The sequence below is a fragment of the Equus asinus genome, chromosome 25 (genome assembly GCF_041296235.1).
Source record: "Equus asinus isolate D_3611 breed Donkey chromosome 25, EquAss-T2T_v2, whole genome shotgun sequence".
Taxonomy (NCBI): Eukaryota; Metazoa; Chordata; class Mammalia; order Perissodactyla; family Equidae; genus Equus; species Equus asinus.
This window is the reverse complement of record NC_091814.1, coordinates 11,060,679-11,204,183: the sequence shown is the minus strand read 5'-3', so window position 1 is coordinate 11,204,183 and position 143,505 is coordinate 11,060,679. Positions and strand designations below refer to the sequence as shown.

Genomic DNA, 143,505 nt, shown 5'->3' with positions numbered 1-143,505 from the left:
TTTACTGGGGGATAGAAAAACCTTTTCTAGGGCACTCCCTCCACATTAGACTCTCCCTACGCCTCGCTGACCAGAACTAACCGCAGTGGAGACTGAGAAAGTGATATTTGGCCTTTTCACCCTGCTAAGGGGCTGTAGGCAAGGAACAGGGAATTGGTTTGCCACTGGGTAGGAAACACCAGTGCCTTCCATCCCCTCCTTCCTTCACTCAACCAAGATTTACTAAATACACATGTTGGGCCAGGCTCTGGGCTAGGTGATGATGATATAGAGGAAAAGATAGTCCCTATTTTCCAGGAGCCCCCACTGGAAGAACATAGACAGGCAGAGGATTACAAAACAAGAAGGAAAGTGTTGGAGAGGACTAAGTGTCCCCAGGGCCACCACATGAGCAGAAGAGGCTCAGCTTGAGGGAGAAGGGAGGGCTAGAAAAAGCAATGACTGGGTTGGTGTTGAAGGGTTAATAGGATTCGGCTAGGAGAGATGGGGCATACAGGAGGCAGGTGGGAGGAGGGCATTTGGGAATTTTCCAGGACTTGAACTGTCTGGACAAAGGGAACTAATGGGAACAGGCAGGAAATGAAGGCCTGATGAGAGAAGGTTTTGTATGTGATATAAAGTCTGGGGCATTTATTCTGGGTATGAGGATGAACAGTTCTGTGCGTGGGTACCTTCTGCATGCAAAAGGACAAGCCAAGCTGTACAGTTGAAAGGGCTGCACTGTACTGAGGTGGAGGAGATCGGCATTGCCAGCTGCTGCCAGCTGGGGGAACCTGAGTACTCATTTGCAATACCTTTAGCTGCAGTAACCAAACACGGACTTGTTGTCCTCCTCCCAATATAGCCGGTCCATATTAGACGGTTCTGACTGTTAGAGAATGCTTCCTGAGAGGCCAAATTGGCCACTCCCACCCTCACTCTTTCTTCCTCCACCTAGTTCTGTCCTCTGTAGTCACAAAAAATTCTTTCTCCACCTGACAGCCATTCAAACACATGGAACATTTGTGGTATTTTCAGCATATCACATACTTCATTTCATTTAATCCTCAAAATCCTCTGGTGTAGCTATTCTCGTCCTCATTTTACAGACAAGGAAACAGTCTCAGGGGGGTAAATGCCAGAGTCACATTTGCAGACTCGAGTCCTGTGTTCTTTCTACCACTTGTGTTTGTCCAGGTTTGGTCCTTGGACTGCCTGCATCAGAATCACCAGGGTGCTTGTTGCAAATCCAGATTCCGGAGGTCCACCCCTGACCTCCCGAAGTAGAATCCCTGGGAGTAAGAGTATAGAATCCACACTGGAACACACAGCTTAGTTGATTTCCAGATCCACCATACTGTAACCTGCTAACATGACCACTCTGATTCTTCTTTCTTTTTATCTTTGCTGAGGGAAAAAAAAGAGAGTTTTTAGGTGAATTTAACTTCTTTCTTTCTTTCTTTATTTTATTAATTGCAGTAACGTTGGATTATAACATTATATAGCTTTCAGATATACATCATAATATATTTCGAATTCTGTGTAGATTACATCATGTTCCCCATCCACGAATTTGACTTCTAAGTTGCCCTTTCTTAAAGAACACAGTGGTATGGATCAGTGGAATCCCAGAGCTTGACTGGACCTTCCAGACTTTTGCAGAAGCATCCCTCTCTTTTTCTCTCTTTCTCTCTCCTGCATTTGCAGAAGTCTTGGCGTTTGTCCTCTGCTGAGCCAAGATGGGTGACTGGAGCTACCTGGCAGAGTTCCTGGAGGAAGTACACAAGCACTCCACAGAGATTGGCAAGGTCTGGCTCACAGTCCTCTTCATATTCCGCATACTGGTGCTGGTCACGGCTGCTGAGTCATCCTGGGGGGATGAGCAGGCTGATTTCCTGTGCGATACGCTGCAGCCTGGCTGCGAGAACGTCTGCTACGACCAAGCCTTCCCCATCTCGCACATCCGCTATTGGGTGCTGCAGGTCATCTTCGTCTCCACACCGTCTTTGGTGTACCTGTTCCACACCATGCACAGGGTGCGCATGCAGGAGAAGCAGAGGCAACGGGAGGCAGAGAGGGCCAAACACGTGCAGGGCGCTGGCTCTTATGAGTACCCAGTGGCTGAGAAGACAGCGCTGTCCTGCTGGGAGGAAGGGAATGAAAAGATTGTCCTCCAGGGCACTCTGCTCAACACCTATGTCTGCAGCATCCTGATCCGCACCACCATGGAGGTGGCCTTCATTGTGGGCCAGTACCTCCTGTACGGGATCTTCCTGGACACCCTGCATGTCTGCCGCAGGAGTCCCTGCCCCCACCCCGTCAACTGTTATGTATCCCGGCCCACTGAGAAGAATGTCTTCATTGTCTTTATGCTGGCTGTGGCAGGACTGTCCCTCTTCCTCAGCCTGGTTGAACTCTACCACCTGGGCTGGAAGAGGATCAGACAGCGATTTGCCAGGTCACGGCAGGGCATGGCTGAGTGCCAGCTTCCTGGCCCCTCTGCTGGCATAGTCCAGAAATGCACACCACCGCTTGACTTCAATCAGTGCCTCGAGAATGGTCCTGGGGGGAAATTTTTCAATCCCTTCAGTAACAAGATGGCCTCCCAGCAGAACATAGACAACCTGGCCACAGAGCAAGTGCGAGATCAGGAGCAGATTCCTGGGGAAGGTTTCATTCATATCCGTTATGCCCAGAAGCCTGAGGTACCCAATGGAGTCTCCCCAGGTCACCGCCTCCCCCATTGTTACCAGAATGACAAGCCTCGTCTCAGCAAGGCCAGCAGCAAGGCCAGGTCAGATGACCTATCAGTGTGACCCTCCAGCGTGAGGGAACCAGAACCAAGGGGGAACAAAGGAGGCTCAGAGAGGGAAGACGTGTCCGTTCTGACGGCGTCTCTCTCATTCTCATCACTGCTCTGCTCCTTTTGGGCTCTGGATCTCAATAGCATTGCTCATTTATTCCAGAAGGTATGACCAGGGCTCAGCAAGTGCAGTCAGAGACATGGCTACCCACCCAGGCTGCTGTCCCTTCCCAATCCTCTACCCAGTGTACTCAGTGAAGCCTTTCAGTTTACTCATTGGACAAGTAAGAGGAAGAGAAGGGAACCATGGCAAATCTGGCCTGGGACAGATAGCCAGAGGGACAAGATGACTCTCTCTACACGAGCCAAATACCAGATGGGTTCTCCAAGTCTCTATGGCTTCTGTGTGTGTGCGTGTGTGTGTGTGAGGGAGATTGTCACTGAGCTAACATCTGTGCCAATCTTCCTCTACTTTATATGGGATGCTGCCACAGTATGGCTTGAAGAGGGGTGCTAGGTCTGTGCCCAGGATTTGAACCTGTGAACCCCAGGCCGCTGGAGCAGAGCATGAGAACTTAACCACTATCCAACTGGGCCGGCCCTCCTTTTGGCTTTCCTGACCTGATCTCTTCCTGCTGCAAGGAAGAGCCCAAAGTTCCCAGCCAATAAAGAGCATGAATGAAGGAACTTGTGTTAGATGTGCTGTTCAATCTATTGTCTCCTTGGGCCATACTTTAGAGTTCTGGTGAGGTTTCTTTAGGCCGCCCTTGGCTACCCCCTCCCTCTACCCAGTCTTACTTAAAAAGAGGTCATTGGAACTTGATCAGCAGCCTCAGCTTTACAAGTGCCTTGATCTGTACCTCTGGCAAATGTCCCACCTTGGTGATGTTGCAGCCTTTCCTTCTGGCAGAGTGTACAAGCAGCCTAAGAAAGTGCAAGCTCCTCTAGGGAGTCACTGTGTACACAGACTCCACTGGAATTCCTGCCACCACCTGTCATCCTGTGGCTCTTTTACAGTTCAACCCAATGATAGAAACCATCCCTTCTCTTTCTCCCTTGGCTGTTCACTCAGTGTTCCTCCAAAGACCCTATCAACTGGAATGCCCCAGAAACTGTCATCGTCTCTCAGATCTTGACCAGATCACAGCCATGGAGGCCAGTGGAATTTCCCTGGACCTATTAAAACAAAGAGGGCATTGTGCTTCTAAGATTCCCCTTGGGAAAAAATAATTCTGCTGTGAAGATGAAAATAAAAAAGGAGAGAAAATACTGGAAAAGGATATTTCCCTCCTATTTATTTCCCTTGCTAACTGTCAACTTAAGAGTGCCAAGAGGTGGTGCGATGACAGCTATAGAGGCTCCCCAGATCGCTCTCTCCCTGGAGGATTTAGTCGGGGCATGGAAGCAGTAGGGGAATCTCCAGCTCCCTTGGCAGGGCCCTTGTTTAAGAGCATAGAGATTCCTATGGTGCTCCTGATGAGACTGCCACATGGGGACTTCAAAAAAGCCCTGCCTTCCCCAGGGACTGGCCTGGTTTCTCTATTCAGTCCACTCATAATGGGTGGTTGCCATTTTGGATGAAGATAAAGGATGCTCAAAACTGAATACCAAGACTTATAGGGAGATGATTACTTTCTAAAATGCATATGTGTGTGTGTACACGTGCTGATAGACCGGGTGAAGGAGAGGGGAGTCCTGAAATAAGGAAAGGAAATCTTAGGGAAAATTGTGTCTTCCTGCCCTCCTTTCTAGATGCCTGGCAGAGAGCCTGAGCCTCACTGTTTTCAGTATCATCAGCCTAAACAGATAGGCATGAAAAGTAGGAACAGAGGAGGGTGAAGACTCAGAAGGAGGCTCAGCCTCTGCCCTACCTGCCCATCTCTAGGCCTCTCTGTTGATACCTAGATGTTATTGGTGGGTGGAAAGAAGGGTGAAGATAGAGAGGTGGAGGGAACTGATTGGGATGCCAGTTAGAAAAGAATGACTGGTCATCCCAGGTCCCTGGAGGGGGCACCTTTCTATATTGTCTGGCATTGGCATTGACTTTCTCTCTCTCTCTCTCTCTCAAAAAAAAAAAAAAAAAAAGCCTCTCTCTCCTTCCATCTCTGAAATGTGTTTGTTTCATGAAACGAGTGTTCCTGGATTATAAATTCTGTGAGACCAGTCCTTGATGATGTGGCTTCCAGGAAAGAAAAAGCTGTAAATGTGTAGTTTGTCTTAATAAAATTTGGCCCTACATCAATCTCTCTTTCTTTTTTTTCTTCTTTTCCTCAAAGCCCGCCAGTACATAGTTGTATATTCTAGTTGTGAGTGCCTCTAGTTGTGGCATGTGGGACGCCACCTCAGCATCTCTTGACGAGCAGTGCCATGTCAGTGCCCAGGATCTGAACCAGCGAAACCCTGGGCTGCCAAAGCAGAGCCTGGGAACTTAACCACTTGGCCAACAGGCCAGCCCTGATTTCTCTTTTGTGTCCCTCTCATGCTGTGACTATAAGAGAAGGATAGCAGACTTGATGGGGGATGGGAGCACTCAGACACCTCCCCCCGATATATCAGTCAGTCGGTAATGCAAAGAGTTTTAGAGTCAGATATGCAAGGATTAAAATCCCAGCCGCAGATTGACAGCTGGACTCCAGGAGGCTACTTAATGTCTAAGCCTTGGTTTCCTCATCTGTGAGTTGGATGTAGTACTTTCTACCTCATAGGGTTATTAAATGAGAGATTGTTTATAAAGTGTTCAGCAGAGTGCCTGAGAAATAATGTCTGTCATTAAATGGTAATTGTTGTTATTATTATCTTTATTATTTTTGTTATGATGTTGAATGCATAGTGTTTGAAAACCTTGGTTGTTGAGAGATGATTCCAACACATGATCTACCTAAGGTGATCAAATTAACTCACATAGAGGAAACAATTAGAATAAAATTATATGGGAATGCATTTACTATCAAGTCTAAGAACTGTAGGGCTCCAGGAAGTAGTACATACGAAAAACATATATAGAAGAGGAGAGGCCTGACCTGGGCCTTAAAGAGTGGCTAAAGTTTTAGAGAAAACCTCAAGGATAGCTCTGTGAAATAGGTCTTGGTATCCCCATTTTACAGACATGGAAACTGAGGTACTGGAAGGCTCCCTGACAATGGACACCTTCTCATTGGCCTCTCTGATTGGGATCACATCTCTTTGGAAGAGGAGAAGTGACTTTTGCTCCAAACAAAGGTTCAAGGGATCACCCAGCCCTTTACTAACAAATGGGTTCCATTTCCTAGAGAACGAAATAAAGGCTGGGAAATACAAGCAGAAGTATTATCTTGACTATCAATCAGTCTTATTTATCAGGGCAGGAAAGCTCTTTAAAGAGGGCTTGCACAGTGATCGTAGAGCACATCTTATGACCCTGGTGCTGAGATTCCAGGGCATCCCTGGCATCTGTCCAAGGGCAAGGTGCTCAGCCCAGAGGAGCCTGAGGAGTCCAACTGGAAAGACCATCTGGGATCCATTTTTTCTCCTAGGAAAAAAGCAATGCATCTCATGGTTTTATAAACAGAGCTATTAACATTTAACAGTTTATATTACACCCAGACTGCAAAAGCCGAGGGACTTATTTTATAGTGAGTAAGATTTCAACCTCATGTATCTATTCTCATTTTCTCTTCCTTTTTCCTCTAGAGGTTCACCACTGAAGAGGTAAGCTGGGTAGTAATATAATGAACACACTCTGGGTTGTAGGCCCCTGTAGGCCCCTTTCCTTAATTTCCTTCCTTGAGCACCAGATAAGAGCAGAATTTCTACCACTAGTGTTTCATGCCTATCGTGAATGTGTTCAAGTGGTTAAATGCTAATAACACTCCTCTGAAGAATCAAAGTATGAATGTTTCAGATTTCTCCCCAATAGCAAATATTGATAGCAGAGAGCAAAACAAAAGAATGAAGGCACTAGGTGCCTTGCAGGTGTCTTGAAGGATTGCTTTCATGGATGTGGAGATGAAGTAAACAGCGAGACTGGAGGGGGCTGCCAAAGATAAGCTGCTCACTTCTCAGTCCTGAGAAGATCCTGGGAGCCCCGCAGTCTGTTCGTGTACTGACCCTGGAGAATTATAAGAATTTACAAATGATAGATACATGAATGGAGTAGGGTCAGCGGTTTTGACCCTTGTTGGTCACTTGATTGTCATCAGAGATGGATATGGTCTATAGTTTTTTACTGTCGTTTCAATTGGAAAAGAGAAAAACTTTCATTCAACAAATAATTATTGAGTACCTACTCTGAGCTAGGCACTATGTTAGGCCTTAGGAATACAATTTTATAAAACAGATATGGTTCCCACCTTTTGGAGCTTATAGTCTAGTGGGGAAGACACCCTAACGTAAGTAAACAAGCAAAATAATTACAAATTGTGATAAGTATCAAGAAGGAAACAGATGGGAGGTTTTCAAAGGTCGGGGTGGAAGCTTCATCAGATAGGGTGGGTGGAAAGTCCTTTCTGAGGAGGTGACATTGAGGACGAGGTCTGAGAAGAAGCCAGCCACTGACGAGCAGGAGAAGAATGCAGCTAGGAGAACTCAGATTCTTTCCGGAGGAAACCCCGGAGTACAGCTGTCCCTGCCTCAGTCTGTCCGAATTCCAGAAAGGCACAGAATTCAAGCAGCAGCCAGGTAGCACCTAAAACAACATTGTTTGGCACCAACTGTTACAAACACACATACTTCTTTCTTCAAAAGCCTCAAGGGATGGAGAAGTTGAAGGAAGCATGTAAAAGGTCTTAGTTAAAATGACTGGCTATCCTATGCTAACACTCTAAAAAGCCCTTTTTGATGCTGTAACTATTATTCCCACCAGTATCAATTCTTGTAATAGGCCTGGGGCCTTCTAAACTAGGCCTGTTCCCTGGAGTCCAGGCTGGTAGGCAGAAGACTAGGGCCGGGAAAGAGGCAGCAGGGCGTGGTCCAGAGGAGCCTTGGCACCAGAGGAGTGAAAACAGGGAGACATCAAAAGCACAGAGGGAAGAGAGTGAGAAAGGAAGGGGAGCACGTCAGCAGGGAAGCCAGGCCACAGAAGCTGTGCAAGACACCAACCAGGCAGACACCGTCAGGGACGTCGTTCCCCTGGCAGAAGGGTCACAGCCCCTGATCTGGATTTGGAGCTAGACCTCCAGACTCAGAGGAAGGAGTTGAGACGGGCAAAGCAGAGCTTCATCCTAGTGGCTAGGTTACTAGGCAGGGCACCAGGACAGAGTTTTAGACAGAGTACAAGGTGGGTGACCATTTTCAGTGAGGTGCTGATGAATAAATTTATTGCCAGTAAAATATATGATCTGATAGATGCCTTCAAAGCCTTGAAACAAAGGCATGGCCAATAGTGAGACTTCCAGGCACCTCCTTGAGCGTGGTGGTGGGTGGGGAGATGATTTTTGGCATGGAACCAATACTGCTCTGAACTCACCCCAGGTTGGCACCTACCTCCTTCCCATATACATAAGGCCAACACAGCCCTGGGGGGTCATGGCTTGGAAACAAGGCTTAAGTCCCCTCTGTCCCTTCAGCCTGGCTGACTTTGCCATTAGCCTGATTCAAAGCCCTTATGGGAGGGGGCACATTTACAGCTAACAAGAGATTCCTCAGAGAGACACTGAGAGCCAGGCAGGAACCCACTCAGGAGAGCTCGTTGTCCTGGTCCCCGCAGCCTGGCCAATGCTAAACCCCCTCAGCAGCAGCTGCTGTTCAAACAACAGCGGGCATTCGGGGCAGGGTGGAAAGTTGCTTTACACCCTCCTGGGACTTTTCTTTTTTTTTTTTTTGAGGAAGATTAGCCCTGAGCTAACTACTGCCAATCCTCCTCTTTTTGCTGAGGAAGACTGGCCCTGAGCTAACATCCGTGCTCATCTTCCTCCACTTTGTATGTGGGACGCCTACCACAGCATGGCTTGCCAAGCGGTGCCATGTCCGCACCCGGGATCCAAACTGGCGAACCCCGGGCCGCCGAAGAGGAACGTGCAAACTGAACCACTGCGCCACCAGGCCGGCCCCTGGGGCTTTTCTTTAAATGGATTGAAATATAACTTGGAGGGGTTTAAGCTTACAAATATTTGGGGTAAAACTGCATATTTGAAAACCAATGTAAAAACCTATATAGGGTGTCATTGGCTTGGGAAAAGTCAATTTAAAATCCTCCCCCCCATTTTTTGGTAATAATTATGAAACAAGTGTGCTATTGTTAAGTGCTGTTTTCTAGGGCCTGTGCTAAGAGATTTTACGAATTACATCTCATCCTTACAATAATCCTACGAGGTCATTTGACCCCACTTTACAGATAAAGAAACAAAAAGATTCAGTAACACGCACAGCTAGTAGGTGGTAGAACTGAGATTCAAACACCCACCTCTCTGTCTACAGTATATTCTTCTCTTAAGTGCTTATCATATATTCTTAAGTAGAAAGGCAAGATATGAAATTGTATGTGCTCCAAGATTGCAATGTGTAAAACAGGCATTTACAAGAACAAGGACCTGAAAGGAGCAAACAAAAATGAAAGCAGTTGAGCTAGTATGGTGGATCTGTAGCAGTGCTTAATTTATCATGTTATTTTTGTAATTGAAAAATTTAAAATATATTTATATTCAGCCTTTGAGCTAAACTTAGTGTTCCCTTGGGGTGGCTGCCAGGAGCTGCCTCTATTCGTTTCCACGGTACTCATGCCTGGGAAAATTTTTCTTTGTTTGAGCTCTGACTACCACCCTTAAATGGAATAAGATTAGCAGGAGGCACCCACCCCAGGGCCCAGGCTGCCGACTGTGTGACAGCAGATGGTCTGCCAGCCTTGCCTCTGGAAATGGCTGAGCATTAGAGTGAGGGTGGGAGGCATGACTTGTACCCATGAGCTCTAGCACACACTTAGTGTGGTGAGTGTGGAGAGTGCCTGCTCCATGGCAGGTCAGGGCCATGGGCAGGGCACTGTTTGGGCAGTTTGGGAGGATGTCAACAAGAGAGAAGCCTGCCCTCAGATGCTCAGACCTAGTAGGAGAGGAGAATGATGCTGTGTTACAAGGGAGAAACTCAGTGTGGTAAGCAAGAGAAAAATGGCACCGAAGAGTCTCGGAGCAAAGAGGGGATCCAGGGAGAAGGAAAGTTCAGGAAAAGCTTCATAAAGCAGGTGCCACTTGAAATTGGCTGTGAAAAATGAATAAAATTTTATACAGAGAGGAGAAGATTTTCTAGTGGGAGGAAAGCATGGATTAAAACAAACATACACCAGCGTTAGAACCCAATAATATGTTCCACGAGCTGGGAGGAACCTGGAGGGGAACTCTGAGGCCAAGAGTGGGAAGTGCACATTTGGAGGATTCTTGAAAGCGCGATTTTGACTCTGTAGGCCTTAAGGAGCTATTGAGTTTCTTTTTCATCTGGGGAGTGGGGCGATCTGCGCTACGCAATGGGCTACAGAGGGAAGATCCTGGAGGCTGGGAGGCCATGGTCATCCATGAGGCTCCCCTTTGAACTAGGGATAAAGTGAGAGGACACAGATAGAGCCTCGACCATTGGGGCTTGGTGACTGGTTAGGTGGGGATGGAGGTGAAGAAGGAAGTCAGGGATAACTAAGAAGTTTCAGGTCTTTGTGACCATTTATTTATTTATTCAATGAGATTAATTGCATTCATTTATTTAACAAAAATATGGCATGAGCCTGCTCTGTGCCTCACATATTGCCAGGACCTGGGGATTCAGAGAGGAAATCTGTGGTGAGACAGTGATTATTATGCAGTAAAGGGGTAATGGTGTATTAGATCCCATTTGTGTATCACTTCAGAGTCTCTCAGCCTTACCTACCTCTTGTTCCAGCTGCCTAAGGGTGTGGACCAACTTCACCAAGGTGCATCTGACCTCCCTCCAGGGTTCCCCTACTGACACAGTGGTGGACCTCTGCTCAGCACCTATGCCAACACATGAACAACCCAGGAGTGTGGGGTAATCAATGCAACAAAGGGCAAACCACCAGAGAGAGACAGAAGCCCTTCCTCAGCCCCTACTCCTACTACCCTGGCTGTTCTAAGACCTAGCTGATGGGCTTCTCCATGGCACAGTCCTTTGGATTGAGCAACCAGTGCCCAGCTTGATAATATATCTTCCTATTGGCTCTGCCTCCTTCCCTGACTCTCTCCCCTTGCTCCCTACTCTTGCCCCTGGAACTGTATACTCTAATAATGCATTAGCACACCAGTCTCTACCTCAGGCTCTGCTCCCTGGGGACTCCAGACTGAAGGAATGCTTCCTATTTGAAATGTAGCTGTCCTCATTTGACTCAGAGTTGTATTGCATTCAGACCAAGCCTGGAACGTCAATGTTAGTAGCAATACTTCACTTCTAGAGCAAATATAGGTGTGTAGGTCAAAAATTCTGACATTTGATAGGATTCTGTTCAGCATTTATAGGGATTCCCATAGTTTCTTGTGTGTTAGTCTTGTCTGCCTGGAGAGATCTTTACCTCCAAGATCCTGTGCTTCACAGCATTTAGGACAACGTTGGTCAGACAGAAGGTGTGAGAAAACATCTGCCAAGTTAAACTGAAGTTGTTCTCTTTTATTTCCCTGGTTTCCACATTGCCTTCTGCTGCCTCACCTTATCTATAAACTAGTTTCCAGAAAAGCATTTCCTTCCTCTCCTTATACTGCTCGTGCATGGTGAAATAACACCAATGGAAACTTCCACTGAGCATGAAAGCGTGACCGTGCTCCAACAGATGTTTTGTGATTATACAGTGGTTTATCCAAGGAGCTCCCTGCTCCTTAGCAGTAGATCTTGAGGGTCTGCCTGGGAACTATCCAAGCTGGGTGCTGCTATCATATCACTATGTCCCTCTTTCCAGGACATCTCCACTCTCCCACCTCCCCCTCCCACTAGCAAACCATGACAGCCCCAGTTTTGCTTGAATTTTCAGTACAAAAGGAAGTTAAGATATAGAAAGAAATTATTCTCCCCTCTCCCAGTTAATCAAGGATGTCACTGTCACTAACCTGTCTCTCTTCCTCCTCATCCCTAACATCGTCTCAAGATTTTTGGAAAATTAAAAAATTACTACACACACACACACACACACACACACGAACACACACGTGTCGGGGCCCCTATGTTAACATTTATAGCAGCTCTTAACCCACAGGACTTTCTGGGAGTAGGAGACAGCCAAAGCAATGGTGGTCCTCTTGGCCTCCTACCTCATGCTCAGGTGGAAGACCAGGAGGTGGAGGTGTAAAATTCAGGACAGCCAGGGCACTTCAGCTGGTTAGAAAGGCGCCCTCTGACAACTGGAGCTGGGAGTGTCAGAGAGTGGATAGAGCCACTCGGGTGGCAGCTAGGCTTTCAAAGGGAAACACCTCTGGCTTTTTAAACATGCTCTCATTCCAAAACCCCTGCTCATCCTTCCAACACTTTCTGTCCACTCTGCTGACCTTCCCCTCCCACCCAGCAGAGCACTGGGTCATGGGCAGCTGGTACACATGCATATGACTCATCCTTCCAACTAAACCCTGGGATGTCAGAGAGTACATCTCCATCTGACATTTCTTTTCTGTTGTCCTCTGTCCCTAGCACATGAATCATAAGATTTTGAGACAGGGAGGAGCCTCTAGCAAATCAAATTTAACTCTTATTTTCCAGGAAACCGAGCTCTGGAGAATCAAAAGTTCTAGAACCTCAATGTTGAGCAGTCATCCAGCCCAGCCTCCTAACTGGCATTCTGATTGTCTCTCCACTCCCTGCCAGCCGTCCTCCAGCTTCTCCTGAGCACTTCCATTGGTAAAGCAGCAGAGTGGTTAGGTTTAGTTGGCCTGGCTTCACAGACCTGGGGGCAGAGCCTAGATTTCTACTTATATAACCTCTTTGAGCTCTTGTTTCTCATCAATGAAATGCTATACTAATATCTAACTCATAGGACTACTGGGGAGAGTAAGTTAGGCAAATAATACCTAGTATAAAATGATTACTTAGTAAACGTCAGCTATTACTATGCCATTTCCCAAGACAACACAGCCTATCTTCAGATCGCTCTGTTAGAAACTTCTTGCCTTTCTTTTAGTTGAAATTTTTATTCCTGGCGTTTCTGACCTGTATGAGTTGCCCAAAAGCGCCCAGTGAGTTAGTGGCAGAGCTGGGACTAGAACCCAGATCTCTCCATAGGCCAAGCTTCTCTGAAATATTTGCTACATGAATGAAAAAAAAGCAACCTGTCATAATAAACTGCTATTATCATTATTCTCATTTTAGAAAGTTGAGACAACAAAGTGATTTTCACTAGCCTCAGAGCTGGTTAGTAATAAAACCAGTTATAATCACATGTTTCCTCTCTAACCTGCTACCCAGTTCCACTACAGTTGTGACTTTAATGAGGTTCTTTCTGCCCCTTCCATCTTGGCAGATGAGAGAGGGAAGTATTTGCAGATGCAGATAGATAGCAGCCTGCTATGAGATCCCTTCCTTCTCCGCTGGACACACTTTCTCATGCTAAGGAGTTGCTTAAAGGACAGGAAGAGTTCTGGCCTGTGAGTGTATTGGAGAGACAATATTCGCCCTTCAGTTCCATAGGGGGTCTTGCATCAAAAACTGCAAACACATTCTGCTTCCAGAGAGCCTATTCTGTAGGGATGATGGCCCAAGCATGGGGTACCCCAGTGAAAGCATCCTGGGAGAGGACAGAAGGAGCACCCTGAGCATCTGAGGGGACTGTTGGAAGGTTTTTTGGAAAGGTATTTACCAATTCTATGGCAATGGAGTGGATTAAGCACAGGCTGAACCTCACACTTTCATTCCACATCAGGTATGATACATAGAACATTTGAAAATCCATCCATACATAAAACATTAGAAAGAGAAGTCTTCATGGACTGGAAATAAAGTTGTCACCCTAAAAAAAGGAGAAGAAAATGCACGGAGAGCACTCACAGTCACAGGCAAGGGTTGGAGCCTCATGACCCGTGGGAGGAAGAAATATACAAACATCATCAAAGCCACAGTTTTAATGTCTAAGCAAGGATAGAAGTCAGTGTTCCTGTTGGGAGCTCCATTATTGGCAAAGGGTCTGAGTCAGAATCCTTGAGTAAGCTAATACTTACACAAGGAAGCTGGAATAACTCTACCCTCTCTCCTGGAATTGAATGCAAAAACAAAGTGCCTGACAGTGGCTAAGGAAATTCACCTACATAATACTCAGGCAAAAACCTTTATGATGAGTTCAGGGCTTAGTATTATTCTATTTTCTCAGAGCCTGAGTCTTGAGCCAAACCACAAACAAAGGACCTGCTTTGGTGCTGTGCACCAAAATTCCAAAACTGCCCCACAGGGAGGTCGTCATAGTTCAGGGTGCATATGGGACAAAATGTCATGGAATGGGTAATGAAAAATTGACTGTGGGATGGATGTACAACCATGTGAATATTCTAAAAGTAACTGAATTATATGGTTTAAATGGGTGAATTGTATGGTAAATGAGTTACATCTCAATAAAGCTGTTAAGATGTCATGGAAGACAAACTCACAATTCCCTAAAAAGCATTTGAGGAAAGGCAGCACCATGATACAGTCATCATATCCAATACATTGGAAGAGTCACACCTGAGAAAATAGAAACAACAGAGTAATCTGAAAAAGGCTTTAAAATATACATGTTTAAAACCCTTAAAGAAATAAAGGATGGAGTACTATCTGCAAAATAAAAACAGGATTTATGAAGCAAGACCAGACAAATACCAAAAAAACACACAACTGTATATCTTAAAAATGAAAAATATAGCATTAGATTAAAAACGGTCCAAATTAGAGATTGGACAGAGCTGAAGAGAGAATTAGTGAATTGGGAAATAGAACTGATGAAATTTCTTGGAATTTCAGTACAATGAATTAAAAGATAGAAAATCTAAAAGGGAAATTAAAAGATATGGAGGCACTCTAATATGGTCTAATAAGAGTTTCAGGAGAAAATAAAGGGAATGAGAAAGACGCAATAATTGAAGATAGAATGGTGGGGATATTTCCAGAACTAAAGAAAAAATGAATATTCAGCTTTATGAAGCTTATCAAGTGCTAAATATGATAAATCTCCAAACTGCACATTATAGATCAATTGTAAAACATAAAAATAATGAAAAATTCTAAAAGTTATGAGAGAGAGATTAATTACAGAAAAACAGCAGTAGACTTCTCATCAGCAACAACAGAAATTCCTTGGTATAATGTAGAGGGAAGAATCCAAAGATTGAGGGAGATAGGAACATTACAGTGTATTTATCATGTGGAATTCTACTTATTCATCCCCTAACTTTGTCCTCCAAGAGGGCTCAAAGACATTCTCTTTGTCACAATATTGAGAAATGCATGCCTTTTGGAGTAAAAAAATGTCATGGCTCTGGAGAACTGATGGAATTTTGAAGCAAGGTGGACAAAACTATCTCTTCTATGTGAAAGTTACTTGATTATAATGTTTTCTTATTATGACAGAAATAAAATCATCTTCCAGATGAACAGTTGCATACTACGTGCCAGGGTGTGTATTGATTTACTCTGTTAAAAAGACTATGTTTGGAACAGAAGCTTCAAATGTAGCCTCCACCTGATTTGGTTTATGAAAATCTACTACCATGCTCCAAGATCTGTCTGTCTTCTACATAAGCTAAACAAATAAAGACAACAGGAATACAATGGGGATCATCCTCCTTGCCTCTTTCAAGGCTTTGGTGGTAGTTCTAATCCCTGTGATTCTGCCATAAATGAGGTATTGCTTTGGTCCACCATTTCAGTAGGGTAGGCCCAAGTATTCCACTATCTTCCTACTGTGATAGCCCTCACTCTACAGGTCAGGGAGAAACAGGAGGATTTTTTTAGTTTTTGAGTATCTTTATTCCCAATATATACTCAGGAACTTGGGAGAAAACCATGTATGTATTAGTGGACCTACTGGGACTACTGTGATATGGGCTTAGCCCAAAATCCCATGTATTTCCTCCTTAAAATCTTTGTCAGGGAGGAAGCTGGAGGTAAAGCCACCAACTCTAATACCCTTGATTTAAAAAAAGTTCTCTATTACATGACATACTTCCCAAAAGCCTTCACCCTAGCGGGTCAGTTAGGAGTGGTGTTCTGGGTTGTCAGGGTTTAGCTTAGAGCCAGTGTTCAATAACCTCTGAAAAGGTCTGGGTATTTCCCTTCCCCCAGTGTACAGTTACCTGGGAAACGGCTGTAGGAAGGCCCACTTGGGGAAGGTTAGAAAGAAGATTTATAGTACTTGCTTGTGGCAGTATCTCAGGGTTCTTAACGGTTTTTAGCCTTCCTTCCACTCAATGAGCTCTGGGTCTTTGAATTGATCCTGATCTAGATTCTCTAGATCAGACTTGTATTTGCCAGACCAAGAGTTTCTTCAGTTAGACAGGTCAAGAAGGAATTTATTAAACTGCTCCTTATGTCACTTCTAGGGACCCATTATCAGCTTAAAACTTAGAATGATTCCTGTGGGTCAACCTTGCTGATTACTACTCTAACCTTGTTGCCCTTAATGGTAAGCTCATCCTGTCTCTGATGGCTAAGTGCTTCTACTTTGCCTCTTCCACTTCAGAATCCCAATCATCTTCTATGAAATCAGGGAGCACATTTCAACTGCAGCATCTTCCACCTTTAGTCTCAGCCTAAAAGGACCTGGTTTAAGATCTGCACCATATGCTGGCACCAACAGTAAGTGTATTGCTGTAGTGTTACAGCTCTATTTAAGTGGTGGCCCTGAAGGACTATAGCAGAGAGAAATCTTTTCATTGTGTAGAGCCTTGAGTGGTATTTGTCATGGTGAACTTCGGAAGGAGAAACAAAAAGAAGAGTGATTTAATACAATAGATATTTATTTCTTAATCATGTAATTATCCAGTGTACATATTTCCTTTTGGTGGTTTGCAGACTTCCTTCACGTAGCGTTTAGGAGCCATCTCGTGGCTCCACTGTTCCCTAGAAACTCAGAGTTCTCAACATTCAGATGTCAGAAAGGAGAAGAAAATGTGGATATGCCCCATCAGCTTCTTGAAAGTCCCAGCCTGGAAGTGACACACATCAATTCTACTCAAATTCCATTGGTGATAGCTAGTTACATGGATGCAAGGGATGCTGGGAAATAGAGTCTACCCCAATGTTAATTCCATACTATATGAATATTGAGTAGACAGCTAGCCATCCAGGCTTGCCAGGCAAGCCTGCCAGGCAGGTAGACTGGTCATCAAATATCAGGGCACACCTTTCTTCCCGTACTTACACACTTAGTGCACACATACGCACATACACATCAAAATCCCACTCAGTCTCTATATCCAGCTCAAAGTCCAGGTTCTCTGGGTGATGTACAGTTATCTTCAGCAAGTCTGGATATATCTCCTTGTGGCCCAGCAACCTATGATCTCAAAGACAAGTATCTTCCCTCCACTAACCACCACTCAAAATGCAAGGCAGAGGCAGGAACAGGACAGCCACAATAAAATTCCCTTTCAGAAAAGGGAAGTATGGGAGCTACAGGGCAATCACCTGTCCAGAGCAATGATGACATTTTGCTGGGTAGACACAGTAAAGACTGTTCGCTCCCGTATGAGGGTGAAATTCCTTGATTAGACCTTAATTCTGGTCTCTGAAGGAATTTCCTTGTCCATTGTTCTCCCTGGCACCTGAATCCACCTTTGGAAGGTTTGTCCATGTCCATTTTCCTCCACGGCCTTATCTGAAGTGAGCATTGCTGAGCTGGCCATCCTCAGGACTATACAGCATCCACAACCTGCTTCTAGCTAGTGCAAATTTGGGAGCCTGAGAGCTATTTTATATTACAAGCTATTTTTTTTAGTTTTATTTTTGTTTTTAGTCAGGATCATGATTTCCTGACAGCAGAATTCTCTCAAAAACAGTAGGCTTGTAATCTATTTTTTCCCAGTCAATTCCATGTGCCAGTAGCCATACTGAGAAGTCTTTTCTAGACATAAGTCTCAATACTGCCTTATTCCTTTGCTTCTTCCTTATCGTGCCTCTCTCAACTCATTGGGGGCTACCCTGAGGCCATCTGAAGCAATAGGCTTGAGTATGGAGGTGATAACTTGAAGTTCATCTTTTCATAGACTGAATCCCTCTATGTAACTGTGAAATCTTAATAGACCTTTGTTGCACAAATGTATTTTGCATCTTAACTCCCACTGTTTGAGGCCCCGACGATTTGACTTTTCCAATCTCACAAGGTCCCATATCTCTTTATTATCCCTATCACTTTTAATTTCCATTTCATTAACAGATCACTAAACCCAAATCATCTTCGTGTCTGCTTGTGAGGAACTCGACCTTAGATCACTGTATATATCTGTCTCCCTTTAAAGACATAAATTTCATAATGGTAGAGACTTTGTCATGCTCAATACCATATCCCACTGCCTAGAACAGTGTCTGGCATGTAATTTAAGGTGCTAAATAATATCTATTGATTGAATGAATGGAATAGGCACAACCAAATATTTGTTTAGTGAATGAATGAAACAAATTTAGTTCTCCCTGAGAGATGTCCCGGTAAACATATTTTCTCTCATTTTGTTACATTCGTTGAGGTTTTATAGCCTAGTAATGTCTTAGCAACCCTTATAGATTGGCGCTTTCGAAATCTGCCTGGTTGGCCCTGGATCAGCCCTCACTGACTGAATGAATAGGTGCGTGCTTAGGACTAGGAAGAACAGAGGACACACAATGGGGGTAAAAGAGGTAAAGCAGGGGCTTGCCTGCTGGGTGCAGTCGAGGTGGGGCAGCTCCACCACTGGCAATCTGTATGGAAAGAGAACTCTGCAAGCTGCCACCACCCCTCTGTACAAGCAGCCACACTTCCTTTTGGCCAAGTAAGACAAGCTAGCCTTTCCTTGTAGGGATGTGGGAGAGAAGATAATATGGCATTCTAGGTGTTTCCCTCTGACAAGATAACCTGTGGGGCCTGATGCCTGGTCCCAGAGTAATCCATAGCTTCTTTAGAACTTTGCAGAGGGTAGAACAGTGTTGGGTGGCAGTTAACATTGGCTAAAAATAAACCCTGAAACAGATATTGTCTGTCAAGAGCAGGTGCTTTGGAGAAGTAGAGTTCAACGTCTGAAAACTCTGAGTACCTCACAGGACCTTTGCAAGGGGAGACTAGGCACCTGGTAGCAGCAATGAAGTTTGCTTTTCTGTCCCAGGCCCCCCAAAGGAAGGTTGTCCAAGCCTTCCCTCCCACCCTTACCCCTAATACGACCGCATACCACACCCTCATCTTGGTTCTCCCATGTTGTTTCACCACCTCTTGCCCAATATAGATCCACAAAGTCACCACCTTCTGACTTAAGGATTATAGCGTTTCTCAAAATAAGTTGCACTGAACAACTGCTGTACCCAGAAACAGACTGAGTGGAAATTCCAAGGCCCCGGGACAGGGTTCCTACTCCTTCATGCTTAAGCCCCTGCCCCTGTGCCCCTGTAGGCGTTTAACCAGGAAGCATATAGAAAGAGCAAATCTTTCCAACCCTGTACTCCATTTTTACATCAAAAAGAGGTTGGTCAGGTCTAGGTCAATGCGTTTGAAGTCCTTTTGTAGCGTGAAACTCTTTAAATACAATCTTCTGTAACCTCATACAGAACTGGCCAAACCAAGCAGCCCTGATTGAATTGTGAGGCAGGGAGAGGTGTGTGGCTGTGTCTACCCACTTTACTCTGTCTCTGTCTCTCCCTCCTGTGGGCCTTGACTAGGCTATAAGAATCTCTCCCATCATAGCTCAGGGAAGAACAGTGTGAGGCCCAGAGAGACCCAGCAGGAAGGGACACACTGAACAGAGCCAGGTCCTGGAACTAAATTATACATGGGCCGATCTTCCTACCAAATGTCAGTATTGTACCAAGGGACTGGTACAATGGGCCGAACCTTCAAGCCTATATGTGTGTGGAGGGGTATAGACAGGGGTGTCAGGTGGCCTCAGCTGAGAGGATAGAGCCCTCAAGGGCCAGAAACCCACGTAGGGCCAGAGACCATGAGCAGATTGTCTTGGCCCAAACAGAACTACTGTGTTTACAGTGTTGGCATTTGCAGATGACAGTGAAGAGGAAATCATGAAGGATCCAGTTAACAGACAACTTTGAAGGTCATGGGAAGCCTAGATTTGATCCAATAGGCAATAGGGAACCACCGTAACATTCTGAGCAGAGGAATATCTCATGAAAGAGCCCCCAGAAGAGTAGTGGCTGTGTTTACATAAAATCAGCTCCAAAGAGCCACAAGTCTGGACTAGAAACCTTTAACAGTCACTTCACAGGGTCTCTTGAATCCTTCCCTTCTCTTCTGTCATCTCTGCCCCTAAGTTTAGATTCCCAAACATTCTGCCTAGGCTTCTGCTCAGCCTTCCCACTGGTGCCCACCTTCCATCACCCAATATGAGTCTCTCCTCCACCCTGATGATGGTGATTTTCCTGAAACACAAGCCTAGCGTAACAGGGCACTCCCTCCTTCTGCTCCTTCAATGGTTCCTCTTTGAATAAAGTCCAACTTCTAAGCCTGGGCTCCAAAGTCCTCCACAGTTATACTACAGCCTCCCTTTCCAGCTTTCTTCTCACTACACCTACCTGCACCTGCCCTTCGATGCTTCCCTATGCTCCCCCCACCTTCCTGGCTTACTCACGCTGTACCCTCCATCTGCTCTCTTTGCCCTCTCCAGCCTCCCTTACCTTCTCTCAGAGCTTTCTGTTGAAGATCTGTTATTCTTTAAGGCCTGGTTCTAATCTCACGTCCCTTGAAAACCGTTTTAAGATCCTTTAGCCTGAAATAGTCTCTCGAGGCACTGCATTTGTGTATCTCGTGTATCTAGTCTAGCCCTTATCTGTCTGCCTAGTATCAGAGTTATTTATACATGTCTGCCTCTCCTATTATGTTGTGTGCTCTTAGAAAGCAAAAACAGAGTTAACAAAATAAATACTTGAATTTCTTGTATTGGCTAGCAGGGTGTAAACTTTTTGGGGAATAGTTCTATAGGTATTTAAAAACTAAGAACAGCCATCCTGAGCCCAGAACACTCTGAACTTTCAAGACCCACACACTTCCTAGCCCTTGTTCTATGGTAGGTGAGGTCAGCACTAGATAAGAAATGCTACCAAGTGCGCCAAGAATTTCCGGCACTCCTCCCAGTCCAGTGCTCTGTCTAACAGTGGAGCCAGGCTGGCGATTTGGGGAGAGGCATGGCGTCAATATCCTGACACTAGGATGTTCTCCACCACATGGCTCAGTCCCTTTGTTCCCTATCTATCATCTGAGGCTGACAGGCTGCATAGCCTGTGAAGACTTTAGGAGAACGCAGGCCCTTCACGATGAGAAGAATGGCTATTTAAGAGAAACAGCAGCCATCTGAGATAATTTATTGAGCATGTCTATATGCTGGGCTCTGGGCCAGAGATGATGGGAGATACAACCCTCAAGGGTTAGGAATGATGGTTAAGTACAAGTCAGGACAGTCAGCAGCCTACAGATAGGTTGTGTTCCTGAACCACATTTATTGAGACTCAACGAGCTTGCTTCAGAGAAACCTACGAACAGGAGCGTGAGGCTTCCAGGCTATGCCGTAGGAGCTCATTTAACTCAAAATATAACTAACTATAGTACCTTAACACTACAGAATTCAAGCTGCCTTTAAAATCAGATTCCAACAGAAAAGGTCATTCGGCATTCTAATATTGAATGCCATCTCCGCCAAGAGCAGCCCCAACACAGACTTAGAGGTTCTCTCCTCTGCACAGGGCTACTCCAGTGGCAGTTCTGAGTTTCCTCGTGCCCTCAGCTGGTATAAATGACAGGGAGGGGGGGTCTCTGAAGCTTCTAGTGTTTGTAAGTGTCCCCAGCGGCAAGAAGGAGAGGGGAGTTCAAATGCTTCCGTCAGAGATGGGAGACCTTGGCTGGAACAGCCATTTGTATGGAATAGATGTTCACTGAGCATGATTTGTAAGCCAAGAAGAGCCTATACACTTAATTAGATGAGTTGGAGAATATTAGAACTGAAAGGTCATTTAAGGCCAGCTAATCCAAACCCCACATTTATAGAGGAGGAAACTGACACTAAAAAAGTTAAATGACTTGCCTGTGATTACACAAAATGAGTGGAACAACCAGGTTGTGAATCCAGACCTTCCATAGGCATGTCCTTTCACCTGGGTTCAGTTTATTCATCTGCTAAGTGGGAAGATGATCCCTCTCTTCACTGCCAGGGTTGTCGGAAGGTTCACATGAGGACAAGATTAAGAAATCTTTGTAAACTGCAAAATATCATGCAAATGGGAGCTACTTTTATTTCCTCTACTTCCAACTGCCTCTTATTCTTTTCAAACATAGTGGTATAATAAAGTGATACAGGAGCCAGGATGTATGTCGGCAGGATGCCCCACAGGCAGCCCCCAAGTCCTGCTGGCCTATGAGCCTAAGAAGCTGTGTGGCTTAACACCCAGCCCCTGTTTTTCTTTCCTTTTATTCCTAAAGCTGACGTTTTATTTTGGACAGGCAGCAGAAAACGTGCTCATTCTTCTGACCCAAGCAAGAGGGGCCCAATCTCCTGGAGAAAGTTTTCAAGCTTCAAAGAAGACAGGTGCTTGCAAGGGACAACACTAGAAACACCCCCAGCTGCCTGTCAGAGTGGCCTGGGAGCCCTTTGCTGTCTCCCAGCAGGAGCTCCGGAGAGCAGGGCATCCTCAGCAGGAGCCTCTTTCTTCCAGGTGCCCCCTTTGCCCTTTTGAACTCGCTGGTTTAGGTCGTCTGCCCATGTTCCATCCTCTCCCACTTGCAGATATTCTTGCAATAAGCTAAACAACATTTTGTAATTGCTTGCCATTGATGGATCACTTGTTTTTTCAGTTACTGTAAGCCACTTTTAGAAGTGTCCTATCCACTCCTAATGTTCAGTTGTGGGGTTCTGACAGCTGATGGGAACCCACACATCTGAGTGCAGATGGCTTGTAAAGAAGGCTTTGCTGAGTTCTGATTGGTTGATTTCCGTTGTGACCCAGTTGATCCCAACATCTCTGCACCGCCCGTTCACAGATTGCAGGTAACGGTAACCTCTCTGACTGTGAAGTCACATAGCAGATGTGTTATCTCTTGCAAAGCATGAAACAGCGATAAGTAAAAATCATGAGAGCTAACATTCATTGAGCAGTGAATTTGTTGGGCCCTGTGATGAGCGTGTTACTTGAAAGATCTCATTTAATCCTCACAACTGCCCTCTGAGGTGGGCTGACTATTTTTATTTCCATTTTACAAATGAAGGAAACTGAGGCTTAAATAACTTGCCCAGGTTCCCACCGTCAGTAAGTAGAGGAAGTGGGACTTGGTAGTGTTCTTCTGGGTCAATGGATTTGGTATTTGAAATTCCCAAAAATGACTTAAAAATAAAGACACACTTGAACTGCATAGTCTGTGAAAAGTGCTCTTGTGTGCATAAAATGGAAAAATGATCACCCTTAACTGTTCTGAGCTCTTGTTTCAGGCCAAGAGGGAGTTTACTCTGGTCTGGCATGAGTCCTGCGGTCCAGAGAGGACCTGGCATGTAGCAGGACTTAGACAGTCACCAAGTTCTGATGATAGTAGAGTCACCTCTGCATGCCAGTGTGAGGTGCCCCCAGAGGGCTGAGCTGGATCCCTCCAAGTTTGCATACTCTGAACAACAACAAGAAATTATCAGAGAGTTCTTAGGATCGCCATCCTGTCCAAGCCACTCCTGCACTTATACTCAAAGGTGCCTATCCAGTCTCTAGGCGTGGGCTGTGTGTGTTCTTGTGGGTGCAGTGCCTGAGCCAGCACAGGACATTGCGGTACACGTGACAAAGCTGATACAAACCTTCCTCACTCCCTTCCTCACCCTCTCCTCCTGTGGCCTCTACAATCTCCCTAGCCTCCTTCAGGAGCCCGTAATGTGGACTCTTTTGTCAGCATGCTTAATGAGTAAGGAACAGTCAGGAGAGAGAAGTGGGTGGAGGCCACGCAGTCTCCTTGTCACCACAAGCACAGTTGAGACTGGGTCCCATCCAGTCACACTCTAACACCAGCTGCCACAGCAACCACACCCTCAGCTCAGTTTCTGAGAGTCAAGGTGGCTGTTCCCAGTGACCCCTGGGGTGCTGATAGAGCTGAAAATTCAGACTGAAAAGTGACTCGATAGAAAATAGACTAACTCAGAGCTTAAAAACTGTAACTGCCCCAGCCCCACTCTCCATTCTGCTTCCGTTTCTGTCTCTTATCCAGTAAGTGTTCAAGCTGCTGTGACGTGCAGTGGAAGGATAGCACACATATGAAGTGATAATGTTGTGCTGGTCCTTTAGAACTTATCTGGAAAGGATCTCAGTAAACATGTGTTGCAGACACACAGGGAAGCCCAGGAGGCCATAGGCTCATGTCAGACAGATCATGGGGTGATCACATAGCTTCTGCCAAGCTTTGAGACTTTGTTAAATATTAATCCATAAAAGTTCATTTCCTCCCCTTCAACAGGGATGGCATGATAAAAATCTGGGAAGATAGCTGCAAAGAAGAAGATTGCCAATTACAGGACAGAAACCTTTCACTTCAAGGTGAAACTGCATCTGCCTTCCCTTGCCCTGACCAACCCCAGCCCAGCTCTCTCATAGGTGGTGGTGGAGGCTCTAGATAGGGCTGAGAGTGTCTAAAGCAACTTTACCTCAAACCTTGGTAGTGATCTTCCAGGTCAAAAAAGGACAAAAAGCAATGAGCCCACGGTTCTGACCTCCTGGGATCTGGAGAGCTCCTCACTCTTCAGGGGATACTGAGACCACGGAGCTTCACACACGAGTCTCCCTGATGAGAACAAGGCAGGCACCAGGAAGCCACTCAGAGTCCACATTTCCTTCCTCTGGTGGATACCTTCTGCACTGATGCTTTGCTCATTTCCTGATTTGTCAGTAAAACAAGGTCAAAGTAACTTCAGCCCAAAGTGCATCCCCATTCAGGCCAGTCCTCCAACCAAGATCCACTCTGTGTGATAAATGTAAAATGAATTGAAAGGACATTCATTAAAAACACAGGAGCAGTGAACTATGGGGCAGGGGAGAAGAATAGAGAGGAGATGAAAGGGGAAAAATTAGAATAACAGTTTAAAAGGTCCTTGAATAAACCAATAGTGATGAGAAGCCAAGAACTGAGGAGTGTGACCAACTCAATTCACTATACCTAAGGTCTAACAGAAAATAAATGAATAAATGAATACATAAGATAGTGTGTTTCAGAAGTAAATTCTGAGAGAGTGCCCTGAACTGAGACAAAAGGATGGCACCACTCATTTACAAAATAGACAGCCATTGGCTATTTTTGGAAAACTCACCCATATTTACACCCTGGCTCTGATTTGATATATTTAAAAACATAAAAACTACCCCATCAATTATAATATAAAATTCTACAATTTTTCTTCTGTCAAATGCATAGAGATATGGTAAAAATGCCAAGAAAGGAAGAAATAGCCATGTGTGTGCCTGGTATATAGCAAGTGCTTAATAAACATTTATTGCATAGTGTACAAGTCCAGCAATGCATATTTTGTGTATTGTATGTGTTATATACACACACCTTTGTGCATGCTTTATGTATATTTACTTGCATTGTCTTTCTTACATTGCTAAAATTTTCTTTCCTTTCTTCATTTATATAGCTCATGAAATCTTCCCTTTTTGGTAACTTTCTTGCTTTAGTTTTTTAACTAGCATTTACTTTCACAAAATAGCCTCAAGAAATTTTATTTCCCAAGCCTCTCTTCTCCGTGTATCTCTGTCCTTTTTCCTCTCTTTCTTCCTCATACACACACACACACAAACACACATGCTCACGCAACACATACCACAATCTAGTTTCCTGTATTTAACTTCCTATAGACAGCTTAACATCTATCTTTTTATCAGAATTTAATAGTTATCCGTAAAACATTAACATTTTACTTATTCATATATTTTATTGTAAATGCAATTAATCTTGTTCTTCCTAATACTTAAGCCTAATGACAAAAGTCTTACGAGAGTAACATATTAATTAATACATTAATAAATATGTTTTTAATGGCATAAACTGTTGCTATAAAATGACTATTCCTGTGACAGACTTGAAGCTTGTTCAATTTTTTAAAATACTTTTATGTACTGTATTACATAAAATGAGTGTCTTACAGGAATTCTAAGATTATTTTCAAAAAAATAAAGTAAAAAATGCTTTTAAATAGAACTTCTTACCTGTTACCTGTCAATGGCTAAAATACAATTTTCTTGATTACTGAATGTCTCTCTATTTGTTGGCTTGGATAGTCACTTGAGAGCCATACCTCACTGAATCCTGGGGGAAATATACTTAAATATTTTAAAAGCAATGCCTTACGACAATACTTGATTCTTCTCAGTCTGGCCTAATACTAGTCTCATCTTCAATTTTTCACCTTCACCCTCCCTTCAAGTCCAGCCACCTCTGACTACGAATATTCACAGCTTTTTCCATGTAGCTTTCTATGCATGGAATGCCCCTAATAATTAGGCTGAAACTTACATGAAGGCCCAGCCTCAATGTCACTTCCTGTGTAAGGTGGCCTCAAAAACCCATGACAGAATTAATCATTCTCTTCTCTGAGCTGCTTGGTACTCTTGTGGCACTTTTCGCCCAGGGGTGTGTATTTCCCTGTGGGACTTCTCCTTTGGCTTCAGAATTCCTTGAAGACAAGGACCAAGACATTTATTTGGTGCCATATTCCCAGATAGTGCTTGGCAGTTGGTAGATAGGCAAGAAATATTTGTGGGATAGACTTATTGAAGCATTTCTGGTCTGCATTAAGCAACTCTTTTTATACCTCTGCTAACTAATGAAGCCCAACAGGTGCAGTTAAAGCCGACCCCAGCCTCACGAAGCAGAAGTCAAATGTCCTAATTCCTTTGTTGGGTCTGCTTCCTTGGCCATGGTGAGTAGCCTCTAGCTCCCCAGTCTTCTCTTTCATTCTCTCTTTTCTGCTCATCTCTCTTCTGTGTTTCCCCAGAGTGAGAATGGGAACAAAACCTCTACAGTGCACATTATTTGAAAAGGTTTACCTGCTAAAAAATGTTTTTGTAGAAATGCAATTAAGCCACATTTTATATACTTCTGTAGGCCTCCAGTAGTGCCTAGTACAGTTCTTGGCTCAAAAATACTTGATTAATTAATGCATGATTTCATCAATGCTACAAGATTCCAAGGAACTTAAGATATTTAAGATAGCAAAAATGATTTGTTATTAGGATATCATTTTTGCAGGATACACAAATGGTTTGAGGAAATTACGTGCCTGAGAATTTTGTGCCTGCCTTATTATTACCTCCATAAGCTACTGGGAGACGTGGTGTGTACTATTGCGGTTGTCAAACTTGTTTCATCAGCTCAGCAAAGTTAGACTTCAATTCAACCCGTGCGAAAGTAACAGCAATTTTGCATCACAGTATCAAAATGGATGGAGGTTGGTTGTTCTGTACACAGAACTGCACCCAGCCTCTGCATGCCTCTTTTGGTTGGACCTCCAGCCTCCAGGCGTTTCAACTCACCCACAACAGAAGGATGTCATAAATTTAGAGCATTTTAGGAGTAGAAGAGACTTCAGAGATCATCTAGCCCAGAGACCTTAGATGCTCAGGAATAGACTAAAGGGACAATGGGAGAGCCAGAGCTATTTTCAATATTTCAGAAAGTCCACTAGAAAGCATGCACATACCAGAAATAGTATGACAAAAGGTCTAAAAGAGCCTGGTTTATTTATGTTTGCTTTTAGTTAAGCTTTTCTCAATTCTGTGTCATAAAACTCTCTCTTACTGATTAAAGTCCGATTAATTACAGATGGAAAAATAAACTAATTCTTTAAAATGCAGGGTTTTTTAGGGGGAAGATCAAATCTTTCAAAACATGACGTCCATGCAGACAGAAACAGTAAAAGAAGTTCGTGGTGGTGAAAAGTTTGCAAACTACTGGCCTCATCCAGCGCTCTCACTTTACAACCCAGAAAAGGAGGCTGAGGTGGAGAGACTTGCCTGGTCACGTGGCAAGCCAGTGGCAGAGGTAGGGTGAACCAGACCTCTATTTCCTGACCAGTGCTTTTAGGGTTCCCACACTGTAACAGTCTCAGTTCCTTTCCCTGAACCTGTCTTTGCTTCCTGATTTTCCTAATGTCGGATGGCGCAGAGAGGCAGGAGCACGCTGTACCCAGAGGGAAGGAGACTAAAGCAGATCCCCAAGAGAAGGAAAAGCTGGAGACCAGCGACACCCACTGCTCAGACCGTGATGAGAAGCGCAACTGTTCCAGGCAAAGGATCTCAGGACAGGAGCTCGGGGGACAGTGGGGATGACTGACAAGAGGTGGCTGAAGGAAAGTACACTGGACAAGAATGAAAGATAAAGATGGCTTCTGTATCCTGGAGGCAAGGCTTCCCTTATCAAAGGGGAATTGAGAATGTAAGAGACTTCTCCATTGGTTTGTGATGGCAAATCATTGACTCTGTGAGGCAGGGTGAGTAAGCATGCGGTTTGGTAGAAACTCAGGAAAGACGAAGGGAAATAAAGGCAAAGCTGCAGAATGACCACCAATTGTGTAGGGGACACACTTTCCTCTTGAGATTTCCCATAGTACCTAACACCTGCCTCCATTACTCGCTTAGTAATAACAAACACTTATACATAGTGTTTACTCTATTCCAGGCAACTCATCCCATCCTCACAACAACCCTATAAGTAGGTACTATTATTATCTTCATCTTATTGATGGAGAAGTAGAAACATAGAGAAGTCAAGAAATTTGCTCAAGGTCTCACAACTAGTAAGTGGCAGAGCTGGAATTCAGATCCAAGCAGTCTGGCCCAGAGTCTACACTCTTAACCACATGCTGTACAACTAACACTCTGTTGAAATGCTCCTTTTCCCTCTCAGTCTCTGACTGTGAATTCCTGAAGGCCAGGAACTTGGTTGTACTCATTGTTTCATCCACTCTCCTTAGCTGAGTGCCTGGCACATGGTATATTCTCAACAAATGTTTGTTAAACTGAACCAAAATCCCTCTCCTTGACCTCAAATCCTCCAGATTTCTAATATTCCAAGAGCTCCCCTAGCTGGCATAGATTTCGTCCCGCCATCTCCACCCCAATCCCCAGTCACCCAACAGGCTTGTTCTCATGAGCTGTGTCCCCTACTAAGAGTATTTATTTCTCTTTCCCCTCTTTCCACCCCTCAGAATCCTATAGGGCCTCCCATTTGACAAGACGCTACACTCATCAATCAGAAATCTTAATTTATGCTAATATTAATAGCTTATAAGATGTTGCCTCGTTGGTGGGATTTCCTAACCCAAATGGAAAAACACAAATTCATTAATTCAGGCAACTCAATTCTTCACAGTATGATTCATGGAAGGTTAGGGCAAGAGAGGACTTTAAAGACCATCACGTTCAATTCCTCATTGTACAAAGGAGGAATCTGAGTCCTGGAGAAGGAAATGACTGGTCTTCAATCACAGCCAGTTAGAAGCAAAGCCAGCTCCTTAAGCATTTACTGACAAGTGGGAAATGGTCCTTCCACTCAAGAAATTTGTGATGGAAGAATTGCTGTTGGTACTAGCAGAGGTGGTGTTGGGGTAGAAAGATCTTCCCAAATCATTCCATGTAGGAGGCAACCTACTTGGTTGTCTCCTGTCTTGGGCACCTAATGGTGGTTCCTAGATATCTGGGCCAGAGGCGGGGAGCCTGCAAAAAGTAAGGAAGCTACAATAACAGCCAGAAGCCAAATATCACAAGGACCACACTTAATGTGTGCTTAAAGTTTCAGTAGAAGTAGCACCAATTTTCTGAAAACATTTTAAGATCTTTGAATTGACAGAACAGATCAAAAAGCAGGCAGCTATTTATTTCAAGTCTTGGATTTTTGGGAACATTCCAGTTCAGTACATTTTTCTTTCAGCTAGTCCTCTCTGTTAGCTGCCTGTAAAAGGCTGTTATTCTTCACTGCTCCTTTCCCCTCTTTACACTTAAACACTTTTTCTGACTGATCTTATCCATTCTCACGGCTTCCGCTTCTAACTTGACCCTGAAAGCCTTATCTACTGGCAGTTCTGTCTCCTGGGCCCACATCTCTATTTTGAATGCCTCCTGGACATCTTCACCTGGATGACCCACAGTCTATTAGACTTTATAACTTTCAGGAAGCCTTCATCAATCCTTGCCTCTAAGGCCTACCCTATATCCACTACCCCTAGAGTGATCAATATCCTGTGATATACTCTCATAGCACTCTCTTCCTACCTATAATTTATCATCACTGATAACAGTTGTGATGGTTAGTTTTATGTTTCAACTAGACGGGGCCATGGGGTACCGAGATATTTGTTCAAACATTAGTCTGGGTGTTTCTGTGAGGGTGTTTTGGAAGAGATTAACATTTAAATCAGTAGACTGAGTAGACTGAGTAAAGCAATTCCTCTCGATAATGCAAGTGGCCTCGTCCAATTAGTCAAAGTCCTGAATAGAACAAAAGGCTGATCCTCCCTCTAGTAGGGGAGAATTCTCCTGCCTGATGGCCTTTAAACTGGGACATCAGCTCCTCCTGGTCCTATGGCAGCCTGCCAGCTTTGGGACTTGAACTGTGACATCGACTTTGCAGATTTTGGACCCTCCAGACTCCATGGTCACATGAGCTAACTCCTTATAATAAATCTCATATATCCTATTGATTTTATTTTTCTGGAGAACCTTGACTAATGCTATAGTAATAGTTATTTATTGCCTTGCTTTACTATGTGCTAAGCACAAACACATTCTAACTGCACTTAACCTTCTCTACAACCATATGTGGTAGGTATTATCTGTACGTTATGGATAAGAAATTGGGCTCATTGTGGGATAGCAATGTGCCCAAGGTACTCTCATCTCAAGGTCCAGCACTATGCTGTACTGACAGGGCTCATTGACTTTCTGGTTACCTGTGAGTCACCCTCCCTGAGCTGGAGGTTTCCTTCCCTGTCTCTGCATCACTCCCATTCATTATATCCAAAAAAGAATATTTCCTTTTCCTCCAAGTTGCTTATGACAGATATTCCAGTCATCTGAAGAAGAGAAGCTAGTGAAAGTGGAGAGCGCTAGAGGCCCTAGATTTTGGATATGCTGTAAACAGGTGTTACTGCAGAACTCTAAAAAAGGGATGGACACTTCCCACCACCAACATTCTCAGCACAATGCCTCATGCCTGCCCACCGTGTTAATGTCTTTCTTGCCAAGATTTTCAAGTCTGGCCATCAATTTTATAATTTTAACCCGCAGAAGACGGAAGTCCAGTTTTATGACGAAAGTCAGTGGAAAATAGAATGCACTTCATTCATTCATTTATTCATCCATTCATGTCTGTTGAGCAGCTACCATTTGTCAAGTATTAGCCTAGGCATTGAGGTTGACAGATATTTCTAAATTACAGATACAGGTAAATCTCTTTTAATGAGAAATATATGTTCCTACATGTTACCAGGTATACTTTATTTTCAGAAATAGAAATTATATGAGATATGCTATACAAATGCAAGATACTTTTTTAGGAAGCTTGAAGTCATTGAAGATTTTTGAGCAGTATTTGAAGTCTGGCAGCATTCTGCAGAATGAATAGAGAAAAAAAGAGAGACTGAAGGCAGGGACACAAATTAAGGAGCAATTGCAGTAAGTTGGAGAATCTTGTAATTAGGCATAAGTTAATAATGTTCTGGCCTCAGGTGCTGAAAGCAGAAATGAAAAAGGGAGTAGGTGAGTGAAAAAGACTAGCAAAGGAGGAATTGACAAGATGTGGTGACTAGCAGATGTTAAGGGAAAGAAGAAAAAGTGACTTGGGGGTTCAAGTGTGGGTGACCAGAAAATGCAACTTTGGAAGAAGGGAATGGTTTGGAGGGAAAAGCTCTGTTTCAGATGTACTGAGCATGGGAATGTGGTCTCTGGAGGGGCTGCCTGGTGGGATCCTGGTGAGATAGAATATAGGATTACACAAATCACATCTTCTTGTTCCATCCAAATACTCCTTTAGTTGATTCACAGGAATACAATACAATCATTTAAAATGATGTATTTTGAAGTATATTTATTAACATGAAACGAAGTTTGTGTATTAAGCGGAAAAAGCCAGAGAGTAGAGAAGTCTGGAAGGACTTACCCCAAATGTTAACAGTGATTATCTCTGGGTGGTATGATTATGGGTGATTTTTTTCCTTTTTCATAAATGGCATTTTTAAACTTTTAGCATAAGTACGCTATTTTTGCCCTCATCTGAGACCGTCCCCAGGTCAGGGATCGAACAAGATGTGCTGCTCCCTTCAGGCAGTGTGGCTCACAGCCTCCTGGGCTGCTATCCGGGAGCTTCCCACAACTCTCCTCTGGAGAAGAACGCTCCCTCCCTGCTCACGGGGCAGCCAACAAAACTTCAGTGGCCAGGGCTCAGCCATCCTCAGCAGTCTCAGCCCCTTCCCCAACGGGAAAGCTCTTCACCTGCAATGTGTGGCTGGGAGGAGTGCAGGCACGTCTTAGGGGCTATCGGGAGATAAGATCTGTCCTCAGCCCTACCCTAGGAGGTATCCTCCTCTTTGAAAAGTCAGGCTAAGAAGCCATGTGGGAAGAATTGGTGAAGGGAGGTTTGACCCTGTCAAAACAGGAAGTTCAGAGCCTGTTTCTCCTGAGTGAGCAATGAGACCTCTGAGTGTCTTCAGATGGTGCTACCCAATCTCTTTTTTTTCTTTCTTAAACTGGAGGTCAGAAGGGACAGACCAAGGTTTTAAAGGTTTTTGGCAGGGGGGCGGTGAGGAAGATGGGTCCTGAGCTAACATCTGTTGCCAATTTTCCTTTTTTTTCTCCCTAAAGCCCCAGTACCTAGTTGTATATCCTAGTTGTACGTCCTTGTAGTTCCTCTATATGAGACAATACCTCAGCATGGCTTAACAAGTGGTGCGTAGGTCCACACCCAGGATCCGAACCAGCAAACCCCGGGCTGCACAGGAACTTAACCACTACACCACCAGGTTGGCCCCATGCCCAGTCTATTATTTCTCCCCATTACCCAAGAACTCTTTGAAAGTGGAAACTTTCCAAGGCCTTCCTGATCCAATAGAGTGAGCATGGGATTGGCACCAAAGGATGAGAATTTGCATTCTGGCTCTACCACCTACTAATTGGATGTGTGCCAGGCATTGTCACTCTGCGTGTATTAACTCACTTAATTCTTATACCAACCCTAAGGGGCTCATTAATAATATGTTACTGTCTCTCCTGGCCTCAGCAGTTCTCCTCTCACCCTGAACTTCTCTCTAGCTGCTACCCTCCATTGCTACCATATCTCAACTAAGCTTCTACCAAAACCATCTCTATTTTCTCGCCCCTTGTTTGCATCTCATCCCACTGCAGTTCTCTTCACTCCAATTGCATCAGCAAAGTCCCTCAGTGATCCTCATGCTGCCAACTTCTATGTACATTTTCCTCATTTTTTATCATCTCTCTGTGCATTTGATTAAGTTGACCAATATCTGTTATTCAGCTTCCAAGATACTCTCTGTCTCCCCAACTCCCTAGCCATATATTCACCTGTTGTCTTTCAAAATCTAGTTCAGGCTCCACATCTCCAGGAAACCATCTCCGATTCCTGCCTCTCTCCTCTCTAGCCAATGACTCTCTCTCCCGAGTTACCTCTGGGCACTGTACATGTCCTCTTTGTTGGACTTATCACATTATATTATAATTTGTTTACCTATCTGTGTCCCCTATTAGGCAGAGAGCTCCTTGAGGGTAGAAACCATAATCCATCTCTCTATTCCCAGTATATTATACACAGTAGGTCCTCAATACATTGTCAAGTGAATAATTGGATATAAAGCTCTGTATAATTCTGTCTGCCTACCCTGATTATTATTCTGGAGCAGCTTCTTTCTCTTAAATTGCAAGGAGCTACAGCTCCAGCCAGTTCTATGCATTTCTCTAGCATTCAGCTACCCATCTTTGTTTTCTGATCCAATATATTTAGTGCCTTTGCTGGAGTGAATAACTTCCTGACTGAGACGTGAGCTAAAAATGAATTCTCCCCCATTGGAACCCCCCCCCACACACACACATTCAACGTATTGAATAAATTCATAGAGGAATAAATTAATGAGGAAGGTTAGGCATACAAATAGCTCATTTAAGTTTGCTAAGGAAAGACCCACGGTGGTTGAAAATAGGACCAAATGGTAGAGGAATGTGATTTTGTGGGAGTGTTCATTTTACTTGAGGGGTGGCTAAGACCTAAGAAAAAGTGGTTCCAGAAGAGAGAGGAAGGTTTTAGGAGAGTGGAGAACTAATCACGTTTGCAGACTGAAGGGAGAAACCTGTGCTAAAGGAAGAAGCCAGGGATGGGTGTGGGGACACGTTTGGAGTAAGAGCCTGAGAGGAAAAGTCAGGATGGGCCCAAAAGCACAGGTGGAGGGATTAGCTGTGGACGGAGGAGAAGCCAGGGCCCTCTCCTCACCAGCTCGGCCCTACCCTTCGCAGCTGCTGCCTGCTATTTTACGGCTCCCCTCAGCTGGGGTTCCCACCTCCTCAGGCACCAGCATGTCTGCTACCACCTCACTGCCAAGACCCAGCAGGGAGGGAACAGGTGCTGCTTCTTTTCTCAGTAATTCCTGAACTCTGGCAGTGGCAGGATTGCTACCCGGATGCTAATAATTCCTCTCTTAGACCACAGAACAGAACCATCATGTGCCCTACGTTCCCTTACAGCCACCCTAACCCTAGAATGCCTTCCTTTGACTTCCTCCTTTTACTTATTATCATTCTCTCCTTAGCTTTTAAGCCTTACTGAGTCAGAAGACATTGTGAGTGACATCCTATTATATATACCAGGCATGAAATGGTCAAAGAAAACCACTGTGTGTGTGCAGTGGTAGTCGTTGTGTGTGTGTGGGGGGGGGGTTCCAATGGGGGAGAATTCATTTTTAGCTCACGTCTCAGTCAGGAAGTTATTCACTCCAGCAAAGGCACTAAATATATTGGATCAGAAAACAAAGATGGGTAGCTGAATGCTAGAGAAATGCATAGAACTGGCTGGAGCTGTAGCTCCTTGCAATTTAAGAGAAAGAAGCTGCTACAGAATAATAATCAGGGTAGGCAGACAGAATTATACAGAGCTTTATATCCAATTATTCACTTGACAAATATTTGAGTGCTTACCGTATGCCAGCTATTGTGCTAGACACTGGAGATATAATCCTCAACAAAACAGATCAAAATCACCACCCTCAAAGAGCTTACATCCCAACATGGGGAAACCACAAATAAATGTCTGAAATAGGTAAATGATGTGGTTGTTAGAAGGTGATAAGTACTGTAGAAAAAAATAGACTGAAGGTATGGCCTCTAAGATGGTCCCCAGTGATCCTACCTCCTGGAAACACACCTTGTGTTTCCTTCCATATTGAATAGGACTGGCCTATGGGACCAACAGGATACTGCAGAAGTGAAGGTGTGTGACTTCCAAGGCTAGATTATAAAAGACATGGCAGCTTCTGCCTGGCCCTGTCTTGGGGCACTTGTTCTGAGGGTGGCCAGTTGCCATGTCATGGAGAGGGAGAGGTCCATGTGGGGGAAAACTGGGGCTTCCTGCCAACAGCCATGTGAAGAAACCATCTTAGAAACAAATCCTTCAGCCCCAGTCAAGCCTTCAGATGACCGCAGTCTGGAGTGATGTGTGACTGCAACCTCATAGGAGACCCCAGGCCAGAACCACCCAGCACTCCCTAATTCCTGACCCACAGAAACTGCAAGAGATAAAATGTATATTGTTGTTTTAAGCTACTAAGTTTGGGGGCAATTTGTCACACAGCAAGAGTTAACTAATACAAAAGAGAACCAGGAGTGACAGCAAGGTGGGATAGGGGCTACAATTTTAAATAGGATGCTCAGGATAGGTCTCACTTAGAAGGTGACACTTGAGCAGATTTAAAAGTGGTCTGGGAGATTGGCAGGCAGATATCTGGGGGAAGAGTATCTCAGGCAGAAGAAACAGCCAGTATGAAGGCCTGAGGAGAGAGAATCATGTCAGCACCATGGCAGAATGAGTGGTTCCCTGTCTCTTCCCTCTAAGTTACAACCAGTTGGATGTCCATTGGCCAACAGAGTATTCCCTATACAGCACAACAGGATGCATAATAGATCCAGGCATCTATACAGCTGAAGGTGGGTGGACTGGACCCCCAGGAGGTAGTGGAACTAGAGGAGCAAACTCCTCCCCTCTCCCCAGCAGCAGTGATGCAGTGCATCAGGTCCCCATACTGGCACACACGCCTGCAAGAAAACAGGCACAGCTTGCTCCAGCAGTCTGGTGGGGATGGAGAGGGTGGATTGGATTGCTCCCTGTCCATCTACCAGCAGATCCAGTATGTGTGTCCCTTCCCTCTGCTGGGATACTGGCCAGGTCCTTGGAACAGTGGGGATAGTACACAAAACTCAGATTTCCCTGGCTTGGGTGGGGCACTCTGACATGAGTTTTAAAAACACACCGGCTAGCACTAGATACCAGAGGCTCACAGTGAGCAACAACAAAAACCTCAACTTGCTTAGCCCATGATCCCTCTAGTGGTGGCAGGCGGAACCTGTGACCAGAGGCTTCAGGAACCACAGCAGTACTGGTGATCCAGTTGCCCAATGGTGGCATCCCCAGCACCAGCTCCACCAGCAACAGGGGCTGTGCACAATTACCCAGATTACTGAGCCCCCAGCAGTGACAACCACATCTGTGAATCTAAAACCCCTGGGTGTGGTACAACCAGTACCCCCAAACAACCCAGAAACAGCAGCACAGGTGGTGCATGGGGCAACAGCATGGAGCCTGTGGAGAGCCAGTGGAGGAAAACAAGACCCAGGTGACTCGGGAAGCAGTAGAAGTGCTGCAGCTTGGAGACCCCAGCAGTGACACTTGAGACTAAAGTGAAGGCAACAGCAACCCCAGAGGCACAAGCAGCCCAAGGAGGGCATTGATGATGCCCCTGGCAGAAGCAGTGAGGAAAGGAAAGTGTAGGTTCTCAAATACAATCAGAAGCAGCACAGAAACAGAGTAACAAAAGCTGTACCCAAGTGAGAAAGGTGGTAACTACCACAAATGCACCAGCAGAGGACCGATTCATCAAACACCATGAAGAACTACAGTAACACGGCACAAAAGGAGGAGAAGGACAGCTCTCCAGAAAGCAAACTTGAGGTCACAGAAGATTACAATTTGACTGACAGAGAATTCAAAATAGCTACTATAAAGAAACTCAGCGAGTTACAAGGAAACTCAGAAAGACAGTTCAGTGAGCTCAGGAATAAAATTAATGAACAGAAGAACTACTTCACCAAGGAAATTGAAACTCTAAAAAAAAAAAAAAACCAAACAGAAATTCTGGACATGAAGAACACAAAAGTGAGATGAAAAATAATGTACAAAGCATTAAAAATAGAGCAGACTATACGGAGGAGAGAACTGGTGAGTTCGAGGCTAGAAACCTAGAAATGAGTCAGGTGGAGGAGGAGATGGAACTAAGGTTTTAAAAAAATGAAGAAATCCTTGGAGACATACCTGACTCAATTAGGAAAAGTAACATGAGGATCATAGGTATCCCAGAAGGAGAAGAGAGGGAGAAAGTAGCAGAGAGCTTATTCAAAGAAATAATAGCTGAGGGCACCAGCTGGTTAAAGTTCTGCACACTCCACTTTGGTGGCCCAGGTTCATGGGTTTGGATCCCAGGTGCAGACCTACACCACTCATCAAGCCATGCTGTGGCAGTGACCCACATACAAAGTAGAGGAAGACTGGCACAGATGTTAGATCAGCGTGAATCTTCCTCAAGCAAAAAAAAAAGAGGAAGATTAGCATGGATGTTAGCTCAGGACTAATCTTCCTCAGCAAAGAAAAAGAAAAAAGAAGAAAAGAAAAAAGAAAAGAAAAGAAATAATAGCTGAGAACTTCCCAAACCTGGGGAAAGAACTGGACATGCAAGTACATGAAGCTAACAGAACTCCTAATTACCTTAATGCAAAAAGGCCTGAGGAGAAAGAGTACTTGGAAGATTTTAGGAACAGTAAGGATGTGTGGCTGGAGTGAAGGAGGTGGACAGAAGTTGGAGATAAGGTTGGAGAGGTAATGGGGAGATGGGAACGGCCCATCATGAGCAATGAGAAATGACTTGGATTTACCTCTATAGAAGTCATGTTGACCTTGATAAAAGTAGTTTCAGTGAACTAATGGAGATGAACGCCTGCTTGGAGCGGGTTTATGAGATAATGGGAGAAAGAAATTGGACGCAGCAACTCTTTCACGGAGTTTTGCTGTGAAGGGGAAAAGAGAAATGGGATGTAGCTGCAGAAGAAAGTGGGGTCAAGAAAAGATTTATTTTTTAGATGGAAGAAATAACAGCATGTGGGCATGCTGGCAAGAATGATTTGGTGACAACATATGATAGGGAGACAAAGATAGGGAGAATTGCTGGAGCGATATGCTTGAGTAGGTGAAAGGGGATGGGATTGAAGGCACCAGTGGAGGAGGCAGACTTAGAGAGGAGAGAGGGTTCATTTGCATTAAAGTCAGAAAGGCAGAGTATATGTAACAAATGCCGGTAGGAGGGTAGATGTAATGGTGGGAGGCTGTGGAGGTTTTCATCTGATTATTTCTCCTTGCTCATTGGAGGAAGTCAAAGATTTTCTTGGCAATACACTGATAAAAACTGCATGAAATGAACCAGTACATAATAAAGTCAGAGAATAAAGCCCCCAGTAGAAGAAATACACGTGTTAGTACAGCCTGTTGCTTAGAAAAAATGGCATGGCACACGGAAGAGAATCTACAGAACTGGAATAAGAGAATTATGAATTCAACAAGAACACAGGTAATTCTCTCAGCCAGACCTAAGGATCTTTACCAGCTCCTTACAAGTCTACTTTACATTCTTTATAGCTTGTGTATGCATTTGTTTGTGTTATCCATAAGGTAAAATGTATAAAGTTCTAATTCCAAAATGTGAGCTTACTAATTCCTAATTTTTCTGTCTTCATAAAGTCCCAAAGTAAAAAGCCTGTCTTGTTATAGACAGACATCTGGATTGACTGGACCTTATTTGACTTTCACAGGTGTCCAAAATGGTCAGAACAGGCAAAGATAGAGAACCCCCTGAGTTTTACCAGGAAGGTATATGATACTCCACATCACCATACAATGTTATACTCACAACCATCCCTCTGCCTACCCCAAACAGCATCCTTGAATTGACCTGGTACTCTTGTCTGTCCCTTTCCTCCAGGTAAAATGTTTCAATTTGTGATATTAAAAGGTATGCCTCTTACTGGCTGCAATTATTAAAATGAGGACCAATCATTAGCTCCAACCAGTCCTGGTCCCTCTCCCTTAAGGCTTACGCAGCCCAAATTCAAATAGAACCCATGACCCACTGTCCTAAATGCTCTGACTTGCTTTGATACGCTTGAGCTCTAAACAGGCAGGCTGACTTAACTCTTCCATCCTGGACCTTCCTATACCCTTTTTGTTCCAGAAACTGAAGGGAGGATAATTCTTTTTTATTGAGACCTATCTAGGATAAGTTAAATAACCTGCTGCTTTTTCCCTGAAATATAATGAGTTATTTTCAAGTCTCCTTAGGTGGCACTGGGGTGATCGGTGGAAAAAGGTGGGGGGGAAGTGTTTGACTCATGTTTAAGAATTGTTCTACAATAAAGAGATTTAAAAAAAAATTAGATTCCTTATGTATGTGATTTTCATTCAAGTACAAACCTTCTCTTTATGTAAGTGAAAAAAATCTTTATTGCGCTAACAACTGTGCATTATCAAAGCCCTCACAATAAATTGCAGAATTGAGAAAATAGGGCTATTTAAATATTTGAGTTATTTACTGAAGTTGAGTGAGGAGAAAAAAAGACTGTTCCAGCTTCCTCCTACTCCCTACCCCCTACTCACTTTTCTCTCTCTGTCTCTCTGTTTCTCAATCGCACTTTGACAGGGGAAATAGCTCTGCAGAATGATATGAGATGACCCTGGGAACACCGTCCTGCCATGTCTTTAACTGGATGCCAGATGGACCTTCAGACGGAGTGTAGGGTTTGTCCTCTATCTTACTCTTCTCCCCCTTTTCATATCATTCCAACTGGAATCATTCAATCCATACGCATTAAGTTCCCACTATGCCCAAAGCACTATGATCTATAATTTGCGGGGAGGAGAGGCTTAAGGAATTGAAAGATGTAGCCTCCTTAGAAGGAAAAAATACATGAAATAAGTAAAGCATTAGCTTTAACAAGTCTATAAATAAAAAACACCATACCATGTTAAAGGAAAGAGAAAGACAGAGGAGAACCAAGATTTTTCCTTTGCCTCCTTTTTGCCAGGCACTGTGCTAGAGGATTTACGTGTGATCTTTCATTTACTCTTCACATCAAAACCATGACATAGATACAACCTCCTTTTATAGTTAGGGAAAATAAGGTTTGGAAAGGATGACATGGGCTGCACAGATGGTAAGGAAGGAGAGGCCACTTTCAATGAGAACAGATGAATATGCCAGAAGGATTGACAGGAAGGAGAAGGGAGAGCAACGCAGGTTGAGCCTAGAAATTCCTGAAGTGAGGCCATAAGCAGAGGAAGACTGGGCTGACAATGGCTCAGGGGAAAAAGTCAAAAGTCATCCTACCCATGGGGCAATGGCCCAGTATGGGATAGAGTCTGGCACTTGCTAGAAACAGAATAGCTAGAACCATGACTTGTGAGGGAGAAGTCTTAAGCTCCCCGCCATTTGACATCTATTAAAATTTAGACCAGCAGACCTTATTGAACTGGCCCTCTGGAGAACTGCTTTTATTAAATTGAGCTTTGATGTGGTCACCCAAACAAATTTCATCCCAGTGCCTAAGAATTGTTGACGTCCCACCCCGTTACACTACATAAGATCTTTATGACATTCTTTGATAAAATTTTTCTTTCTGGATTTAGTACCAGGAATACGTTGTTATGGCTTGTCTTTACCTCATGATCCCTATGACTCTGGCAGTTACTTAGTCCTTTCTTTCTGACTGACCACCAGTAAGCTCGGATCAACTAGTGGCCTACCAGCAACCAAGAGTTGAGACTCTTAGGGATATATATTTGTACCTCCCTTATTCCCCATCATTTTGTTTTTTCTTTTATTCATCTAATTTTAATTTAATTTAATATTTTTAATTAATTTAGCATCTTATCTTGATCAACTGTATCTCTATAAGCACCTTAAATCCTTTTCTAGAACAGGGAAGAAAAGGAAGAAAGAAGAAAGAAACGAGGAGGTAAGGAGGAAGCTCAGAGAGACTACTAAAAGTCCGAGGATACTATGAAAGCCTAAGTCAGAAATGACAATTCTTAATTATCACAGGGTGATGGATAATGCAGAGCAAAACAAAAGTCAGGAATAAAAACCAAATCAGGGCAGAGCATCAGAGCTAGTCAATTTCCGGTGCCATAAAGCAAGATGGGCTGTCAGGAGGAGCTCCAGAGAGCACAGTGTCCTGTATGAACCGCGAGCAAGGACTGTTTGACCCTACCCAGATTTCCAGGTGTAGCAAGAGAAAAGAGGGGAAAGTAGAGGAGATGAAATGTCACTTCTGCATTGCTCATTATTTATAATGATTTGGAAATGCCATATTGTTAATATTTGGATTAAACTTCTGCTTCCAATAGTGTCAGTGATTTTGTTAGACCTATGGAATTGAATTATTTATACTTATATAACCCAGAAGTACTCAAGTTCCCTGGGCTTTTAACACTCACATAACAGTAGCTTGAGCCCCTATATGGCTGCAGGAAGTCCAGCCTTTTATCAGGTTCGCCTTCTCAAGCACCTCCAGAAGTCATTGAGAAAAGCTTACTGCTTTCATAAATCCTCTCTATTTGTCACATGTCATCTCAGCCAGAGCCCTCACCCCAGAAGATCGAGGTACCAAGGTCCTGCTTTCGTCTCTTGTCATCTTGTAACTTGATTTTCCAGAAATAGCAGTTTACTCCATACACGGTGCCTTAAGTGTGGGCACAACCATAATCTTTAACTCCCCAATCATGGCTAATACTAAACTGAATGTGTAATAAACACCCTCGGGACAAGGGACATATAACAGAGAGAGTAACTGACAAATGCCATTATATCTCCATGCCCAGAATCTAGGCTCCACCTCCGCCAGACCCAAAGTTCCTTTTTCAGTCCAGAGCCACCTCATTTTTCTGCCTGTGTAGATGGGAACACCCACTGTCTTCCATCCTCTTACAGAGTACATTGTGGCTGCTATTTGGGATAAAAATGGCCTGTTTTGTACTAAATAGAACTATGTGGCACACCAACCACCTAGTCCACGTTCTCTCCAGTTTGTTGTCTGGTGTGCAGCAAAGAAACAATGTGAGTCACACCTACCATAACCTGGTCTCCTGCTCTCAGTGTGCAAATGCTTGAGTAAAAACCCCATCCATGCCTTTCATGCACACACAATTTTCAGAATAGCACATTTCAAATGCAAGTGTAAAAGAAAATGTCCTAATCCTGCAGGCAGTAGATCATACTCTGGATAACAGATCCAAAGAGCATACTTAACGTGTCTGGAGCAGCCTTCCCTAAGGATAATGAGTGGATACTTACCTTACATCAACCTGACCAAATTGACCCCTAAGAGGACCGTCTCAGAACAAGAGGAGGGTATTCTCAAAACACTCCAGCTTCCCCACCCAAGAGTGCAAAGGCTGCTACCAGCCCCCAGTGGGCAGTTTTCCAGCCCGAGCAGCGGTAAGATCCATTCTTTACTTGGGAACTTATTATCCCTTTATGACACCTTCATTGTGCCTCTTCCTGATTTTGATTCTAACATTCTTTAAGACAGCAAACCATCTTACGCAGAAGATTCTAATACATGAAAATGTCCAAACCTACCAGTAAACTAAATATTTAGTGTCATAAAAAATGCAGTGGTGCTTGTGATATGTTGTTATTTATGCTTTTGCAATGTAAACTTGATCATTTTAGTTTAAGGCTGTGTCTCCAAATATAGTCAGTTGAATATGAAAATAAGCAGTTATTTTCTAAACTTCATAACAGTTAGTGACTGAATAATGGATCAATCCTGAAAGAGTGAGTCACTCCAGTTATCCTAAATACTAGAATAACTATCTGAGTTTAGCTGACATGAGTCAGTCTTCTAGAGCTTGGCCATTCTTGTGGTACTGATAAAATAGGCCCTACAAAGCTGAAGACCAGACTCTATATTCGTGCTGAGCTCACAAAGTGCAGCCAAGGAATGAGGACATTTTTGAGTCTTCACTCAGCCTTTTCCTCTTTGATATCTCTTTAACAACCGCTGCACTCAGGTGCCAGTTAAGGACACTTTTCACTAAATAGCAATAAGGACCTTTTCATCAAATGCAGTTTGACTGAATAGTACTCTCACCCATAGAACACTTTAAGATTTATTTTCAGCTCTTGACCACTTGCTGCTGTTGTCGGCTGTCATTTATTGAGTTGCTACTAAGTGCCAAGCTCTGTAGTAGCTATTTATGCATATTATCTCTAATCTTTAAGACAATCCTGTGAGTGGGCATTATTTTCCTATTTTACAAATGATAACATGAAAGTTCACAAAGTTTAAATGCTTTGTCTAAGGCCATATAGAATTAAGTGGCAAAACTGGGATCCAAATGTAAATCTGTCCAGCTTCAAAGCTTTCTTTTTTTCTTATTTCTTTTCTGGGATTTTCCTGCCGGTTTATGAGAGAACAAATATTAGTAGCCAGCTGTAGAAGTCAGAATGCAATAAAGAGAGATACCACGCAGGAATTTGAACAGGGGAAGTGTAACATAAAGAATTATTAACTATAATAGGGTATTGGAGTAATGAAGGATTGTCTAGTAAAAAGAAAAGAACTCTTACAACTTACTGATAAGAAATAACTCATTTTTTTTTTAAATGGGCAAAAGGATTTTTCACCAAAGAAGATATATGAATAGCAAATAAGTGCATGAAAGGTGTTCAACATCATTAATCATTAGGGAATTGTAAATTAAAACCACAATGAGATATCACTTCACACCCATTTTTGTTTATAATGAAAAAGACAGACAATACCAAGTGTTGACAAGGATATGGAGAAACTGGAACCCTCATACATTGCTAGTGGGAAGGTAAAATGGTTCGGCCACCTTGGAAGACAGTGTGGCAGTTTCCTAAAAAGTAAAACAAAAATTTTCTGTATAACCCAGTGATTCCACTCTAGGTATTTCCATAAGAGAAATGAAAACGTACGTCCACACAAAGACATGAATGTGAATGTTCAGAGCAGCATTATTCATAATGGCCAAAAACTTGAAACAACTCAAATGTCCATCAACTAGTGAATGAATAAATAAATGGATATATCCAAACAGCAGACTATTACTCAGCCATAAAAAGGAATGAAGTCCTGAAACATGTTCAACATGGGTCAACTCTGAAACCATTATGCTAAGTTGAAGAAGCAAGAAATAAAAGATAATATATTGTATGATTCCATTTATATAAAAAGTCCAGAATAGACAAATCCATAGGGACAGAAGTAGATTAGTGGTTTGCCTGGGCCTGGGGGTGAGAATGAGGACTGACTGAAAATCAGCATAAGGGATTTTTATGGGTGATGGAAACGTTGACAAAATTGGATGGTGATTATGGTTGTGCAGCTCTGTAAATGTACTAAAAATTACTGAATTGTACACTTAAAATGGGTAATATAATTTTTGAAAAGAAAGAAGTAAAGATAACTTTAAAGAATATAGGAAGAGCAGATAAAAGCAGCAGCCACTACTGCAAGGGTTCAGATAGAACATCCAAAGAGCACTCTCCACACCACGTATTCCACACGCGCCACACTCTCCTCCAGCCACCAGCCTTGCCTCTGAGTTCAAAGAAATTTGAAGCAATTGGGTGTGAATTCCAACTTTTCGTCTCTTTACCTGCAACCTCTTTCTCCTCCTTTCTCCACACCCAGAGGGTGAAGGTCCCTTTCCTGATCTCAAAGCTGGTCCTGTGCTCTTCATCCCGCCCCACACTGTCCTTCTGGGCTCTGCTCCATACTTATTCCCCCTCTCCTTTAAAGTCAGCCTCTCCATCTCCACTGCCGTCTGCAACACATCAAAATGCTCATGCCTCTTCCATCTGAAGAAACAGAAAACACCGTCTCCAATTCTGCAACTCCTCTATTTCTTTTCTTCTTTCCTTCTTCTGAATTCAACGCCTCAAAAGAACAGTGGCAGCTGCACTTTTTCACTTCTCTCCCATTTATGTCAATTCACAGCAATAAGGCTTCTGCCTCTATCCCTTCAACTACTGCACTTTGAAACCTAAACAATTACCTCCTCCCAATTTCCCAATCAAATAGATTATTTTTTCAGATCTCATTTAATTGGATCTCTCTGACCACTCCCTTCTAGAAGCTCTCTTCTTCCTGGGCTTCTGAGACCCCAGTTTCTTCTGATACTTGCCACGCTACTGTGATCATCTCTCCTCAGTCTCCTGCTCACTCTTCTCTTTCTGCCCGTTGCTCCCTAGTATTCTGACCTTAGCCTTATTTTCTTCTCAGACGACATCCTCCGCTCCCTGGGCCACTTATTCACTCTCATGGCTTCATCAACCACCTCAGGGTATGGCAGCTCTGCCAACTCTTATCTCCAGCCCAGGCCTCACTACTGAGCCTGGGGTCAGAGATCCAACTGCTTTCTACATATCTCCATCTGGGCGGTCTCCCTGCACCTGCTTCTCCTCCAGGGCTCCCTGTCCCAGTAAATGTGGTCACTATCTATCTAGTTACTCAGCCAGAAACCTTGGAGCTGTCCTAGTCTTCTTTCTCTCCCTCGCTCCCCACAACCAAATTAGTAAACTGTATTGCTTTTACCATACTGTTCAAAAATCTCTCTTTAGAACTGATCCTTCCTTTCCATCCTCAGTGCCCCTGCCTGGCTAAGGAGCAATATCACTTGTAGTGTATTTGGTTGTGTGGTTTTTTTGTAAACCCAGATGTGGAATTATCATCAGTGGCAGGAGGACTATGAAGTTGGAACCCCTTTGGTAATGCTGATGTGGACCCTGATTTGTGACCCTCTGTTGGGCCAGGATTTGCCATAGAACAGGAATCATAAACTCAGTCTAGAGGACCCAGGCAGGACACCCTCACCAGTAAAGCCAGGGATGTGTGTAGACGGGGGAGAAGTAGGGACTGAGGTGAACCAGAGAACACATGCCCTATCTGAAGGCAGCTGATGCTTCTCTGCTCCAGTCAATCGCAATGTGGAAATGCAGGCCTAGAGTCACCAAATATTCTAGTTTTCCAAAAAGCTAGAAATTCAGCTTTTTATCCAAAATCTTCCTTTTTCAATGTTGGAAACGAATTCAAAATATTTTTTAAAACATCGTGTAGTCAAATAAAGCATAGCTATAGGACTGATATAATTTGTTCGTGACTTTCCCATAAAGGCTTTCTGTCTGGAGAGAGACATAGCAAAAGTGGTATTTCAGGAAGATGTTTCTGGCAGCAGTGTGCCCAGTCCCGACTGGAAGGGAGAGGATAAAGGCAGGGAAAACTAGCTGCAAGCCCAGGTATGGAGAGGAATGGACCAGGGCTAGGGGGTGGCAAGGGAGAGAGCATGCCACAGACATCCCCCAGGCCATAAATCAACTGAACAAGACCCAACCAGATGCTATTGTCTCCATGGCATCATTTTCCGAAGGAACCCAGAGCAGTCTGAGTGCCTGCCTCCATTTCAAAGTCCACTCATCTACTGACATTTGCCTATACTCCTCAGCCCCATCCCATCCTCTTGAGATGCCTAAGGGACCTCAGCACTGTCCATATGGCACTGATGAAGAAGTCCACCTGCTAGTCCCAGAATTGCTGTTGTCTCACTCTGTTACCTTATGCAAATGACAGGCACGTGGAGCCTGTTTCTCCATCTGGACACCCAAAGGAAAGCCTTCTGGACAACCTGACCTTCCTCTTGGAGATAGTGAAAGGAACAATGAGGAAACATTTGCAAAGGCTCCCACACCCAGCTGTTTGCAGAAGGAAGAAGAGTTGCTATATAAATTATTGAGGAGACCGACCTGAGCCAAATGGAGTCATGGAAACTTCATTATTATGCATGGCATGTGGCTGTCTTTTGAATATTCTGCTTGCTTGGTTTCTAATTTCCTTTTCCTATGTGAGTCTTTTTCCTTCATAAATCATAGCATCTCAATGTTCTGTTCTTTCTTCCTTTGTGTTCTGAACTGGGAGTTCTCACAACCCCCCCATGGTTAATCTATTCCTCCAAATATTGCTGGCTCTGAGCAGCATTGTGCATGGTTACTGCTCTTAAAGGCAGGTGACACTCATCTGCCTCCAGCCTCTGGAGGGCCTTCTGCCCTGAAGGATGGGTCCTGGAGGGTAGGCAGGGGAGGAGGCATTGAGGAGAGTGAAGTGGGCAGGGAATCTCCCAGCTGGCCAAGGAAACATTCCCAACCATTCTCTAGAAAAAAACAAACCAAGCACCACGAGCATTTTGTAAATCTGGCAGCTGGTTAATCACAGAAGCAGGACTTCCACTCACCCCAGGAATGGCACTTCGCCCAGAATCAGCAGCAAGTGCCCTCTAGTGGGAATTAGAGGCACCGTCTTTGAGGCAAATTCCCACGTCCTATCTGAATTGGGTACTGAGAGAAGTCGCAAATGATGAAAAAAACAATTGTGAGTTGTATCTTCACTAGTAAAAACCAGAGAGAAAGGCTTCCTTTGGTATTAAGAGGAATGTAGCATATGAGCTAACGTATGCTGCCCTAATTAAACCACATATCTCTGGCATAAGCAGTACGCATGGGAGGGACCAGCAGTGATCTCTGGGTGAGGCGTGAGGGTGTGGTGGGCTCCTCCGACCCACTGCAGGAACCAGCAGCCAGCACACAGGGCGCCAGGCCTGAACTTGCTCCCCCGTTGCCCTCACTTTTGAAATGTATTGAAGCAGACACAGGTGTTTAAACTGGCGTCCCTATCTAGCGTTGTGTTCCCAGGGCCTAATAGTTAAATGCCTGACCTGGATTTAAATTGCTGAAAGGTTGTTAATTGCAAAATAGAAAAATTTCAGGGGGATGGAAGTTGGTGCAACTTTTCTACTCCTCTGCTTTCTTACACAGAAAACTAGCTCCCCAGAGCTTTTGTCAGATATCTGAAGAACAGTGTTATTGTTGGGCTTAATTTTTTTATGTTCTAAGGTCAACATGGTGTAATGGAAAAATCTTGGGTTTTGGAGCCCTTGTGACTGGATTCCAATAGGAGTTCCTCCACTTACTAGTTGTAGGACCTGTAGAAGTTTTTAAAACTTTCTGCACATCAGTTTCTTCATCTTTTTTTTTTTCATTTAAAAAAGAACAAGTAATTAACTTTTATTGAATGCGGGCATTTTGTCCTATGAATGCTGTTCTTTTTTTTTTTTTAATTGAGTTATTGATAGGTTACAATCTTGTGATATTTCAGTTGTACATTAATGTTTGTCAGTCATGTTGTAGGTGCACCATTTCACCCTTTGTGCCCACCCCCCACCCCACCTTTCCCCTGGTATCCACTAAACTGTTCTTAGTCCATAATTTTAAATTCCTCATATGAGTGGAGTCATACACAGATTGTCCTTCTCTCGCTGGCTTATTTCACTTAACATAATTCTCTCAAGGTCCATCCATGTTGTTGCAAATGGAATGATTTTGTTCTGTTTTGCAGCTGAGTAGTATTCCATTGTATATATGTACCACATCTTCTTTATCCATTTGTCTGTTGCTGGACACTTAGGTTGCTTTCACGTCTTGGCTATTGTAAACAGTGCTGCAATAAACATTGGGGTGCACAGGACTTTTGGGATTGCTGACTTCAAGCTCTTTTGATAAATACCCAGTAGTGGGATGGCTGGATCGTATGGTAGTTCTATTTTTAATTTTTTGAGGAATCTCCATACTGTTTTCCATAGTGGCTGCACCAGTTTGCATTCCCACCAGCAGTGTATGAGGGTTCCTTTTTCTCCGCAACCTCTCCAACATTTGTTGCTATTAGTTTTAGATATTTTTGTCATTCTAACGGGTGTAAGGTGATATCTTAGTGTAGTTTTGATTTGCATTTCCCTGATGATCAGCGATGATGAGCATCTTTTCATGTGCCTATTGGCCATCAGTATATCTTCTTTGGAGAAATGTCTGTTCATATCTCCAGCCCATTTTTTGATTGGGTTGTTTGATGTTTTGTTGTTGAGTTGCGAGAGTGCTTTATATATTATGGATATTAAGCCTTTGTCAGATATATGACTTGCAAAAATTTTTTCCCAGTTAGTGGGTTGTTTTTTTGTTTCAATCCTGTTTTCATTTGCCTTGAAGAAGCTCTTTAATCTGATGAAGTCCCATTTGTTTATTCTTTCTATTGTTTCCCTTCTCTGAGAAGGTATGGTGTCCGAAAAGATCCTTTTAATACTGATGTCAAAGAGTGTACTGCCTACGTTTTCTTCCAGAAGGCTTATGGTTTCAGGTCTCACCTTTAGGTCTTTGATCCATTTTGAGTTTATTTTGGTGAATGGTGAAAAAGAATGGTCAATTTTCATTCTTTTACATGTGGCTTTCCAGTTTTCCCAGCACCATTTGTTGAAAAGACTTTCTTTTCTCCATTGTATGCCCTCAGCTCCTTTGTCAAAGATAAGCTGTCCATAGATGTGTGGTTTTATTTCTGGGCTTTCAATTCTGTTCCATTGATCTGTGCACCTGCTTTTGTACCAGTACCATGCTGTTTTGATTACTGTAGCTTTGTAGTATGTTTTGAAGTCAGGGATTGTGATGCCTCCTGTTTTCTTCTTTTTTCTCAGGATTGCTTTAGCAATTCGGGGTCTTTTCTTGCCCCATATGAATTTTAGGATTCTTTGTTCTAATTCTGTAAAGAATGTCATTGGGATTCTGATTGGGATGGTGTTGAATCTGTAGATTGCTTTAGGTAGAACGGACATTTTAACTATCTTTATTCTTCCAATCCATGTACATGGAATGTCTTTCCATCTCCTTATGTCGTCATCCAATTCTCTCAGAAAGGCCTTGTAATTTTCATTATATAGGTCCTTCACTTCCTTAGTTAAATTTACCCCAAGGTATTTTATTCTTTTTGTTGCGATTGTGAATGGTATTGTATTCTTGAGTTCTTTTTCTGTTGGTTCATTACTGGAGTATAGAAATGCTGCTGATTGATGCAAGTTGATTTTATACCCTGCAACTTTGCTGTAGTTGTTGATTACTTCTAAGAGTTTTCCAATGGATTCTTTGGGGTTCTTCTATATATAAGATCATGTTGTCTGCCATCAGCGAGACTTTCACTTCTTTCCTCCCTATTTGGATTCCTTTTATTCCTTTTTCTTGCCTGATTGCTCTGGCCAGGACCTCCAGTACTATGTTAAATAAGAGTGGTGATAGAGGGCATCCTTGTCTCGTTCCTGTTTTCAGGGGGATGGTGCTCAGTTTTTGCCCACTGAGTATGATGTTGGCCATGGGTTTGTCATATACGGCCTTTATTATGTTGAGGTAGTTTCCTTCTATGCCCATTTTGTTCAGAGTTTTTATCATAAATGGCTGTTGGATCTTGTCAAATGCCTTCTCTGCATCTATTGAGATGATCATGTGGTTTTTATTCCTCAGTTTGTTGATGTGGTGTATCACGTTGATTGATTTGCGGATGTTGAACCATCCCTGTGTCCCTGGTATGAATCCCACCTGATCCTGATGTATGATTCTTTTGATGAATTGCTGAATTCTGGTTGCCAAAATTTTGTTTAGAATTTTTGCATCTATGTTCATCAGTGATATTGGCCTGTAGTTCTCTTTTTTCGTGGTGTCCTTGTCAGGTTTTGGTATCAGTGTGATGTTGGCCTCATAGAATGTGTTAGGAAGTGTTCCATCTTCCCTAATTTTTTGGAATAGCTTGAAAAGGATAGGTATTAAATCCTCTCTGAAAGTTTGGTATAATTCCCCAGGAAAGACATCTGGTCCTGGGGTTTTATTCTTTGGGATGTTTTTGATTGCTGTTTCAATCTCTTTCCTTGTGATTGGTCTGTTCAAATTGTCTGCCTCTTCTTGAGTGAGCTTTGGGAGATTGTAGGAGTCCAAGAATTTATCCATTTCCTCTAGGTTATCCATTCTGTTGGCATATAGTTTTTTGTAGTATTCTCTTATAATCTGTTGTATTTCTGCAGAGTCTGTTGTTATTTATCCTCGCTCATTTCTGATTTTGTTTATTTGAGCTTTCTCCCTTTTTGTCTTTGTAAGTCTGGCTAGTGGTTTGTCAATTTTATTTATCTTCTCAAAAAACCAGCTCTTTGTCTCATTGATCCTTTCTACTGCCTTTTTCGTTTCAATATTATTTATTTATGCTCTGATTTTTATTATTTCTCTCCTTCTGCTGACTTTGGGCTTCATTTGTTCTTTTTTCTCTAGTTCAGTTAGGTGTGCTTTAAGGTTGCTTATTTGGGATTTTTCTTGTTTGTTAAGATGTGCCTGTATTGCGATGAATTTTCCTCCTGATACAGCTTTTGCTGTATCCCATATGAGTTGGTATGGCATGCTATCATTTTCATTTGTTTCCAGGTATTTTTTTATTTCTTCTTTAATTTCTTCAATGATCCATTGCTTGTTCAGTAGTGTGTTGTTTAGTCTCCACATCTTTCTGCTTGTCTCAGCTTTTTTCTTGTAATTAATTTCTAGCCTTATAGCACTATGATCTGAGAAGACGCTTGTTATTATTTCAATTTTTTTAAATTTGTAGAGGCTTGCCTTGTTTCCCAGCATATGGTCTATCCTAGAGAATGTTCCATGTGCACTTGAGAAGAATGTGTATTCAGCTCCTTCAGGGTGGAGTGATCTATATATGTCTATTAAGTCCAATTGTTTTAGTTTTTCATTCAGCTCCACTATTTCCTTGTTGATTTTCTGTCTGGATGATCTGTCCATTGATGTGAGTGGGGTGTTGAGGTCCCCTACTATTATTGTGTTGTTTTTAACATCTTCCTTTAGGTCTGTTAATAGTTGCTTTATGAATCTTGGTGCTCCTGTGTTGGGTGCATAGATATTTATAAGCATTATTTCTTCTTGATGAAGTGTCCCTTTGATCATTATATATTGTCCCTCTGTGTCTCTCTTTACCTGTCTTATTTTGAAACCCACTTGGTCTGATATGAGAATTGCAACACCTGCCTTTTTTTCCTTGCTATTTGCTTGAAGTATTGTCCTCCACCCCTTCACCCTGAGTCTGTGTTTGTCCTTGGGGCTGAGGTGTGTTTCCTGGAGGCAACAAATTGTTGGATAGTGTTCTTTAATCCATTTTGCCACTCTGTGTCTTCTTATTGGAGAGTTCAATCCGTTCACATTGAGAGTGATTATTGATGCATGTGGACTTAGTGCTGTTAATCTGTCACTCATTATCTTGTTTTCCTGCATTTCTTTTCCTGTTTGCTTTAGACTACCCATTTAATACTGCAATTTCTTATGCTGGGTTTCTTAGATTTTTCCTTATTTATGATTTGTGACTCCGTTCTGTACTTTATTTTAGTGTCTACCTTGAAGTTTGTATTTAGAATCTCATGTATAATATAGTCTATTCTCTGGTGGTCTCTTACTTACTTGACCAATACTGATTTAGACCCTTTGCTCTTCCCCTCCTAAATAATTATTTTCATTTTTTATTCCAACTTGTCTTATTAATTGGTAGTTAGAGTGCTAAGATCGTCCTTGTAGTTTCCTTACCTTTACCCTAATGCTATAATTGAATATTTGCTATCCTGTTCTGGTTCTATCTATCAGTCTCCCTAGTCTGTGGATTGTGTCCCCTTTCTCCCTTTTTTCTTTTTTCAGGTATGAGAGCCTTCTTGAGGATTTCTTGTAGTGGAGGGCTTTTAGTTACAAATTCCCTTAACTTTTGTTTGTCTGGAAAAGATTTAATTTCTCCCTCATATCTGAAGGAAATTCTTGCTGGATAGAGTATTCTTGGCTGAAGGTTTTTATCCTTTAAAGCTTTAAATATATCACTCCATTCTCTCCTAGCTTGTAGGGTTTCTGTAGAGAAATCCGCTGACAGTCTGATAGGGGCTCCTTTATAGGTTATTCTCTTTTTTTTCCTTACTTCCCTGAGTATTCTCTCCTTATCATTCCTATTTGCCGACTTTACTATTATGTGCCTTGCGGTGGGTCTTTTTACATTGACAAATCTAGGAGATCTAAAACCCTCCTCTACACACATTTCTCCGTTGATCCCTAGATTTGGGAAGTTCTCTTCAATAATTTCGTTAAGCACACTTTCTGCTCCATTTTCCTTTTCCATATTCTCGGGAATTCCTATGATCCTTATGTTATTACTCCTCATTGAATCCATTATCTCTCGGAGATTTTCCTCATTTTTTTAAATTCTTAGTTCTCTTTCTTCCTCTGTCTGGCGCCATTCAGCCTGTCTGTCCTCGATTATGCTGATTTGCTCCTCTGTGTTGTCTACACGGGCATTCAGGGAATCCATATTCTGTTTTATCTGTTCCATTGTGTTTTTCATCTCAAGTAATTCTGTTTGATTTTTCTTTATGATTTCAATCTCTTTTGTGAAGTAACTCCAGAACTCGGCTTGTTTCTCTATCTTTCTCTCTACCTCATTGAGTTTTTTGATTATAGCTGCTCTGAACTCATTATCACTTAGTTTATCTAATTCCAAGTCCTCAGGACTTAATTCTATGTTTTTATTGTTTTCCTTCTGGTCTGGGGCTTTTATAAATTGCTGGATGGTAGAGGAGCGGTTTTTTTGCACTGTGGTAGAATTCAGTTGCAGTTACAGCCTGTCGCCACTAGATGGAGGTCGAGAGCCACGAGTTATGAGCTCTCCGCCTTGGGGCAAGATGGCTGCGCCCACTGGCTTTGTTGGGGGGGAGGGGCTGTTACTCACACGCGCCGGTCTGGGTTCAGGTCAGTTCTGTTCTCTGGTCTTCCAAGGCCCTTGATTTATGGGGTCCCCGCGGACGGAAGCTTTCCCCCCGTCAGCGGGTCTCCACTGAATCAGCGGCAGGAGTCCTGGATGATCCCCCGGTCGTGCGGCCCCTCCCCCGCTCCTTCCCGACCCACCCCGCAGCGATGGCAGACTCTAGGGGAGGGAGCGATGTTCTCTCCTACCGTTCCAGCGCCTCCGAGGGTGTAAACAAGGTTATGATCTCCGCCTTCTTGGTATTGTAGGTCTCTAACGAGCTGGCATTATGTTTATTCTCTGAAATTCAGTTCTTCCAATCTTTTGTTGTATTTTGTAGGGGAGAGAATCCCGGGTCAGCTCACCCGCCATTTTGCTCCACCCCCTCCCCAAAAAAACCCTCAGTTTCTTCATCTTTAAAATGAAAATATTAGTACCTATTTCAGAATCTGTATATTTTATTTAGCATAATGCAAACAATTTAAATCATGCATGGACACACTTAATGACATGGAAAATTTATGATGTATTACGTAAAAAAAGAAGGTTATGGAACAGTGTTATACAAGGTCATCATTTTGTAAGATGAAATAACACCATTGTGTGGATATCCTAAGTTTTCTGCTGTGTTTGGGTCCACTGCTACCACATACACATGGCACCATGATGGAAACAGTGGGACTAACCTAGTCCAGGGTTCCCCATCCACTGCTGCAGTCTCTGCCTGGCTGGTTTTTTTTCAAGGCCACTCCCTCTGTGATTTACTTCTAATCACTCCCCTAGGAGGAATCTGCACCTTTACCATCACCACCTACTCACCTCTTTCTCCACAGAAGCGTCCTCTGGAGGCTGGCATTCCATGCCTGAGAGTAAAGACACTGGTGAGCTGATAAGGAGCTGCTTTACACTTTTAGATTTTATACACATTTGGGCTAAAGAAATTAATCTAATCTAAGATTCAGGAGAATCCACACTGTCATAAATTACTATTTAATCAGTAATTATCTCTTCCACAAAATGACAGGGAAAATGCGTGAAATGGGCACCCCATTGCCTATTGTACTCTGGTGATGATAGTATGAGCTGGTTTAATCCTTTGGAAAACTATCCAACAAGAGCCTTTAAAATGGCATACCCTTTAACTCAGTAATTCTGGGAATCTATCCTAAGAAAATAATTTAGAACACATAAAAATCTCTATGCACAAAGATGTTTATTGTAGCGTTATTTATGCTAGTGAAAAACTAGAAAAAGAATAGAAACAATATTTGTTCAAGGGATAAGTAAATTATGATACACCCAAAAGTTGGAATAATTACTTAAGACTGTGATATATGGTTTCCAAAGATGGCAGCCAACATTATGAGTGATTTTTTTCTTTCTACTTAAATATTCACCTCATTCTATAAGAAGTGAGAATAATTTTGAATTTGGAAAATAATAATCTTTATTATTTCAAAAAGATAGAGTTCAGATTAGATAATCTCTAAGGTTGCTTGTCAGAAGTTGGGTTCTTTGGAAGCAGATGTTGAGTTGGAGTTTGGGTAGGAGATGTTTATTAGGGATCAACACCTCTGAAAGGAAGGGAGTGGAAGGAAGATTAAGCAGAGGAAGAAGTTAAACTGCACTAAAGAACTGAGGAGATCCTAGCCACTCTACTAGGAAGCTTTAGAGCCAGCATTGCCCACAAGGGTCCCACACTGGGTCAAAATGGCCTGACCTTTCTAGTCTCACCTCTCCGTCAACAAATGCAGGCTGCACACAGAAGGGCATGACCTCAGGTGAAGCAGCCTTCTGTAGCTGAGGCAAAATCAGAACACCTTGACAGCTGGAACCTCCCTGGTGATTACACTCCTTGCAGCTGGGCAGGAAGTCTTTCCCGGAAGGGAGATCTAGGTGGTGCATTTCCATATCTATTCCTTCCCTCCTAGGTTCAAGGTCTTATGCTCCAATTTTATATGGTTATTTATTGAACAAATTAACAATACAATCTTATATAGCACTTTTATAATGCTTTCACATACAGCATGCTTCCCTAATTCATAGTACTGAACCAAGAAGGAGACTCTGAGGGATATTTTTTAAAAGCACTGCAATGAAAAAGCTTTTTCATGACATTTGCTTTCACCACACTTCAGTAAGACCATTTCATCTGCGGTTAAAATTGTTAAATAGGTAACATTAGCACGTCCTCTTCTCAACACATCGCTCCGCCCCTGCTGGCAACTCTTCTCCTTTTCCTTGCTAGACAGCTATTGCTTTAATATTGGCAAAAGTCCCTTCACTCATTGTAATATCCTACTCCAAACTCTCCTTCAGGCAGCTCCCCCTCTCTTTCCTACAACTAAAATGTCAACTGGAAAAGTTGGGAAATGACCAATCCATTATACACACATGTTCTAACGACTAATGACAATAGACTGTTCTTCCAAACACACTCACATTTCAAAAGCAATCCCCAGATATAGCACCAAAAGCACAGGCAACAAAAGAAAAAAAATAAATTGGACTTCATCAAAATTTAAAACTTTTATGTAGCAAAGGGCACTATCAATGGAGTGAAAAGATAACCCACAGAATGAGAGAAAATATTTGCAAATCATATATCTGATAAGGGACTGATACCCAGAATATATAAAGAACTGCTACAACTCAACAATGAAAAAGAATTCAATTCAAAAAAGAGCATTTTGACTTCAACAGAAATTTCTCCAAAGAAGATATACAAATGACCAATAAGAGCATGAAAAGTTGCTTAACATCACTAGTCTTTGGGGAAACGCAAACCAAAAGCACAGTGAGATACCACTTAAACACTCATTAAGATGGCTATTATAAAAAAACAAAAACAAAACAGAAAATAAGCGTTGGCAAGAATGTGGAGGAGCCTTGTGCATTCTAGTGGGAATGTAAAATAGTACAGCTGCTGTGAAAAATATTATGGCAGTTCCTCAAAAAGTTAAACATAGAATTACCATATGATCCAGCAATTCCACTTCTGGGTATCTACCCAAAAGAGCTGAAAGCAAGGACTCAAATAGATAGTTGTACTCTCGTTCATAGTAGCATTGTCACAATAGCCCCAAACTGGAAATAACCAAAATGTCTACTGATGGATGAAGTGGTATATACATACAATGGAATATTATTCAGCCTTAAAAAGGAAAGAAATTCTGACATGTGCTACAAATGCATTAACCTTGAAGACATTATGCTCAGTGAAATAAGCCAGACACAAAAGGCCACATATTGTATGATTCCATTTATATGAAATATCTAGAATTGGCAAATCTATAGAGACAGAAAGTAGATTAGTGGTTGCCAGGGGCAGGGAGAGGGAGGAATGGAGAATGACTGCTAACGAGTATGAGTTTTCCTTTTGAGGTAATGAATATATTCTGGAATTACATAGTGGCGATGGATGCACACCTTTGTGAATGTACTAAAAATCACTGAATTGTATACTTTAAAATGGTTAACTTTATGATGTGTAAATTATGGCTCAATTTTTTAAGAATTTAAGTCATTCCAACTTCAGGAAGACTTCCTTAAGCCTCCTGATTCAGTTAACCTCCTCTGCACAACTTTAGATCACACCTTTTTTGTGGACTTACACAATTTTTGTAATATATCAGCCTCCTCTGATAATTATGAGTGCTCCTAAACAGGTCTATGTGTTGTCTCTGCCTGTATCCTCAAATGGGTACAGTGCTTGAAACTCAGCACATATTCAATAGATATAGGTTGAACTGAAGAGATTGTCTACTTTCCAAGACTTTATAATACATAGTGATATTGAGCAATCCACTTTTTGATATAATAAATATTATGTACATACTGTATTAAGATTTTGGTAATATAAAAACAAAGATGTATAGTCTTTACCTTTGAGGAACTTACACATTTTTGGTAGAAATAAGTATACTTAAATAACTACAATACAAGGCAGAAAATAACTGCCACACTTAACAATTCAGGGAAGTCAACTATTATTACCTTGGGGGTGATGGGGACGATTTTGTGAGGTAGAGGCACGGAAATGAGCTTTAGGGTTATAACAGGATATTAAAAAAAAAGCTTCAGCTGAGGGACATTCCAGAGCTATGTGTGGGACCAGAATGTAAACACTTTCAAAGTAGGTGGAAGAATGGAAAGTGGGGGAGGCAGGCAACTCTTAAGTTGTCACCTCCATTGAAGGTATAAAAGGATGCTGAATTGGAGATAGGAAGCTTTTTGAAAAGGATTTCTTTGAAGACAACTATTGGATGCAAAGAATCCTACTGTCCTTACCAAGGGTGAAGGAGGAGGAGGGACATCTTCTCCTCACCTCAAACCAAAGGACAGGACTGTGAGGGAACCACCTGCAGAGCTGAATGTGTGTCTTCTACAGTTTGAGACACACAGGACTGCTGACTGGCTCACACACAAGAAGTCTAACTCTAGAGGGCTGAAGTGTGGGGAAGTAGCTGCACTCCCAGAGTTGGCCTGGGCAAACAGTGGTGTTTCTTATGGCCCACATATGGTCCATGAGGGAAGGGGAGCCGGGGTGGTGTTGCTTAGCCGGTGTTCAAAATGACCCCCTGTCGGGGTGTAAGCTGGAGATGAACTGCTGCTGGATACCTAGGGCCGCAGAAGTGTGGAGAAAGGAAGGTCTCTAAGGAAACCATGAAAATCTCTCAAGAGAGCAATAGGCTTTGAAAATCTGCAAGGTCCAGAGAGCACTAGTTCCCCCACCTCCAAAGTGCCAGTTAATTGAGAAGTTTGTGAATTCCCCTTCCTAATCGTCCTCTGCTAATCTCCCTCCCCGAGCTCCAGACCCTGAAAGGGTCAGAAACAGGTTTCTAAGATGGAAGAAGAGAAGGAGCATGACAGGAGGAAAGAGAGAAGAAGCCAAGACGGGGTTAACCTTCTCTTGCCCACCTTCAAATTTCAGACTTCTAACCTGAGGCCAGCACAAGCTGGAGAAGAAGAGAAACTTCAAGTTTAAATCAAGGTTGAAGTAAAAACAAACAAACAAACAGATAAATAAAATTAAGGTTGAACTTATAATTCTTACCTAGGACTGCCATTTTAATTCCTGATTGCTGCTTTCTTTTGTGACTTAAAAAGTGACTGAGTACTTTTATTACCTTTAAGGGACAACCTTTGTCTTTTCTAGAGGTAAGGGAGAAATAGCCCGTTGGTGCAGATTTAAAGAGATAGTGGGAGTCAAAAATGAATTTGCTACAAGATTCCATTCTACTAATTGTGCTTGTTCAATGTAAATATTACAGGTAGAAATAGGATAAGGGGCCTCCAGCAAAGGAACAGAGAAGCCAGATCCAAGCTCTATTTGGAAAAGGAAACATAGATAAACATATCTATCCCAGGGATGGGGAGAGTGGGAGGGAGGCTGGAAATGTAGACAGGGGGCTGACTGGAAGGGCCTCCAGTGCCAAACTAAAGAGTAATTTAAATACTGGAGTAAAATATCAGTATATTTCGGTATTTATTTCACATAATATATTTCAAGTACTTGAGATCAGTAAAATGAAGTATTAATACATTTCAAATACAAAAATTCATAAGCGTAAGTAAAACGTAAATATACCAAAATATATATTAAACATATCATTCTAATATAAAAATAAAATGTTGCTTAAAGTAAGCACTACACAAAATAAAGTTCGATTGGGGTTAAAAATGCAATAAAATTATGATCTTTTTGTAAGTGGTCTTAGCCTATCAATGACATCATCATTGAGCTACGAAAAACTTTCCAGTTGCTGAAAACTTCTGATTCTATGTTGGTTAAGAGAATGATAAGGAGATAATTATAAGCTGCTCTTAAATATTTTTCTCTAGCCCGTTATCTTCGAACAATACTATCTCTTGGTTGAAAATTCTGAGGAGATTTTTGGGGGGCAATGTTTTGTTTCTTTGCAGGAACAATTTTTTTTTATTGATAACAAGATGTATTTTTTTTTTTGCTTCAAAGAAAGTATTTCTCATTTGTCTTCATCTTCCTATATCATCTTAGATAAGTGGAGATTCTAACACAGACACCACATTAATACCAATAGAGTTCTGTTCATATTCCATTGGTTGGAAAGTCTTTGTAACAGATAAGGAATATTCTTGCCTTAGAAGCTTTGCTTTGATTGGGGCCAGCCTGGTGGCACAGCAGTTAAGTGATTAAGTTTGCACATTCTTCTTCGGTGGCCTGGGGTTCGCCAGTTGGGATCCCGGGCGCAGACATACAAACTGCTTAACTAAGCCATGCCATGGCAGGCATCCCACATATAAAATAGAGGAGGATGGGCATGGATGTTAGCTCAGGGCCAATCTTGCTCAGCAAAAAGAGGAGGATTGGCAGCAGATGTTAGCTCAGGGCTAATCTTCTCAAAAAAGAAAAGGAAAGAAGTTCTGCTTTGGTGCTTACTATTTTCTTCTTTTGCTTGAGGATTATGGTAGAAGACAGCTTTCTAAACAAGCCCATCTATATCTGATTCAAAATTTTAAAGAAGCATGTCTCTGTCATGTCTCAAGACACAAACGATTCAGATTTTTAAAACTCCAAAATAACAGTAGCATCACAACAACAGAAATACCAGTATTCCAGGACTTTAAAACAGTACCGAATACCAGAGTAGTGGACCATCGAACACTGATACTGTAAATCATTCTTCCGTGGGCAATGCAGAGCCAATAAAGATGGTTAAGCAAGGAAAACATGAAGATGTATAAACACAGACATGCCTTGATAGAAGTTTTTTTTTCTTTTGAGGAAGATTAACCCTGAGATAACTACTGCCAATCCTCCTCTTTTTTCTGAGGAAGGCTGGCCCTGAGCTAACATCCGTACCTGTCTTCCTCTACTTTATATGTGGGACGCCTACCACAGCATGGTGTGCCACGTGGTGCCATGTCCACACCCAGGATCCAAACTGACGAACCCTGGGCCACCGAGAAGCAGAACCTGAGAACTTAACCCCTGTGCCACCAGGACGGCCCCTTGATAGAGTTTTAAGAGTTGTAGAGAGTGTTAAGCCCACCTCCCTATGCCAAAAGTTCAGCAACTTCAGCATGAGTCACTGACAACGCAAACAGGAAGTTGATAAATGAGGGGAGGAAAGATGGGAGAAAGGCATGGAAGATATCTGTTGTTTTCCTCTCATCATTCATTCACTCTTTTTTAGTTAAAAAGTTCTCTGAATCTCCTTTGAAGAACTGCCTGCACCCCTCGTAGCTCTTGTAGCTTGGGTGAGTCTGACTTTCCCTTCAACTCTAAGGATGGCTGGAAGTGACTGGTTCAGGAATTAAGTATGTGTCCCAAATCTGGCAAATGATTCTGAGGTCCAGGATTTCTGTTTATATGGGGGGAGGGGCGGGAGCTGCGGGGGAAGCTCTTTATTTCCAATTATACTGAGTGGGGAAATAATTTGTTGGAGGTGAAACTACTAATATTACCTGCCTCTCTGTCTATCTTTACCTCCTTCTCTGCCATCTTAATGGAAGGTGACCCTTAATGAAAGAAATGACCCTTCTCCTAAGGCTGATCTTAATTAGACTGGTGACACTTCTCCTGTCCAAGGCTGATTCTTCCTTCTTCCTTCTTTATCACACCTTCTTCACCTCCTTAGGGATTTTGCACTATCAGTTATTCCTTCTTGTCTCCTTAATCATTTCCTCTCCACTGGCAATTCTCTCTCATTTTACAAAAAATTCTCCCATATTAAAATAATCCCCTCCTTGACTCTCTCAGTAGTTCTCAAAGTGTGATCTGAAGAGCTCCTGTATCAGAATCACTTGGGGTATTTGTTTAAAATGCAGAGTCCTGGGCTCCACCCAGATCTAGCAAGATATATTCGTGCTTTGGAACTTGTATTCTAACAAATACCCCAGGTAATTCTGATGCACCATAAAGTTGGAGAAAAATTGTTCTCTGCTGGGCTTTCAATGGGACCCGGCAAGTCTCTGGTTACTTAGTCATCACCCTGTTTCTTGTGTATACTGAGGATATTTCACTTTCCCATGTTCCTCAAATCTTTAAAAGCACCAACCCTCTTCCCCCCTCCCCACAGACTGATTTTGTAGAAAAAAGAAACCATTAAAGAAAGAAAACCCCTCTAATTCCCACATTACAATTGTAATTCCACTCATGCCTATCCTTTCTTCTTTCCCTCCTGTCAACATGGAAAATAAGTACTTTCTCCTCCTGAGGTTAATTATGACATCTAAGTTCATTTCTCATCTTTTCCTACCCCTCCTAAGTAGTCTACTCAAGCTATTATCGTGTCTCATATTTTCAACCACTCCCTATCCACAGCCTTCTTTCTATCAACATTTAAACGTATATAGAAACTCCTCCCATCTTCAGAAGACAATTCTCTCTTAACTTCAAGAACCAAACACCTCCACTTACTGTACTTGTTCCCCGCTTCTCAGCTAAACTTCAAGCTGTCTACACTAACTTCCCACTCACTGCCCACCTCTATTTAATTTCCACCCTGCTATTTCACTGAAACTGCTCTCATTAAAGTGACCAAAGATTACTTTGTTGTCAAATCCAACAGACACTCTGTCTGTACAGTACTTGCCCTCTCAGTTCCATTTGAACTGTTGTCCATTCTCTTCTTCTTAGAATCTTCTCCTGGCTTCCTTGATAACTAAGTCTTTTCTTTCTGTCTCTCTGCCACTCCTTCTCAGGCTTTTCTTTCTCTGCTCTTCCCTTAAATGGTGGGGTTTCTCAGAGTCCTGTCCTGTCCCCCCTCTTTTTCTCTTCCCACTCTACTCATTCACCCTGGGAATCTTATCCACTCCTATTGTTTCAATTAATAACTATGTGCAGAGGAGTCTCACATATATATTGCTAGTCCAAACTTATTCTGAGCTCCAGACCCATGTAAACAATTGTCTAGAGGACATTTCTATTTAGACGCCTTACATGTAGCTCATAATATACATATTCAAAACTAACTTGCTAATTTCTGCTCAACCTCGTTCCAGTAAATGGAATCCTCTGCAAGTTGCCCAAGCCAGGAATTCAGGAGTCATCTCTGACTCCTTCTTTCTCTCACTCTATTGTTAACTCCACCCACTAAAGGTTCACACCTGGCGTGTTGCAACAGCCTCCTAACTGACCTTTCTCCAGTTTTACTCCCTTCCAATCAAGGCTGATACCTTGGAGGAAAAGCTCAGTTATATCAGCCATTTGGTTCTAAATATTTGCTATAGTTAAGTTTAAAATTAGGCTCCAAGTTTCCTGTCAATGAAGGCAAAAATGAAGGAAAAGTAATCTTCATATTTTTTAATGCTTGTTCTAATGCTAACACTGTGCTCTAAAACCAATTTCTGAGGAGGATATTTAAATAGGGAGCAATAAAGTGACAGACATAAGAGACAATGTCTTCAACAACATTCCTATGATATAGCCTATTTCATTCAGCAAGTATTTATGGAATACTTACTATGAGCCAGGCACTGTGCTCACTACTGGAGATAAAACAGTGAATGTAGTTGTCTCTAATGAATAAAACTGAGTTTTAGCATAATATTCAGTGCAACCCTCTGAAGACAAATTGGTGGGAGGAGGACTTATTTCCCAAGCCAGCCCCGCTTGATGGTAAAACCAGGGCCACAATAACAGTTGTTCAGTCCCCCACTACCTCCCCCACTCTCCAGTGCTGCATGATTTCAGGATTTCCAGCCTCTCTTTAAAACTGCAACTTACTACCACTAGCAAAACCACTATACATCACACGCCAAATATTTATAGGCCTTCTCAAGGGCTGTGTCACATGTGCTGGCAAATAGTGTTTTCAACTACCACATGGAATCTGTCATTTTCCAACCTCGCCTGCTCCAGCTCCCTGAAGAGCTCTGCTGCTGAGACATAACCCCCCCACTCTCCCTCAACCAAGACAAGACCCTGCTATTGCTCATATAGGTCATACAGGTCAAAGGGGCTGCTCACCATGTCTGACAAGTCTGCTGAGGATGCCAGAGCACAGGGGGTAGACTAGGGTGACCTGTCAACTACTGCAAAAGGTACTGGCCCCCCCATGCCAACCTTATATTGCCTTGAAGTGGCTCTGATATGCTAAAACCACCAGGGCTGTGGAAGCTGCTCAAATACCAGGGCCCTTCTGCACTAAAGCTGTACCATTTTTTCACTGAACTGTGGAGAAGGGCTCTCCCCAACCATTGGGGTTATACTTCAATACACAAGTTCCAAAGCAGCGTTCTCTGGCGCTCCTACAAAGACTATGGAAAAACAGCTTTCAGTTTTTACTCACATCAAGGACACACAATAAGGCTCTGAAAAGTGAGTCCACGGGGTTCGCCAGGGGGAAAACTGTGAAAATATGCAGTGCTCCAAAACGACCCTTCCCCCACAGTAGGACATTCAGAACCTCTGGTGAACAAGTTTAGACTCAGGCCAGGAGCCATATTCCGTAAGCATGTTGTCTTCACAGCCGGACCAGTTTGATCCAAGGATAGAATTTAGAATGATGAAAGAACTGGTTAGATGACATATATTCAGTCCCTCCTCACAAATTTCTGATCCCTCAACTGGACTAATTTGATCTCTCAACTGGACTTTTGCCTTGAGATGGACACAGATGGTTCGTGTCCTGTTGTGAAGGTCCAGAACACAGTCTTGGGGTAGCTGTATATTCAAGAGAAATCAGACTAGCAGGTGGAAGGTTGGCATTCTTTGTAAATTAAGGTGCTTAGTCACTGCGACACCTACAGGCAAGGCCTGGATTTTTCCACAAGAAATATTCTGGATGTAAGAGAACACATCAGTGAGCTTAACGTTCTACATGTTTGCAACGATTTAAGCCTCTGTAAACACAGAAGTGGGACAGTAAACGAAGACTAAATATAAAACACCTACTGTCGCCCGTGGCGAATGGTAATCACTCAGTTAAGTTGGTGTCCGGACTTTCAGCAACTTTCACTTCCAGGCGCTTCCACGACTTCAAGGAAGTCTTCTATACTCCCCTCCACTACCCAATTCCACCCCTGTCCTCACGTCTCCCACCCTATCGGCCGGGCTAGCTTGTTGACTCACTCCCACTACACTGCCCACCCAAGCCCCGGTGACTTTGACGAGCTGGGCCTGAGAGCTGAGGCTCACTGCCGGGGGCGGGGAAACGCCGCCCGGTGAGGACGCCCCCGCCGCGCGCAGCCTTCTGGGAATTGTAGTTCTCGCAACTCAGAGCCTCTGGACAGGCGTCACCTCGGGACTCGTTTTCCCGTGCCCCTTTGCGCGAGTCCAGTTGGGACAGGTCCATGGGTGGGTAAGGAGGTTGGTGGCAGCTCGCCTGTAGAAAAGCGGAATCGATTGTCTGTGTTAGTGGAATCACTGCCGCCGAGGAATTTAAGGCTGATTCCTGTCCTTTCAAGAGTGCTAGAGGCCAAACTTGGAATACACGTTTAAGGTTCCCGGGAGACAGAAAGATAAGGAGCTGAGCTGCCCCGGCCCAGTCTGCAACAGGAGCGGCCAACCCCTACCTGGGTGAAAACTTACAAGGAGTCTTCGCTGCTCCCACCTCCGCTTCTTCCCCCACGCTCCCACTTGGGGTCCCCCTCAGGGCTAGAGTCGCAGCGGTCCCAGCTTGTTGGGGCGCTCGGTGTGCGCGCCCGCCGATTCCTGGGAACTTGGAGCTGTCGCTGAGCCCCGGTGCCAGCGGAGAGCTTGTGTTCGCCTCCTGCAGCCTCACCCCAAGGGGCTTCCACCATGATCACCGGTGTCTTCAGCGTGCGCACGTGGGCCCCGGTGGGCGTCTTGACTTCGCTGGCGTACTGTCTCCACCAGCGGCGGGTGGCCCTGGCCGAGCTGCAGCGGGGGAACGGCCAGCATCCCGTCGACCGAAGCCTCCTGGAGTTGAAAATGGTGCAGGTTGTGTTTCGGCACGGGGCGCGGAGTCCTCTCAAGCCTCTCCCTCGGAAGGAGCAGGTGAGGTCGGCCCGGGCAGGGGCTGATGGTGCGAGGACCATGTGGCCAACCAGTGGGGGCCAGGAGCTTCGCCCCAACACACGCCTTTGGAATTTTTACCCTTACGAAGCGGAGTTCGGGCTGGGTCCAGACTAAGTGAAAACAGCAGTAGCCAGTTCCTCCCTCGGCTCTTGAGTAGAGGTGCTGGCCTGGCACCTCCCGACCCCCCTCGGACCCTCAGGGTGCAGGGCAGCCGGGAACTTCCAGTTGCACTCTGATGGCTGCGGGATAGCGCAGCCAGTAGTACTGCCCTACTTACCCTGCATAGAAATCGCCTAGGAATCTTGTTAAAATAGGTGTGGGGTAGGGCCTGAGATTCAGCACTTCCGACAGATATTTGAGTGAACTTGAGTATAAGCGTGTAGTGAGTTTCTGTGTGACCGTTTTGAAGGTTGTCAGAGTTGCAGGGACCTTTGTGACAGGAACCACCCTAACTGGGATCACAGTGGATAACAGAGGTCAAGGCCTTTGGAGACAGGTTTTACAGCGGCTTTCTCAGGGTTTGCTGGAGACCATCTGAGCTCCCTTGAGGGCTTTTTGGTAAATGTGCTGTATCTTGGGGCTCTCCTTTTTCTATTTTGGGTTTCTAAACCTACTGTGGAATGGATTTGAAGTAGGAAAAGATTAAAAATTGGCTAGTCTGGTGCCTATAATATCTTAAAAATCTACCTGATTTCGTCAGAATAACTATGATTAAAGCACAAATAATTAGTTTTTAAATTGATTACCCTTCTTGGACTTGATTCTTGGGGAGATCTAGTGAAGATCTATTGCCTTTCATGGCAGTCAGGCCTGTGATTGAAGAACTGGCTTCCTAGTGAAGATGAATAGGCAGGCCGAAGGCCCCAGGCTCCCAGGTGTCACACTTACTTGTGGAGTACTTTTGCATTGTTGATCCTGCAAGATGGTGTTCGGGCAGGTCCAACAGGGTGTCCAAATCTGATGTTAGACATACTCTTTATGATCATACTTGCTTTCCAGAATCCCTCAGGGTTGTGTTTACACATTGTACAACTGCAAACCCAGTTTTTAAAGCTGGCCACACGTGAAAGCAAACCTTTAAAGCACTTCCCACATAAGTAGATAAAATCTGGCAGATTTCTAGTTAGCCTTTCTTTATGGCTTTACCACTTTCTGTTTGGTTCTGGAATTTCTTTTCTTTCTCTCTCTCTCTCCTCCTCCTCCTCCCTTCTTCCCTTTCTTTCTTTTTGATGCTTTGATCTTTTTTCAATCCCTTACTTTGCCTTTTTGTGTTAGGTCTCTAAATTTTTCTTATGGTTTTATAGATAGTCTGTCTCTTGTGCACTCTCCCTTCTTCTCCACTTATTCTTGTTACAGAAAGGCTGGGAAATAACATATAGAAATAGAAGACTTGTGTTAAACACAAAGTTAACTAGTGGTAGCAGAGAATGAAAGTTTGAATGTCTAGGCCTGGATCTCGTATGTACAGTATATGTACTCCCTGAAGGACCTAGAAAAAGATTTAGTTTCTTAGGATTTTCTCCTAAGCCAGTGGGTGTGTGATGGGTATCTTCTGCTTTTATGTTGGAAGAGGCAGTTGTAGCTCAGGTAGAAGGCCAGCTTCATTCATCCTTTGTCGGTGTAGCCACAAAATAAATGAAGCATCCGAGTGCATGGCTTCACTTTGCAGTTAGGGAAGGCACATTACCTCTCCTGCCTGTTCACATTCTCCAGACCTAAGGCAGATGCATTAAACATCTTTGGTTATCTTGTATAAAGTCTTGTGCATAGAAGCCAGGGGTAGAACCAACTTTCTTTCGATTTAGGCTATGAGTGAGTGTCATTGACCTGTAGCTTGCTTCTGGATATTCTCTCTCAGGGTTTCTTTTCAAGATCCAATTGGATAGAGGTTGTTATTGGGATTTTCCAATCTTCCTGGTTCTGCTATTAATTATAGTCAGAAGGGACTATCTGGCAACAATTCTAAAGTTAAAATTGTCTTTGGTAGATGTTTCCAGACTTCTGACTGTTTATAGGTGAACATATGTGACAAGCACTTCATTCAGTTATCTCACAAATTCTTGGGAGGTAGCCTGTCTAGCACTAGATGTTTTATTGAGTTGTTTTCTTACGGCTTGAATGGCTGTTGACTTAACCTGTCTTCCTAAAAGTATTGTATGTGTGCTCTGGAGATGAAACTCTGGAACTTAATTGGCCATTTTTTCTGATCATTAGATTAGCTCCAAGTATACTTTCAAAAGGTGAATTTGGCCCTGCTTTCAGATTTCCCTCAGCTCTGCTCCAGACAGTGGCAAGAGTGTCCCTAACCCAGGCACATTCCTCAGTTTTTATAAAATAAAGTCCAACACATCCCAGCTCCACTGTTGATTAAGGCATTTGGGTCAGTATTTATTTGATAATGTAGACAAGCTGGGAAGCATAATGTCAGTCTCATTGTTGCTTAATACCTATCCGAAGCTCAGCTAAGAGAAGTACTGCATGAAGGATGTGCCAGTCAGTCCATTTTTTCCTCTGGAGCAGTAGTTCTTAACCTTGGCAGGATGTCGAACTCAACTGGGGAGCTTTAAAAAACAGTGATGCCTGCTTCTCCCTCCCAGAGATTCTGATTTGGCCCAGAGCATCCAGACGTAGTAAAAGCTTCTCTGGTGAAGCTTTAGAATTATCTGGACTACATAATATTAAAAGAGTTGAGGCCCCGCCCAGGAGATCCAGATGTGATTAGCTCAGGATGGGGCTCAGGCATTGCTAACTTTTAAAAACTATCCCAGTGATGCCAGTGTGCTGCCAAGGGGTAACACCATTGCTTTATTCTAAAATCTACACCTGGAAGGTTTTTGTTTACGTGTATGTAGATTTTTTTTTTTACCTGGAATATAGCATATTGATCCCAGTATGGTATTGTCTTTGCAGGAATGCGCTTTGGTGAGATGCTATCATTCTGTGTTGAGGAAACTGTGAGAAATAATCCCAACAATCCCACAGCACTCATTGCTGTGACTGCTGAAAAGATGTTCATTAGGTTACTCTATCCTCTTTATGAGGACCCTTGGGAGGAATTTGTCTATTAGCACTTGAAATGATGTGCTTCTCCAGAACAGTTGGCTAGCTTTTCTCTTTAAGCTTGTCTAGCTGATCAAGTTTCTCATTTTACATAAAAGCCGGAAAGCTTAGTGCTGAATCTTTGGCCCACCTACGATGGATCTTCATCGTGTGCATGCTGTATCCATTTTTTTGTCCCTGTACTCGTTTGCTTTTGTCTTTCTTGCATATTTTGAGTTGGTTGTCTTACTATATTTGAGTTGCTATCATCTACGTTAAGTTAGTTCTTGAAAATGGGGTATAAATAAATAAGTAAAATTAGTAAGTTAGTCTTTGCCACTAACTTGGAAGCCCAAGAGCAGGAACGAGAATGAGAGTGTGTATGTGGGGTGGACACCACGTATGGAACTGATGTATCATCCATTCTTGGAAATCTGGAAAGGCGTTCTCTAGACTTGACATGACTTTCAGGAGTCATCTCCTGGGAAACACCAAAGATCCTCTCTGGGTGAATGTGCCTAACGGGGAGATTTCTTAGTGAGGCTGAACAGGCCCTGTGGGGGTGCCAGGACCCCTGATATACATTGGACTTACCGGGATGGGTAATTCGGTCTCAGCTGTAAGGGAGTTTACAGTGTGGTGAAGGAGAGAGATAAACCAGATTCCAGTGATGAGAATATGCTGGGAGTGCTAGGGACACAAAGGATGTATCTCAGACTTAAAATATCCAAAACTGAAGTCAGCTTGTCAACTGTTCTTCTGTTCTGGTTGTAGTTTTAGTCAAGGAGTACCTTCATTGCCCTTGTCACCTAAGGCACCCAGGCTCAAAATCAAACTGATCTTTTTTCCTTTTCTTCCTTGTTTAACCTACCAACATAGCCCCCAAATAAAGCTTTTCTCTGCTCACTTGCCATGTGTGACTCAAATGTCTTGCATCTATCCCTTCTCTTCCTACTGCTTTAGATGAGGCCTTAGGCTCTCTCATCTCCTCTCTTGCAATTATCTTGAAACTGGCTTTTCTGCTTCTAGTCTCCCATTCCGGTTGTGAGCTATACTGCTGGCTTTCAGACTATTGTGTGGAGCCTGTGGGCTAGGGGGCTGCTGAGTGGCTGGGGCTCTGGATTCCCATTCCTACTTCAACTAGAGAAACTCCAGTTTTTGCTTTTATATATAGAAATCAAAAGTTAAACTCTACTTGGTATTTGCTAATTAAAAAGTTTGAAAACTGCTCCCAGGTTGAGGCAAACCACTACTTTTCTATATATATTCTTCCCCATCTCTGCTTTGCTCAAGCTTTCTACCTATTTTTGGAATTCTGGATACCACCTTCTCTTCTTACCTACGTCTTACTCTCAAGTCCAGGTCTTTGCTTGTCTGAATCCTATTCATTTCAAATGCCATTTCTTCCATGAAACTCCCTGAATCCTCAGCCAGAAAAGAAGCTCTGTCCTGCCTTTGAACTACTACGGCCTTCATCTGGGTTCTGGTAGCACATAATTTCTATTTTACTACTGCTGTCATTTACATTCATAGCTTGCTGTCTCTAATCTGAAAACCTGGAAATGGCAGGGTCATGTTATCTCGATCTTGGTATCCTCCACAAGATCTGGCAGTTGTTGGAGCTATTAATTGCACCTACTGTGTGCCAGGCTCTTTGCTGGGCAATCAAAATGCAGACCAAAATGGTCACTAGTGGACGACCCAGTCTCTGTTCTCAGGAAGCTAAGTCTACTTAGCAGGACAGACTAGTAAAGGAGCTCTTCTAACACATTTTGGTAAAGGCCACCAGAAAGAGCTACCAAGGCTGCTGTGAGAGTACAGGGCCATGGTCACGGCTTCTGGGGACATTTAAGCTGAGTCTTGTAGAATGGGCAGAAGTCTTACCAGATGAAATGGGAAAGAAAATTACAGGTAGAAGAAACATGAGGTTGAAAGATGAGGAGTTGTGAGGATGATGCTATCGGAAACAAAGTTGTGTGGCTAGAGAGGAAGTGTATAGGGCAGGGAAGAAATGGTGAAGAGAGGGAGGGAAGCAGGGTCCGTCATGCAGCTGTGAGCCCTTGCAGAGTTTTATGCAGGGAAGTTATAGGATCAGAACTTTGAAAAATGGAGCAATGACGAAAAGATTGTAGGAGAAGGTCTCTGCTCTGAATAACCAATCTTCTGTTATCAGTTGCTGCAGCACCAGTCAGGGAGAGGCTCAAATATTGGAGACTGGGTACAGGTGGGACTGAGACGATGTCTTTTGAGAAAATGGAGTGCTTCCTCTGTGAAAAGAGAAGCTGGGACTCCCAGTGGCACTCTCCTGGGATATTTCTTGGAGGGGTCGAGGTAAATACAATGACATGTGATATAGTAGGTTTTCAGATGTTAGTTTTAAAACAAAATGAAGTAGGGGGAAATTGAGTTCAATGTTGTTCTTTTGATTGTAGGTGATATATAGGAATTCACATAGGAAGACAACCACTGAAAGCTGGAGTGGTCACTGATGGGCAAGTAAGACTTGAGCTATCATTGACCCTTGGAGAGAAGTTGCATGGGCAACTAGGGACAGGAGTCCCTCCAAGCAAGGGAAGCAAGCCGAAAGAAGATGTAGAGGAAGCAGTGGGCATGGTCTGGTCTGAGGAGGGGAGGAGAGAGGTATAGTGGCAGTACAGCTGGGACAGACATTCGGCCAAGGTGTAGAAATCCTGAAAGTGCAGATGCTTATCTCTTGAAACGTTAGGGAAAAGCTATTAATATGAAGAAAGTGGCTTAGCAAGATTAATCGGGTGGTTATGTATGTATGGATTGTGGGGGTGGAAGGGAGGGAGTCTGTCATAGGCTTTTGCCTGGGGTAATAAGGTTTTATACCCGGACAGTAAGATAAAAGAGGTGACTTTTGAGGAGTGACTTTTTTTCTAGCCAGTGATCAACAGGGTTTAGTGTGGGGATGGTGGAGCAGTGAGGAGAGTCAGAGGTTTGAGTTTTGGTGCCTAGGAGAATTGTGGTAGCACTAAGAGAGACAAAATAAGTTGGGAAGAGGAGCTGGTATGTGGGATTAGAAGAAAAGAGTTTTGTTTTTAAAACTGAAGTCATCACATCTGACTCAATGAACGTATAAGAATTTTATGGCAATTGGAGCTGTGAGACCGATGGCTACTTGTGATGTTTTGAAAACCATTACAGTTTTCAAAACTGTTGGAGCAGGAGCCAGATTGCAAGGAGTCAAGGAAGGTGGTGAGAAAGTGAAGCTTTCTTAGAGGGTAGCTTTTTTTTTGTTTGAGAAATTGGATGAAAGGAAAGGAAATATGTAGTAATTGCAAGGGACATTAAGTAGAGTCCTTAAAGAGGGGCCATAGAACCCTGCAGGTTGATTCCTTAAAAATTCTTGCAAGTATATGGTCACTGAGATTATATTATATTATATTATATTATATATTATATTATATTAATTCATTCATTCATTCACTCACCAAGTATTTGCATGCCAGGCATTCTGGCCTCTTCTCCCTTTTACTTCAGTCTGGGCTTAGTGCCAGAGCGGCCTCTTAACAGTGAGTACTAGTGTAGCGATAATGGGACTGGAGCTAAGGACACCTGGAATAATAAATCACAATCTTTTCTTCCCTTAATTGGAGCTCGAGTTAAAGTTTCTTTCCTTCCTTTCCATGTGTTCTGAGTGCTCCTGGATATTAATGCTGTAAGTTTCAAGAACCTTTTAAACAATGTGTTGTTTTTGTGGTCACAACAGGTAGAGTGGAACCCCCGGCTATTAGAAGTCCCACCCCAAACTCAGTTTGATTACACTGTCACCAGTCTAGCTGGGGGCCCGAAACCACAGTCTCCTTTTGACTCTGAATACCATAAGACGGTACTGAAGGTGAGCAATGCTTTCCTGCTCTGGGAAGCCCACTGCAAAGCATTGATGGATTTCTCTGGGATGAGGTTAGCAGGCTGTGAGGCGTTTTCATTCTTCTTTCTTTCTCCCGCTCCTCAGGGGGGCATGTTTGCTGGACAGCTGACTAACGTGGGCATGCGGCAGATGTTTGCCCTGGGAGAGAGGCTGAGGAAGAACTATGTGGAGGACATCCCCTTTCTTTCGCCAACCTTCAACCCACAGGAGGTCTTGTGAGTCACTTGAAAAAGGGATGTTTCACCCAATTTAAGGTCTTAAGCATGAGAAAACCTGTTTTGACCCCCAAGCTGGTTCCCACTCTCACCCAAGGTAGTTTGGGGCAGTTAACCTTATATAATAGGCTCCTGTGAAGAGGTGATCATTGGAGGTCACATTTGTTGGCTTTGGGGTCCCTTGGGGCAGCCATCCCACAGAGAGGGAAAGGGTTCTTCCCAGCCTCATAGCTCCCCTTTTGTAGCCTTAAAAGCCTCCCAGCTGCTCTGTGGAATAAGATAGAGTATATTATTAAATTTTTCTTTTATGAGTGTCTCTATCTTTTTGTTTTTTTCCAGTGTTCGTTCTACTAATATATATCGGAATCTGGAGTCTACTCGGTGTTTGCTGGCTGGACTTTTCCAGTGTCAGAAAGAAGGTTCAAGTTTGACTCTAAAAGTCAGCCCCTGTCTCTGAGGAACTTTTCCTTCTTACTTCCAAAGCCCCCATCTCTCTCTTTCTCGGTGCCTGTTCCCTTGTCTCTCTTCTCCTGCACATGTGGCTTCCATGGTGTACCCACTCTACTGGGCCCCTCCCTGTCTGGCCTTCTGCTGCCCTTGCCAGCCTGACCTCCACGTCTGCAGCAGTGCCTCAGCTGCTCTGGTGTGCCTCTGGCTCCTGACTTCTCCTCGTAAGCTTTTACACAAACTGCATGAGGCAGCCCTAGCCAGGTCTTGAACAATATTCTGGGCTTTTTGCTTAGGTAAGACACTGCTGAAAAGGAAGGAGGGCAGGAAGAACACTTACCTGAGACCCAGGCCTGATGCTAGTATTCTGGTCTTGGTGATAACCTATGGCATGACCCAGATTTCTGTTCAGCCTTTCCTAGTTGAGAAAGCCTGTTGGGTTTAGGTTTTGACGTATTCAGCCAGTGAATGCTGGCAACTGGTGGTTCCCAACATTTTCACCACTAAGGACGCCATTTATTATTTTCCCTCATGGATCCCGTGTATTGAGGGCATTTGACTATCAAATGAAGCTGCATTTTGTCATTTGTAACTGATTTAAATTTACATTTAATTGCCAGTCTGAGTTTCAGATCATCATGACCTCACCAATATTAAAATACCAAAATGGTGCCATAAGGCAAAACTTCTTGTTATTTTGTGTAGCTTCTTTAGCAGTATCTCAAATAGATATAAAATTTCCATCGGGCTTTAAAAAATATGTAAAATAATAGAAACCTCCAGGCCAGAGGAGGCTGGTCTTGCTCCCAGCTGGGTTGGGTACTACTGCTCATTCTGGCTGAAGTTGGCTGCTGAACACAAACAGTGTGTGTCTCAGAAACATAGAGCAAAGAGAGTGGGCGGCCCTTTTACTTCTTGGGAGCCCCTCAGCTTAGGAATAATCCACAATGCATGGCCTTCTGAAAGCTCTTCAGTTGCTCAGCTTCTAAAAGGCAAATGTCCTCTTCTCAGAAACACCAAAAGTAGGACTAAAGTAGGAAAGATCTACAGGCAGGTCTCAGACTGAGTCCCCCCCCAGGTTTCCAGCAAGGAAGGAAGTGGTATCATCACCAGCCTCTGGGGTGGCTGTCTGGGTGGCAGCTCCCTGCACCAGACCCAGATGTCCCGGGACTCCAATTTGACTTCTCTCACAGCTACATCCATACCTTGCTCCGTATCAAGGGACTTGAATAGACCAATTAAGTCTACAAGGTGCTACTTTTAATGGAAGTGGTGCAACTTTGGGATATTGTTTTAGGAGTAAAATCCTAGAGAAGTCCCAGAGGGTTATATATAAGCTACAGAGAGTCAGGCTGTGAAGGGAAGCTGGAGGTTGTTGGTCTGTACCTTTTGGTCAGACATTCATTCAACGTATATTTGATTGCTGACTCAAATGTGCCTTATTTATCATGAACTGAAGTTCAATATTCAGACACCAATGTCAAACACCAGATAGGAATTATTATGTGTTATATTAAAGGTTTAAATCATAGTTTTTGTTATTCTAACATTTAAAGGACTTACTATGCACCAAACATTGTTCTAAGAGTTTGGCATATATTAAGTTGTTTAATTCTTGTAATAACCCTGTGAGGTAGGTAACATTATCCCCAGTTTTAAGATGAGAGAACTAAGGCACAGAGAAGCTAAGTGACTTTCTCAGGGACACAAAGCTGGTAAGTGGTTGAGCTGGGATTCAAACACTAGCAGTCTGGTTTCAGAATCCATACCCTTCACTGTATGCTCTACTGCTTCTCAGAGGACGTGTATATCTGGAGAGGGCCCCAGATCATTTGACCAACAAAGTGTGTCTGAATTCTGATATTCTAGGAAAGTTACCATAGGCTACTTTTAAAGTCCTGGAGTTTTGACTATCAATAATTTATTTGGGAATAATAGCTCTTTGGGGCTTAGACTGACTTAATCACTCCCCAAATTGACCTCGGTGAGTCCCAAAGAGCTGCCGATGAGAGCTGTTTCTTTTGCCATCAGAGAAGATCAGGATTGGGCTGTGTATAACGGGAAGCTGCCACCAGTCCTTGGCATCTCTGGCACAGAGCAGAGCATGGGAAGGTGTTAGAAGCCCTCGCTGGGCATTGATGGGAGGGGACAAAGGTACTTGTGAGCTCTGAGCAGTAGTAAGCTGCTGCAGGGTTAAAAGAAACACTGTAGTCTAATCTTTGGTTCCTGGCAGTTCAGCTGGAAGCCTGGCTTTCATTTTGGGCAAGGCTTTGGGGTCTGAGAGGATTTGTGGTCCTGTGGTCACCCTTCTTAGGTTCTCACGTGATAAGTCATCATCTTGGCCCATAGGATTGGACTTTGGGAAGCAAGAAAGTCACCTAGTTCTGATAAAGTCAGGGACAGCCCATTTTTTATTAGAATGCTGAAATGCTGGTGGTGCCTTGAGGCGGGGATGTTTTGGAATGGGTCAGGGAAGTGCCAGTCTGATCCAGGTCTGTACTTCCTGTAGTCTATATGTGGCCCAATAGGAGGGGTTGTGCTGGACAGAACAAGGCTGCTACTTGGTTTCTCCATTTCTCAGACCACAGGAGAGCTCCTCTTAGCAAGGCCAGGGCATGTTCAAGGCATTCACTGTCCTTAAGGAGTAACTTCGATGATCTGCCTCCTGGAATAGCTCTATCTGTATAGACAAGGGTAAAAATAAGGGGGTAGAGATGATGGGAAGAACAAGCTGAAGCCTCTTCCTGCCTGTGCTTCCCACCTTTCTTCCAGGGCCCATCATCATCCACACTGATGAAGCAAGCTCTGAAGTCTTGTACCCCAACTACCAAAACTGCTGGAGCCTGCAGGAGAGGACCAGGTAACTGCCCTGGGTTCTTGCTCATCAGTGGGGGACAGATAGCCTTTTACCACGTTTGCTGGCAGGACTCTGCCTGAACTCAGGGCCTGCCCAGGCTTACCATGCTGGTGGATAAGGGATGGGAGGGATTGCGTTACACTCAGGTCTGACGTCAGCTGTCCAGGAAGTGAAGAAGCTCTTGCTCGCAGTGGCAGGCTCATAGTGAAGGCACAGGAAGCCTGGGAAGAGCCACACGCTGGGCTGGAGAGATGGTATATACAGCCATGAGTGGGCTTTGCCATTTACAAAGCATTATCCTCTCAACATCCTGGGCTTTCAGATGGGGCAGATGAAGAAACTGACAGGTTAAATAAAAGATGGTTGAACCAGTCATTGAACTGCAAGTCCAGATGGGCAAGCAGAAGAAGACACAGATTTCCCTTCTCTTACCAATATGCTGCCCTGTAGGATAGGTTGATTTGGACTGATGGCACTTTTCAGTTTTCAGGTATTTCTGGGCGGCACTAAGACGATATAGTATGTGTTCCACAGAAGAAAGAGAATGCTGTTTTCAAGCAGACCTGGGCCATACTTGCATTGTTTTTTTATTTTTTATTTATTTTTTTATTGTGGTAACATTGATTTATAACATGATATAAATTTTGGGTGTACATCATTGTATTTCGAGTTCTGTCTAGATTACAACATGTTCACCACCTAAAGACTAATTACAGTCTATCACCATACACTTGTGCCTAATCACCCCTTTTACCCTCCCTCCCTGCTTCCCCTCTGGTAAGTGCCAATCCAATCTCTGTCTCTATTTGTTTATTTGTTGTTGTTTTTATCTTCTATTTATGAATGAGATCATACAGTATTTGAGTTTCTCCCTTTGACTTATTTGGCTTAGCATAATTCCCTCAAGGTCTATTCATGTTGTCGCGTATGGCCAGATTTCATCCTTTTTTATGGCTGAGTAGTATTCTGTTGTGTATATAAACCACATCTTCTCTATCCATTCGTCCCTTGATGGGCACCTAGGTTGCTTCCAAGTCTTGGCTATTGTAAATAATGCTACAGAGAATGTAGGGGTGCATGTATCTTTATGCATTTGTGTTTTCATGTTCTTTTTTTTTTTAAAGACTAAGGTAAGTATCATCTTTTTAAAGATTGGCACCTGAGCTAACAACTGTTGCCAATCTTTTTTTTTTTCCTGCTTTTTCTCCCCAAATCCCCCCAGTACATAGTAGTATATTTTAGTTGTGGGTCCTTCTAGTTGTGGCATGTGGGACGCCACCTCAGCATGGCCTGATGAGTGGTGCCATGTCCGTGCCCAGCGATCTGAAACAGCGAAACCCTATGCTGCCAAAGTGGAGTGTGCGAACTTAACCATTTGGCCACAGGTCCAGCCCATCATGTTCTTTAAATAAGTATCCAGCAGTGGAATAGCTGGATCATATGGTAGTTCTATTCTTAATTTTTTGAGGAATCTCCATACTGTTTTCCATAGTGGCTGCACCAGTTTGCACTCCCACCAACAATGTATGAGAGTTCCCTTTTTCCCACGTCCTTTCCAAAACTTATTATTTCCTGTCTGGTTAATTATAGCCATTCTGACGGGCATGAGGTCATATCTCACTGTAGTTTTGATTTGCATTTCCCTGATAATTAGTGATGTTGAAGATCTTTTCATGTGCCTGTTGGCCATCTGTGTATCTTTTGTGGAGAAATCTCTGTTCAAATCTTTTGCCCATTTTTTAATTGGGTTCTTAGTTTTTTTTGTTGTTGAGATGTTTGAGTTCTTTATATATTTTGGATATTAACCCCTTATCAGATGTAGTTTGCAAATATCTTCTCCCTATTGTTAGGGTGTCTTTTCATTTTGTTGATGGTTTCCTTTGCTATGCAGAAGCTTTTTAGTTTGATGTAGTCCCATTTGTTTATTTTTTCTATTGTTTCCCTTGCCCAGTCAGACATGGTACTTGAAAATATGCTGTTAAGACTGACTCTGCCTATGTTTTCTTCTAGAAGTTTCATGGTTTCAGGTCTTACATTCAAGTCTTTAATCCATTTTGAGTTAATTTTTGTGTATGGTGTAAGCTAATGGTCTATTTTCATTCTTTGGCATGTGGCTGTCCAGTTTTCCCAACACCGTTTATTGAAGAGATTTTCTCTTCTCCATTGTATATTCTTGGCTGTCTTGTTGAAGATTAGCTGTCCATAGATATGTGGGTTTATTTCTGGGCTCTTGATTCTGTTCCATTTATCTATGTGTCCGTTTTTGTTCCAGTACCATGCTCTTTTGATTACTGTAGCTTTGTAGTATATTTTGAAATCAGGGAGTGTGCTACCTCCAGCTTTATTCTTTTTTCTCAGGATTCCTTTGGTTATTCAGGGTCTTTTGTTGTTCCATGTAAATTTTAGGATTCTCTGTTCTCTTTCTGTGAAAAATGTTGTTGGAACTTTGATAGGGATCGTATTGAATCTGTAGATTGCTTTAGGGAATTATGGATATTTTAACTGTTAGTTCTTCCAATGCAAGAGCATAGAATATCTTTCCATTTCTTTTTGTCTTCTATTTCTTTCAACAGTGTTTTTTCATTTTCAGTGTACAGGTCTTTCACCTCTTTGGTTAAATTTATTCCTAGGTACTTTATTCCTTTTGTTGCAGTTTTACATGGGATTGTATTCTTAATTTCTCTTTCTCCTACTTTGTTGATAGTGTATAGAAATGCAGCTGATTTTTGTATGTTGATTTTGTATCCTGCAACTTTACCATATTCATTTATTATTGCTGAAAGTTTTTTGGTGGATTCTTTAGTGTTTTCTATATATGAAATCATGTCATCTGCTATTAATGACAGGTTCACTTCTTCCTTTCCAATGTGGATCCCTTTTATTTCTTTTTCTTGCCTGATTGCTCTGGCTAGGACTTCCAATACTATGTTAAATAAGAGTGGTGAAAGTGGGCATCCTTGTCCGGTTCCTGTTCTTAGAAGGATAGGTTTCAGTTTTTCTCCATTGAGAATGATATTAGCTGTGGGTTTGTCATATGTGGGCCTTTATTATGTTGAGGTACTTTCCTTCTATACTCATTTTATTCAGGGTTTTTATCATAAATGGATGCTGTATCTTGTCAAATGCTTTCTCTGCATCTGTTGAGACGATCATGTGATTTTTATTCTTCATTTTGTTAATGTGGTGTATCACGTTCATTGATTTGTGGATATTGAACCATCCCTGCATCCATGGAATAAATCCCACTTGATCATATGTGTATGATCTTTTTAATGTATTCGATTTGCTGGTATTTTGTTGAGGATTTTTGATCGATGTTCACCAGTGATATTGGCCTGTAATTTTCTTTTTTTGTGTTGTCCATTTCTGGTTTTGGTATCAGGGTAATGTTGGCTTTGTAGAATGAGTAAGGAAGCTTCCCATCTTCTTCACTTTTTTGGAAGAGTTTGAGAACAATAGGTATTAAGTATTCTTTGATTGTTCGGTAGAATTCAGCAGGGAAGCCATCTGGTCCTGGACTTTTATTTTTTGGGAGGTTTTTGTTTACTCTTTCAATCTCCTTACTGGTGATTGGTCTATTCAAATTTTTTATTTCTTCTTGATTGAGTTTTGGAAAGTTGTATGATTCTAAGAATTTATCCATTTCTTCTAGATTACCAATTTGTTGGCATACAGCTTTCTGTAGTCTCTTATAATCATTTGTATTTCTGAGGTGTCCATCATAATTTCTCCTCTTTCTAAAGATTGGCACCTGAGCTAACACTGTTGCCATTCTTCTTTTTTTTTTCTTTTCCCCAGAGTCCCCCAGTACATAGTTATATATTCTAGTTGTATGTCCTTCTGGCTCTGCTGTGTGGCACACTGCCTTAGCTTGGCTTAATGAGCGGTGCTAGGTGTGTGACCAGGATCCAACTGGGGAAACCCTGGGCCACCAAAGCAGAGCATGTGAACTCAACCACTCGGCCATGGATTGGACCCCAATTTCTCCTCTTTTATTTCTGATTTATTTATTGAGCCTTCTCTTTTTCTTGGTGAATCTAGCTAAAGACTTGTCCATTTTGTTTATCTTTTCAAAGAATCAGCTCTTAGTTTCATTGATTTTATTCTATTTTTTTTTAGTCACTATTTCATTTATTTCTGCTCTGATTTTTATTATTTCCTTCCTTCTACTGATTTTGGACTTTGTTTGTTCTTCTATTTCCATTTCCTTTAGGTGCACTGTTAAATTATTTAGTCGAGATATTCTTGTTTGTTGAGGCCTATATTGCTGTAAACTTCCCTCTTAGAACCACTTTTGCTGTATCCCATAAATTTTGGCATGTCGTATTTTGATTTTCATTTGTCTCCAGGTATTTTTTGATTTCTCCTTTGATCTCTTCGTTGACCCAGTTGTTGTTCAGTAGCATTTTGTTTAATTGCCACTTATTTGTGGCTTTTCCAGTTTTCTTCCTGTAGTTGATTTCTAGTCATACATTCATGGTCATAAAAGATGCTTGGTATTATTCTAATCTTCTTAAATTTATTGAGACTTTTTTTGTGGTCTAACATGTGATCTATCCTGGAGAATGTTCCATGTGCATTTGAAAAGAATGTGTGTTCTACAGTTTTTGAATGGAATGTTCTGTATATCTCTTAAGTCCAGCTGATCTAATGTGTCATTTAAGGCCAATGTTTCCTCTTCTGTTTGGATGATCTATCCATTGGTGTAAGTAGAGTGTTAAGGTCTCCTACTATTATTGTGTTGCTGTCTATTTCTCCTTTTGTCTGTTAATAATTGCTTTATATATTTAAGTGGTCCTGTGTTGGGTGCATATTTACAAGTGGTATATCCTCTTGTTGGATTGTTCACTTTATCATTATGTAGTGCCCTTCTTTGTCTCTTGTTACAGTTTTTGTTTTAAAGTCTATTTTGTCTCCTATAAGTATTGCTACCCCAGCTTTCTTTTCATTGTCATTTGCATAGAGTATCTTTTTCCATCCCTTCACTTTCAGTTTGTGAGTGTAGGTCTGAAGTGTGTCTTGTATGCAGCATATATATCGGTCTTTGTTTTTTTTATCCAGTCGGCCACCCTGTGCCTTTTAATTGGAGCATTTAGTCCGTTGATGTTTAAAGTAGCTGTTGAGGGGCCGGCCCATGGCCAAGTGGTTAAGTTCGCGCACTCAGCTTCAGTGGCCCAGGATTTTTCCGGTTCGAATCCTGGTTGTGGACATGGCACTGCTCATCAGGCCATGCTGGGGCAGCGCCCCACGTGCCACAACTGGAAGGACTCACAACTAAAAATACACAGCTATGTACTGGGGGGCTTTGGGGAGAAAAAGAAAAAAATAAAATCTTTAAAGTAGCTATTGACAAGAATGTACTTATTACCATTTTGTTACTTTTTTCTGGGTGTTTTACTAGTTCTTCTCTGTTCCTTTCTTCTTCTCCTGCTTTCTCCCCTTGTGGTTTGGTGGCTTTCTTTACTATTATGTTTGGGTTCCTTTCTGTTAATTTTTTGTGTATTTATTATAGGTTCCTGGTTTGTGATTACCATGAGGTACACATATATTAACCTATGTATACAGCAATCTATATTAAGTTGATGGTCTCTTTAGTTTGACTTCTTGCTAAAAGCTCTACTCTTTTACTCCCCTCTTCCCACATTTTATGTTTTTGATATCATATCTCACCTCTTTGTGTGTGTGTGTGTGTATCTGTTACCCTTTTATCATGGAAATAGATAATTTTAGTATTTTTGTCTTTTGACCTTCATATTAGCTTCATAGATGGTTGATCTGATACCTATATTGTATATTTGCCTTTACCAGTGATTTTATTGCTTTTTTTTTCTTTGGATAATTTTCTTATTCCTATTTGTGGTCTTCTCTTTTCCACTTAAGTAAGTCCCTTTAGCATTTCTTGTAAAGCTAGCTTCTTGGTGATAAACTCCTTTAGTTTTTGCTTTTCTGGGAAACTCTTTATCTTTCCTTGCATTCTTAATGATAACCTTGCTGGGTAGAGTATTCTTGGCCGTAAGTTTTTTCCTTTCAGCACTTTAAATATATTGTGCCACTCCCTTCTAGCTGTAGGGTTTCTGCTGAGAAGTCAGTTGATAGCCTTATGGGGTTTACTTTGTGTGTAGCTTGTTGCCTTTCTCATGTGCCTTTTAGGATTCTCTCTTTATCTTTAATTCTTGACATTTTAATTATAATGTGTCTTGGTTTGAGCCTCTTTGGGTTTATCTTGTTTGGCACTCTCTGTGCTTCCTGTACCTGGATGTCTGTTTCCTTCCTTAGATTAGGAAATTTTTCAGCTATTATTTCTTCAAATAGACTCTCTGCCCCTTTGCCTCTCTCTTCTCCTTCTGGGACACCTATAACATGAATGTTAGTGTGCTTGATGTTGTCCCAGAGGACCCTTAGACTGTCCTCATTCTTTTTAATTCCTTTATCTGTTCAGCTTGGGTGATTTCCTCTAGTCTTTCCTCCAGCTCGCTGATCCATTCTTCTGTATCATCTACTCTGATGATACTATTGAGTCCCTCTAGTGAATTTTTCATTTCCATTATTGTTTTCTTCATTTCTGATTGGTTCTTTTTTATATTTTCCAATTCTTTGTTAAGTTCTTACTGAGTTCATCCATTCTCCTTCCAAGATCAGTGAGCATCTTTATGACTATTTGTTTGAATTCTTGGTCAGGTAGATTGTTTATTTCTGTTTCATTTAGTTCTTTTTCTGGGGTTTTGTCCCATTCCTTACTTGGAACGTATTCCTTTGTCTCCTCATTTTGCCTCTTTCTGTGTGCTTATATCTGTGTATTGTGTAGGTCAGCTACATCTCCCAATCTTGGAGAGGTGGCCTTATGTAAGAGATGACTTATGAGGCCAGCAGTGTGCTTCCCTCTTGTCACCAGTTCCAAATGTTCCAGGATTGTCCCCTGTGTGCACTGTGTGTGCTTCTGTTATGGCAGGGTTGTTCTTGCTGCAGGTGCCCAGGGAGGCTAGGCTGTTCCCCTGGCTGGCTTGTCGTAATGCTTAGCTGCATGTGGCTGCTATTGTCATGTCAGTCACTTTATCAGGCATGGGGAGCCCCAGAAAAGTTGGCTGCAAGGTCTAATAGCACATTCCTGTTGCAGTTTTTCTGTTAAGTGAGTAGGCCCCCAGCATAGCTGGTTGCTAGGCTTGGGGACTTACAATTGCTGTAGGACTCCAGTCTGCAAGGCTGTTGCCAGTCCTCTCAGGGTTTCAGCTGAGTGGGGCCAGTCCCCAGGCATGGGAGCACCCAATTGTTTCAGGCCTTGGAATATGTGGCCAATCCCCTATGCAGCTATTTGAGAAGCACAAATCTGCTGCAGCTGTCAGACCCTACTGTCAGCAGGGCAATGCACTCCGTCAACACAGTCCTGCCTGTGCACGCACCCCAACCCACTGAAGTGGATGCAGTCACTCCACTGCAGAGGCCCCACACACTCCACCAATATGGGCCTGCCCCGCATACATACCTTGCCTCACAGAGGCAGACCCATTCACCGGTTGCTGAGGTTCCAGGCACCCCACCTATGCAGGCCCACAAGTTGCCCCAGGGCTTGCTGTTGGATGGGGCCAGTCCCTAGGGCAGGCTGCCTGCCCTGGCTGACCTGGATTAAATCAGTGCTCCAGTGGGTAGGGCAGATCCCTGGGCTAACAGGCCAGGGGAAGAACTCCCATGGTGTCTGCCAGTGTCTGTGTCAGCAAGCCTATAGTAGGTCACAATAATGGCTGCCACCAATGTCTCAGTCCTTGGAGAGGTCTCACCTCTCACTGAGATGTGCCCAGAGCTTATCAAGTGAGTCTCTTTTCACCAAAGGACTGTGCAGCTTTCTTTCTGGTGATTTCAGGTTGCTTTCCGAAATGGGTGAATTTGTGCATGGGCCCTTTAAGAGCAGGCTTTTTTGTCCCCTTGTTGTCCCAGAACTTTTCTGGGCGTATTCCTCGTTGTTAATAGGCAGCCAAGCCAGGAATTATGACAGTTGTCTCGGTTGTGCTGATTCCAAAAGCTGCTTATTATGGATCTTCCCTGCTGAGGTCCCCTGCTTCTTCAGGGAAGGTTTCATACTGTAAGGTTGCTCCTGGTCAGCCGTGAAGCATCACACCTCAAAGGTGGCTTTTTTGTCTCTCCAGAAAGGAATTTCTGCTTCTTCCACCTCAGTCAGCACTGTCCCTTGGTGTCAGGGTTCTTTTTTATCCAGTTTCACTTCTCTCTTAAGGGTAATTGTTCCAAGAGTTGTTGTAAATTTGTTGTGTCTGTGGGAGGAGGTGAGTTCAGAGTCCACCTACGCCACCATCCTCATCGTTTTTGTTATAATAGAAGAAAAGGCTAAAGTGGGATTTGGAAAATCCAGGCTTTTATCCTAGCCCTGGTACTTGCTAACTTACTTTTACAAATCGTTGGACCTCATAGAGCCTTAGTTTACTCATTTGTAGAAGGAGAATAATACCAGCTAACCTCAATGAGTTGTTGTTGGGGATTAAATAAGATCCCAAATGGGGATTGAATGAGATACACTTGGTAAACTGTTCATGACTATACAATCTAAGAGATTACTTTTTATTTTTTTGCCAGAGACCGGAAGCAGACTGCCTCTTTGCAGCCAGGAATCTCAGAGGATTTGAAAAGGGTGAAGGAGGGGATGGGTATTGCCAGTACTGATGGAGTGGACTTCCTCAACCTCCTTGACAACATGGCTGCTGAGCAGGTGTGATGACTGTCCTCCTCCATCCAGCCCTGGAGGTGGGGGAGCCTGGGACAGGCACCTGGATGGGCTGGCTCCTGAATTAGAACTAGGTGGAGGGAAGTGGGTGGAGGCCTCCTAGTTTGGAGGCAGCTGTGATAGGACTTGTAGATGGAATGGACATAAGAACTGAGGAACAGGGAATAGTTGAGGAGGACTCCTCACTTGGTTCTGAGCACAGACATTTAACTCTAGATCAGAGTTTCTTGAAGCACGTTCCCCAGATTATCCGTGATATGAGTGTGTGTGTTATGGGCACGTAGAAGTGGGGTAGGTGATGGATAGGGAAGGATTGCTATCTACCAGACCACACAACGGGAAATGCTTCTCTAGATTCAGAAATCAGACACTCGGAGGCAGTATAGCCGGGATCCTCCCTTCTCCTGTGAAGGTAACATTGTGCCCTGAAGGCAGAAATTCACCTTGTATTTATGTGTAAAACAGGTTTAAGGTTATAAGACAAGAGTTTATATATAGTATTTATATGCCATACTTTTTAGAAATCATTTTGGGGAAAATGAAGGCCAAGTATAAATTTATGAATTTCTTGTATTTTATTCATTTTTTTTTTTTTTTTTTTACGGTTAAAAAAGGTACAAATGTTTTTCATTTTGCAGTAGATGGGGATCCATCAGAAAGGGAGGAAAAACAGTTTCTTTTTTTTTCTGGGCTGTCAGATCTCTAGGAATAGCTTCAGAAGGGCCGTGGGGACATAGCTTTTTGAACGGTTAAGGCTCTCCCCAGGAGAAGGCAGGCCCCTGAAGGCTCCGTGGAAGCTGATTAGCTGCCAGGCTCAGTGAATGAGAAGCCTGTCCTTCTAAATGTACCATGGCCCTTTCAGGTGCATGGCCTCCCGAGCTGCCCCACACTGAAGAGATTTTCACAGATGATTGAACAGAGAGCTGTGGACACAGCCTTGTACATCCTGCAGAGGGAAGACAGGTGAGGGCCCTCCTCAGCTGCCGGCATAAAGTCATGCTTGGTCAGGCTCCCAGTGTGTGGGGAAAGGGGTTCATCAGGCCTGCTCCCACCTGCCAGCTGGCATCTCTGTGTGTGCAGAGTCTGACATCACCCCATTCTGCTGGCCGACTGAATGGGCTCGGCCCCAGGTCCTCATGCTTCTGGAGCTGGAACTGGTGACCTAGTGTTTCCGTTCACTGTTACACAGAACCAGGAGCCACCACTCGACTGAGTTTCTCTTAATTGCTGACCTTTTCCTGTTGCTTTAAGTTTCAAAGGATTTGGGTGGGAGAGCTGAAGGAAGAATAATTATTGGTGACTTTATTCATCATGTTACAATTTTCAAATCAGTTTCACATTCTTGCTGTGAGGTAGGCGTCCTTATCCCTAACAGGGTCCAAGGCCTGGCTTCATAGATGAAGAAACTAGGCCTGAGAGATGTGAGCTCCCTTGCCTAGGCTCAGCTAGTCAGTAGTAGAGCCAGGACCTGGACTCAGAGCTTCTGACTGTCAAGCCTATGTTTTCTCCATTTTACTGGCACTTAAGCTCTGTTTAGAAGGCCTGCTTCCTGACTACCAGAATGGAGAGTTTCTCTCTTACCACATTTCAAAAAACACCTTTTTCTGATTGGTTAAGAATATTCTTACACCTATTCTGCACTCAGAATAGGTGACTTGGTAGAGGAGGACATGGGCAGTAGAGGAACAATCCTGGGAAAGATGAGTGGGAGGAAAAAGCAGCTAACATTTCAAGAATTTGCAGTCTGTTGCGTAAAGAGCCTCTGACTGCTTTTCTCCCCCTCAGACTCAGTGTGTCCACTTGTGCACTTGCCTGGAGCATCAGGAAGGCTCCAGCCATGCCCCTCAGCTTGCTGCCACTCCCTGTGATTTGCCACCTTTCCTCATCTGTTCCAGAAGTGGCCCCACCAGACCTAAATTGTCACTCACTGCCCTCACCTCCATTAACATGAACACACACACATTTAGTAAATATTCTAGGTTTTGTGGCCCATGCATTATCTGTTGCAACTACTCATCTCTGCCTGTGTAGCATGAAAGCAGCCATAGACAATGTGCAAACAAATGGGCACAGCTGTATTGCAATAAAACTTTATTTACAAAAACAAGCAAGTGGGTTGGATTTGGCCCATGGCCATAGTTTGCTTTCTCCTGGTGTAAAACATTTTAAATAAGAACTGATCCATCCTCCTTTCCATTCCAATTAGCCCTGGTTTTATAAAACTGATATTTCTTTGAGGACAAATGGTTGCAACCTCATAATGCCATCTAACTTGGCTTGGCCAGCACACATTCTTCTAGAAAGTGTATTGTATACAGTATTGGTTGCCTATTCCTCATCCATTGCTTCAATGTTCCTTGATTTATAAAGGTGGCCATTTACTCAGTCCATGAATGAGGATTGGTCTAAGCCAATGATGGCAACTCCATTCCCTTTTGTCAGTGATTGAGTTCTGGGAGAGGTTTTTTTTTCTCTTTGATAAAAAGTGAGAGGCACCGGAACCAACCCTTTTTGCCACTTACTGGCCCCCATCTTTCTGCGTCGTTTACTACTCTGAGATGACATGCTTCGAGTTGCAGTAGCCACCTTGTGATCATGAGGTGACCAGCCTGAGAATGAAAGGGGTGGAGCCACAGCACCAAGCCTGCAAGCAGTACCACTGAACTTCTTGTTAAATCAAATAAATAAGAAATGTCCTTATGGTCTAAACTCCAAAGAAGGAGGGCTGGCACATAGGAAGCATAGTTTAGGGTGTTGTTCCTTGGGGTCGCTTTTCTAAGGGCCTTCTGGAATTCTTGGAAACCATTCCACCCTGTCCTTCCCAGCTTCGTTCTTTGATTCCTGAAAGCCTACTTCTTCATGACTTATCCTGGTTACCACTCCCTCAGCCCCTCCCATCTCAGCTGTGTTCATAGCAGGTTTATATCCTGGTGCGTTTGTTGGAAGTCTGGGCACAGGGAACCCTCAAACTTGAGGCAGCACCATTTATCTCGTTCCTGCCTGTTGCTCTCCTTCATGCATTATTTCTCTTTTTCTTAGCTCTGTCTCATTGAGCTCCTGAGGTCCTAGGGGGCAGAACCAGCCTGCATCCTTTGTGTGCCAGTTGCCTGCTGGGGGCTTAAATGTTGTTTACTTGCCACAGGGAAAGTCTTCAGATGGCAGTAGGCCCATTCCTCCATATCCTGGAGAACAACCTGCTGAAAGTCGTGGACCCTGCCACTCCATCCAGGAAGACCAGGTACCTGGCCCAGCAACTTGGGCTTTGTGTCGCTGAGGGCAGTAGGGAGCCTCTGGCTGCAAGGAGGGAACCCAGGTTTTAGGGGGTCAAGAACCAGGCTGTCACTGACTGAAGGTAGATAGTCAAGAGGCCATGAGTCCCAAAGATATTCACAACATGTTTACCTTTCTTCCTGCCACACCTGTCCTACCATGTTTTGAAATTTTTATTTTAGCAAAAAAGAACCCTAAATTTATTTTTTCGCTTTTTTACTAATTGAGCATGTGTCACACAGAGTAGCTTATTATGATATCACACTGATTTGATATTATAATAGCCCAAAACAAAGATAATTGCTTAATAGATTGTTTAGTTTGACCACCTTCATTGCATGCATAGAGGGTATGATATCCACTAGGCATTTAGAAATGTTGGAAGTAGCTCACGAGCCTCCATTGCCGCTTTTGTAGAGCCTGGACCCCAGGTGAGGGACCACACATTCGGAATGTTGCGTGTCCTAGGCACTTGCTAAACAATGTGTGGTCTGCAGATGAGCAGCCTCACCATCACCTTGGGGCTTGTTACATTCTCTGGCTCCTGCCTGACCTACTGACTCAGAATCTGCATTTTAACAAGATCCCCAGGGGATCTGTACACACTCTAATATTGGAGAAGCACCGTTGTAGGCCCCCTTCTTGAGAGAGAGACATTGTACATAGCTAGAAACTGACAGTGACTGTGGGAAAGATAGGGGACAGTGAGTTGAAAGAGGAACATTTAGGAACTTTGGGCCAAGATTTATGATAGCAAATCATGCGAATGCCCTTCTCCGTCCCTCGCAGTACCTGCAATGACAGTATGTTTCTTGCTGGCCTTTGTCACCTTGCCCCTTTTGGCCTTGTATCTGTGTATACAAATAGAATCCTTGATCTTTCCCAAGAGATAGATACAGGAGTCAGGCAGATACAGATTCAAATGGCACCTTTATCACTGATTACAGCCATTTGGAGAATGTGTTGAGGGCCAAACAGGCTTATTGATATTCCTTTGAAATGAACTTAATTGTCCCAAACCGCAAGCTTCTGCAACAAGGAGGAGAGCTTGCTCTACTAAACTGATCACATGGCTGAGAGTAGGGAGAACATTTGCCAAAGGCAGGCAGGTCCCAAAGGGAGAAGAGAGGTAGGGCCTCAGCCACACATGCTCAGTTTCTTCTTCGAAGCTCACCAGGAGAGGAGAGAGTAGGTGGGTGGGCAAGTGAGTGGGGAGGAGGGGGCCAGGAGAGCTACTCCAATGGGGATCCTTCCTCGTGAAAACATGGGGAGTGGGAATAAGGGTTCTCCCCACGGTCTACTTCAAAGGAATTTTATACCAGGCTCAACTGATCTCTAGATGTCACCTGGTTTCCGAGGCAGGTATTGTTCCTTACTCAAAGGAGGCAGGCAGTATCCTGGCCTCCAGAGTCCTGAAGTGAAGAATTGTGGAGAACTGTTTCCTCCTTGCAGAAAGCTGTACCTCTATGCAGTTCATGATGTGACCCTCATGCCTCTCTTAATGGTCCTGGGGATTTTTGACCACAAGTGGCCCCCGTTTGCTGTAGATCTGACCATAGAACTCTACCAGCACCACGAATCCAAGGAGTGGTTTGTGCAGCTCTATTACCATGGGAAGGTAAGACCTGTGAGGGGGGATTGGCGCGTGGCTAGGCACCCTTACCCCAACCCCACCCACCTGGTTTAGCACCAGTTCTCCCACCTTAGGCCCAGTGGAGTCTCCATTGGTACAGTCAACTCTCTCAATCTCATAGGCAAACTCACAGCTGTGACCCAGGGGTAAGGCAGAACTTGGCATATAGTGGCAGACTGAGACAGGGGCCTTATCCGTGTACTGTTACAGACTTCTAAGAATAGGACCACCCTCCTCTTCTCCTGAGTGTCTCTGCCAGGATATAACATGCTGACTGTGAGGCTTGTTTTGAAAATTAATGATGGTGTCTCCAGGAGGTGACATGTGCTGTCAGCACTCTTGTTGCCTTGGCTGCTTCCCCAGTTTGCTGTCCAGGGCAGATGCCAGAGCACTCCCCAAGGATTAGGCTATTAGCCCTCCCCACTCAGGGGTGTAACTTGACTGTATCTTCCCAGTCAAGTCAACAAACAGTTCTTGAGTGACTTTTACAAGCAGGGCATAGTGCTCTTATTCTGCAAGCTGATGGGGAGTGGGGCCATCCTGGCTGTTGTATATGTGAATGCATATACCATTGGGTCAGAGCCTCTCAGACCTCTTCTTGGCACAGCTGAAAACAGCAGGACGGGGTCCTCAGTGGCCCTGCTGAGTTATGTCTTTTCCGCAGGAGCAAGTGCCGAGAGGTTGTCCTGACCAGCTCTGTCCGCTGGACAAATTCTTGAACACCATGTCAGTTTACACCTTAAGCCCAGAAAAATACCACACACTCTGCTCTCAAGCACGAGAGTTGGAACTTCGAGATGGAGAGTGACTGATTTATACAAACAGGATGTGTTGATTTTTAAATAAAATGCCTTTACACAATGCCTCCAGCTGTTGTGTTTGGGGAAGGCCGGACCAAGGCTAAATGTGCTTTAACATAAAGTAAGGATATTTCCTTCCTGTAGGTATATTATAGTCTCTTCTTGAAAGGAAAAGAGGTGTAATGTTAAGACCAAAGGGGTATTTCCTTTGTGGAAATATCTGTTGCTTGATTTCCGTAGCCAGAAGCATCTGCCTATGACACAGGCTGGGGACATCGTGAGCCTGAAGAATTTGTTGGTTTTGGACTTCACTTCTTTTTTGCTATCTTCATTTCAGAAACATATTGAGCACCTCCTAAGTAGTGGTCATTATAAAGGTGAAAAGGTTCTGCCCTCCATTGTTTTGGTCCAGTAGAAGAGGCTGATAAGTAAATCAGTGATGACAATGCAGTATGTTTCGTGCTGTGGTAAGGTATATCAGGGGCTATGTGGGTACAGAGAAGAAACTCCTAGCCCCACCTGGCAGGAGCTTTGGGGAGCAGTTAAGAGAGGCTTCTAGGGAGGTTCTCTCCTGATTTGAGTCGATAAAGGTGAGTAGGAGTTAACCACGTAAGCAAGGAGGAAAGGGTGTTGTGTGCAGGTAAAAGGTAGGCTTGAAGATCAGGGAACATTGCTGGGTGGTGAGATGGAGCCCTGCTGTGGAGACCCAGCAGGGAGATGCAGGAAGGATACTCAGCTTCTGGTGGCTGGAGCTCCAGGAGCGAGGATGAGGGCTCCGCGTGGTAGGTCGGAACCACTCACTATAAGAGCTCCCCCGTTAACTGGGCCCCCAAGCATACCTGATGATCCTCTTATTTCCTTATCAGTTTCTCATTCTTCCCCAGAATCTGTTTCAAACTTTCTCTGATCTCAAACCACCAATCCCTTTACCTCTCAGAGAAAACAGCAATCGTAAAAAACTCTTCCCTTCCTCCCATCTTTATGTCGACAACTCCCAGATCTCCTTCTAGCTCAGGTGTCTCTTCTGAACTTCAGACACTCATGTCTACTTGGGTAGTCAATAGGCACAAAATTTTCCATGTCAAAACCAAACCCCTCTCTCCTCCCAGATCTGCTCCTCCCACAGCCTTCACTATCTGAAAAAAAGACACTTCCACCATCCATTCAGTTCCTAAACCAGAAATTTGTCCTTGTCTCCTTCCTCTCACATTTTCTTGTGTCTAATCAGTTAGGTTCTATCAGTCTCACCTGTTTATTTCTTGAATCTATTCACATCTTTCCATCCTTGATCTTCAGTATCCCCTCCCCATGCTCACTCTGCTGATTACTATATTTCTTATTTCACTAAGAAAGTAGAAGCAATGAGAAGAGAATTTCCATATCCCCTCTACCACCAAATCTGCTAACCCGGTTGCAGTGGTGCCCTAAGGCCTTTCTTCCTGTTTCTAAGAATGAACCATCCCTACTCCTATCCAAGGCCACCCTCCAGCTTGGCATTGACTCCCACAATTATCTTTTTTCTGCATTGTTAATTTTCTCTTCCTACCCGTTATTGCCATTAGCATACAAATATGCTGTAAAATCTGTCTTACATTTTTTCCTACATCTTTGAACTACTATGCTATTTTTCTTCTCCCCATTACAGCAAAACTTCCGAAGAAAGTTGTTAATACTTGCCACCTCTGATTCTTCCCTTCCTTTTCTCTTTCGAACCAACTATGATTAGGTATTCACCCATACCACTCCATGGAAACAGCTCTTGTCAAAATCATCAAGGACCTCTGAGTGCTAAATCCAATGCCTAATTTCCCGTCTTCTTATTCAGTGTCTCATCAGCAGCATTGGAAATATTCTCTTCATTTGGCTTCCATGACAGATACCTTCATGGTTTTCTTCCAGGTTCTCAACTTCTCCATTTTTGCTGAATCTGCCTTTTTCTAATCTCTAAGTGTTGGAGTGTCTTAGGGCTTAGTCCTTGGACCTTTTCTCCTACACTAACCCCCTAGGTGTCCTCGAGCAACTCTATAGTTTAAAATATTGTTTACACAATGTTTCCTAAATGTATACCTTCAATCTAGACCTTTCCCCTGAATTCTAGTCTCATTTCCAGCTGTCTACTCAACATCTCTACTTGGGTATTTAAGATATTTAATATGTATTAAACTTCCTATTGTTCTTGATAAACTCTCAATTCTCATGCGTCTTCAAACCTACTCTTCCCACAGGCTTCCCCACCTAAGTAAGTAGCACTATTATTCACCCAGTTGCTTGGCCCAGGAACTTTGGAATTACCCTTGACTCCTCTCTTTTTCTCATGTCCTACATCTAATCCATCAGTAAATCCTGTTGTGTCTCTCTTCAGCCTATATCCAGAATTGACCACTTCTCAAGACTTCCATTGCTACTGTCTTAGTCCCAGCATCATCTCTCACCTGGATTATTGCAAAGTCTGTTTTTACCCTTCCCCTCTTCTTTAATTTATTGTCAGCACAGTCGTTGCTTTTAAAACACAAGTCAGGTCATGTCACTCTTCTGCTCAAAATTCTCCCTTGGCTTCCCATCTCAAAGAAAGAGCCAGGCCTCATAATGGTCCTCTCATAATGGTATACCTTTTTCTTGTCACTGTGCTCTAGCCGCACTAGCCTTCCTACTGTTCTTGTGTACCAAGAGGCCCTGAGCAGTGTCCTCACCTCGGGCTCTTTGTACAAGCTGTTCCCTCTCCCCAGAATGCTCTCCTAGGCATTTGCATGGTTACTTCCCTTTCTTCATTCATTGATCTCAGATCAATGTCATCTCAGAGAGGTCCTCCCATATTATCCTACATAAAATATGTCAGACCCTTCCCCTCCCTCTGCCTTCCCTTACTTACATTCTGTCACCTTGTGCTATGGGCTGAATTGTGTCCCCTCAAAATTCAAGTGTTGAAGTCCTAAGGCCTAGTACCTTAGATGTGGTTATATTTCTGGATAGGGCCTTTAAAGAGGTAATTAAGGTAAAAAGAGGTCATATGGGTGGGCCCTAACCCAAAATGACTGGTATCCTTATAAGAAGAGGAGATTAGGACACTGACACAGAGGGAAGACCGTGTGAAGCCACAGGGAGAAGATGGCCATCTATAAGCTGAGGAGAGGCCTCAGAAGAAACCAGCCCTGCCAACACCGTGGTCTTGGACTTCCAGCCTCCAGAACTTTGAGGAAATACATTTCTGTTGTGTACGCCACCTGCTCTGTAGTATTTTGTTATGGTGGCCCTAGCAAACAAATCCCCCTTGTCCTGTCTTTTTTCCCCCTTGTATTTATCAGTGCTTGATGTTACACATCTGTGTGTTTATTTATCTCCCTGACTAGAATGTAAGCTCCATGAAGACAGACTTCGCCTTGTTCACCGATGTGTCCTCAGCATGGAGAATAGTGCCTAGCACATGCTAGTGCTCAAACATTTATTGAAGGAATGAACACATCCCCTCTGCCACTACTCTCCGGGGCCCTTAATCATCTTCTTAGGTGCTTTAGTGGCTTCCTAATGGGTCACACCCTCTCTTGCCTTCTGTTACCCTTTGAGACCTGGCCCCTGCTTACTTCTGCAGCCTCATCCCTCACAGCCTCTCCCACATCCTGCCTGGCGGGACTGAACTGTTTGAGAAAAGGAAGTCCCGCTCCTCTGGCTTCTGACCCTTGGCACACATTTTTCCATCCCCTGACCCCCGGCACACCCTCCCTCTGCCCGTCTAATCCCAGCTCATCTTGAGGCATCCCTTGTTTCTGTTTGTCCCCTCGATAGGGGGCTGTCTTGTGTCCCTAGAGCCAAGTACAAGGCTTGTCACAAGGTGGACTTTAGCAAAGATGTGTGGAATGGATTCTGAACTCCCTTGTTTCTGCCTGGTACAGGCTTCTTCTGTGCACTCTTCCCACTCACCACCAGGGGGAAGCATGGAGTAAAGGAAAACAAGGCGTCTGCTGGGTTCAAGTTCTAACATAGAATTTGTTTATTTGTGACACTGGGACAGGTGTTTCTGAGCCTGTTTTTCCTCTAATGGAAAATGGATAGAATTGTACCTACTAGTTAGGGTTGTTGTGAGAATTAATTGAGTAAATGTAAGGGCACTTAACTGTTCTTTTTGCACTTTCTTCCCACTAGATTCTTAGCTGTGACAGGTTCCCTCAACTAGAGGGGCCCTTTGGGAAGGCTCTTCTCAGTCGCCCTCTCTGCAGGCAGTACCTGCTCCCAGCCTGCCCTCACCGAGGGGAGTGTGGACAGGGGAACCCTGGCTCCCTTGCTTACCAGTTGTGTCTCTGAGCAAGTCACTTAACTTCTCTGAGCTTGGTTTCCCAACTATAAAACAGGGATGTAAACATTTGCTTACCTGACAATTTGTCCTGAGGATGATGTGAAAAGCACTTCATAAACTCCTAACCTGCCCCTGGCCTTGACTCCTTTCTCTTAATGCTTTTAAAATGAGTGCTGTTAAGGTTAAAATAATTTCCGGGGGTGGGGGAGCATCTCACCCTCGCATGGTAAAGTGAAGGGCCTCCTAGGGTGGAGTAGCATGATAACTCCGCGTCCCCCCATAGCTGGGCTTGCTTCGGTAGGTTGACTTCATCAGGAACTCACCCGACAGACTCTCCTGGGGGCCTCATGGCTTGTCTTACTCAGAACTCTTGGCTGTGGCAGGCACTGGGATGAAGCAACTGTCATTAGACAAGGGTAGTCACTGCTATGTGCTGACGGCCCTTTAATAGTTTCTTGTAGATAGTTTAAAAGAACAGCAAGGGGATCAAAACTCTGAAGTGCCTACCTGGAGAAAGGGAGGAAGAGAGAGTTCCCATCCACCCCCCAACCCCAGTCCTCAGAGCACTGAGACCTGGCATGCTGACCTGTTTGTGTTTATGGTAAGAAACTCAGATTGTTGCAAGTGGTACCTGGCACCCCTTTTCCTCTGGGATCCTCTAGGGCACTGCCCATCTACCTGCAAAAGAGGCTGGGAGGGATTAAGAGCAACTGCTTTGTTTGCCATATGCCAGGGAAGTGTCGTTCTTCAGCACTGAGGCTAAAACTGTGGTTCCCTGTGTTCCCTGGGGCTGCCAGGGAAAGTATGAGTCCCTTCTGCTGCTGGGAATTCTTTGCGGGGGGGGGCTAGCTACTCTGTTCAGACCCTGCCCTCTAGTGGCCAAGGGGACCGGCCATGCAGTCCTGATTTTCCCAGTCTACCCTGCCAGCCTCTAGGAACCTGGTCCCTCTCTAACGGTGGGTGGAGAGAGAGCTGTAAAACGCTTTCCCCAATTATAAGCCAGTCTTCCCTTGACTCCTTTCTTTCTACCTGGCTTTTGAAATGTATGCTTCCCTGAAGGTGGGGGTGGGAGGTTCGCATGGCCCACAATCTCCATTTCTGAAGCAAAGATCCAAACTAATGTCTGAGAACTTGAGAAAGCACTGGTCTTAGAGTCATGAGCTGTGAGTTCAAGTCCTACTTCTGTATGTACTGTCTGTGTGACTTTGGGCAAGTCCGTGAACTTCCTGTCAACAAACGTGTATATCCTCATTTGTAAAATGGCACTCTAATATAGTGCCTCCCTCACAGAATTATCCCAGAGATCACCACGTGGATTAGGTATGTAAAGCACTTCATAATGTGAAAAGTGCTATACAAATGTAAGGCATTGCTCGTGTTCTTGCCAGAAAAGCCTGTTTGTGGCTCCTTCTGAGGGTTCCTCAGGCAGCTGGGGCAGTGGGCGCCCAGTCCTGGATGGTATGCCATTGGTAATAAGATCCTGGTGCCTGTTTTCAGGGTGCTTAAGCCACTTGTGGGATGGTGAAAGAGGCACCTACCTTGGAGTAAAGAGCTGGGGTTTTGAATTCCAGCTTTACCACTTTCCTGGGCCCTGTGGCCTCAGGCCACTCTCTCAACATTGCAGAGACTCTCTTTATCTGTATATCGAGGATGATGTTACTCTCTGCAGGGGGAGGTGGTGAGTAGTAGAGAATGTTAAGCAAAATAACTACATGAAAGGATCTGGAACATGGTAGCTGCTCAAGTACAGATTTTGAATCTGCATCTTCAGGTATTTAGGGCTGGCTTTAAGAAAGGAGAATTCAGCAGCTCACTATATGCCAGAAGTTTGAGTCACTCCTTGTGGTACAGGGATTTTTAGAGAAGGGAAGTATGTGCTTTGAAATCAAAGGTACGGCCTTGGTAAACCAGTAAAGGAAGTGTGCTGTCAGGTTGGGGCCAGTGGTGGTGGGGCTGTTTATATTGGTAGGAAGGCAGGGCATTTTTCTCTGAGGCAGGCTTCCCACAGAGGAAAATCTGGATTTGAGAGAGATTAAAAGTCTCAAAGGTAAAGGAAAGATGTAAGGAAATGGCCCACACTGAATCACTGCAAAGGACAGTATTCATCAGAGAATTAATTTGGAAGGAAATAGAGTGTGAAATAGCAGCAAGGCTTTCAACTCTGGGCACTGTGGCCTTAGAAACCCAGTCAGCGCTTCAGAGGCTTGCCAAGGCCTAGGCTGGGAGCTACCTCCAGAAAAGCAGCCAGGGGATGCCCAGAGACCACAAATTGCTGAGCTCGGGAGGAACTGATTGAGTGTGTAATTAAGGGGAGGGTTGTATAACACTTGGGTAAGTAGAACTTGATGGGGTCAAACCAGCAGGGCTTCTGGGAGATGAGAGAGCAGTCCCTGGAGCTATTAGTAACTGATGCCAGATGCATTAAGTTAGACACATCTTACCTGGGCCTTGTGGAGAGAAGGATGGAAGAGGCCAGGAAGGGGAAAGGTTGAAGGAGTGATTGCTCCCTAGATCAAAGTGTCCCCAAATGCTCAATACCTTAGTGGTTCAGTTCCAGGAGTGAGGTAACATTATGGAACAATGGGGGAAATACCCAAAAACTAAAGATCAGAGAGGCTGTGACTTGGCCAAGATCACATAGCACAATGAAGTTGTAACAGGTTTTGAATACTGATTGTGCGTGCAGAGTGTGTCTTGTGTACCACACTGATGGTGACAAATGGAAGGGAACTACTCAGAGTGTAAAGGGGGCATCTTTTGATCACGTGTAGAGATCAGGAAAGGTAATCATTTATAAGATATTTGTGTACAAGTTGGGTATGTGTAGGCTGGATACTGAAACAATTAGGCATATTCCTAACTAGTTGAATTCCTATATCCCAAATCCCTAGTGTTCCCTAGTAAGCAAGCCCCACGTGACAGGCCCCCTGCCCACCTCTCCAGCCTTATCCCCTACCTCTTGCTCTCCTCTCAGATCTTGAGATGTTGGCTCCTTCTTGTCATTCAGACCTCAGCTTAAATGTGACTCTCATATGGGACTATTTCCTTATGTGTTTATGTGTATGTTTAATTCAGCATTTATTTTTGCAGAGACACAATAGAAGCCCAGTGGTTAAACACACAGGCTCTGGAGCCAGACTGCCTCGGTCGATGCTCCATCCTTTAGGAATTGTATGACCTTGAGCAAGTGACTTAACTCACCTGTGCCTCGGTACACTTACTCTGTAAAACAGGAAGAATGATAGTAGTTACTCATAAAATGCTGTGAAGAGTAAACATGTACAGTGTTTAGAACAATGCCTGCCGTAGAGGACATGCTCAATAAATGGTGGCTATTATTATGATTATCATTATCCTCTGTCTCCCCCGCTGTAATCAGCAGGAACCTTGTCTGGTTTGTTCACTGCTGTGTTTCCACAGCACATAGATCATGACCAGACACATAGTTGGGCCTCAACACATATTTAATGAATGCATTTGCTGAATTAATAAAGTAACTAATACAGCAGTCAGTCATTCTTCAGGAAGGTGTTTTGTGCTGTATGGTAGGCCTCTGCTCTTTTGGGAGTGTTTTTCAATGGTTTGCATGAAAATACAACTGAATAATCAGAGAGAGTACAGTCTGGTCACATTTACTAAACACATAAAACTGGGAGAAATAGTTTATTGAATGACTGAATGAATGAGTGAATAAATGAGAAGTGTGTTAGATATGTCCATGCTGATATCTCTTTTTGGATCCTGGGCCAAATATTATGAGATGAAACTTACTGGGGATAAATACTGAGTTCTTGATCTCAAAAGCAATTGCCCATAACAGGACAGGGGTTGTAGTGAGCATTTGTTCAGTGTGAATCAATAGTATGATGTGTTCCTCAAAATTCTAAATGTGCTGTGGCTGCCCTGGTGCCTGGAATGGAGGTTATGGTCCTGTCCCACCCTGCACAACTCAGAGCACGCCCAGGGAACTGTGCTCAGATCTGAGTGCCAGTCTTGATGGCAGAGATAGACAAACATGTCAACTGGAGAAGGATCATCAAGGGGGGGATCAAAGGGGCTGAGGGCATATCAAGTATTTTTATTTTTGTGGGCCCTGAGGACCACACTCAGACCAGTATGTAAGTTACAGGGACATGTAGACTTTAGATCAATATAAGGAAAATCTTTGAAATAATCAGAGCTGGCCATGGATGAATTGGGCTACCTTGGAGGGTTCCTGTCATTGGAGGATTTTGAGCTTATGCTGGCATTTAGCCAGAGTATTGTAAAGGGTCATATGCCAGCCAGGTGGTTGGGGTAAATGGCTTTTAAAGTCTCTACCCACCCTGAGAATCTGTGGTTCTATGATTCCAAGGCATCTTTTGTTCCCTGTGAACAGTCTGAGTCAGAGGCAGGCCTCATTTTGCTTTTCATGTGGTCACGAATAGGATTTGGTCCTCTAATTTGATGGTTCTGAACTTTAAAGAAGGAAGGGGGAAGTGCTTGAGAATCTAGTGACCTCAGTATAACCCTGTTAAAAGGGTTACTACCACCACCTTGGGCCAGTTGGGCTTTGGGACTCCAGGAAATAGTAGCTCTTGAAAACATCTTCTTGCTGCTGTTACCACCATTCCATCTTGGAATTTCCACTCTGGTGTGTCTTCTTCTAAGGCTTTTCTGTGCCACCCTTCAGTGCCCAAGAGAGCAGCAAGAGGGCTCCCTGGGTCTCCCTTCTGAAAGAAGAAACACAGTTTTCAGCTCCGGCTAGAACCTTCCAGCCAGCACATTTTGTGAGCTTTTGAATTTACTCACTAGACCAGCCATTTCATATCTTCTCTTTGCACTGTGAGCCCTGGGGTGAATCTCAAAAATGCTCTGATAACTCAGCTTGTACTAGGCATATGCACATATGTTATCTGAGATCAATCACACAAAAATTCTGTGACATCTAAATGTAAAGCAGCTGGCTCAGAGAGATCAAAGTCATTGATCCAGGGAGAGGCAGAAGCAGGACTCAGACTCCCATCTTTGACTTTGGGGTCAGCTTGGGTTTCTCCCCATATTCCCACATCTGTTCCCTGGGATGTGGCTTTCCCTTTGTTTTGTCTCCACCACAAGTGATCCCTTCTTCCTTTCACTTTCTGGTATCTTCCTTTCTCCAAAACTTACCTCTACCTGTGCTCTGGTTCCTTTCCTGCTTTTTGTGGTCTTCCTCCCAAGGATGGCAGGAGTTATCTTGTATCCTCAATCCCTCCCACTCAATTGCTTTCTTCCTTTCTGTCTTAAAATAGTAATATTTTCATTATCTTAAACTTTCTTTATTTCTGCTTTCCTTCTAGCTGACATCCTATTTCTCTTGCCTAGTACTGCCAAACCTACTGAGTGTGTATAACTCAGCATCTCCTTGTCTCTTTCACATCCAAACCCTTTCCCCGGATATTTACCCTTGCAATCTGGCTTCTATTTCTTTTACTTCACTAAAACTTTACTCTGGGAGACAAAAGCATCAATCAATGAATTTCAAGAACCACTCTTAGTGTCCTCACCTTTCTTGATTCCTCGGTAGCATTTGGGCCTGTGAACTACCTCCTATTTCTTGAAAGACACTCCCCTACCCTTTCAGGATTTATGCTACTCTAAACGTTCATAGCCATTCCAGTGACTGATTCTTTTTTATCTGAACAACTATTTCCTCTTTAGTTACATGAGAGAGATGGGCTAGATCATTTCTAAGTTTTCTTCCTATTCTATGAATTTCAGTGTCTTTTGCTGGAACTTCTTCCCTGCTTCTTACTGTGCCAATCCTTCATGACTTAGTTCTTAGTCCTCCACTTGGCTCTTTCTTCTCTCACTTCCATGGAGAGATAATCCATACTCACCTCCACATGGAGGAAGTCACACCTCCATAGCTAGTCCAAACCTTTCATTCTTCTGCCCCTTATCTCTAACTGTCCACACATAGATGCCACATCATCACTTCATACTCATCACTTCCTCAACTCCCAGCTAGCACTTCTCCCCAACTTCCCCAAGTTTTACTCACGATACCAGAGGCTTGAGTGAGGTGGGTTAAGAGGGGAAGCTAGGGCCTTTTAAGCTATATTCTGAGAAAATAATGAAGAAGCAAAAATAGGCCCAGTATTTGGGGAAAAGGATTTAATAGAGGAGAGAGACAAAGTGAAACCATTTAACTCCAAATCTTTCTCTTTCCTAATAAGTCTTTCCTAACAAAGGAACCAATCTTCAAGCTAAAAATGGCCAAAGAAACATTATTGGGAGGGATTGAAACCTTAGAGAGGTGAACACATGGCTCCTGGTTGCCTTTAATGAATTCAGGTCTTCATATCCGGATGAATAATACCCTGAGGTAGATAAAGAAGTTATAGATATTACTTCAGACAGTAATGGGTGAGAAATTAAGATATTCTCAGATTTTGAGTCTCAGAGAGCCAAAATACAAAGGCATGAACATGTGGTCCTGGTGTTTTACAACCTATGAAATGATAGACTCCAGGATCTGTAGACCAAGAGCTCCTTGGCCCCCAGTAGAATCTAGAGTGGACTCTTAAACAAAAAACGTCTGTGAGCACTTCAGAAAGAAAGCAGTAATAATCATTAGGAATCAATAGTTAGTTGTTTAAACTATTTGTTTTCTGTTTGGGTTAATAGACCAGTAGGTCAAAGATTCCCAAGAAATTTGATAAAATCTTTTCGTTTAGTGTATGTTTCTCTGTCTAACATGGCGGCAGCTTCCTCTTCTTCTTTCATATCATACCTGTGCTTGAAATCACTTGTTCAGTGTCTGACTTCTTCAACAGACTGTGAGCTTGGTGAGGGCAGGTGGGACCATCCCTGACCAATTCACTGCTTTACCCATAGTGCCTAGCTTTGTAGGTACTGATTAAAAGAATAAATAAAAGAATTAGTTACTTAATGAGTAGATGAAAATGTGAGCTGGATGGTAATAGACTTATAAGTGATTTCAAAAGTACATTTAAAAAATTAATAAATTATTGAATTGATGTCAGTGTAAAGATTAGCTCTAACTCTAAAACTCTTAGAAGAAACCATAGGGGAAAGCTTTATGACATTGGATTTGGCAGTTATTTCCTGGATGTGACACCAAAAGCACAGGCAAGAAAAGAAAAAACGGATAAGTTGGACTTCATAAAAATTTAAAAACTTTTGTGCATAAAAGGACATTATCAACAGAGTGAAAAGGCAGCCCATGGAATGGGATAAAATGTTTATAAATCATATATCTGACAAAGTATTGATACCCAGAATATATAAAGAACTCCTACAACTTCATGCACACACAAAACAACCCAATTCAAAAATGGGCAAAGGACTTAGCATTTCTCTAAAGAAGATATACAAATGTATACAAATGGCTCATAAGCCCATGAAATGATGCTCAATATCATTAGTCAACAGGGAAATACAAACCAAAACTGCAATGAGATAACCAAAACCACGAGATAACACTTCACCCTTGTTAAAATGGCTGTTATTTGAAAAATTCAGAAAATAACAAGTGTTGACAAGGATGTGGAGAAATTGGAACCCTTGTACATTCCTGGTGAGAATGTAAAATAGTACAGCCACTGTGGAAAACTGTATGGCAATTCCTCAAAAAATCAAGCTTAGAATTACCAAGTGATCCAGCAATTCCACTTCTATAGTTAAAGAAGTTAAACAGGCTAAAAGAAATTAAAGCAAAAAAAAAAAAAAAAGCAAACAAGTTAAAGAAGGGACTCAAACAGATATTTGTACACCTATGTTCATAGCAGCATCATTCACAATAGCCAAAAGGTAGAAGTAACCCAAGTGTCCATTGACAGAGGAATGGATAAACAAAATGTGGAATATACATACAATGGAATATTATGTAGCCTTAAAAAGGAAAGAAATTTTGACACATGCTACAACATGGATGAACCTTGAGGACATTATGCTAAATGAAATAAGCCAGTCACCAAAGGACAAATATTATATGATTCCACTTACATGAGGTACCTAGAGTAGTCAAATTCATAGAGATAGGGTAGAATGGTAGTTGCCAGGGGTTGGGGGGTAAGAAATGGGGAGTTATTGTTTATTGGGTACAGAGTTTCAGTTTTGCAAGATGAAGAGTCTTGGAGATGGATGGTGGTGATGGCTGCACAGTAATGATGCACTTAATGCCATAGAACTGTACACTTAAAAATTACTAAAATGGCAAGTTTTATGTTATATATATTTTACCATAATAAAAAGAAAAGGGTAAAAAAAAAAAGGTAGCTCTAATTGTGAGCTTTATTTAATTGTGAGCTCTAATTGAGGACTTTATTCTGGGCCCTCACTTGGATGAAAATCTTAACAGCTTGTTTTTGATACAAAAATTAGAGAGAACCAATACAGATAACATTAGAACAAGTTTCTAAGGACTTTAAGATTCTGGAATAATAGATTGAAATTAATATTGAAATTAAAGAGGAATAACTAAAATTCTGAATTCAGGATAAAAAAGGAAAAAATATACAGAATTAGGGGAAATGACTCATTTTACATGAAGAAGATCTTGGGGTTTTCATTTTCTAAAATTCCAAAGTAACCCCATAGCAGAGAAAAAGGTAAACTTTTGCCTATTAGCAGAACTGTGTTCAGTTAAAAGGAGGGGACAGTCTCACTGTGGTGCTCTGTGCTGATCAGACAATACTGGGGCACCAAACACTGTCTTCAGTTCTTGGTACTGTACTTTCCGGGAGCGTATAAACTGTAATAGAGCAGGAGAAAACTGTGAGGGCTGTGAGGGAACTTGAAGCCAGATCTCATCGGTCTTGCTTGATGGACCAGGAGACTTAGCCTGGGAAAAAGAAAATTAAGAGGGACATAGTAACATGTGAAACAAGGACCGTGATTATTCTGTATTTACTCCTAAGGGCAGAATAGAGATAGACAAAAAGCTGAAAGAAGCCTGAGTCATTGTGTGGCAGAATATGCTAAATAGTAAAACCGATGAGAGTCGGTAAAACGGCCTTCCATTACTGGATGGCCACCTGGCAGGAATACTGTAGAGCAGCAGGTTGGAACTTTCCAACACCATGATTCTCTCTTCTTTCAGTTTCTCAGTCACAAAATCTTGGCAGCATGTTTGACTCTTTCCTCTTCTTTTCCCCAATATGTAATGAAGTCTTGGGGGTTCTTCCTTCACAGTTGTCTTGGCTTTACCCTTCACTCTCCATCACCATTGGCAGCAGCCTCACCTCCTCAACCCTAGATGACTTGTGCATGCCGCCAGTCAGCTCTTCCAGTTTTTGGGCTGCTCCTTTTTTCAATTCATTCTGCACACCCCAGCCAGGCTCATTTTATAAGATACTATCTTGTCATGTAATTCCACTGATCAATACTAAAGAGTGGTTTCCCACTGCTTCCCATAACAAGATGAAATTTCTTTTCTTGGCTTTTGGGGCCATTCTTCTTTTCCTCTCTTTTCAGTTTCACATTCTATTACTCAAACAACTATTTGGTTAAGCTGTTCCCTTCAATGTCAACTGGCCTGATTGTCTTCATCTGTTCATTCCCTTTTCCAGTCCCTTATTTGTGTTGTCCCTCTGTGAGTCCCCCACCCCCAGCTTTATCATAGGGACCGCCTCATATACCACAACCACTACAAAACCTTTCCTGGCCACCAAACTCACACTAATCCTTCCTTTCTCTCATTCATTTACAAATATTTACTGATCCCTCTTAGAATGCAGACACTGCTAGATGCTAGTGAACAGGGATGAGCAAGAAAATTCGGTTCCTGACTTCATGGAGTGGGTGAGATAGAATAAATAATTGGTATAAGGGACAGAAACAACATGTTGTGATACAAAGTGATGGTGTATGTGTGTGTTGGGGATGGGTGGGTATTTTGATGGGGTAATCAGAAAAAGCTTCTCTAAGAACGTAGAAAATAAGCTGAGACCTGAAGGATGTGAAGGAGTGAGCCACTGGGAAGGCTGGAGTCAAGAGTATGCTGGCGCAAGGAACCAGTGTGTGTGAGTCCCGAGGCAAGAAAAGCTCACATTTTGGAGATACTGGAACTAGAACGGTTTGGCTGGAGCATAGCGAGAGAGGGGAGAAGAGCAGGAGGGGGAACTGGAGACGTGCCTGGGGCCTGGGAGGTCATGTTGGAGATCTTAGATTTTATACAAATTATACTGGGAAGCCATTATAGAGTTTTAAGGAAGGAATTGATGTATATGATCTATACTGTTTAAGATCACTCTGGCCACTCTATGAAAATAGATGGAAGGAGAGCAAGAGTGGAAGTAGAAGTTAAGAAACTAAATGTAATAGACCAGGTGAAAGATGTAACTTGAACTAGAGTGATGGAGAAAAGTTGATAGATTTAAAATGTTTTGGAAATAGTCATAAAAGGATTTGCTGATGGCTTTACATTCTTTATGTAAGAATGACTCCCACATATCCAACGTGAGAACCAGGTGGATGGATGTGTGTCATTTACTGTGACGGGGAAGTGGGGAATGGAGAGTAGACTTGGGGGAAATTCAGAAGTTTAGGACTTGTTAAGTTTGAGGTGCCTATAAGACACTCAAAAGGCAATATCAAGGTGCCAGTTGACTATGTGAGTCTAGAACTCCTCCAAATAGGCTGAGAGGAAGATAGAAAATCTAGAGTTACCAGCCTCCAGATGTTTCGTGATTTGTGACTGGATGAATTAGAAGAGTAAGCAGAGGCAGAGGACCAAGCCTCGGGCATGTTCGTATGCTGATGGGAATGACCTAAAGGAAGGGGAGAGATTAATCCTACAGGAAGAGGGTCAGAGGTGTGATCACCAGACCCATAGCTTCATTCTCTGCGGTCCTAGTCTGTCTTTCTTGGAGAACTTAGTAATTATTTCAATATGGAATAATTTTAGTAATTATTTCAGCACGGTGGTGCTGAGAATATTCTGCAGTCACTGCTAGTACCATCTCTTCAGTTAGACGCAGGCTCCTTGTGAGCAGATTATGCTTTCCTTGTACTCCATTGTGACCAGCAGGTATGTGCTCAATGCTTCTTGATTAAATGGTCTTAAGACCTTCTTATACAAGTTCTTGCTAAAACCAGGGATTCTGTCCCACGTGTTAATGATCATTTCTTTCCTGGGCCAAGCAATGCCTGGTGCATACTTTGTATGGATGTGATCTTTGCATTTCCTTATTGATATTATTACACTTTTAAATAATAATGATTATATTTTAAAGGCCTTGCAGGCACTAAGTACAATATGAATGAAGAGAATTCTAGGGATTCCCCAGTTTGATTGACAAGGAAAAAACAAACTAATCTTCATGGCAGTATGTTGACATTTCAAAACTGGCATTTAATTATTTATACACCTTAGTATATTAAAGGTATATATACACTGTATAAGTAAATTTGTGTGTGTGTGTATAAAAATTGTTAATACCTCAACTACTGACAGCTAGAATAGAGGACTTCACCAAAGCCTGGGAGACCTTTTGCAGTTTGGAGAACAAAATAAATCACAGGCATCCGTGATGCCCTGTAACCAAATACATTTTGACTGAACACAGTGGTGATGACTCAGTCTCTAGCAAGGTGCTGGGTCCAGCCCAACTCCATTTGACGCTGAGAACCGAGCAGCCAGAGGCCAGCACGCCAGACCTCGTAAGGCACAGCTGAAAGCACGTGCTTTGATCAGCCTGAAGCCTGGGGATGGGCAGGAGTCTCCAGGGAAAGCAGCTCACCGAGGAGCTGTGGGGTTTCTCTGTTGGGAGCGGGGAAAACCAAAGTTCCTGGAAGCTGGGTAAAGGTGAGAAACAAATACAGGGTCTCAGGAATCTTTAACAGAAAGAAACTTAGGCCATGGCAAGAAAAAAAAAGTCTTGAAAACTGAAATCCACTCTCAACACTAATGAATTAGACACTGAATACCACTGAGGTTTGTAAGTTCTTCCTGCTCTCGACCCTAGCTCCAGACATTGGAGAAAGGAAGTGGGTGGCCAGCTCAGAGCTGTGGGCAGGTTGTCCGGTATGAAGAAGCAAACCTTCTCACCACGCATCAACCCAGTCTCCCCGAGTCCTATCCCATGCCGTCTCCCTTGCCCCACCACAGTGAAGACCTGGACTTTCCTAGGGCTGGGTTTTTCTAATATGTTCTTTGGAACCCCAGGGACCTTCATAATTGCTTTGGGCTCTGAGGGGTATTTTGCAAGGAAGACTAAGTTCTTGTGTGTTTGGTGAAATAACTGAATTTTTCCATGCTTTAAATACGTGTGAGGAAATCATTCCTGAACCTTCTCTCTATCTTCTCTTCTATGATCATGTACTCACCTTCTTCCTCTAGCAGTACTGGTTGCCAGGCACAACTAAGCACTGAGCCCGAAAGTTAACAGTGGAAGTGTGGTCACCTACAGGCAGAAAACAGATGGAGTCTGTTACAATAACCTGGATAAGAAGCCCTGTTAAAGAGAGAGAAACAATTTTTTTTATGCAATTTTCATAGCGTACCTTCTTTTTAACCTAGTTTATTATTTAACTCCCTCTGATAAAAAAATGCTTGGCCACAAACTGGTTTTTGTGCTTTATAAACTGTTTGCTTTAAATGTGTCATTAAAATTTTACCACCAAATTAAGATTCCGTGACTTTTCTTAAATATAAGTGTTTGGGACTTGGAAAAAAATGACTGGTCTGCATTAGAGAAAGTGGCAGTAAGTCTCAAGTTACTTAAACAGCAGGGGAAATACACCATTTGATGTTTTCTAAAGCAAAAGAAGAGTTTGTGAGTTTAAGCATTTTGTAGAATCAGCAAGTTTTTGCAAGTGATCTTCCTGTGGCTCTCTTGCCCCACCCCCAGCCTATCTTCCACACCCAGGGCAGTAATCTTTCTGAAGAGCCAATCTGATCACCTGATTCCCTTGCTTAGAACTTTGAAGTTCCAACTCCTTCGTGGGCCACCGGCTTCTCCTGACCTGCCCTCTCTCCCCAGGCTCATTTCCACCTCCCGTTCAGAGCCCAGCCAGTTTCAACAGGCAGGACTTTGCTGCTCCCACTTCCTCTAATTGCCCCCTGCCACCCTCCACCCAGGAAAGGTTCCTTCCTTCAAGAGAAAATTCAAAAATCACCTTTCTGTTGAGGCTTCGCTGTCCCTTCCTCTCTGGAACTCTGTCCGCACTTTGACTATGGTGAGGATCATATTGTACTGTAAGGATCGATTTATGCATGTACTTCCTCTTTCCAGCCTTAGCAGGGTTCTTCACACACAGTAGGCGCTCTAAATGGTTGCTCAATAAATGAGTCCTTGTGTTAAATACAGCCTCCCTCTCCTCTTAGCGCTTTGAAAGTACTCAGGAAAGAAAAAGGAAACGATTAAAGTGGAGACGGCTTCAACGAAACACAGCAACTACCCTGCTTGGGGTACCCCCCCGGCCACTGGGAAGGAGAAAGTAAGAATAAAGACCAGGATCCAAGCCCCACTAAAGCTGCTGTGATTTTCTTGTGCATGACAGCCAGGGCTGGCGACATAATTTATGGGGCACAGTGCAAAATGGAAATGTTGGGTCCCCTATTCAAAGATTATCAAGAATTTCAAAAGGTGACAGCAGAGCATTAAACCCAGCTTTGCATACCCATGAAGCTGCACAGGTTGCACACCAACGAAGCTGGCCCTGATGACAGCAAGAGACTAAGGAGGCTGGGAGAAATTTTAGATCAATTTTTTTAAAGAGTGGCTTTAAAATATGTAAAATTTTTGTTTTAAAATTTATTTTCTCATGCTTCACCCTTCATAAGACACCTACAGTTTGTTTTCATTTATAAGTGTAAATTCTTTAAAAAAGTAAATTACTTTATTTCACATTGTTTTAGGGGGAAAAAACCACATACTCTTTGCTAAAACTTAAATAATGCTATCATCCACACCCCACCACTTACCCCTGAAATGAACACATCATTACTGCATTTCTTCCATTCAATCCAAAATTTGGGAGGAGGGGTGGGGCGGGGGGACTGGCTGGGCTTCCCCGGGATTATGTTAACATGAAACATCTTTATCACCCTTTCACTGATTTTTTAAAAATCTTGCGTCGTTAGTTCTCCATGCAATAGCATCCAGTCTCTCAGATGTGATTTTATTTCATAGCATTCTTAGTAAATTAGAAATTGTTATATTTCAACTCCAAATGAAATTAGTTTATCAAATACCATTGTGATGAATTGTTGTTGGTATATGCTGATAATGTAAATGAATGAAGATTTGCAAAAGGGTCTTTTCAAAACTCAACTACTTTGCGATGGGTAAGCTGGTTTGCACTACTGCAAGTTCTCCAGCAGGGGGCCGCGCAAGGACTGCCACATCCCCAGCGTCTCCCAGCAGGGGTCCACCTGGTTCTTGCTGGCCAGTGTCCCTCCTTCGGACAGTAGCAATGGGACCACACACCATTAGTGACCACAGCGCTCTGAGGTGCAGCAGGAAGCAGGGCTGCCCAAGAAGCCAGACCAGTGGACAAATGCCAGGTCCCAACCTTCCTTAGTGAGGGCTCTCATCTCATGCTCCCTGTGCTTAGCTGTTTCCTTTTTCCCTTCTATATACTTCAAAGCCAGAGAACCTAGGAATATGGCTAAATTCATGAAACAAAATCCTCATTTTAGTGAGCACCTCCTCACTTTGGTTGTCTGGGGCTCATGCCACTGAGAAGACAGGGCTGCTGAAGGTGGAGGAGAACACGGGTATCAAAAACCCTTCTCCGAGAGAAAGAAACATTTACAGGTAAAACTCAAGCTGTGGAACCCCAGCAGGGCCCAATTTGTATAAGTTTGTCTGCAGATGACTCTGCATCTGCCGCTCCTCGCTTGGATTCTCTCACTGAAGAACAAACAGGCACACAGACGGCCACTCACTCAGCTGAAAACGCCTACAACTCAAAGAAGTGCACACACCAGAGCTAATCTAACTGCACAGAAACACCGACAGCTATTCCCTTAGACGCGGACCTTGCGGCATACACACTCATGTGCTGAAGGCATGTGTGGTGGGAAGTGAACTGTGTGGACGGAGCAGGGCCAGCCAAGGGGACACTGGGCAGGCAGCAAGGTGGGGAGGCAGACGGACCACAGAAACCCACGGACTGTCGAAACCCAGGATTTGCAGGTGTAGTAATATTTTTACCTTAACAAGATCCAGGGACATTTCATAGCTTATTCAAATGACTAAAAATATACATTTGGCCCTCTTAATTACTTCACAGCAGTAAATTGGCTCTCACAAAAAAAAACTCCTTTATTCACAAAAACAAAGACCATTAATTGCCTCTAGAGATAAAGGTCAGCAATGGGGACCAGGGCTGCCCTTGTGCCTACAGCTAGGATTTCATCACTGACATAGGAACAGTACAGGATCAGTCTACATGAGCAGGTCTTCCTCAATTCAAGGAATACGCTTCGTCTGCGCAGGCACTTTCCATACTTCCTCTAACCTTCACCTTCTGGATCGCCTCCAATACAAAGGTGCTATGCTGCTGGTCACATGGCAACTACTACGCCCAATACTAAACAAACAGGAATCCAAATGAACAAGAAAGGCAGTTCAATTTTGTAAGAAACAATATATTTTATTTTTTCTGACACCACAGCTCTGGTGAGTGGTTTTGTACCAAATTTAATGGAGGTTACACAGAACGTTTTACGCATGGGAGGGGGAGGGGAAGGAACCACAAAATAAAAAACAAAAACAAAATCCTGGATAGCTTTTAGCATCTGTTCCACTCCCACGTTAATAAAATTCACTTGGGAATTCCTCATAAAAGGAGAACAGAAAACGAGGTGGGCAGAGAAGGGCATGACGGGGAAGTAGAGACAAGGGAGAAGAAGACCATCGAGCATCCCAAGGACGGGCCTCTCCCTCCCGGAGCCGGGACAACGCTCGGCACAGAAGGCGAGGCTTCGCTAGGTTTATTTCCCCTAAATAACACCATGTATTGCAGCTGCCAAAGGGAAAAAGAGGAGGGAAGCAGGGGTCACCAGCGGGGGCACAAGGGAAGGAAACACGCTTAACCAAGGAAATGGGGAAGGAGAGGGGAGGGAAAACAAGAGAAAACCGTGAAGGCGGGTCTGCAGGTTGGGAGAGACGGACAGTGCTGAAGAGCCCTGGAACTGAAAACAAATGTCCTAAGCGTCATTATTTTTAAAAAGAAAAATTTCCCCCCTCCCCCCACCCCTCGCTGAACTTAGTTCCTTTTTTTGTGCTTTTCATTAATACTCTGCTCTGAGGTCGTAGTTTGGTTTTTCTATACACTGGAATTGAAAGAAAATAGTCCAAAGGTCTGAAGATGGATTCTCCACCTCAAGTAAACAGCCCAGCATTCCTGTTCTCCTCTTGTCCCAAAGACTAAAGTCTCTGCTAAAATCCCTTTTACAATATAGTACAGTACACAAAAAATGAAGCCCAAAGCAAAAACAAAACCAGAAAAGAATCCTGGGAGAAGCCAGTCCAAAGGACGTAAACATACAGAGAACGGTGCAACACATGACCGATGGCAATTCTCAAAGCACGGCTACAGATTCCCAAAAGTCGGTGCCATCATGGGATACCCAAGTCCACAAAAATAATTTTTAAAAAATAAATCTTAAAAAAAACACACCTGTTGATTAAATGAATAATTTGTTTTCAGGTAAATCCATACATTCTCGAGTTCCCCCCTCCCCCAAAGCAGCCCTCGGGTCTCTGTTCTCCTATTGCATGACCAACAGTACTCCTGGAACGCCCTCAAAGCAGCTCTCAGGACCTGGAATCTCATCTTGACAAGGGTCGGCACATCCAGTCTTAGCAGCTTAAAACATCATGTTTCCTGGGTTGCCAGGTCCTTGGCTAAATCCACCCATGCCCACGTCAGCGGCCATGCCCCGGGGCCTCATCTGTGGGGGGATCATGATGTTCTGTTGGGGTCCCATCATGCCCTGCATGGACATCATCATGCCTGGAGAGCCCACAGGCCCAGGGTGTGTGTAGAGCCCAGCAGGCCCCCGATCCTTGCCAGGAATCATGCCCACAGCAGCAGCTGGATTGCTCATCAGGGTGGGCTGGCCAGGCATTGTAGATTGTGCTGGTGACATCATCCGATGGTGAGGTCCCATCATGCCTTGCTGGAGAAAGGCCGGTGGTCTCATTGGGTTGTGGCCTGGCATGGATGGAGCTGTACCAAGAGGGATGTCCGGAGTTCCCACTGGTCCTGGACCTCCCATGCCAGGTAATGCTAGTCCCATTCTGGGGGCTTGTTCACCCATCATCCCCTGCATGTGCGAAAACCCAGGTCCAGGACCCTGGGGCTGTTTACGGCCTGGGACTTCCCCTCGAGGGAAATATTGCAGTGTCTGGCTAGGCTTCTCAGATGGAATAATGCGAGACAGATCGAACTCAGGTATTCCGGTGGCTCCAGGTCGGATGACCTCCTGCAGATCTGGGTCTGTAAACACTGAAGGCATGCTGTTCCCCAGGACAGCGAAGGAGTCAGGAGCCCCTGGGCCTCCAGGCTTGCAAAGTGCTGCATCTGCTGAACTTTGGGGCAGGTTGCTGGGACGGCCAAGGGGGCCTTCTCCTGGGAAACCCATACCTCCTGGGAAGTTGCCCTGCCCCCCACTGGGGCCATTGTGAGGGAACGGGACCTGCTGTGGAGGAGACTGTACTGGAGGGAAGCCCTGGGGGAAACCCATCCGTCCTTGAGGTACCATTGGAGGTTCCTGGGTCCCATGCCCCATGATAGGATTGTGTGATATCAAGCCAGGCCCCATTGGGATCCCATGAGGAGGTATGCTGGGTCCCATGGCATTCGGAGAGGGCATCTGATTGGAGTGAGAAAGTGGCTGGGTCATTCCCATTGGGCTGAGGGTTGGCATCGGAACCACGGGGTTAGGACCTGAAATTCGAGGATTCTGTGTATTAATGCCCATTCCTAGAAAAATAAAGATATCAAAGGAATCAACTTAACCAAAAGTAACTCAGAAAAACTATAATAAATCAAATAAACAAAAAAATTATTGTGTATCAAATGTGCATGGTACTATACTGGGGAAACACCACACACAATCCTGCCCTCAATAAGATAATACAGTTTGAGGCACACAAAGCAACAGCTCTACAAGACAATATATTATTGAGTCTTAACTTGTATGACATAAGAGTGTGAAGACAGCTAGGAAGAAAATCTCCTGTGTGAAAAGTTACAAATTAATATGCAAATGAATACAGTCTTCTTCACTGAAGACACTTAACATAGAAGAAAACAATTTGTCTGAATGACTTAAGTACGGTCCTTTTTGGAGAAAGAGGATTAATCAGTCTCCCAAGTCCAAGAATCAGAAACAATAACACTAAGGAAACCAAACATGCCTTTTCCAATCAACATTTGGCATTACCACTTTATACTGCCTCATAGAGGGAGCACTTCCATCTCTAGGTTATATAAAATGTTAAAGAAATGATAACTTTTAATGCAAAAAGAAAGCACACAGGTTCTACTCTAGTCTCTGGGACATTTAAAGGTTTGCTCTCTAAGGAACTACTACTGAGTATGGCGAGGATAGTGCTCGTGCTGTCCAGAGAGCATGTTCTAACTGGATTAGGACTGCTGATAAATAAAGAGTATTTCTAACAATCGGAATGGAATTGGAACCAGAAACCCATGCTGAAAAGTCATGGTCTCTTTGCTGATCACCTTCACCAGCCCAGATCATTTCCTGTTAGGGAGATTTGGGGGTTAGGAGGTGCAGAAGTGGAAAAGCGCAGAATGAGCAGGGATGAGAGGTTTTGTTTGTTTGTTTGTTTTTTTGCTGAGGAAGATTCGCCCTGAGCTAACATCTGTGCCAATCTTCCTCTATTTTGTATGTGGGTCACCACCACATGGCCACTGACGAGTGGTGTAGGTTGCTGCTCAGAAACCAAACCTGGGCTGCCTAAGCGGAGCACACCAGACTAAACCACTAGGCCATGGGGCCAGCCCCAGGGGAAGGGAGGATTTTATCATCTATCTAGTCCTAAAGAAAGTGCTTCTCTAGGAAGTAGGGGCTTTCCACTGTCTGAAATCCTGTGGCTGCTTCTGGTTTGAGGCTGCCCTTTCAGGAAAATACTTGAGAACTAAAGGCATTCCAATCACCATGTTAAAAACAAACTTTCAGTATTGCACCAAGAGGACCAAAAAGAAAGACCATCTAGGCACACAGAAGCATCATAACTTCTATAAGGAAACTAAAAACTATAAGGAAACGTGCTTTCTTATAAAGAAATACTGAATCAGCAAATAAAAAATTATCATTATCTTCCTCTAGTCCAGACACTTTAATTCTACTGAAACTAAACTTAGATGGGACACTTTTTCAACTCTTGAACTTCTACCTATTGAGGTCTACGGCCATCGAAAAAACACTTCAAGAAGTCTCTCTCTTGTCTAGCACTAACTCCGTATCCTATCTTCCTGATTTCTTACCTGGCATATTATTCATTGATGGCAAGTTGGGAGAACGAGCTGGAGGGGAGTCGTCATCTGAGCTGGCCACAGTCTTGATGGCATCATGGTATAACGGGGTAGAACTGGGCATTGCAAACTTGGACATTCGAGACATCATAATAGACAGTGGGTTCTGGGAAAGGGTCGGCTCTGGAGGCATGGTGTAAGGTGTACTAGAGGGAAGACTTCCGGGGATATTCACAGAGGCAGACTGGCTGGCTGTAGGAGGTGGGGGGCCACCTAAGAGAAGAAAGCAAGATAAAACATAAACGGGCAGGGAATTAGATTCCTCTTGAAGGCTATTGGGCCTATGATCATGAACTTGCAAGGCCAGGAATGAGACAGATGAACAGAACGTGTTATTAGACCCAGGACACGAATCATCAATCTTCTAGTCAAGCTCCGTGTGTGTGCAGAGGGAGACCACAGCGTGATATGGAGGTGATGGCTCAGCAGATGGGAAGACAAACACACCAAGAATACGTTAGAAATATTATGTCAAGCTTGAGAAAAACATGGTTTATAGACAACTATTTCACTGAAAAGAATGTGAAATGAAGGCATGTCTTTCCCTTGCCAATCACAATTCAAAATTTGACTCAGGCACTAGCATGCTATGAAGCCAGACTAGCGATGAGACCCCAGGTAGTAACCATATCACCGTACACATGCTCTTGATTAATGTCCACAACCAAGATATTTGAACTAAAAAGTCTGAGGGGGCTGTTCCACTGTACTGCTTTAGTGAACTGCTGCCCAACAGAGACAGGCACTTTAGCTTGGAAGGATAAATCTCCTATTTGATTCTGATTCTAGTGTTTCTCAAGTGGAGACAGCACGGACCTAGTATTTATACTTCAGTGCTCATCTTCCACTGACCACCTCTGGGCCCATTCACAAAACCACCATCATCAGTGAGAGTTTCTCCTAGGATGAAAATACTAATAAATTGTAGCTTATCTGTGAGAACAGCAGTCTACCACAGAGAAGGTTTTGGTAATTGTTTTATGGTCAACACGTATTTACAAGAACCACTCGAGTCGCTCAGCAGCCTCCCCTCTTTGCCGGGGATTACACTCAGAATCTCTTGACGTGAGGGCAGCCCCTTGAAGTGGGTGGTTTTAGAATTTAAAGAAGCCACATTTATCCACTGTTAAGACTTTTTATTTCATCAACATGTGTTCACTGCACAAATGTAAATTATTCTGTGAAATGACACATATTTCCCATTTTCCCTCTTCCTTTTAGCAGTCCTGTCTGACAAACATATTCTGCACTAAGAGCCCGTGTATCTGTCCCAGGATCAGACACTTGTGCATAACCCCATGGAAGTACTGATTATGCACCTTGCCACAAATACGTCCATCTCAGCAAAGGCCGCCTCCTCTGGTTGCATAATCAAGTTAGGACACCAATTTTCTTAAAGTAAATAAATCAGGCTTTTGCAATCTCCAGCTACAAAATGCAACTGTGAGGATGCAAGCATACTGACCTGACTCTACACTTCCCAGCATGGCTGGGGAGGCCATAGTGAGGGGTGCTTTATGATTTGGAGGGATCCCGGGACTCTGAAGGGGAGGTTTTGGAGAAGAGGTCCATCCAGGTGATGGGGCAGGAAGTGATGGAGACTTGAGGTGAACAGGCGAAGCAGCAGCAGACCCCAAGACAGGGGGGGACTTAATGGAAGCAGCAGCAGCTGGGCCCGCCAGCATGCCTGCCAGCTGCGATGGAGTCTGGGGGGACTTGAGGTTCCCCGAGGGTGAGCCCAGCATTGGTGACTGGACTTGGCGCATCGTGGGAGATTTCAGAGGGTTAATGCCTGGGGAATGCACCTGGCTGCCTGCCACAGATATATCCAAGGGCTTCCGCCCCAGGCCACGCTGACCCGGAGGAGCTGTGTTGAGGCTAGTGGGGTTACTGGAAGGGTTGAGAGGTAGTGGTGGCATATGACTGAGCCGGCTGTTAGTCCTTTGGTCGGGCCCAATTGGTTCTCTGAGATTCCGCAAGCCACTGTTGCTGCCTGGACCCTGAGACATGGGAAGGAATGGCCTGGGGCCCATGCCATACTCTTGCTGAGGGTGCTCACCAAATGGCAGGGGCACCATCTTCTGCTGAGCTGGCAGCATGTCTGCGCCACCTGGGCGTAATTTCATCATCTCCTCAGGGCCCGCCCCAGCCTCTCTCATCTTCTGAGGTATCATCTGAGAGTTAGATCCCATGTTGACGTTTAGACTGACATCTCCTTTCATCCCACTAGGAACCATCCCAAACTCAAGTTCCCGACCAGGGCCCATCTGTGGGGGCATTCCTTTTGGAAAGTCACCCCTGGAAGGACTCAGAGGGCCTTCAACTGGTATTCGAGGGAAAATGGGATTACTCCCAGGCTCCATGTGTCGCTGGGAGCCTGGGATCATCCTATTCATCTCCATGCTGGGCCTGATGCCTTCCATACTCATCCCTGGGGGGAGACCCAGCTGTTTCTCTGCCAGCTGCTGTTGAAACATCTCTTCAGACAATCCTTGGGGGTTTGGGAAGCGTTCCCCTCGGCCAGGACCACTGAAGACACCCTGGCCAGGTGGGAAGTTTCGACCATCTGGGATTTTTGGCACATCATCTGGCCAACTGACTCCGGAAAGACCTGGTCTAGACGCCGGGTTGGGGACATTTGGCCCCTCCATTTCAGAGTTTATCATTCCTGCAAATCCAGGGAGGCGCATCTGGCTCCCTGGAATGTTGGGGTGGGGAGCCATGCCCCTCGGGGGTAGAGAATGTGGCATGTTGATCCCATCAGCAAACGGCTCTGCACCCCCAGGTCCCCAGCCTTCACTGGGAGTCATCTGGTACGGAGGGGGAGGCCCTCGGACCACTCCCCGAGGCCCATGCTGATGGACCATCATGTCCTGGAGGGAGCACTGCTGTACCACCACTTGTTCCTGCTTTCTCCTCTTCTCTTCATAGAACTCCTGCTGCAGTTTCAGCCAGGCTATCTGCTCAGGGGTCATATGATCCAGATGGTCGGGTCCTATGGGCCCAGACTGGGAGTTCATGGAAGGCGGAACCATTTCATCTGGAGAAAAGGGCATATCTCTATGTCCTTGAGGGCCAAATGGAGCTCCCACATCTGTCCGGGGCCCAGGTCCCTTACCTAGGCTTTGGGATTGAGCCATCATGGCCTGTATTGGCCCTTCTGGTTTTTTCTGAGGTCCGTCTAATACCCCAGTATTCTGCTGGGGTCCCCCACTTTGTCCTCCTGTGAATTCTTTTTCATCAGGAAAAAGCATACGTTGGATATCTCTGAGTGTTTGTAAGGAGCGTTCCCGGTGTTCCAGCTGCTCCTGAGACAGTCCATCGGGGTTCTCTCCCAGCGTGGGGGGCTCTCCACTGGACACTGGTGGAGGCGGGGGTGCTTTGGGATCTGCTGAAGAGCTATTGCTCCCCTGGGAGACAGGGGTCACTGCTCGGTTGTTGGGCGTTGAGTTTGGCCCAGTACCATCTGGAGGCAGCGGAGTGGAGCTGGCAGGGCTGCCTACAGAAGGAATCAGTTTGTTTTCTACCCCAGGACTCTCCCTGTCCAGGGGCCGTGGGGGTGCGGCAGGCTTGGGTGCTGGTGCCGGAATGGGTGGAGTTGGCTGCAGTCTGCTATTCTGGGAAGAATTCTGGTCCTGGTTGGCTGGAGCTGGGGGCTGCTGTGGGAGAGGTTTCGGATCATTCCGGAGGGCAGATATCTGTGTGTTCTAAAGATAAATGAGATTTTAAAAAATCATTGGTAAATTGAATAGAAGGGCAATTAAAAGAGCAAGATATGTTACAAAGGACTTGTCCCAGTCACATAAATCTACACTGACAGTTGCTGTAGAAATTGCTCATGTACAACCCCACTTTGGACATGCAGACATTTTGGTTTTTTTCTTCCACTTTACTGTCAAATGGCATCCTCTTTCCCTTGCTGAAGATTAGGTTTCAATAACTTTATAAGCATGCCAGGGGAGAGCCACTCTGCCAAAGTGAATACATCTGAGTATTTATTTCGAGGAACAGGTTTGATATCGCATGTCTACTGTGTGTTTCTGATTCAGGGAGAGATTAGTTTCTTGGTATGTGGGAGGCTGTACCTAACACCCTTTTCTTTTCCCCGAAAGCACAACTGGGTATGTAGACTTCTCATTGTCAATCATATGGTCTGATGTTTTCAACTGAAAGAAAAAGTACCTGTCACTTCCAGCTCTGTGCTCTACCAGCCGGAGGCAGCAGGTAAGGCCGTTCCGTGTCAGTGTTGCCTCTGGCATGGTGACTACCACAGACTCCTCTCCTTGAGTTTCCAGGGGGCCTGACATCTCCGGTTTCTGTTTTCAGTTTGCGATCACTGATTCCATATTTGATAAGAATTTGTACATTAACTGGAGTAAGATAATCTGCAGGCAGGAAGCGTCTGTGGAGAAATCTGAGGCTATCTAGCTCATGGTGTCTCTTGATCTATTCTTTCCAATAGACAGCAGACTGCCCTTTTTACAGGCTGGGTGATGGCCTTATTATTATTAATTAAGTACTCACACTCTACTAAGTCCTGGGTAAAGGCACTCACCTACAAAGGGTGACATGGATGCTGTTAGTGTTTGGAAGAGGGATGTCTATGTTCTAGGTCTAAACCTTGGAACTGCTAAAGGGACTGAAGAAGGGAGGGTACTGAAGACAAAAGGGCTCAGCCTACAACCTCCATCTCAGGGATCTTTCACCAGCCTGCAGGGAGCTGCGTGATCCCTTTTTGGGTCCTACCCTGTTCATTTGCTCCTACTTGTTCACTTAATCCAGTCTGTATTTCCAGACCTATAGGGCTCTCACTTACCTCCCCACCTACTCTCCGGAAAGTTTACCTGTGTACAAATTTGTACACGAATCATGATGTGTATCCCTGCATAGGAACAGTCTGTTGCATGAACACAAAGATGTATCTTTGAGGATTCACATTTGGTGAATATGGATATGTTTCACTTGCAGGCATCCAAGCACATATGTCTGCAGGCAGAGATGGGTGTGCGTAGGACTGGCTGAACCTGTATGACTCTGAATAGTCAAGCTGTCTTCTGTGTCCCTGACCTCTTAGCTGGAGTGTAGAGGTCACCTTAATTTTCCTTCCAGTGCCATTTGAAGTTTGGTTTTGTTGGTCAGATTCTGTCTGTTTGGTGGGGGTGCGCACTGATTTCATATAAGGTGAGCATGACAGAAGAAAACAGTTTGGTACTACCCTTTTAATTTTAGATTTGGAGCAATGGTGATTTGTCTAGTCCCAGTTCCCTCCTTAACTCATTTTCTGATTTCATTTTAGTACCAGAGAAGGCGCAGGTGACAACTGAATTAAGATTTGTCATTAAGTCAATAAAATGTTGGTTTGAGTTGCAATGTACCCTGTGCATTCCAGGACAATAAAATTTTTAAATATACATATTCTTTACATACAAATTAAAATATATATACATTTTAAATATTATATAGATCCACCCCCTACCCTTGAGTAGCGGAGATGTAGGAGGAATGTGAAATTCCTTTTCTAAGTCTCGGGAAGCCCAAGCTCTGCTATGTCAACAGAGAAGGACTTTACTGGTACACAACATAGAATGTCATCTAGTTTATCTTGAATTGTCACTTCAGCCATTTATTGTTATTTAACTCTTCCCATGTTTAAGACTCATCCCAGTATTAGATTTTATGCTTCCTGAAAGCAGGGACTGTGTCTTGAACCTCTTAGTGTCCCCACAGCATTCAGTGCAATGCCTTGACAATGCCAGACCCAAGAAGTACCTTTGGTTCAATCTGAAACATTACATGTATTAAAACAACCATTGTTTGCTTTTTCTAATATAGTTTATAGAGTAAGTAGGAGATTAAGTTCCAAATAGGTAATAGACTAACATTTATTATAATCTTAGAAATACCAAGCTATTAAAAGCATTCAATGGTCCCCTCAATTTGAAATAAATAAGAATCATTTTGAAAGTCACTGACTCTCTAATTATGGTATTATCAGCATGTACTCCAGTACTGTAGTTTTGGTTGTTACTTTTTTCTCTGTTCTTCAACTCAAGATTGTTTGTTAGTTTCTTAAAACCTGCTCGGTACACAGGGTCTGAATTCAGATTCTCCCAGAGATGGTTACACGAAGAAAATCCTAAGATATCTATATAACTCCTTTTTTATTTTGCACCCTTTCCCTCCTAGTAATTCATCAACAAGCAGCATGCTAGTAGAAAAGACCAGTACAGTGTAATATGCCCAAAGCTACACAATGCAAGAATTAGGTTAAAGGCCCAGAATGTAGCTCACCCATCAAGACTATCTCCCTGTCAATGAAATTCACCTTCTCCCATCCTTACAGTCACCGTAGAACCTTTAAACCATTATGCCATTTCCAAAATGACGTACCAGAGGGGCTGTACTTCTCTCTGTCTTGCTGTTGGAGATGTTCTGGATGTGGAAAGAGACAATAGTTTCAACCTGGCCCTTCAATACAGCTTCTGCAGCTCTGCAAAGACGGAAGAGATGCACACACTCAGACTTGTTGCTATCTCATTAACTGTAATTCCAAAGCATTTAACCCCAGACTGAACTTATAAAAGAGAGGAAGAAATGCAAAGAACCACCAGAAATACTGAACGAGAAGAAATTAAGAGAAACAGGTTTTCATCATTTGTGTCTATCATTTACCATCAAACTTCTGAAATGAAAAGATAGCCATTAGCAAATCTCAAAAGAGGCATTAAAAAAAAACCCCAAGATTTTCCCCCTCAAACCAATCCACCGTGGTTGGTGTTTTATAGAGAATCCTGGTTCAAAATCCCAGCCTGAGAAGAGTGAACACAAAACCTCACAACAGCTAATGATAATCTAAGGATGTCATGATTCACTCCGTATCTTAACTGAAAATTCCGAAGTGAGGAAAAATGTCAGAGAACTGTATGCAGGGTATTCATATTTTATAAACAAATAAATAAGTAAAAATCCATGGATCCATCCATCCACCAAAAACATACATACCAAAATATTCACAGTAGGTACCTCTGTGAATTCCAGAGATTTTTTCTTTTTCTTTATATTTTCTAATTATTCTAAAATAGACATGTAAAAAAGAACACTAAGTTGTCATTTAAAAAGTATTAAGTTGCAGAAAAGTGTGCATTGTGCAGTCAATCCCTTTTGTATGTAAAAAAGATATATATGTATATTTGTATAAGCACACAAAGTTTCCAGAAGGAAAGCCAAGGAAGTATCATCAGTGGTTGGCTCTGAGGAGTGAGGGTGGGGAGGTTTTATATTTTATTTTACCTCTTTCTGTACTGTTAACGTTAAGTGATAATAATACAAGTGGGCAATGGGAATAAGAACTTAGGTGCCCAAACACATGAGCCATGCCAACAGCAGGACACAGCCACTGACTTACTTATTTGCCATCTCAGTAGAAAAGACATAGACCACTTTGGCGGGAGTCTTCTGAGCAGGTGTGGGATCTGGGGCAGTAGTCTGGCCATGAGAGGGGGTGGAAGACCTGGGGGCTGTCGCATTTGACGGGGTCATCGAGTGTGGTGTGTGCTGGGAGTCCTGGGACTTTATGTGGTCAGCAGAATTACATTCTAAAAGAATGAAGAGACTCACGTCATAGAAAGAATAAGACTCTTTCTTCTGCCAGCATTTACAGCATCACAACACAAACCCACCTTGAGAATTTCAAGGAAGAAATACCTTGCTAAGAGGAAACCTCTTCTACTCATAAAAATTCAAATACGCTTCTCCCTAAATGACTTGTTAGAAAGCACTCTTCCCCCACCTCCTCACTGCTCTATTATGCGTCCCTCAGGTATGAGTGTACATGTCCCTCCTTTCTGCAAACCTTTGGAGACCTCCTGGGCTAGACTGGATGTCCCTGCTGGTTGAACCCATAGCCCCCTACTTCTCTTACTTCAGCATTTATCAAACTTTATTGCAATTGTTCAGTGATCTGCTGTCTAGGAGTATTCAAATCCTCGACGACAGCAACTGTATTTGTCCTGCTGACCACAGCACCCCTGGCACCCAGCACAGTGCTGGCACTCAAGACAGGCCTCCCACCAACACCTGAGGAAGGAAGGAGGGGGCACAACCACCCAGGTTTTCATTTCTAATTTGGGCTGGGGAATCACGCTTCCACTCCTAGAATACCAACTTCGCATTCTGGCCTACAGTTAAGATTTTTGGTTAAGGAGGAGAAAAGCCTAAAACCACAGCCATTGGTCCCATGCTCTTCCTGGCTCACTCCATTCTGGTCTCTACCACATGCAGTTGCTCATTCCTGCCACACTGAAATCAGCTGTGACAAACCTGGACTAGTTCCAGGGCTTCCTCGTGTGTCTACCACTCTGGCAACCAAACAGCACAAAACTTGTCTTAGAGGATTAATCTGATGGAGAAGACGCCAGAAAAACTGCTCCAGTGTGCACCACTGGCATAGACAAACTGGAGCTACTGGCTTGATACTGAAGTACAAATAGCACAGAGGCCAGAAACATCCATGAGAACATGGTTAAGGCTGTGGAACATCCCACGACCCCTAAAACACTTGTATCCACAAAAGGAATAACTCCTCAACAAGGTGGTTCCAAACTATTCTTTGGTTAGTGGGGAAAGGAGAGGAAATAGTTCCATCTTAAACTGTTAGAACTCCTGCATCTGATACCTACTCTCCCCACTTGGCTGCTATTAGGCTCTCCAGCATCCACCAATGCAGAGGCCTTCCCTCAGGCGTACCTACTTCCCTCTGAGTCTCAAAGATCTTATAGACATACCTTTAATGTCAGAGTCATCGTTTGGAGTCCCAGGATCTCTCTGATCAAAGGAGTCGGCGGAAATACTTCGCTCCCTTTTCCCCTTGCCCTTGGCACCATTTCCAGCCCCATTCTTCAGCCCCATGCTCCCACCTGGGCCAGGGAGTGCTTTAGGGGTATGGCCCCCACTCTTGGAGTCACAGGGGGATGGCTGGGATTGGCTGGCTGAGCCCCCCTGTTTACCCTGATTGGAGAATTTGGAATCCAGCTGGGGGTTTCCAGATGGGGACATCACTGTAGGGGGACGGACCATCACCTCCTGCTTTGACTTAGGGCTACTAAAAGAGACAAATAACAAAGGGAGATCAGACACTGGATATAGCTGGTCAGCACAAACCAGGCAGAAGCAGTTTCTATCGTGGGTCAAGGAGACCTGGAAGACTATGGAACCATCCCACATTTCACCTCAGCCCCTTGCCTGTTCCCCCCCGACCCCTGCTCCCATGTCAGAGCTATTGACAGAGAGGAAGATCAAGCAGAGTGGCCTGCCAGGTCTCGGGAACCCTAGAGTCACATGGGGACCCATCTCTAGGGCTTCTGTCAATAAAGGACAACGGTTTCTATGTACATGGAGAAGTGACTCTCACACTAAGACTAGCTCAGAGTAAACAAACAGGCATCGTTAAGATCAAAATACTACCCATCCCCCTGGCTGATGACAAGGAACAGCTGTAACGAGAGCCTGGCTTCCCTGCTGGAAAACACAAGCAGGTCCAGGAGAGCATGAGGAAACTGCTGGTGAGCGGAGGTTAAGGAAACCCTCCAGGATATGAATCCCCCAACAAGCAGGGTCACACCAGAGCAGAGACACTAACCACTGCCCCCAGGGGAGGAGGAAAAAATTCTTTTAAAATGTCAACTTAAACAATGCAGAACGGAGGAAAAAGCTTTCCAGTGGGAGTCCAGGGGCTGGTGCTTTTTAGTTCTAGGACCTCAGGCCTCCTCACTGTTCCAGGCCTCGGTTTCCTCATTTGCCAAGTTTAGCACATTGTACTGGGTGGTCTTTCAGGGGTGGGAAAGAGGAGTGCTCAGGGAATGACAGACAAAAGAACGACAAAGGAAAACGCCAACACAAACTCTGGTGGCACTACAGCCTGTTTGCTATTCTATTACTATTTACTTGTCTATTTTCTCTTCTTTTCCCCATTTGGGTCTCATTTGCCTCTAATTCAAGATATTGTTCCACCAATGAGGGTTCATGGTCCACCTATGACACCCCCAGGGGCAGCTGGAGCAGGCCCTAGCACTTACCTCTGTGTGTTTCCTGACGGAGAGTTCCTCACTTTAGGGTTACTGGAATGCATTGATTGAAATCCTGAGCTTGCAGTCACAAACAGGGACAGCTCACCGAGTTCCTCTCAGGCTGCAGCAGAAACAGCTGCTCAGGGCAGTGGCAGCAGGTGCGTCCCTTAGCGCTGGCCACCTGTATGCCTTTTTCCTCTTTGTTTTTCTCTGCTGTGGAAGTGGGTCCTTTCCCCTTGTGGCTCCAGCATTCTCTGGGTGTGTGCCTCCTGCTGCCAAAGGAAAATCTCGCATCTCCAGGGCACACTACAGGAAAAGGCCACCCAAAAAAAGTTGGGAGCAAAAACACAGAGATATAAAACACCCTTACAACAGGATCAAGGTTAAAGCACTAGCCAGCACGACAATGCAGCAGCTAGATCATTCCTCAGCTTCCATCAGGGTTAAAGGAAAGGGTGATGTTCACATTCTGGCCAAAAGGCACTGGTGCTAAAGCAGCTGAAGAGTGACTAAGACTTTCTGCCACGCACATAAGCCTCCCACCCAAGCATCATGTACCAGGCATCTGTAAGCAGACGAGAGGCACGTTTTTATCTGCAGCCATATATTCTCCCTCACATTTCTCTACTTCCGAACACAAAACCCTCAAAAACTTGAGTTTCTCTTTTTCCAAAACAATGCTTTGAAACCACCAGGTACTCCAAATCCATAGCAACTATCTGGTGTTTCACCTCTGATGGCAAACAGTGGCATTGAAATGAAACCAGCCCATCCCAATACCAAACCATGAAACAAACTCATCTATGTTTATATTCTCAGGGCCTCAGGGTGGGGAGACATTAAAGGAGGTACTTCTGAAATCAACTACTGAGCCAATACCAAATATAATCAGTTCTGCCCCCTGACTGCTATGATCTTTCTATTAAATTATGTGGAGTATGTGTCTTGCATTCTCACTGCTTAATGACAAGGACTGTAGGCATGGGTAAGCATGGGAACGATCCATAAAGTTGAAGGTAAAAGAACATCTTTGAAGGCTAAGATATTTTTTGAGCCAATCTGCAAGGCTAATTTGAAGCATAAAGGTCAAGAAAACATTCCCAAACCTAGCTAGGGAACAAATGAGGAAGCCCTTGATTTAGGGAGGCCTGGACTAGTTCAGGGAAAACCAGACATACTTTCAGTCACTGCTCCTTCCAGGGCAGTTCCAACATGGTTTTCTTGTGACCACTGTCCCCTCACCTCCCTCCCACCTTCTGGTATCTTCCCGATGGCTACAGGACTGAAGGAAGAGGACATCAGACGCAGGATTAGGGGCTAAAGAATCAAAGGGAGTTAGAAGCTGTTACAGCTTACATCAACTTTGAGAGACTCGAGAACTGGACTAAAATTGGGAGGAAGAGTTATATTCTAGTTTTGACAGAGAATGATTATTGTCAAGTGTTAAATGTCTATTTCTTCATTTAGAAATTTGCAATAGTCCCAGCTATTTTACCTGAGACACTGAAAGGAATTTATGGACGTTCTGAGTGCACACAATTACATTTTTCTCTTTTTAAATAAAAAAGTCAGGAAAAAGAACTAGAATAAAATGTTATGGAATGTTTCTATGCTGACCTGAGGAGAAAGCTCCCTAAAAAACATTTTGGTCTTGATTATATTTAAGGTGGTATTTTTATCCCACACCACCTGTGGTTTTTTTTTTTTCCCCAGTTTAGACCATAAAATTGATTGTGGTTGTCAAGTTTGACATACACGATCATAAACCATTTTGCAACCTCTCTAAACATGAGGAATCACTGGTAAAACAGAAGCAGCAAATGAATTTTGCGTGGACAAAGCCATCAGAAAACATTTACCTCAGGAAAAGAAAAGCAGCTACCATCTATACAGCCCCCTTCTGCAACTTCTTCTGGTACTTTCTGCCTGCATCACACATTCTAGCACTCAATCATGTTGGAGTAAATAGTCCTACTCATATATTTTATCTCCCAATGAAGACTACATTCTTTGATGACAAGAACCTTGCTTTAAAGTTCTTTGGTTTTTCCAAAATGCTCAGCACGAAGTACTAAAATGTGGTTGGATCCTCAGTGACTTATTCAGCTTCTCCCAGAAAAGAAACACCTGGCATGTGTGGTGTACTCATCTTCCAAAGGATCTCAAAACACACTACAAATATCAAATCACCTCAGATGCCAGGCCTTTCTCATGAGCTGGTAGCAAAGATTATTTCTAGTAATAATACTATGAACATAAAACACTTTTACTTTCAAAGTACTTCTACATACAGTTTCTCATTCTCACACTTTGTCCAACCTTGATCAACAGGCATTATTACAGATGAATGGAGGGAGCACAGGCACGTGGATGGCTTCTCCCAGGCTTCCAGTCAGTGCTCTCTGACCCTGCTCTTTCCCCTAAGCCACCTCCTTACCATTACTTTACACGTAGAGAGACAACACAGAAGGCTGTAACAAGCATGTGGGCTCCCCTAGTGACAGAGAATCAAACCCAGGTTTTTCAACCCCAGCCGTTACATATCAAGTGCTAAGCACTCAGGTTAACTATTACTATGACCACTACTATTCTCTAGCAAGCTCCCTCGCCTATCTGCCTAATGTCATTTTGTACCTTCTCCAACTGTCACCTGCCTCCCTGCCTAATTCAAGGCAGTTGTTGAAATCAGTCACCCTAGCTTTAGCCTTTCTGACCTTAAAACAACTGAGCAAAAAAATCTGCCAAGTATCTTATCATATAGTCCCAAAGAATAAAATTAGGCTCTTTAGCCCCTACGCTTGCAGGCTAATGCTGAACTGTTTACCTTTAAGGATTGGAAAAGATCTTCCACAGAATGGTTAACTATAGCTAGAGATAGATTTTTCCCCCCAATACAGCTAAATCTCCTAACTGCTTAGATCTATTTATATAATGTTTCTCTCTTTTCTGAAATAATACTTAAAACTATGTGTCCAGCACTCTTCTAAGCACTATCCATACCTATTAACTCATTCACAACCCCTAAAGGCAAGCACCTCTACTATCCCTATTTTACAGATGTGGAAAATGAGGCTCTGAAATGTTAAGTAATTTTCCCAAGTAAGTTGGGTCAGACCCTAGTAAGTGGTAGAGCTGGTGCTGGGCCAGCACTCTGACTGTGCTCTTCATCACTGTAGTGCCTGTCAGAGTAGGAACATGGTGGACAAGGTGAGCTAGTACATATCAAGTGCTAAGCACTTGGGTTAACTATTACTATGACCACTACTATTCTCTAGCAAGCTCACTCACCTGTCTGCCTAATGTCATTTCATACTTTCTCCATCTCCAACAGCCACCTGCCTCCCTCTCTCCTCACTTCCAGGGCATGGTCCGGCCCAGGAATTAACAGAAGAGAAATCACCAGGCAGGATGTCCTCACCACCAAATCTGCAAACCTGTTCTTATCAGTACCTAATCCTTCTTTCTTCTCTATTTTTGAAACAGAAGAAATAGCCCACTTTTCCTCAAAGGTCAGTCCCACCACAGGTGGCCTAGGCCCCATCCCCTCCAGCTTGCTGAGAGCTCTCCTCTCCCCTTTGGCCATCCCTTCTATCTCCTGAGTCTCCTGGGTATTTCCAATCAGCATATAGACATGTTGTAGTATCTTCCAGCAAATAAATAAATAAATAAATATAAATAAAGCAAAACAAAACCCAGCTCGAGCATTCTATTCCCCTTCAGGGCCAAGTTTCTCCTCAGAGTTAACAAGACACAGTCTTCACTCCCTTACTTGCCATCCACCCTTAAACCATTTTAACCCAACTTCCACCCACAGATCACAGAAACTGCTATTTTTGCTAAGGTCATCCCTGGCCATTTTTCTAACCCCATCTTACTCTTAGATTTTGCCAGGTAATCACTTCCTTCTTGAAACGCTCTCTTTGTTTCTATAACACCACGTTTTCCTCCTATCTCTCCAGTCACTCTTTCTGCCTCCTTTGCTGGCCCCTTCTCTATCTAATCTTTACAATTTAGAATTCCACAGGACTCTACCCTGGGTCTTCTTCTCTTCTCATTCTATAAGTTCTCTCCACGCCAACAACTCCCGAATTTACATCTCCCACTCAGCTTTTGCTCTGCAGACCTGTATACACAACTGCCAAGTGGACATCTCTCTAGATGTCTCAAACTTAACAAGATCAAACATGAATTCTTCATCTCTACAGAGCCTCCCTCCTGAAAGTATTTTTCCTTCAGTCTTCCACATTTTAGTAAATGGCACCTTCATCCACCCAGCTGCTCACGCCAATAACTTAGGAGTCACTCTTAACACCTCCCTCTCTCACCCCAACCCTTCCATATTAAGTTTGCACGTTTTGCTGAATGAATGAAATCTCAGCTTTGGTGTTGCTTCTTCAGAGAGGAAGGATACCCGAACGCCACCCATCTACATGAAATTCTCCATTATACTCTTTTCATAGCATCCTGTGTTTTCCCTTCACAATATTTTCCATGTTTGTAATTATACATGTAATGACGTGATCATTTGTGTAACATTCATCTCTCTCACTAGGCTCCTTGAAGGCAGGGACCAAGACTGATTTGTTCATCCCTGTATTCCTAGCACTTACTACAGTACATGGTATTTGCTCAAAAAATATTTGTTGAATAAAAGTTGAAATTTTTCCCGAAGATCATCCTTCTAAGCCAGGCATGCTCTCTAGTGCCATCATCCATCAGTTACTCACCAAAACCCCAAGGGTCACGATACGGCAGTGCTCATCCTGGAGGTGAGGAGTTTGAGGAGTCCAGGAACTCCTTTCTCAAACGTGACCCTCACCTGGAGGAGGACAAAGTAAAGGAAAAAAATTCTTAAGTGGATTTAAAAAAGCAATAATATTGTTTTCTTACTGAATATCAAGAGAAGAAGAGATTTCCTTTTTATTCTAGAAATATTAGCTTAAGAGGAAGGTGTCATCTCCCATGTAAACAGAAGCACCTTCCAATTATTAAAGGGCATATTATCCAATCTGTAGATGTTTCAAGGGCCTTGTGACTTTCCCTCCTTCCCAACTACACATTTTATTTTCAGAGCTTGGAGAAATACTAAGGGCAAATAAAATCAATTTTTCTACTTTTTAAATTTCTGGGCATTTAGTAGGAAAATATGCCTCATTTTTTGCTTCTGTCTATTCCTTATTAGTATAGAGAATTGAGAGCTGACTGTAAAGGTGAAAAAGACAAAATTCCAGAGACGTTTTTGAATTCACAAAGTGAATAGCATTCACAGTCCCTCCCTACTATCAACTGTAACTGTACATGGCAAGCATGCAGCAAGAAAATTTAGTTTCATATACTTTTGGGGGAATATGGGGCTGAACAACTGGGCCACATGATTTCCTTTGATTAAGTGCCTACTCTGTGCAAAATGCTATAGTGAATTGAGCTAGACAAGTCAGTAACACACTGAGTTGCTGGTGAAGCTGAACAATTTCCAACATTACTCCTTGTAAATTAGAATTATAACACTGAGCCTCTCCCTTTGCTCACAATTTATAGTTTTGAAATTGCAAGGAAGATCTGGGTTCCAGACTGTCGTAAGGCCAAATTATTTAGGAATCTGTAAAAGGAGACTCTATAAGGTTACCACAAAGTTGTAAATAAATTCACAAATTAATCAGACCGAGCTCAGAATCACCTCTAAAATTCTAATTTCAACTCATCCAATGATCTTTTCCCACTTTCCTGCTCTAAGAAGTCAAGTTTATTACAACTATGTCATGTTTAACAAATTTCATTTCTATGCTATGACCACTACTCCATAAAAGGCATAGTATCAAACTTAGAACGTGGAACTAAAAGGCCTCAGGATTCCATTCCTAGCTCCTTCTTAATTTCTGGCATGCCAGCTACTAAATGGCTTCCTCTCAGAAAAAGTACACAATAGGAAGAACCAATCTTTCCCCAACATGTGGAGAGAAGAAAACTATACAATGGGCACGTACAGAAAACCTTGGTCCAAACAAAATACTAATACATTTTCATACTCACAGGGTAAAAATGCATCTATCATCCTTCAGGCTAACAAACTTGAAGCGAGCAAATAAAAACTTATATGAAGCTAAACAGTTTTGACAAAATTTAAGCATTCAAAAATGAATTCTGACTATCATCATTTAGAATAATGGCTACCCAAAATAAAATTTCGGCACAAATGTCTCTTCTTTGTGAAATTCTCCTTTATTCCCAATTATCCCCAGGAATGTCCTCCATGGTCCCAAAGCATAATATTCACAACAGTATTCTAACCCTTATAAAATTGCATCCGTGTTATGTGTAGACAGGGAACGCCCTGAGGAAGGGGCCATCATCTCAGCACCCAACACCCAAGAGAAACTCAATAAATATGCGGGTTGATCCATGTATTATAATGAGCTTGGGGCTTGTGTATCGTTAACCTTGCCTCACACACAAATCAACGACGACACGATAAATACCTGTTTAACTTCTCACCACCTGCCCTTCCTATGAGGGGAGACAGTGCAGAAGTGCCCGCGCACAGAAAAGCATAAGCTAACTGCACTTACAGCTCTGACTTGCAATTAACTTGATGACCTTTGCCTTGGGAACTGCTACAATAGTGAACCAATATAGTTTTAACTTACAAGAGACCCCACAGAAACAGAAAGAAAAATACAGTGTACTCAGATTGAATCACAGAAGTTATGTGCTCATCACCAGGCTCTTTACCTTTCAAGATGTCCAATTTGCTCTCTCTTCTACATTGGGATACAGAGGAACTTTCCAGGAATGATCTCTGCCTCCCAAACGGAAGGGAATTTTTAGATCAGAGTGGAGAGATACCAGCTAGTCCCACATTCAGTCCTACAGGGATGAGAAGAATGAAAAAGTTCATATCCCAATTCACACCAACTGCAAAGAAAACCACCCATTTTCCAATGCTGTGTGGCCAAAATAAAATTTGGAAAAAGGAATAGTAAGAAAATAATTAGGTCAAAAGCGGGGAAGGAAGGCAAAACCACTAAAAGTCAAAATGTAAGAAGTTGGAGCACTGTAACCCAAATCCATCCCACTGAAGACTGGGAAGCTTAAAAAAGCACAATCCACCCAAACCAAAGCCTCTTCTATCATTGTTTCTAACTTTCTCCACAATCAGGAACAGTCATCACAGGTTGCAAAATGGACTTTTATTTCATATCTTCTCTATGCCCTTGTTTTTACCATGGTGGAGATATGGAAAAAAATATTTCAAAGCCTCTAATGCAAGTGGCCATAAGATAATTTAACTTTCAAAAATCAAGTGGTTTAGAGCACGAGTTCTTAACCTGGGATCCACTGCCTCCCAAGGGGTCTGTGGAGAGACTGACAAGAGGGGGCAGCTGTGAACTTGCTGGGGAAAACATCAGTTTCCACACTTATTAACCTCTCAGTAATAGTTGTACTGCCTTCAATTGTGAATGTGGGTAATGACCCAGGGTAGTATTCGCAATCCTGTGACTGTGTCACCAAGAGAAACCACAAGACACTTTGACGTCACATTATAGTCACCGCAGATATCTCAACATAATATTTACACTCATCACTACTTCAAAACTATAATATTGTCATACAGTATTGTAGCTAGACCTGCAGCTATATTTGTTATTTAATGTGTTATAAAGCATATAAATTACTGTGTCACAATTGTTTAACATTTTGATAACTGTTTCCATGTAATTTGTAATTCTATGCATTTTATTTCAAGCATTTAAAAAGCATGATTCTCAGAAGGGGTCCTATGCTTCATTAGATTGCCAAAGGGATACGTGGGACATAAAGGGTTAAGAACCCTTGAGGTGGAGGAAATAAAGTTACTAGGGACCCTAAAATCATAGTCACCAAAGCAGACAGACAAGGAAGTAATTCCACCACCATTATTTCATAGTTGAAGTTCAGCTACCAGGAAGCCAAGTAACACGTCCAAGGTCACACAAATTTAGGATCTGCATCAGCCTAGGTTAGTGCTCACAGCATGTGTATTCCCACTCTCCCGTGGGGACCTCTGCTTACATTTCTACAACTTTCATCATTATCACTGTCTTGTCTCTAAATGAGGAAGAGGTATCACCTTTCAAAACTAATATAAAACCAAAACCCAGACAATAGAACAAGACAGATGCATGAGGTACTCCTTTTGATTCCTTGATCAAGTATGCTGCTATAATTATTACAGAAGCTAAATCTGGTCTGTTCCTGAGATAGTAATTTTTCAGAAGTGAGAAAAAAGTTGGACTACATACTCTCTCCTAACAGAGGTGTTCAAAGCACTTGGCAGACAGGCATTAACTTGTTGAGTGCTGCAATGCATTATGAGGGGTCACAACAGTGGTATCAACACCTCACAAATAGGAAAACTGGGAGAATAAATATGAGAGATTTGTTCAAAGTCACATATAAGTCAACGGGAGAGCCAACTTCCTGATTCCAAGTTCAAGGCTCTAACCACTATACCAAGTCACCATGATCAAATATTTAGTTGATTACAATGCTTGTGAAATCTTTGTACTTTTTTTTTTCCTACAAGCCAGAGAGCATTTTCTTTGGATTCACAGGAGCAGACATCTCTGAAGGCTTTGAGGAAAATAGCCCATAGAGCAAATTCCCATGTACATAAGTACTTTTTTGCTTATGTTAATCATCTAAGAATCCAGGTCAGGAATCTTTAGCCCAAGAGCCAAGTTACATACAATCTGCCTGATAAGAAGAGAACAGTATGGAAATTGTTCCTTCATCTTCTAGTCATGACCTCCTTATCTATCTATCATATCTTTGGAACTACTATCATCTTACATTCAACATTGTTATTACAAAATAATATTCTAATGGTTCAATACCATTAGATCCTAGGTCCTAAAACTATGAAATGTCACCCGTCTCAACTTTGCATTAAATTTTCTCTTCTTATCCAAATCATCAACTAATGGAATCCCTACTCCTCAAAGCATCCTTCTGCCATCTAACTAACTGCTCCTTTTATTAACTCATTTCTGTCTTTAATAGCTTGGGTCTTTTCCAACAGTGAGTAAGGGGATCTTTCTTAAACTTGTACTTAGGACCATAGCATTATTCACACTAACATTAATTCCTTGCAAAAACTTCTCAAATCACTAGTATCCAGTCAAGGAAAATCAAGAGGACAGTTACATTGCACAATCTCCATGGAAAGTCTAAGCTTCTTAAACCACACACAAGTCTTACCCACGAATATCCTTTTGCGCTCCCCAACCCCATTTCTCAGCTACTTTACTATTTATCCTTCCTATGTGCTAATTCTGATCCATCACTTTGTGCTCAGTGCACAAAAGTCCAAACCTCTGGCCCAAGAATGAACACTTAATTCTTCCATATATCAAATGCTAACAAATACTCCATCACACACCATTGATCAAAATATAACTCTACAGAGCCACACAATCATTTTCCCACTAAAGTCACTGCCAGGGATCTATCCATGTTTGCCTTAACCAATGTCCAACTTTGCCATCAATTTTATCCCACCTTAGAGTCTCTCTCCACCAAGAGACAGTGATGTCCATTTCTCTACCTTGTCTAATAACTTCAGTAGTCCCCAACTGGGCTACAGTTGAGGCTCCAAGCCCCTCCTCTCTATCACAGACCACAGCTCTTGGAGGCCAGATTTCAGGCTCCTCCTTCAGGCTTGGGAGCCTTCACATAAGGCCCCCAGCAACACTATTACAGGCCTCTGGCCCTTCCCTCTGAACATAATAACCAACCCTGCTCTTGTTTTCCTTAGGATATCTCCATTTAACCAGGCTTCACTCAACACTAACCAGTGACATCTTAATAGTCTTTGCAACTTTCAAAGGTCAATGACCAGGGCTCCACTTTGGAAATCACTGGTGTGTCCACGACCCCCACAATGACTCAGTGACCTAGACACCACCACCTCACCTGCTGGAGCCCTTTACCACTCATACATCCTTAGCTTTCACTTCCCCCCACCCTTCAACAAGTCACTGGCCTGCAAAGTCCCCTTTACCTCTTTATCCATCTCCGGGGTCTTACAAATCCCACCAAACTCAACTCGAATTCACTTATTTAGCTCTCCATCTCGCCCCTCCAATGCCCCTTCATCCCAGGACCCTGCGATCGTCCCATCTCCTCATTTAGCCTCTCCAAGCACTGCTTGGGACACAACCTCTAAAAAAATCGAGAGATGCCTCCCTCTTTCCTCACGGCTCACTGAGCGGTGAGCAGAGGACACCCCCCCCCCACATCCCCCCACAGGTTTCTCTAGACTCAACTCACTAAACCCGCAACCTCGACCCCCGCCCCTTTTCTCCCTTCCCCCTCCCACGGCTCTCCGCGGCTTTGGCCACCCCAGCCCCCAAACCGGCTCAAAACACGCGGACGCGGACCCAGCCCCCCCACCCCCAGCTCCGGTCCTTCCCCTCCCCCTCCCCCCTGAGGTGCCACTTACCCTCGAGGCAGGAGTGGGGGAGGGGGAGGAGGAGCGGAGCAGGGGAGGGGGGCTTCGGTCCGGGCGGCTCTCAGCCCCGGGGGGCCGAGGCCGGGGCCAGCGACAGCGGCGGCGCAGCGTCTCCCCCCGGCGGCGGCAGCGGCGGCGGCGGCGCCGTCCCACTCCCGCAGGCACACATAGGCTCCATTGTCCGCCGGCGCCTCCCCCTTTCCGGCTCCCCCTCCCGGTCCCGCCCCTTCTCCCTCCCCTCGGCCCTCCCCCCGCCGCACCGCGCCACGAAAGGTACCGCCGGCCCCGCCTCGGACGCGAGCTGAGCAGTGCCCCCCTCCCCCGGCCCCGACGTCCCGCCAGGCGGGGGAATGGGGACTGCCCCTCCCCGCCTCAGCGCCGGGCCCCGCCGCCGGTAAGGGCCCGCCCCCTCCAAGGGAATGTCACTTGTCCCCCTCCCGGAACGCGCGCAATGGTACCAACCCGGCCGCTTCCTCCTCCCCCTCCCCTGCCTTCCCGGAGAGGCACCGCCTCCGAGCCCCGCCCACCTGGCAGCCTCGCCTCCTCGACTCCGCCCCTCCCTCCCATATTTTACTATGGGGCCGCCCACCGCGGGCACCGCCTCCTGCTTTGCATGGGCCCGCCCACCAGGTCCCCTCCCCAGTTCGTCACCCGGACAGAGGTGACGCCTACTTCCCACCTTAAAGCGGCAGAGCCCTCTTGCTCAACTAAAAACCTCCCCAAGGGCCGGCGGGGTGGGAGGTGGGTCCGGGGAGGGTCTCTTCGTTCCCGCACCTTCCTTCCCGCGCACAGACTCACCCGGAGCTCCCCACCGCGTCCTGCAGCACTGGAGAGCAACCCGAGCGGACTAGAAAAGGCGGATGGGGGAAGGGCAGCGTGGAATTTGGCCATCTTTGACAGAAACGAATTGGGAGCTGCCGAAGGAGGGGGTCTTTCCCTTATACTTCGGTCCCGGCCTAGTCCTCAGTCTTCAAGGGTACCACCTCACACCTCCAGGATGCAGTTCCACGCTGCCTCATCCCTTCTCCGGTCCCTTGTCTTCACCCCTCAATCTCTGCACTGTCTTTGCTGTTGCCAGCTTTCTCCCTCCCAAGGGAGCAGGCCCCTCTCGGGGTTGCACTCTCCTGCACCCTCTCCAAAGCAGATTCTCGCCAGGGTCCTGCAGACGCGGTGACCTGTGCAGGGTTTCCCCTTCCTTACCAGGCCCAGCCCAGCCACGCGCACGCATCGCTACCTAGTGCCCATAGAGGACCTTCTGCCCAGATCCTCGAATCGCTTCACAACCTCTTTTTAATCTCAGTACCGTTCCCCTGATTTCAGAAGGCCTCTGCTTTAGAGAGCTCAAAGCCCAGGCATCCCGGCAGGGTCCCCTGTGAAGTGAGAGGGTAACCCATTAGATTGCACTTTTTCTCAGAAGGAAAAATGACGGCATCATGGTGAGCGCATGTTGCTGAATAAAGCTCAAGATTCTAGCTACTCCTGTTTTATCTTTGTGGCCCTCGTTGCTGCCGTGACCAAGTGTTATTACAGACCCGTCTGTTCCACAGCCCTCCCCAGAACACACTGTTGTTACATCTCTGCGTTTGTGCTTTGTAGAGTTTTGATCTAAGATGTTTCTGCAACTATGTGCACTGGCCCCACAGCTTTTCTGAATCAGTTAAGTGAAGACTCCCTATGTTACAATGTACTTCGTATTCTCCCCGAAGATTAGTTGGAGGCAAAAGGGCCAAGAGAAGTAGATAAATTTTCTTCTGCTTTTGCTTCCATCACCCATGGTTTTAACCAGGATACTTATTTCTGTGTCAGTTTCCTGTCTATAAAATAGGAAACCTTCCTTGGGGCAATCTTTTAACGAATGGCTCTGGTTGTAAAGAATGGTACAAGAGAGCCCTAAATGATAAAGCTTTCAAAACCATTTAAAACTCTTGACTGGTCATATGAGTTTCTATACCATGCCTCCCCAGCTTAGATCCTATAAAGAACTGTTTTTTCGTCGGAAAATGTTTTCTCTTTGTCTTTCATTATGACTGAGGATATGAATAAAGAAAAAAGACAATAGTAGGTATAAATAATATAAATCTAAGATCAATTGAAGGATTTTAAATGGGAACTAATTAAAGTAAAATGCTTTTTTTGTCGAGTTTTGACAATAGAATATTTGATGTAACATAGGTAATGACCTCTGTAAAAGAAGACATGAGGAAAAAGTCAGGTATGGACATACAAAAAGACAACTAAACCCAGGAATTTGAAACACTTGAGATTGCTAATGTAGGTGGAAAGAAAGGATTCACAGACCATATCTATAAGAGAAAACCACCATTAAAATAAGCTGTGGGCTGGGCTGGTCCAGACCACATCACCTCTACTCACAAAGCCCAAAAAACAAGCTCATTATAATGATAATACACATATAAAAAAGTCTTAACCAGGGTCTGGCCCCATGTCCGAGTGGTTAAGTTCACGCGCTCCGCTGCAGCGGCCCAGGGTTTTGCCATTTGGATCCTGGGCGCAGACATGGCACTGCTGGTCAGGCCATGTGGAGGCAGCGTCCCACATGCCACAACTAGAAGGACCCACAACTAAGATATATAACTATGTACTGGGGGGATTTGGGGAGATAAAGCAGGAAAAAAAAAAGTCAACCATTTTACTAGGTATTACACCCTCACTCAACTGTAGTGTCAAAGTTCAAAATTATTTACTGAACCAGAAGAAAATGTAAATGAATATTAAATGCATAACACTCGGGTAAAAGAGCATTAATGTTGAGAATTGAAGTATGCTAAAAGTCATGACATCTAAAGGTTAGAGTCTCCATAGTAATGTTAATTTAGCTACATGCCACATGGGATAGAAATGCGCTTTAAAATATTATTTATTCTATCAAATAGTTTATTTTGCTAGAATTTTTGTCCTCTGAATTTTCCAACTTCCATGCATTTCCATCTCACTTGAGAAGAATTCTATCTATTTTGCTGTATAAGAGTCTAGCACACTGTATATACATAAAAACTAGTGGATAATGATGAAATCATTTTTAAAAGCATCCTATAAATAAAAGTTTCAAACTGTTTATGCTCTAGAAATTCTTAACATAAATCTTTTTTTAAAATGCAAATGGTAAAATTGTTAAAAAGAAAGGCTTTTGAGACTAAAGAGACCTGGGTTTAATTTTGTTGCTTTCTGAAATTTGCTTCTCATAAATGATAATAAGCATTCACTGTGATGCTAACATGAATGATACAAAGTTGGCTTCTTAGTTCTTCAACTAATCACAACATCTGTTATTTAAATTTGCCTCCAGTCTTTTCTACCTGTAAACTCCTCTTTCAAATGCTTTTGTTCCCTCAGCTCTTGATAAACTCATACCTAAATTTTAGCTTTGGAAGGAACCCCCTCCTATTTTATAGATGAGAATTGTAAGACAGAGAAGTTTAATGACTTGCCAAGATTATGTCCATTTTTAGGGACTAGAATTTAAACCCAACACTCTACAGCACTGTTCTAATTTCCAAGGATTGTTCATTCCTAACTATTTATCATTGTGGGAGAGAACATGAGGTTCTACCTCAGGAATGATGAAATCAAGACTCGAAAAGTTTGAGGCCACTCAGCCAGCCAGTGCTAGGGTTTTAAGAGGCCCTAACAAATTCTTGCCTTAGTTAAAGCCCTCAGTTTGTCCACGATTTCCTGCTGTTTAAACTGTTTCTTACCAATTCATCTACCTCACTGTCCAAACCAAAACTGGTGAATTTCAACCCCAAAGGAATACTACCAAGAGAGTCATATATGACTGAAAATGAAGGATTGGAATGGGATGGCATCTTGACTCCGGTGGTGCCATGCCCAATGCTGTAATAAAATAGCCAGGAAACGATTTCTTCTTTCAGTTGCCCATGAAGGAGAAACAAATCTCCCTACCCCAGCTTTCACCAGTCCATTTAAGTCAATGGGGAGTCCCAGAGTTTCATCCCTGCCAGGAAAATTTAGGGCTAAGTGTCTCTTTTGTAAGGAAGAAATCAATATTCCCACCTCCTTCCTTCCTGTAGCTCCACCTGGGGCCATTGGCACTCTGATATGAGCTTGGGTCTTGTTCTGTCACCATATACCTGCTTTCCATAATCTGGGAATTAGAGGCACCCTATATATGAAAGCTCTGACAGATCTGTGATGTGACATGCAGATCCTTTGAGAAGGTACCACCAATGCTTTCCTTTTATTTTCACATTCAAACCTACATGGTTGTGCCTCCTACATTCAATGTCTGCCTTCTGAAAGTCAACTTTTGTGACTTTCAGCCTGCTATTTCCTGAACCCTAAATGATGGATGTATAAATGCTGATCCCTGCTCCAGTTTTCCAAGGTAACCATAGTCCATCATGGCTTAACAAGAAACAACCTAAGTATTCCATGTGCTCTAACCATTTCTCCCCAAATCTCTTGATCTTCATGCCAGTTCTTCACATCTGTCCTTATAGTCCCATGTCCCTTTTCCTTTTCACTTTCCACTAATTCACTATTTCATTTCTTACTCTTCACCTCTTTCCCAAAATAATTTTGTGTATTTCGACTACTTCATTTCATTTTCTTTTCCTAGACTTTTCTCTAAGAATTTTGCCCTTCAGATACGCTTATTTTATTTTTCCTGGGTTCTGCCTTCACTGCTGGACTCTTCCCACTTCCCACAATCAATCTCTTTCCAGCTTCTCTGGAATTGCTACCCAACCACCGCAGTTTTGACCTCATCTCCATGGTTTGCATCCAGGTTGCTCTCACTAGCCACATTACCTTTTTGGAATCCTTGATCACCTATCATTCCAGCCATGGAAATTCCTAATGCTGAGATGTACCCACATTTCTTTGTTTCCACTCCTGGGCTCCAGACATTACTGGAAAAAAACAAGAAACCAAGAAAATGGATCCCAACTAAAATTCAGTTGTGGAAACTTCAACTGAATTTATTACTTTTTACTTGGCAATCCTTTTATGTATCCTCACTGCCTCCTATATCATTTCCCACAGCAATTATTCCAAATTTTATCCACTACTTCTCCTACATTGCAAGATCAACCTTGTAAGCTCATCTCACCTCTGAAGGGTTTTGCTGTTATCTCTCTTCCATTTACGTATCCTTTGTTTTAGGATCTTCAGTAAAATCTCTCTTACACTAATACTCTTTTTTTCCCTTTCTTTTTATTCCCAATTTATCCAAAAGGTAACCTACATTTTCTGCCACAATTCATTTTCCTCCTCTGTAATTAACCCAACCATTCTACCAAAATTCTCTCTCCAATATGGCCAAACCTATTTGCCAAACCCATCCAATGAATATCCTTTCCTTCCTGAAGCTCTTATAGACTTTGAATTTCAAGATATGATGATATTCTGGTTTTGTCTTCTCCCCTCCCCCAATTTTATTGCGACATAATTGACATATAACATTGAATGAGTTTATAGTCTACAACCTAATGATTTGATATATGTATATATTGCAAAATGATTGTCACACTAAGTTTAGTTAACATCCATCGCCTCAGATAGTTACAATTTTTGGGTGTGTGTGATGAGAACTTTTAAGATCTACTCTCTTAGCAACATTCAAATATACAATATAGTATTGTTGACTATAGCCACTATGCTGTACATTATATCCCCAGAATCTATTTATCTTATAACTGGAAATTTGTACCTTTTGAACACCTTCACTCATTCCCCCCTACCCTCTACCCCTGCCACTGGTAACCACCAACCTGTTCTCTCTGTGAGTTTTGGTTTTTTAGATTCCACATACAACAAGATCACACAGTATTTGTCTTTCTTGTCTGACTTATTCACTTAGCATAATGCCCTCAAGTTTCATTCATGTTATTGCAAATGGCAGGATTTCTTTCTTTTTATAGGGTGAATAATGTTCCACTATATGTATATATAGTGTATATATATATAAATATATATATATATATGTATATCACATATACAGATCACATTTTCTTTATCCATTCATCTATTGATAGACACTTAGTTGTTTCCATGTCTTGGCTATTGGAAATAAGGCTGCAATGAATGTGGGGGTGCAGATATCACTTCAAGATAGCGAATTCCTTTCCTTCAGAGAGATACATAGAAGTCTGTCTTCTTTATTGATTTAATTCTTCCTGTTGTCTCCTAATAGTGAATGTTCCTAAAAGTCCTTGGATCTTTGATCTTTTTTCTCTCCAATTCTCCCTCGGGTATCTCTCTCATTCTCCTAACTTCAGCTATCACCTCTTTGCAGATGACCAACACATCTACAGGTTTACCTCAGGCCTCCTTGAGCTTAAATCCTGCATTTCTATGTACTCAGCTTGCTCATCTAGAAGTCAACTTAACATGTTAAAAAACAAATTCAGCATCTTTTAAAATTAAGTCTCACCTCTGAATTCACTGTCTTTCACTTAGGCTCAAAACTTTGGAGTAATCCTGACTCAAAATCTCCATCTGTCAATGTATCTTCTCAGTCACCAGTGTCCACAAATTTCTCCTTAAATCAATCTCATGTTTTCTGTCCCCAAGTTGGGACTGTTGTAATAGCCTCCAAATAGATATTCCTGCCTCTAGCCTCTCCCCTCATCAGTCAATTCCCCATGCTCTTTCCAGATAGACCTTTCTGAACAACCTGTTTACATACATTATAGGTCACGCAGTGCCTACTCCTTTCTAATCACTGAAGCCTACAGGGTCTTCTGGGGCCATATAGGGCCCTTCTGCCCCCAGATCTCAACAATGTGGTATAAGAGGAACAATATTGGCTTCAGAGTCACCTGGACCTGGGTTTGAATATTGGACCGCATTTTACTAGTCAAGTAACTTCAAACAAAAGGAAAAAAATTATTATGTTCTTTCTCATTTATTTCAGCAGTAGATGTTTATATCACCAGTTTTAGAACATAGCCTAGTTATGCAAACTTTTAATATCACCACCTTTCACTGTAGTTCCAAGGCTATATATCCTTGAGAGCAAAATCTTACATCTTTCTGCATTCTGCAGACATTGCCATATTTATTGAACATCTACTAAGGGCAGGGCATCTTAGGGGTAGACAATATAAATCAGATATCCAATGTTGTCCTCAAAATGTAATCAGACATATATGGAAGATTCATTCATTAAAAAAAAAAGAAGCAGCAGCAGCTTGGTAAGTGCCTAATTTGTGTCAGGTATTGTGAAAAGTACTGAAGATTCAAATAAGTATAAGACATGTCCCCTGATGTTGGGGTCTGGGATCTATTTAGTTAGGAATACTGACAAGTAAACATTTATAATCAATTATAATAAGTGCTATGATATGAATAAATACCAGGTGTTTGGGACACACAGAAGAGAGGTATCTAATCCAGACAGGAGAGTCAGGAAATGCAATAAGACCTGAGCAGAATCTTAAAGAATGTATAGGAGTCAGCCAGGCAAAGGACTCAGCAATGTGCAAAGGCTCAGGTATGTGACAATGTATATAAATAACCACAATAGAAGACAGAAAGTAATAAATAAATGGCAGAGCAGAGGCAGAAAGTAAAATTGCAATCAGAGGAGATACATATTTGGGGGTTGGGTGAGGCAAGCAGAAACTGCTTCATGGAAGTGGAGGCATCTGAGGCAACCTGAAGGGGTCAGAGGTTAGGTTGATTCAGACTTGCAGTGGGGCCAGATGCTTCCTGTCTTCTCAGTGTTCTGTGCAGTGTCCTGTAGACAAAGGCACAACACCTTGTCTGCTGTGATGATTTAGACAATGATGATATCTAGGTTTGTCTCATGAAGTTGGCTCTTCCATTTTCCCAGAATGCTTACAAGGGGAGACATGATTCAACAGAGCCATTCCTGGGTGGAGGGGCTCTCGATCAGACTGCCTGGCTTTGAATCCCAGCTCTGCCATTAGAGGGCCGTGTGACATTAGAAAAATTACTCAGGGCCAGCCCGGTGGCATAGTGGTTAAGTTTGTGCACTGGCTTCAGCAGTCTGGGGTTTGCACCTTGGGATTCCGGGCATGGACCTAACACTGCTTGTCAAGCCACACTGTGGTGGCATCCCACATGAAATAGAGGAAGATTTGCACATATGTTAGCTCAGAGACAATTTTCCTCAAGCAAAAAAGAGGAAGACTGGCAACAGATGTTAACTCAGGGCCAATCTTCCTCACGATAAATAAATAAACAAATAAGGTTAAAAAAATTACTTAACTTCTCTAGGGTTCATTTTTTTCTACCATAAAGTGGAGTAATGATAATATCTTCCTCACAGGGTAGCATGAGGAGTAAATGAACAACTGCATGTAGACAGGTAGGAATAGTGCCTAGCACATATTAAGGGCCCGATAAAAGTTGGTTATCATTATTACATTTGGTTGTCTCTGGATTATCCACAATGGGATTGGCCTTAGGAGAGATTTCAGGAGCACTGAAAAGGCCA

General features: G+C 43.5%; 4 protein-coding genes and 2 long non-coding RNA genes across 15 annotated transcripts in view; 3 read left to right on the top strand and 3 right to left on the bottom strand.

Moving 5' to 3' along the window:
- The window catches only part of GJA5 (gap junction protein alpha 5), a 19,327-nt gene extending 14,303 nt beyond the window's left edge, over window positions 1-5,024 (top strand). For all 4 annotated transcript variants that reach the window (XM_014867063.3, XM_014867065.3, XM_070497689.1 and 1 more), the window contains one exon: window positions 1,687-5,024. In XM_014867063.3, the coding sequence (XP_014722549.1) occupies window positions 1,719-2,795 (1,077 nt within the window). In that variant the 5' untranslated portion in view covers window positions 1,687-1,718 and the 3' untranslated portion in view covers window positions 2,796-5,024. The remainder of the gene's footprint in view (window positions 1-1,686) is intronic.
- A 21,645-nt stretch (window positions 5,025-26,669) lies between these two features.
- On the top strand, window positions 26,670-28,407 carry LOC139042055 (uncharacterized). Its single transcript, XR_011498263.1, has 3 exons — window positions 26,670-26,763; window positions 27,698-27,884; window positions 28,008-28,407. It is a non-coding gene; the product is annotated as an uncharacterized lncRNA (long non-coding RNA).
- A 36,700-nt stretch (window positions 28,408-65,107) lies between these two features.
- Window positions 65,108-90,855, top strand: ACP6 (acid phosphatase 6, lysophosphatidic). Of its 4 annotated transcripts, none has more exons than XM_014867067.3 (10): window positions 65,108-65,810; window positions 72,604-72,732; window positions 72,850-72,980; window positions 73,320-73,399; window positions 76,200-76,287; window positions 84,865-84,997; window positions 85,875-85,975; window positions 88,155-88,250; window positions 89,735-89,900; window positions 90,580-90,855. In XM_014867067.3, exons 1-10 carry the CDS (start codon window positions 65,592-65,594, stop codon window positions 90,721-90,723), a joined length of 1,287 nt encoding a protein of 428 aa, XP_014722553.3. In that variant the 5' UTR covers window positions 65,108-65,591; the 3' UTR covers window positions 90,724-90,855. The 4 variants fall into 4 exon arrangements, with proteins under 4 accessions (XP_014722553.3, XP_044614177.2, XP_014722554.3 ...); XM_044758242.2 differs by having other exon boundaries at window positions 65,119-65,810; window positions 89,645-89,900; window positions 90,580-90,812; XM_014867068.3 differs by lacking the exon at window positions 72,604-72,732 and having other exon boundaries at window positions 65,119-65,810; window positions 90,580-90,808.
- Window positions 90,856-103,698: 12,843 nt separating this feature from the next.
- LOC139042054 (uncharacterized) lies at window positions 103,699-108,241 on the bottom strand. Its single transcript, XR_011498262.1, has 3 exons — window positions 108,108-108,241; window positions 107,316-107,392; window positions 103,699-103,830 (listed from the first exon to the last, which is right to left on the bottom strand). It is a non-coding gene; the product is annotated as an uncharacterized lncRNA (long non-coding RNA).
- Window positions 108,242-110,565: 2,324 nt separating this feature from the next.
- On the bottom strand, window positions 110,566-124,719 carry BCL9 (BCL9 transcription coactivator). 4 transcript variants are annotated; one of them, XM_044757938.2, is made up of 7 exons: window positions 124,580-124,719; window positions 123,290-123,606; window positions 121,912-122,101; window positions 120,897-120,996; window positions 115,972-118,213; window positions 114,459-114,719; window positions 110,566-112,928 (listed from the first exon to the last, which is right to left on the bottom strand). In XM_044757938.2, the coding sequence occupies exons 1-7, from the start codon at window positions 124,630-124,632 to the stop codon at window positions 111,811-111,813; spliced, it is 4,281 nt and encodes a 1,426-aa protein (XP_044613873.1). In that variant the 5' UTR covers window positions 124,633-124,719; the 3' UTR covers window positions 110,566-111,810. The 4 variants fall into 4 exon arrangements, with proteins under 4 accessions (XP_044613873.1, XP_044613874.1, XP_044613875.1 ...); XM_044757939.2 differs by having other exon boundaries at window positions 110,566-112,892; XM_044757940.2 differs by having other exon boundaries at window positions 123,512-123,606.
- On the bottom strand, window positions 124,673-124,864 carry LOC139042053 (uncharacterized). The gene has a single exon (XM_070497690.1). It carries the CDS (start codon window positions 124,862-124,864, stop codon window positions 124,673-124,675), a length of 192 nt encoding a protein of 63 aa, XP_070353791.1.
- Window positions 124,865-143,505: the final 18,641 nt, after the last annotated feature.

What these genes read in the sequence shown, in the direction of transcription:
- ACP6 (XM_044758242.2), top strand. Translation starts at nt 65,592, where the DNA reads ATGATCACCGGTGTCTTCAGCGTGCGCACGTGGGCCCCGGTGGGCGTC. An exon ending in AGCCTGCAGGAGAGGACCAG is followed by an intron (nt 76,288 to 84,864) that starts GTAACTGCCCTG and finishes TTTTTTTGCCAG; the next exon opens with AGACCGGAAGCAGACTGCCT. An exon ending in ACAACATGGCTGCTGAGCAG is followed by an intron (nt 84,998 to 85,874) that starts GTGTGATGACTG and finishes TGGCCCTTTCAG; the next exon opens with GTGCATGGCCTCCCGAGCTG.
- BCL9 (XM_044757938.2), bottom strand. Translation starts at nt 124,632, where the DNA reads ATGCATTCCAGTAACCCTAAAGTGAGGAACTCTCCGTCAGGAAACACA. An exon ending in CGATGACTCTGACATTAAAG is followed by an intron (nt 122,102 to 123,289) that starts GTATGTCTATAA and finishes TCATTCTTTTAG; the next exon opens with AATGTAATTCTGCTGACCAC. An exon ending in AGAGAAGTACAGCCCCTCTG is followed by an intron (nt 118,214 to 120,896) that starts GTACGTCATTTT and finishes ATTTATCTTTAG; the next exon opens with AACACACAGATATCTGCCCT.
- LOC139042053 (XM_070497690.1), bottom strand. Translation starts at nt 124,864, where the DNA reads ATGCGAGATTTTCCTTTGGCAGCAGGAGGCACACACCCAGAGAATGCT.